Source organism: Stigmatopora nigra, chromosome 20, assembly GCF_051989575.1.
Source record: "Stigmatopora nigra isolate UIUO_SnigA chromosome 20, RoL_Snig_1.1, whole genome shotgun sequence".
Lineage (NCBI taxonomy): Eukaryota > Metazoa > Chordata > Actinopteri > Syngnathiformes > Syngnathidae > Stigmatopora > Stigmatopora nigra.
In genome coordinates, this window is record NC_135527.1 from 8,779,329 (window position 1) to 8,919,681 (window position 140,353).

Genomic DNA, 140,353 nt, shown 5'->3' on the forward strand with positions numbered 1-140,353 from the left:
GAAGTTAGAGTCAATGACTTTATTGATGTTAACACGTTATTTATTCGCCGTTAAATCAGGCAAATGCCACCTCGTAAACAGAATACCCGCCGGTAATAAACGGAAACACGGTAATAATTGACCCGACACGTGGCGGCTAAAAAAAGGGGGAAGGACGGCATAGCGAGGGAATTTTTCAGAAAAAATAAACGTAGGTGTTTTGGTAAATATGACTACGGGATAATCTGGTATTTTCCTGTACACAAACAACAGTAGGAAGTGTTTAATTGGAGTAAATCTCATTTCATTGGGTGTCCTGTACTGTAATATAATCTACCGCAACTAGTTGTTGGGCGCTAATTCCATTTTGAAGATCTGGATCCGCAAAAACGCCATTTTTTGTCACGAATACAGCTTATATGCGAGAAAATACGTTAATATAAAGTTTTTTTGACTGAATATTGACACCCAAAAACTGAAAATCATGCAAAATGAGTAAAGCTAACCGACTATATTCCTCACCGGTTTGTCCACCATTTTTATTTTCTATATAAAGGTCATATCAAGTCATAAATATGCCAAAAAATCCCCCAAAACAGGTAGCCCAACACTGTTATCCTCCCAGAAACTACAGTCAGAAATGAACAGGACATTAGTTACAACATTAGCATGAGTAAAATTAGCCAACCCGCGTTAGCGTGGCTACCATATCAGCGCATATTTGTCAAAAACGTCCAAAAATCTGCGACCAATCGAGTCTTTGCATTTTATTTGGATTTTATGACACCCAATGTAATATACCGATAGCCTGCTGCACCACGCTAATTTATGACACGATAGCCACGCCGCGCATGCTAACAGATCCCGATTTGTCTGATCAGCTGTGTGTAGGGGGTGGGGTTTATTCCTGTTTTCGACCAGCCCTAAAAAATGCTACCAGGCGAGTCAAAAATAAGCTGCATAGCTGATCAAGTACATGATGGCGAGGAAGTGGCGTCCACATTTGTCTGTAAGGAGCACTAAAGTGAGAGCTGATTCGACTAAGCTAATGGAGCGCCGCCAAGGGGGCGGGGTTAAGGATTTTCGGGGGTATTGAATAAAAAACACACTCAAGCTGAATTTAAATTGTCAACTGGCGTATTTCCTTCAGACTAAAATCATCCTACGGGTTTAAAACTTGCTCAGAATCCCTAAAAATAAAATATTAGACAAACATTAGTCTTTTCAAATGTCACCGTCTTTCTATTGGCAGAGCAAAGTGCGTCAAAGTCTTTATTTCCGTATCATTCTGTGAAAATGTCAGCCGTTTCCAACGTGGCTTTTTTAGAAAAACTGAGTTCGGAACAGCTGCCTTGAGATGACACGTTAGCCTGTTAGCTACATGGTTCATCTGCGAACGCAGCCGTGGGCGGGCTGGGAAAATGAAGAAAAAAACTATACATCTGAAGACAACTTAGTTTTTTTTTGACGCCATTGAGAGTGCTAACTCAAAGACTTTAGAATATTCGTATTGTAGCTTGGCGGAATATTTTTTAAAAGGTTTTTTCTAGCACCCCCTGTTCAGTGGCATGAATATTCCACATCAGTGTCCTCACTGAGATGTCTCCAGAGACGTTGATTGGGCGCTGATGTGCGCAAAAAGCCAATGGTGCTAGACTTAACGCCTTGACACCCTCGTTTAACCCACTCAGACGTTCATTGGCCGAAACGGGTCACAGATTATTCAGTTTCCACGAATTAGAAGTCCATTGTTGACAATAGCAGGCAAGGACTTCAATACTTAGAATTTCTAGGGTATTTTTAGTCAATTTTCGTATTTTTTGGCACTATTTTGTTCATTTTTATCATTTCCAAAAGAACTACAACCACCTGGTACCCCAACAAGAAGTGAATAATGCTAAGCTAACGAAAGAATAGATAAAAATGAAGTATAATGACGTAAAGATGTATAAAAATGCGATATACCTTAACAGAAATTGCCATTAAGACAGTAAATATTACACGCAAAAACCATTTAGAGATCATAGTTTAAAACATTTTTCTTTTCTGAGTGCTGTATTTCAACAAAACGCATCCAAGCCGCCTATAAATCATCTAAAGACGCTAGCGCTAAGTGTTTTTTTTTTCATGAGATACATTACCTCTAATGGCCTATGCATCCATTTACTGATGTAGGGTTGCGCCAAAAATGGACATTTTTTGTCCTCCTTTGGCTCCACGTGGACCGGGAGTTGTCTTTCCTCTTTAGCCGGTGAATAATGGCACCCCAGTGGAATTGTGGGTGATAAATACATCCAGCGGGTAAACGGGAAACTGGGAAGAGAGATCAATGCGTCTTTTAATTAGAAGTCTGGCCAAAAGCTTGCGGCAGGGCGCTGGATCTATTGCACTGACTCGACTACAACCTATGGAAAACCGCTCTAATATTGGTGTACTGTCTTGAAAACGTCATTTTTTGGGGTGTTTTCTGATCATACGCCTGCTATAATACGCTATCTATCCATTGTTTATTTTCTGTGATTTTCCAGGCGAGCTGATTAGAGAGACTTGTTAAATATTTAACACCTCATTAGCATGTACACGCTTCATATCAACCGGCAGTTTTTGGCAGCCAATGACGCAACGGGTTGCCGAAGGGCGCACCATCGGGGAATATTCGCCGACAAAAGCAACAATACGGCGCCGGCGGGGAACTTTGATGAGTAGTGGACGGGTCTCCCGCCCACCATTTTGGTCAGGAGATGGGTCATTGGGTTAGAGTGGCGACTGGCGCGGAAATGGGAGGACGGGAACGCCATCAGCGCTCTCTAGCGTGCTACGATGCCATTAGCTACGGATGGGTACGTTTTTTGCCGTGCCAAACGAGTACGGGCTTTTCACCTGCGCCCGAGTCTGGCGGCGGATACGCAGCTGGACTCGATTCCCACGTGGCGTTGGTTTGGGGATGTGAGCGCGAGTTACTTTGCCAGGTCTTAGCGGTCATTTTTTTTGTACTAATGGAAGTTTTGGTTCTTAAAATTGGCAAAAGTGGGAAACTAATAATGGTAACTCCGCCCATTATGAGTTACATAGGCGTGGCTTCATAGTTGGACCCAAAAGTAGGGAAGTAATAATAAAACATAGTATGGATATGACAATAATAGCAAGGAATTAGCAATAAATAACTGCATAAATCAAACCGGACCATGACTATCAAACACACGGGTTTAAATACACACCAATCTGATTACCAAGTACACACACCCGGTTACAAGAGGAAAAGGAAGCCTGGTGAGACGAAAATCCAACAATAGTTGGACCCAAAAGTAGGGAAGTAATAATAAGACATAGCATGGGTATAACAATAATGGCAAGAACTTAGCAATAAATAACTGCATAAATCAAACCGGACCATGACTATCAAACACACGGGTTTAAATACACACCAATCTGATTACCAAGTACACACAGACGGTTACAAGAGGAAAAGGAAGCCTGGTGAGACGAAAATCAAACATGCATCGGGCTCAATCTTGTCCCAGGGCCTACCATTGGACACCGATGACTTCATTAAAAAAACTCAATGTAAACACAGCTTCAATTTAGCCAAAAAGGCCCCCATGGAGCTTATACAGTAGTACATATATAAACAGTGTACTGTATACATAAGAGTGGGGTGGTTATTATGCAAATGAGCGCCGTCATTATGCAAATGAATCAATTTGGCATCACAATATAATGAAATTCAGGGCGGCTCAGACTCCCATTAATAAATAGGCAGATCAAAAGATTGACTTTGTTGTTTCATTTGGTACTCGGCGGGACACTATTTGTATACAAGCAAAATAAAGTACACGTTACACGGCACCCCCTTTAAATTGGCACGCGGCGCCCTGAGCGAGGTTGCCTGTTTATGCAGATGATGCTTAAAACGTAACAATTTGCCATGGCGGTGTTCAATTCCTAACGCAGGTAAGATTCCGGGGAAAAACAGATCGGAGCCCAATCGGAGACCAATCGGAGCCCAATCGGAGCTGGATTCTTTGCTCAGAAGTGATGAAATGTCAAAGATTTCCGGGCCAATCGTTTCACATTCGTCGCTCTCGGGAAAAAGCCTTTAAGTGCGGGTGAATTTCACCCGGAGACAACCTACCCTCGGCGAATCTTAAGTGCTACATATCGGCGACAGATGAGCTGGGAAAAGTGCGGGAAATGGAGCGTAGAAAACACGCCCCCTTCTCTTGTATAGGTACAGATTTCCGTGACCTGTTATTCGTCAACTTCCTACTTGCGTATTGGGAATTTAAGCACAGTTTTCCGGTTTTCTTGGGGCAACTTCAGGTTGTAAATGCGTTTTTTTTTTAACCCTAGGGAAAATACCCGAGTCTCTTGCGTCCCGTGGTTTTAATTAGCACGAGTGGCACACATTTTCCTTGATTGCGGCAAGTAAATAAGGACGTGGAGAGAATGGGGGCGCCGTTTCTAAAAGATGCCAAGTTTGTAAATAATTGAGCGGCGCTAACAGACGCAGGCGACGAAAACGTGGCCCTTTTAGCATAGCAAATAGCATTCGCTAGCTAGCTAGCAGGCAAATACCGCAATTCCCCCTGTAAACGTCCCTTTGTGGTCTTGTTTATTCCCACGAATTGCAAATGCAATTTAAAACAGAATCCCTAGCCTAAATTCTCTTTTCATAACATGATATTTACCCATATGCAAATCACCAAATGCAAATTCTAGCCCCTCCCATCTGCAGATAATCTCCTCATCCTCCCTTGAGTTCTCCAATCCCCGTTTTCCTGACAACCTCAAAAGCAATTTGAGACCAATATCACAACAAGATTGGCCGTAAACGTCCCACACAGTACTTATTTTCTCCGGGAACCGACTGTAAATCTAGCTTTCCCTTCTTGGAAAGTCCTAATTAAAACTAAAACAATCTAAAAATAAATAAATAAACACTCGGGGAAAAGGTCAGGGAAGCGATACCTCCGGCAAATGCCAGCCTTAGCGACACGCCATGATTTTTAGCCGCTAATCTGTTCCCATTCCCCTTACCCCAACACGTACACCGTCTCTACACCCAATTTTCTCTAGCGACAGTTTGTTCCGGCGCCTGAGCACCTCTCTCCCCTTACAACGACCCACTGAATCATGTGGCCGAGCCTCTTGAGCTACGATAATACCGCTTCTTTAGCGTTCGGGGCCACGGGAACGCCGAGAAAAGACACTTTAAAGACCCTCCGGTATCTGAGCCTGAATACCCTACAGACAGACGCCGTTATAAGGCTCCCCAGACATTCTACACGGTCTGATGTTTCGCCATTTGGATGCCCGCAAGACTTCTTTTGTCTCCGAGGAGCTGCAAAAGGGGAGGGGACAGATTCCAGGCGAATCAAATGATCCGTAACATATTAATAGGTCATTCCCAAAAAGCATATTAGGCCGGTCTTTCTGCGGGAAGCCTCGGGTAACGCATTCTGTGTGACTTATTATCCCGTAACTAGTTGCTATTAGACAATTTTCTCACCAGTTGAGGTCCAATCCGGGAAAGGAACACATCTATTTAACCTAAACCCATTTTTTAACAGTAAATTCAAGTAAACATGTGACAGGGTGAAGTAAGTGATGTTATAAATGAGTGCAGGTGTTAAGGGGAAAAGGGACTCACGCCGCTATGACGCGCGAAGCGTGCACGAAGTACGCAGAGTGGACGCGCGAAGCATGCACGAAACACGCAGCTATGACGTAATGGGTACGCGCGAAATACGCAGCGATTACGTAATGGTCATAGACCTGTGTATAGAATAAAAGCGGGCTAGTCAGACACTCCACTAAGTTGGCTAGAACATACAACAAAGGACCTGTCTGATTATTTCAGCCATCTTTTAAAGGCGAAATACAACTACCCCGTAAATTCAGGGGTACAACAAACACAGTCAATTCTGATTGGTTCTTTATCTATTTTCACATAGGAACGTCTAAAGAACCCACCGATGCTAACAAGGGAGTCATCTAAGCCCCCCCTAGAGACCCTCAAGGACACTTTATCACAGGTGGACACTCACTTTACAACAATCGATCTCTCGACCTTCTGTTTTAAAGGGAAAAAAACCTTGTCTCCACCCTAATATGTCCATAAATGGCGGCACAGGTAAACTAAAGTGACAGCTAATACGGCTAAGGCGATCCTATTACGTCAACCTAAGACGGCAACCTCCACAATTGTCCGCCAAATGGAGAAATCTTTGGAAATAATCCCCATCATGACACGGCGTTCACATTTCTCCGTAGGGATGATGTAGTACCCGCCCGCGTCCAATCGCCTACGCGGCAATCCGACAATACATAAATCATTCCGCTAAACTCTACGTCAGGCTAAGTGTTACTTTTAACCACAGAAGGAATTAAACTAGTTTCTGAAGACAACAATACTTTTTTCCCCGAGCTTATTAAACCCATTGGCTGTATTCTTGTCATTGAATTAACAAAAAACAGGTTTAATCCGGTATGACAATCGAAAAAATGCTGGCAAGAGCTTGTGGTGGAGTGTCAGAGGAAATAAAACCAAGAAAACCTCTTCAGTAGCTTAGCAACCGTCGCCGTGAGAGAGATGCCACCACTGCGTTACTACTGTCCAAAACTGCCAAAATCAAGGAGCATTGTGGGTAAATACACCTAATCCCAAAACTAAATGGAAGCCCTGGTCAATAGCTATTAGAATCTAAATCAAGTCAACCATTTTTACTCAATTTAAAACACTTAACTTACTTATTAACTATCTAATTATGTCTAAAATGTCTTTTTCTGTGTCTGTATTCTCAGCCTCTTGCTACTGTGGTAACAAAAACATAGTAAAAATAATGCATCAGGTTTTTTTTATTCTATTTTTGTGACTATTTTCATCGTATGGTTTTATTTTAATGGGAAAATCGCATAGAATTACATAGACAAATATTTTTGTAACTATTTTATTACAAATCTGCAAAACTAAAAATATATTTTTGTACTTTCGTGATTTATTAAGATTCCAAATTCCAAATTCCTAAAAAAAAAAACACTAAAAGTGAACCATTCATGAATTTTACGATGCAGACGGGGTGCAGACACTTACAGAATCCTGCCTAGCAACAACCTCCAGGTCGAATAAAGTTATCCAATACAATCCAATTTATTTATCAGCCCTTTTTAGGCAGGTGGACCAGGAGTCAAGGTGGGTTTTTTGCATGGTTAATTATCCTCGGAGGTCTTAGTTAATCTCCGAATGTAGCGGTTACGGGCAGATGCGGAACACCTGCCAGGTAGGGGCATCTGGCCCTGAGAAAAACGGGGAAAAAAATGATATTCACGGCATAATTTGGAGGAGATTGCCTATCGCCGATTGGGGTGAAGTGAGGACTCCCTTAGGCAAAACTTGTCAAAGTTAGAGAGAGACGTCGGCGCACTTTTTCCGCATTGTTGAACTAATCAACGTGGACGTCCTCGGCTCCAGATTATCAGTTATTTAAGAAATGATTTCTCAAGAGAAAATTTCAAAATGTGCCTTTTTGATGAATCGCGCAATTGCCGAAGACAAATGGTCTCTCGTCCGCCGTGTCCCCTGTTGTCGGCGGCGTTCTTCATTAGGCTATATTTCATTTTACCCGCTTTATGGCTTATTCCTGAAAATAATTGCGGAACAGCCCGCTGGGAGCGCCGCACATTTTAATCAGAACTAACCTCAGATTTTGACATTATTTTTGTAGTATTTCCAAGTTTTTTCAACCGTCCACGCGCATATAGCATTACTCTATTCTTTGATGGTTTTTACCCTTGCCGTGGACAAAAGATAGCTTATATTCGGGTACAGGCTATTCATATAATATTCATTAATCAACATAGATTTATTTAGTTTGATTATTTTGTTTTTGTTACTGCTTTCAAGGCCAATTTTCTCATGGCCGAAGGCTACAAAATAGGCTTACATATCAGCTATAAGTCTTTTCTATAAGATTCGTTGATGTCCACTACCCAAATGCTAGTATTTTATACTTATATGACCGCAAACTAGTCTGGAAAATAGTCCGGTCAAAGCGTGTGTGACAGTTAAAGTGGCGTGTCATGGCGTCTTTCAAATTCCCGGCCCCGTTTTGGCGAAAAAAGCCCTTCGGAGCCAAAGATAGGGGAATCTGAGTCATCACCCCGCTAACTTTCCTCTCCAGTTCACACTGAAAGCAATGTCTGGATAATGAACCTCCTGGGCTTTGCGGCCTATAGCCTTTCTGCGAGCTAATGATGCCACGCTAGTTCCAAATGTTCCGGCAAGCTGTGCACGTGTATGGCTGCCCCGTTTGCACTCGTCGGTAAAGAACGATCCGGGGATTCTTCTTGGAAGACGGAGGTGTCCAACTTAGAGGGCTATTAGTGAGCTAAGATCATGTACGTTAAGTTAATGGCGCTTAACACGAGTCGGGTTGTCAGGATTTCAATTGGTAGTATTATAATATGTACGCTTGCGATGGAGAAAGTGCGTTTCCCTTCTGGATAATCTTAGTTAGAATAAATAAAGATGAACTAGAACGAACTAGACGATTAAAATTTTGCTTTTCCTAATAAACTTTACTCCTGGGAGTGTAAACAAAGAGTATCCAGACCTGAGAACTACACCCGAGTCCACCACAAGACTTCTAGACCATCATGTTTTGACTCTTGACATCTCAATTGTGTTTTCAACCCTCCCCTTTAGAATTCTATAGTATCTATTGGTTCTTGACTTTAGTAAACAACAAAAAAATGGCGTATAAGAGCAGAACGGACTTGGGACTTAGCCTCAATGGTACGTTCTCCTTACAAGTGAAGATAGAGAGTAATATCCAAGTACAAATACATGTAAACGCATCCATTTTTAGTCATTTTACTGCCTTTAAAGTAGAAAAAGTCTCAGAATTATGTTGACAAAATTGTTACCCTGATGCTAATCAACGGAATGCATGCAGTTTCATTAAAAACTGGAATATTAAAGCAACTAGTGTCCAGATAGGCTCAAAGTTTAACGTAGAGCCATAAGCACCCATCAAAAGAACCACATGTAACTCCCGAGCCATAAGTTCCCTACCCCTGCTGTTACAACATGAATATAAAATGCAAAAATAATGGCGAGCATATGGAATGAGGGCAAGGGAAGTCTTCAAGGTTCGGAATGGCTTGAGTCGTCCTGTGGGAGGAGGACACTAAGAAGCACTTCTTTATTTTTCTGACAAGATCAAATCTCTACGATTTGTTGGCAGTGGCGGCGGACGGGGGGAGGGGGGGTCCATCTGGAGCCTTGGGACACCCTTGTCATTGAAGGGCGTGCGGCATAAACGTGAACAAGGAGAGACGGCAGATGCTTGGGTAAAAAAATACAAGCGAAAACCTTATTTAGAAGAAAACGTGGAAGCTGGCAGCAGAGGGCGACGTCCCCTTGACGTATAGACATGTCTTTGTCTTAACAACGTATATATTTTGTGTATAACGTACGCCGGCCGGACTTTACTGCTGCCTCAGCGCTTTGGCTTCGCCGAGGGGGCCCCGAGCAACGGCCCCGGACGAGACGTAGGTCGGCCCCCTCTGCCTCGGCTGCCAAATTAGTAGCAGAGAAGCGCTACTAACTCCGCTTGTCACCGCCATTGTTCATGCCCTTGAGGATAGGCTGGCGCTTATGTTATGCGGCAAGTGGAGTTGCTTTAAAAACTCGACTGTTTTGACGTGAATACGGGTGAGTTTACATCCAATAATTATACTCTAGTTGAGGTCAAGTGCAATGATGAAGATGAGGAAAGGTAAATGTGAATGAAGGTTTAAGAATAGGCGAGTTTGTGTGGGTTTGATTCAGAAAAGGAGATAGATTTTTGGAAAATATTCATGTTTTGAGTATTTTGAGGAGGAGTAGTACGGTTATTAGGTTATTACTCAAGTGCATTCAAAAATACTGAGTTTTTCTTTAGAAATGGCATTGAAATTGTTAGGATTACTTTGAGTGTATTGACATCAGGATGGAAGGACGGAATAAATGTCCAGGTTTTCCATTTTTTTGGTCCTTCGAACAGCGACTTGTCTAAAAAGTGAGGTCATATTTATTCTACTCAAAATGGCGATCCTAACAGAAACATAAATGTGAAATCTTTGTATTATTCTTAACCCATTGAGTACTGTTAAAATTCATTTATTTAAACTGTAACCAATGTTTTTTTCACTGCCAGTCATTCGCGATGACTAGAAGATGGAAGTACTTGGTTTCCGGGACATTTGTATGCGTTCCTGTGCTTTTGAGTCGGAGAAGACAAAATGACAAACGGCGGCGGCGGCGGCCAGGTGGAAATGGATCCGCAGATGAACATTTCCGACTCCTAAGTGCTTCTTCCCACCAATGAAAGTTAAATGACCCCCTTTTGGGTCTCACGCACATCTTTCAATCGCCGCTGGTGACAACGCCTGTTTCGGGCCGTCTCCAGTTCCCTCGGACAAGATTTGCCAGAGGAAATTATTGGGTGCTCGGACGTTTGGTCACCGGTCTTTTGATCGCCGGTCAAATGGTGACAGAGAAACCAGCTCTCAAAATTATATTCACGAGAGAGAGTTTAATATCTAAGAGAGAGTTTAATATCTAAGAGAGAGTTTAATATCTAAGTATTGTTTAATATGTAAGTACTGTTTATTATGTAAGTAATGTTTAATATCCAATTACTGTTTAATATCCAAGTACTGTTTAATATCCAAGTACTGTTTAATATCCAAGTATGGTTAAATATCTAACTACTGTTTAATATCCAAGTGCTGTTTAATATCCAATTACTGTTTAATATCCAAGTACTGTTTAATATCCAAGTACTGTTTAATATCCAAGTACTGTTTAATATCCAAGTGCTGTTTAATATCCAAGTGGTGTTTAATATCCAAGTACTGTTTAATATGTAAGTACTGTTTAAACCAGCTCTCAAAATTATATTCATGAGAGTTTAATATCTAAATATCTACTGTTTTCAGCAGTACTTGGATATTAAACTCTCCCTTATATATTAAACTCTCTCTCATATATTAAGCTCTCTCTCTTATATATTAAACTCTCTCTCTTATACATTAAACTCTCTTATACATTAAACTCTCTCTTATATATCAAACTTTGTTACATATCAAACTCTGTTACATATCAAAGTCTCTCTCATATATTAAACTCTCTCTCTCTCATATATATATATAAAACTTTCTCTCTTATATATAAACTCTCTCTCCTATATATTAAACTCTCTCTTCGGCGACCAAAAGACAGGCAACCGAAACATCCAGTCCCGAAATAATGATGCTAGCATCAACACATAGATAATCTTCCTAGATAATCTTTAGCAAAACAGGAGTCGTCCCTGCTAACGATCTGCTAACATGAGCACGAAAGAAGACTGTCAAGCTCAAATTTCAGGGTATTAAAATCATTGTTGACATGACAGAAATTTACAAAGAGAGATTTAGAAGAAGAAAAAAAATATCCCAGTCCTAATCCCTTTGATATAGTAGAAGCACGGTAACAAAAACGGCGCTAGAACTGCCGCTTGGCCACCAAACACGACAGATGCCGAGCTTGCACTGCGCCATATATTTTATTTTTAATCATGCAAAGCCCCCCCCCCCCTTTCCCCAAAGTCTAACGACCAAAACAAAATGTGACAACGATAATAATAATATTGATTAAGAAGGCAAATCCCCAAAAAAGCTTTCCATACTTACACAAACTACATTTAATATCCATATGCTTTCCCGGTGAACCCCATAACTCAACGCAAAACATATTTAAGGAGTACGGGGGGTGCCGTGACAGCAACAAGAGACAATTACCGTCCATTAAATGGAAACGTGGGACATCATTTTTCAGAGTCGAGTGCGAATCATACAAGTGTCACGTCATGGAAGCCATCGGTGGGTAATTAGCGGTCTGACAACTGGTGTTAAAATAGTACGTCGGGGTTTACGGCCCAAAATGTCCGCCGCACAGATGGTCCGTTCGCTAAGCGGACCGCGATCCCATATGACCAATTATCGGGGTTTCACCTTGGGCCCGGCGGTAGAACCAAGTGACGACACGGTGTAAAAGCAAGAGAGAAGAGATAAATCCTCATTTTCAGTATTTTTCCCTTTGCTTATTCATTCTAGGACAGAAATGGGAAAACTATGGTCTGTGGGCTAAATACAGGCCGCTAGGCTTTTTAATCTGGCCTGCCAACGTTGTTCAAATAGTTTTTATTTATTTATTTTATGCCCCAAGATGGCGCTGTCATTGTGGCAGTAGTTATGTCCACTTTTATTTGTTTTTTACAGCCAATTTATCGTTTTTTAAATGATATTTTAATATTTCTTAATACATTCCTTTACTTACTTTACTCTAAACTTTTGACTTTAATGATGAGAGATGAGTATTTTAATACTTTAGTCATTGTTTTCTGTTTTTGTTTCATATGTACTGTTAACGGATGCACTTTTTTATATGTATCGTATCTTGTGGCTCACCCTGGCTGATTCTGTGCAATACTTTAGATTCTGTGCAATACTTTAGATTCAGTGCAATACTTTAGATTCCGTGCAATACTTTAGATTCATTGCAATATTTTAGATTCGGTGAAATACTTAAGATTCAATGAAATACTTTAGATTCGGCGCAATACTTTAGAATCTGTGCAATACTTTCGATTCTGTGCAATACTTTACATTCTGAGCAATACTTTAGATTCTGTGCAATACTTTAGATTCTGTGCAATACTTTAGAGTCAGTGCAATACTTTAGATTATGTGCAATACCGTAGATTATGTGCAATACCGTAGATTATGTGCAATACCGTAGATTCTGTGCAATACTTTAGATTCTTTGCAATACTTTAGATTCTGTGCAATACTTTAGAATCTGTGCAATACTTTAGAATCTGTGCAATACTTTAGAATCTGTGCAATACTTTAGAATCTGTGCAATACTTTAGATTCAGTGCAATATTTTACAATTCTGTGACATATTTTTGAATTCACCTAGCCAGGATGTACCTTTTTATACTTTTATACTACTATTAATACATATCTTTATACTGGGAATACACACTTTGAAACGCTTACCACCAATTTCGTTATTGTACCTATATATATGATAACAATTTTGAATTTGAGTGACCCAAACTGCCAATATTACACTCCTATTGCTAACGCTACATGCTAAAGCACCCTCCCCAATAACCACGCCCCCTTCATCCCTCTACCAAGACGTAAATTTCCTGGCTTTTGTCAGAAAAGTATTCCTATTCGCCGGTTAGGAACGCCACATTTCTTTTCACAAGCTACCGATAAGGAAAAATACGATAAGGTATTCTATTGCCTTGTTTTTTTTTTGTTGGGTTTTTTGCTGGCGGATTGAGCATAGAGGATTTCGCCCAGCTTAAATTCTGGCAAATAAACAAAGAGGGAAAAACTACATTCATTCAACAGCATGGAAATTAAATTCCTTTACATAAAAGGACGCCATTTCTGCGCTATAAATAATACGCAAAACATTTCGATAAGGTAGAAAATGGGAAATGTGTGGAGGTTGCGGTCAATTGGGGTCACAAAAACGGCAATTACACTGCGCCTGGCGATCAAAAGGGCTTCGGTTCGACTCCCAGACGCCGTAGTGGACTCTGGCGTAAAAAAAAATGGAGATGAAGCGAATGTATTTGATCAAATGGCGGGCAAATTCATGATGGTCTCCAGGCAAGAGAGATGTTAGCGTCTCCTCCGCCAAGCTGCCTTTTCTACGTCTCTTCGATCTAGTCGGAGCAGAGGTTAATGTATATTTAACTTGCCGCCATTTAAAAGTGGAGCTAAGTGATGAGATGAAGATTGAAATGTACGCCTGGCAGAGCACGACCTGCAAATCTTTGAATAACTTTACACGAGTAGACAAAGATAAGTCAATGTACCCAGGGAAAAGGGTAGGCGGAGCTTCCACTATTACTACAAGTTGATTTTGTGGGCTCAGATTTCATGTTCAATTGATTCTGGGTCGGGGAAGTTAAGATGTCACAAACAATTGATATTTTCCAATGTTATTCCTTGTGAGTCATACTATAAACTTTAAAGTTAAAATAAATACATGTAAACCAGTGCCTAATCCTTAAATTTTTGTAATTTCGCTACTCTTAAAGTGGAAAAAAAGAATATTTCTTTTAAATATTCTTATACTGTTGCTAATCAATGAGAAAATGCATTCCAGAAGAGTCTACTGCAAAAAAATGAATATTAAAGTACTTCTAGATGTAATATCTCAGTTTTGTCACTAGGGATTTCCATATTTTAGCTCACAGGTTAGCAAAGACCCAAATGCACACATCCAAAGAGCCACATGTGGCTCCCCAAGCCATAGGTTCCCTACCCCTTGATCTAGATAATCCAAAATCTAAAAAAGCTATTAAGAAAATTCAAATTAATTAGCTTTTTACATTGAATTAATTAAAAAAAAAAGCTCAGAAGCCCTCCCGGTTGAAACGGATTGGACTGTCGATAAACGCATTTAAATTCACAACAAGAGAAGAAAAGAACGGACAATATAGCATTGTTAAGAGTTAAGGACGACCAATCGACTGTGTGTGTGTGTGAGTCCTTGCCTTTCAATTGAATTTCAGTGTAAGAGACCCCCAGGGAAGGCCCTGAATGTCACAATAAAGTGTCGCATTACCTAAACCCGGATTTAGTGGCAGCACCATCCCGCCTTGCTATGGGTAAGACGTTTAATTAAGTCTCGCCGCTCCTGCGGAAAAGCGCCGTTCAGCTGCGTTGTGTATATTTAGAACGGCGCCGAGACCAATTATGCAAAGGTATTGTTGTCCAAGTACAAGTCGTCAACAGTAGAGTACGCCATCACTAAAAAATAAAAGATACCGTGACCGGACGTTTGGTTGCGGGTCTTTTGGTCACCGGTCAAATGTACTTAGATATTAAACAGTACTTTGATATTAAACCTTCTCTCTTAGATATTAAACAGTACTAATATATTATAGTCTCTCTCTTCGATATTAAACAGTACTAATATATTGAAGTATTTCTCTTAGATATTAAACTCTCATGAATACAATTTTGAGAGCTGGTTTCAACAGTACTTGGATTTGTCTGCTTGGATATTAAACAGTACTTGGATTTGTCTACTTGGATATTAAACAGTACTTAGATTTGTCTACTTAGATATTAAACAGTACTTATATTTGTCTACTTAAATATTAAACAGCACTTGTATATTAAACAGTACTTGGATATTAAACTCTCTCTCTTAGATATTAAACTCTCTCTCTTAGATATTAAACTCTCTCTCTTAGATATTAAACTCTCTCTCTTAGATATTAAACTCTCTCTCTTAGATATTAAACTCTCTCTCATAAATACAATTTTGAGAGCTGGTTTCAACAGTAAACTCTGTCAACATTTGACCGGCCACCAAAAAAACCAGGGACCAAAAGACCAACGACCAAACGTCTGAGCACCAATGATACAGAGTCTGTTTCAGGTACCCGACGGCAAGGGTAGAAATAAAATGCCACACGGCACCTGAGGCGTACTCAGGGAGTCCACAGGGTCAATAGATGTCAACCGACCCCAAACACGAACACTGACATGTGGTTTGACGGATGGACAAAAGGCTTTAGAGGGACGGAATACTACACGCACGCATCCTCTGGCGCCATTAAGCCTCCAAAGATATTCATCTAAAAAGCTATCCGCCATTAAGACACTCTCCCCAGAGCCCTAATCGCCAGCTGCAAAACCCGGCGGGAGACCAGCTTTGAGTTTCCCGTCCAATCCCCTCTGAGCCCCTTAGCCGCCGTCAAATCTGGCCAGACGCGTCCAAACCGGACCTTTGGTGACCCCAAACAGACGATCCCGCTGAGTCCCGTCTATTACATTTCTCCCAGTGGTAACATTTACTTTGTTGTGATTCGGGGATGGAAATAATCCCCAGTCAAGTCGAGAGGGTCCGGCCGGCTAATACCAAAAATCTTGAGGGAGTCCGCTGATCCCGGGCCTGGATTGGTTTGGGGGAAATATCAATAGCAGTACACAGTATTTCAGGGCAAGTTATTGATTTTCCCGCCACGTGTCCTATTCTTCAATCATAACAAAATGTTTTTTGGCATCCTGTTCTCCTCGTATTATTTAGAAGAATGGCCGAATGTAGCCTGGCATTGGACGCCCTGGCCAGATTTGACATGTCTGCTGCACTCACGCCCACGCGATCAATGCCTCACACCCGGACAGATTATTATTTTCAAAATATATCGTGTACTTTAACTTTTCCCGGACCTGAGACGGTGTGAACTCTCGTTGGAATTGAGTTGAAATTAACTGCTACTTCTAGTTATACCATATCTACACTGACATCACTGTCAGCAGTTGCTACTAGTACTGCTTAATATCTAAGTACTGTTTAATATCTAAGTACTGTTTAATATCCAAGCACTGTTTAATATCTAAGTACTGTTTAATATGCAAGCACTGTTTAATATGCAAGTACTGTTTAATATGCAAGTACTGTTTAATATGCAAGCACTGTTTAATATGCAAGCACTGTTTAGTATCTAAGTCCTGTTTAGTATCTAAGTACTGTTTAATATGCAAGCACTGTTTAATATGCAAGCACTGTTTCGTATCTAAGTACTGTTTAGTATCTAAGTACTGTTTAATATGTAAGCACTGTTTAATATGCAAGTACTGTTTAATATGCAAGTACTTTTTAATATGTAAGTACTGTTTAATATGTAAGCACTGTTTAATATGCAAGCACTGTTTAATATGCAAGCACTGTTTAATATGCAAGTACTGTTTAATATCTAAGTTCTGTTTAATATCTAAGTACTGATTAATATCTAAGTGCTGTTTAACATCTAAGTACTGTTTAATATCCAAGTACATTTGACCAGCGACCAAAAGACCGACAACCAAACGTCTGGTCACACCCCTCCCTCGCTCATAAACCTGTCAATCAACCCCACGGGGCTTCCCGAAAGTCCGATGACCGATTGCGGTCTGGCCAAACACAGTTGCTGGCAATGGCGTCTTCCCTCTCCCACCCTCTCTATCTCAACCTTTCACTTTGAGGCGAACTGGAGAGTCACCTGTGACCCAACTCAAAGGTTGGCTACCTCTTTTACAGTTGGGAAAGCGGCATTATTCATCAAGCGTCGCAGAGGTCTCATTAATTCCCCTTGCACTTGGCCGGCAGAGAGGGTGAAAATGACTTTTGCCCCGCCACCATGCCAGCTCTCGTCTCACAAGCACATGGCCGATTGGCAGGAGCCCTGGGCCACCATATTGACCTGGCACTGACTGACAAATGTCAGGGAGAGGGCGGAGCAGAGGTTACCGGAGTACCGCCGGTGTCATTTTTGTGGAATATTGCGCTACACGTTAGTCTGGATATGTAAAATTCGATGTTTATATGAATAGGGGTTGGTCTGACCTACCAAGAAAGATATCGGACTGTGAGTTTTAGCCAAAAAGGGTGTCCAAAGAGAGCAGATGTCCATGTTTTTTTACTGTAGTGTTCTCAGGATATAAGAGAAGCCAAGTTTTGCAATAAATCGGGTCTGGTACCGGAGCATATTGTGAATTTTACTACAAATTTAAAAGTCAAAATACATACATGTAAACAAGTGCCTTACCCTTAAATTTTTGTAATTTCACTACTCTTAAAGTGGAAAAAACTGCCTATTTCTCTTAAATATTCTTATGCTGTTACTAATCAATGAGAGGATGAATTCCAGAAGAGTCTACTACAAAAAAAATGAAGATTAAAGTACTTCTAGATGTAATATCTCAGTTCTGTCATTAGCATGTCCATATTTTAGCTCATAAGAGCCAGATGCACTCATCCAAAGAGCCACATGTGGCTCCCGAGCCGTGGTTTTAGCTAGGTCTGTATAATGGTAGCCATTGAAAAAGGGGAATGGGAAAAAAACATCAGTACTTATTGCCCGGGGCTAACATTCAGCTCGCGGTCTGATCAGGATTTGGATGCCTGAGCCCATCTGGAAGTAGCATGCTAACCAGTCACGCACATTCCCCCTAGCAAGCATACGTTTTGAAATATTGATATGTCTGAAACCGCATGTTTTCTGACCCGTTAGCGCCACCTCTGATGTCCAAAGGTTCCTTGGCTAAGATGCTTAACCTGAAATAGCCATTTGGACCTATCTTTTTTTTATCTCCTGGAAAAGACAAACCGCTGAGATTGGAGCTTCTTCCCACTCCGCAAATATTGAAAGAGTTTAATTTGGCCATTAAATGTCACTTTATAGTCGTAGTACCGCTGAGCTGTACTGCAGTACCTTTTTGATGGAAGCAGATTATATGGAGATGAGTTTTAGTTTTTTCTAATTCTTGGTTTAAAAGCCCATTTTTTTTTGCGCCTGGTTTTTGATGGATGGCTTAATTAGAGCTCCGCATCCATCGTGGACTCGGCGTCGAGAAATGAGGCGGCTGTCACCGACGCAAGGCGGAATCGATCCGCCGTGTCGACCCCTGCGGTCCGGTCCGACGCGTTGATGGACTCCCCTTCGTGAACCCGGAGGTGTCATGGGGGATTTTTTTTTTAATCATGACAGAATGATGACGGATTCAAACTGACTTTGAAAAAATTTGTATCAAGCGCCCCCTTTGCTGGAGTTTGGAACTTTTCTGGAATCCAGGAATCACCGTGTTGTTTGCTCATGGGTCATTTGGACAGCTGAAGGGATTTCGATTGTCTCAGGGCTCAGGTTAGTGTGGTTCTAGTTATTGTTTTCCCATTTACTGTATTTTCATGACTATAAGGCGCACTGTATTATAAGGCGCAGTGTATTATAAGGCGCAGTGTCTATTTTGGAGAAAATTTAAGACTTAAGTGCGCCTTATAGTGGTGAAAATACGGTAATTGCTATTGACTTCCAGGTATGAAGCAATGACTACTACACAGTCACCTCTAGAGCCAGCCATTTTGGATATTTTGTATAAAATCTTGCAGTGGGGGAGGAGCTATATGATGGAAGATGTTGTAAACTAAGATGGCTGATCTGCATATTTAACAGTATTGTTTCAGTACAGGCGTTTGTGTTTTTTTAATATCCGACAGTGGTGGTTTTTCGTTTTCTGTTTTTTACCATATATAAGGCGCACTGGATTATAAGGCGCACTGTCTAGTTCGGAGAAAATTTAAGACTTAAGTGCGCCTTATAGTGGTGAAAATACGGTAGTTTCTTCGGAGATTTACAAGTTTTGTGTCAGTTTTTTGGCAATTTTGGGCTAGCCTGTGGCAAAAGAAAGTACAGTTGATGGTTTCATTTAACCCAGAGTGTCTTTGGGAGCCACATGTGGCTCTTTTGATGGGTACTTATGGCTCTCTGTTAAACCGTGAGCTAAAATCTTCGCAAGGCGGGTAACGGAACGGCGTATAACGTTGGTGGGGGTGGATATGAATATGCATGCGCATATTTATCCACAAGATGATGACTTGCCGGAGCATTCATTAATGGTTTTTCATAATTCACTCCGTGCATATTCTCCGTTTTATTGAATTTAAACAAAGCCATTAACGGGGATTAACTTGGCTGAATGAGACTTTGGTTGCGTTCCCAATTGCTTCCCAAAGAATCCCCCTTGTTTCCTCGAGTGGAATTAGTCGGCAATCTCCGCGGAAAAGAATTACGGAACACAAGGGGTGTGCTCCGTCACCCCCAACCCCTCTTCCCTTCCAAACAGACGGACTGAAATGTTTTTTTTTATGATTTCTAGGCCCTGTCGTGACTGGGAATGGCGTTTAGATATCTCTCAATGAATGTAGCTAGGCGTGTAGCCTAGCTTTAGCACGCGGCACTAATTATAACCCCAGGACGACTACTTTTCTAGACCCTGACCTCTTGATTTGGCTCAAGGCCACCCAGCCAATGAAAAGGGGGCAAGAAAAAGTGAAAATAAAAGGACGCCTTGCCGCGGATTAACCATAAAGCCCACATTAATAATAATTGGAAAATGGAATGCGAGTGGTGCCTTGAGCTACAAATGCACTTTTTCTTTTATTCCTGCCGCGCGCTCAAGATTACGTTGATGTTTTCCTTTATTTTGTCAAGTATAGTACTAACTACCTACGGGGCAAAATACAGAAAGCCCACTGTGTAATGCTGACCCAAATCTGTAATTATAGTGCATATTGCTTATTACTCAGTACAAGGGGCAATCCAATTGGGTTGAATCACAAAAAAAGTATTATTTTGTATTCAATTTCTTCAAATTAAACCATTTTTTGGGTCATAATTTCATTCCGCACCATGCCCAAGGTTCTGAGTTAACCTCAAAAAAAGGAATTGGGAGAAAAAGCCCGTCATAAAAGCCACGGGAGCCAGTTGGCTGAGGGCGGCGGTCTGTGAAATGGCAGCCGATAATAAATAAGGACAACATCTGTCGTCACTGGGTGAGCATATCGCCAATTTGCCATCGGAAACGTTAGCTCCCAAAACGCCGCTTTTTGCCAACGTCTTTTTTGCCCCGGGGACGGTTGGAGGAAAAGTTCAAACCTGATCATTACGGTTTTGTGAGCACCATCTGGCAACCGCCGTATTTGGACCACACATCGCATCCTTTCCGAGTCTACTGGATTCCGCTAAACCCGTCTTTCGTCTACAAAAACCATGTACCGTATTCTCACGACTATAAGGCGCACTTAAAAGTCTTAAATTGTCTCCAAAATAGACAGTGCGCCTTATAATCCAGTGCGCCTTATATATGGACCAAAACAGAAAACCAAAAACAAAATACCACCACTGTCGGATACTAAAAAAGACAAAAACCTGAACTAAAACAATACTGTTAAATATACAGATCAGCCATCTAAGTTTACAACATTTTCCATCATATAGCTCCTCCCCCACATACAAAAAAATCCAAAACATCAACAATGGCTGGCTCTATAGTTGACTGTAAAGTAGTGAGTGCTTCATACCTGGAAGTCAATAGCAATTACCGTATTTTCACCACTATAAGGCGCACTTAAAAGTCTTACATTTTCTCCAAAATAGACAGTGCGCCTTATAATCCAGTGCGCCTTATATATGGAAAAAATGTCATTCATTGAGGGTGCGCCTTATAGTGGTGAAAATACGGTAAATCCACAGTACACATGGTCCTAAAACACAGATTTCCCACAAGTTTCTCCATCTTGGATCCAGTTTCTCTAAATTCTACCAATTCTCTCACTAATCCTATTTTAAAAGGTATTCCTTTATTGATTATGATCATGCAGTTGGACATTCTAGATGAATGCAGCCCATTTTTCCTCGCAGAAAATACGATGACTTAAAAATTATCAGTCCTCTCACAGGCCCCATTTTCCCTACGCAATCTGGAGTCGAGTTTAATGGATGGGCGCCGAGCTATCGGCTATTTTATAGCGTCCGTCTTTCCCGTAATTTCAATCAAGACTTAATGGGACAAATCGATAGGAGGGGCTTTAAATGAAAGAGCGGAATGCTGACTCTGTTTGATATCTGTCACGGGGTACTCGCTGGAATTCTAAACAGTTTCGGCTTGGCGTATAGTCCGACTGTGTTCGATTTTATCCGATAAGAAAGCCCCGGAGCTCGTACCCCGAGTCGGGGACTTGGCGATGGCGGTTCTACGGTCTAAACGGGCTGAGATTGGCTGTCTTTCAATGCCAAGCGGGACGTTGTTTGTCCGGGCTGGCGTCCAAGTCTTCCATTAGGCCTTTGGCCCAGGTGAAGAGTAATTAGAAGCGCTGCTGAGTCAGTCTGCCACCTCAGCGTTGGCCTTGCTTTTATGTTGCTCTCCATCACATTTCTCTCAATAAAAAAGCTCTGTTTGTATTTATTCGGCGCAATGAAAAGGCCTGCCGTAATTGTTCATAATGAAAGCCATGGCTGTTTGCGGGAATTTGACGGCTAATGTTGAGGACCGGCCAAGAGTGCCTCCAAAAAATTAACTGCGGGTTGACCTTCAAGGACCTGGATCGGGACTCGGATGTTTAAAAGGGACTTGAAGTCAATGACGGCCAACAAGTTAGGAGGACGCGTCCATTTGTTTGGGAATCTGTGGCCTGATGTTGAAAAGATTTGGACAGAAAATGGGAAAGACGGCTTTAAAGCTGTCTCGTATTACACCAGAACCGGTTCTAGTAGAAGTTCCAGGGGCTAGTGCTAGCGGTATTGTCCTGTCCAAGTCCATGACCGGACGTTTGGTCGCCGGTCTTTTGGCCGCCAGTCAAATGTACTTGGATATTAAACACTACTTAGATATTAAACAGTACTTAGATATAAAACAGTACTTAGATATTAAACAGTACTTAGATATTAAACAGTACTTAGATATTAAACAGTACTTACATATTAAACAGTACTTGGATATTAAACAGTACTTGGATGTTAAACAGTACTTACATATTAAACAGTACTTACATATTAAACAGTATTTACATATAAAACTCTCTTGGATATTAAACAGTACTTACATATTAAACACTACTTACATATTAAACACTACTTACATATTAAACACTACTTACATATTAAACAGTACTTATATAATAGACAATACTTAGATATGAAGTACTCTCTCTCTCTCTCTTAGATATTAAATTGTGTATCTTAGATATTAAACTCTCTCTCATGGATATAATTTTGAGAGCAAGTTTCAACAGTTAACTCTATGTCATTTGACCAAAGACCAAAAGACCAGGGACCAAAAGACCAGCCTGAGACCCATTTCCGAAAATCTACAATCAGTAGGCATGTTGGGGAGATCTAGGGTGGGACTTGAGAGCCAAGGTGAAGCTGAGTATTTCAAAATCAGAGGCAGAGATAAACATTTGCGCCCATACAAGAGACAAAGAGCAAAAGGAAGGCGGCGAAGACGGCAAAGACGGCGAAGACGGCTTTACCCGCACCACCTCGCCTCCCTCCAAGGCTGATCCCCCGTTTCTCCCTCGGCTTTTGGTCTGCGTGACTATTGGTTGCGAGGAAAAGCCCGAGCGAGGCTCGGAAAAGCCCCGGACTTTCACACCGAGATTACCCAGCGGCTTCTTCGCCCTTCTCCGACCGGATTTTACGATTACGTGGGCGGAAGAAAAATAACGTTGACGTGGCACAATTGGACACAAGTCTGGAATAATAATGTCAAAGCAACATATTCGTATGTTTAGCTAACTCAAACAAGCACCTTTTGTTTCTTTGAAGACATTGTGTGATATTGCGGCCATTTTTGTGCGGCTCACAACAAAATATGACATTTTTACGGCTTCCCTGCTATCACAGAACTGTTGCGGGGAGATTGTACCGATACGGAGTGATGGAGGGTTTCTAATCGGCCGCTAGGATTACTGGCTGGGAGATTATAGCCGGATCTAATAGATGTCTGTAGCAATTGCCAATATACCCAGCTAGAAGACAAGCCTTCTTTTAACCCCCCGCATGTACCTTTCGACCCTCATTTTTTGAACTGAACTTCAACTTTTCGGCTTTTACACCCGACCAATCAAACTACCGTATTTTTACGACTATAAGGCGCACTTAAAAGTCTTAAATTTTTCTCCAAAATAGACAGTGCGCCTTATAATCCAGTGCGCCTTATATATGGAAAAATACAGTTTTTAGCTTCTACAGTCAAGTTTGAAATAGAATAAGGCTGGAAAACAAGAAAATCTGTACTGACACTGATAAATACACAGAAATATATTGAATAAACAATAGTACTTCAACCCATAGTGGCCTCCACGCACAATAAAAACAAAAAAAATCCTTAAAAAAATTAAAAACTTACTGTATTTTCACCACTATAAGGCACACTTAAGTCTTAAATTTTTCTCCAAAATAGACAGTGCGCCTTATAATCCAGTGCGCCTTATATATGGACCAAAACAGAAAACCAAAACTCTTCTGGAATTCATCCTCTCATTGATTAGCAACAGCAGAAGAATATTTAAAAGAAATATTCATTTTTTTCCACTTTAAGAGTAGTGAAACTACAAAAATTTAAGGATAAGGCACTGGTTTACATGTATGTATTTTGACTTTTAAATTCGTAGTATGGCTCACAAGGAATAACATTAAAAAATATGAATTGTTTATGGCTCTCTTGGTCAAAATGGTTCCCGACCCTAAGACTAATACTTCGTTTTGTCCTTTGGAAAACTAGCAAAGACTTTGAAACGCGTAAACTACAGATGAACTGAATGGCCGCCAATTACCGTTTTGTTTGGTGTAAATATATAAATATATACGTCTATAATCACAGAATTCAAGGCTGCCTCATTAAGATGGAAGAAAAATGGCTTTGAAGCGTGCACTTTCAATTAATATCAACGTCAAACTGCTGAAAAGACCTTCAAATAAATTGGCTTTTCAACCAAAAACTACCACAAAAGCCCCCGGCCAACCAGGCAAAGGTTAAGAAGCATTTAACTTGCCGTTTAATTCCGTCACTTGGTCTTTTTTGAGGGACTTTTCCACCCAAAAACCTAAAAATCTATGCCGAGATACGAGTGACATTTCCCCATGCCGCCATTTTCCATAAGGTGGAGCTCAGATAATAGATTTAAGCACCCGTAAGCAGATTTTGGCCCGGGGCCTGACTTACAGGCAGATCATTGGGCGCTTGTAAACAGGCTTTAGGAAAAAATGAAAGCGTTAAATGGAAAATACATTTATTAGTTCAATCCGCTTAGTTCAGGTTCAGCTCTTCTCCCTCAAATTAAGTTTCTTGGATTTCACAGGATATTAGCGGGCAAGAAGAAAAGCAGAGGGATCGGGGGGTAGTGGAGGGGTGTGTGTTACTGCCTTGATGTCGCTTAGAAACCAAATCCTCCCCCCACCAAAGGAGAAGGGGGATAAAAAATGATGACAATGAAAATAAAGCAAGCCGCCGTTAGGGAAATTGAATTTCCCGCATGGCGTGATATGAAAGCAGGTACGTTTCTGAACTTTGCTCGAGACGAGGAAAATATTCGTAGAGTACTACTGTATACCGAGTCCGATTTCAGACGACGCCAGGTAAAGTCACATGAGAGGGAGACGTGGGTATTTGATCTATTTCCGAAACCGGGAGAGAGAGAAAGAAAAAGCTCCTTCCTTCTAGACGCCATCCTAAGTGCCCTCTTCGGTAGAATGAAATGGTTTCATCTAGCGCTCCTTAATTGGGACACAGCCTTGCATTTGAGATTATTAATAACTGTAATATCGTTCCTGTATGCGCTGCTTTCAAAATGCGTGGTGTCGTGCCAATTAAATTGTCAAATGGAAGAAAACGACTTCATTTTGAAGGGCGAGACCGAGGAGTTCAAGTTCAGCAACTGTTTAGAAAAATAACAGTTTTAACTTCGACCAGCAGGGGCAGATTTGTCCCTCGCATGGTGACAGGGGTCTTAGACTGTCCCTTTAAGTTCCTCGTCCGTAAAATTGCGCCTAATGACTAACATATTAACTTGTAAATTAAAAAGCGGAGTCAAAGCACATTAGGGAACTGTCAAGATAGACACGGGGGTGTCGGGTCAAAGCTAGCTCAACCGCATGCGGCGTGGCGCTGACATTACGAAGGGCAAAGCGTTTACTTCCTACAAGGGCAGCTTGGGGGAAAAGTGGCATCTCGGAATTCGCCATTTGGCTGCCAGAGAGTTTTTGACGGTAACTTTCAAGGTTGTTGAAACGGAGCCATTAAGTTGATGACAAAACTTTGCAAGTGGCAAAAAAATAGCAGTCAATGTTAGTGTTTGAGAGGATTGCCCAACTTGGCGGTGCTCCAATGAGAGTAGTTTGAATACTGGATGCGAGGGTACTGTTTTTTGCAAAAGATAACTGAGGAAAAAAACGTGTCCCATAGTAAGACAGGACATCTAGATGGAAGGTCTATTCACAAGAGAGAGTTTAATATCTAAGAGAACGAATTTAATGTTTAAGTACTGTTTAATATCCAAGTACTGTTGAAAACAGTAGAAATTTAGATATTAAACTCTCATGAATATAATTTTGAGAGCTGGTTTCAACATTACTTACATATTAAACAGTACTTACATATTAAACAGTACTTACATATTAAACAGTGCTTACATATTAAACAGTAATTAGATATTAAACAGTACTTAGATATTAAAGAGTACTTAGATATTAAACAGCACTTAGATATTAAACGGTACTTACATATTAAACAGTACTTAGATATTAAACAGTGGTTAGATATTAAACAGTAATTAGATATTAAACAGTACTTACATATTAAACGGTCTCTCATGAATATAATTTTGAGAGCTGGTTTCAACAGTACTTACATATTAAACAGTACTTACATATTAAACAGTACTTACATATTAAACAGTGCTTACATATTAAACAGTAATTAGATATTAAACAGTAATTAGATATTAAACAGTACTTACATATTAAACAGCACTTAGATATTAAACAGTACTTACATATTAAACAGTACTTAGATATTAAACAGTGGTTAGATATTAAACTCTCTCTCTCTCATGAGCTGCTTTCAACCAGTAAACTCTCTGTTACCATTTGACCGGCCACCAAAAGGGACCAAAAGACCCGGCGACCAAACGTCCGGTCCCGCGCACACAAGGAGTTGAGGGGCCCTGCTTTTGAAATGACTTCCATATTCATTCATATTCGCAGCCATCATAGACACGCCATCCCCCAAAAGTCCACACGGAGATTACAATCAGACGCTTGTCATGTTCCATTTTACAAGCCATTTGTCCCAATTGCCATTTCTCCATTTCCTCCTCATTTCATTCCCTTATGTCACCGTGTTCAAAAGGCGCCATACTTTTTATTCCACATGCAGTCAACAGACATTCGCTACTACGCTTTTTCCCCGACTCCAATCCTGGACATTTTTTGATGGGACGCCGATAAATGACCCCACGGGCCACGTCAACCCGCGTATTTATTTTTAAAATCCTCGACTCCACCCAAAAAGTAGCTTAAAACAAGGCCTTTACGCTAAAATTATCTGTTAAAAACTACAATTTAATTGATATTCCTGTTAGGAACTCTCAAAACAAGTTCATCCACTCACTGCCATCCCTTCTCCATCCAACAAATCGGACATCTATCCCCGTAGCCACGCCGTCGAGCCTTCCGATGCGCCAACGTTGTAAGTTGAGAGCACGCCGTCTATAAATAATTGATGCGGTAACGCTTGTATGGCGAAACTTTTTGAAGCCAGTGCAAATGAGAAGGCAAAATAAAGAAATAGAGCCAGCGGTAGCATCCTAATAGGCAACATGTTCAGCAGTCTGCTAACTTCTAGCGTCTTTTATTGTACATTTATCTGTCTTTAAAGTTCCCCGGAGAAGGGAAAATACACTAATTGGCAGCATGAAGCATTCGCCTAAAAGTTCATACACTTTTTTTCCCAAAAACCCAGCAAAGGGGGAAGAAAGATAGACACCTTGTTATTAAAATAATCAAGCTCTTGCTGACGAGAGGGTAAAAAAATAACGAAAACGAATACGCCCACGCCGTGGTTTAGTTACGTTTCTCGCGTTTGCGTCTCTAGCGTTCGGTTTGATCACAAAAAAAACTTAGGGAATTGAATCGGGTTTTTGGTGGCGAATGATGGATGGTGGCGTACCAAGGACGACTTTTGAGGAAAGTCAAATTATTAAGGACGATTAAATAACAGTCTGTTTCTGGGTAATTATATGTAGCAGCTTGCGTAAAATTAGGTCGAAAGCCATTGGCGAGGTAGCCCTTGTGTTAGGGTTATCATTATTATAAATTTGCTTGAAATATGATCATTATATATACATATATGTGCTTAGAAATGTGCTGTGTGCTTGCAATGAAGAAGGCTTTGCTTTATTTTGGATATTAAACATGAAATATATATGAACGCTTTGCTTATTAGGAATATTAGAGTTCGTTGTTATTCTAAATGTGACATTAATACAAGTCTCGCAAAATAAATGCCCGCTCCTAAGTTAACCAAAACACTTTTTGAGGTCAGTACTCGGACATTTGGTCGCCAGACGTTTGACAACATGACAGAGTTTACGTTGAAATCAGCTCTCAAAATTATATTACCCAGGCGACCAAATGTCTGGGCGACCAAACGTCCAGGCGACCAAACGTCCAGGCGACCAAACGTCCAGGCGACCAAATATCCAGTCGACCAAACGTCCAGTCGACCAAACGTCCGGGCGGCCAAACGTCCAGTCGACCAAACGTCTGGGCGGCCAAACGTCCAGTCGACCAAACGTCTGGGCGGCCAAACGTCCGGGCGGCCAAACGTCCAGTCGACCAAACATCTGGGCGGCCAAACGTCCAGGCGACCAAATGTCTGCATTTGGCTCTCCACTAACCTGTGAGGTAAAATATGAAAACTATGATACTACTTCTACTACCTCTTCAATCATAATTAGATTTCAGAGACTTTTGGGTACTTTAAAAGTGATAAAATTACAAAAAAATACACATTTTCATGTATTTTTCCCATTCAAATCTGAGAATGGCTCTCAAAAAATGCATATATGAATATAATTAGCAAAAAATGATGCCTCCTTTATTGAAAGATGAACTTGGGAATACTTATTGGCCAACCTCATCACCTTAAAAATGGCGGATATCAAGACTTTGGTCATCGGATAAATAAAAGCCTCATTTTCCGTGTACTTATTATTTTTTAGGGGGGCGTGACCTCAGTCAAACCACGATGACGTCTTCGGATAAATGTCCTCTTCCCGCAATTATATTCACATGAAAGCAGCTACAGTAGATAATTTTTAGGCTAAATTAGGCTAATTAATAGTTGGCGAACGTGGCGTTGCATTTCTATTGGCTGGATATTGGAAATTGTTACCTGATTTGCGGCTTATCGTGGCAGCCAGCTTGTCCTGCTTTTCAAAGATAAGCCTCTAATTGCATTCCACGCGCCTCTAATGAGAACTGTCATAAAGCTCGGCGTTTTCATTTTTTTCAGGCGGGATTTTTACAAACGGACAGGTTGAGACGCCAAGCAAAAAACGCAATAGACGATCAAATATGGAAGTTTGTGTATTTCATCAAGAAAGAAGCTTAACTTATCAAGCGGATGCCAATTGAGGAGCCAGGTTAGCCATTCCTACGTGTATTTATTTGATGCTAAATAAGAGTGATATATTGTGTATATTTTTTGGGCTAAATAGTCACCTACAAATGGAAGGACGATGGTTGGCTATAGGAATAAGACTGTTGTCAAAAATGTGGTATTTTAAAAGTATTATTCCATTTTTTAATGCCCCTAAAACAATGTATTAAGAGCTATAGCCTATTTTTCCCTACTACTGATTTATTATGATGACTACTTTTGTTTTTATTGATTTATCGGTTTATTTGTTGTTATTTATGTTGACTTTTGTTGACTAATTGTCATTCATTAATATTACTACCACTATCACTGACTAAAACGGAAAAAAACTGCGACTACGACTATTAATACTTTTATTTATTACTCATGTATTGATTATTTGTCTGTTTATTTGTTGTTATTATTTGTGAACTCTACAAATTTATGTTGACTGCTTATTATATTGACTAATTATTTATTACAATCACTATCACTGACTATAACAACAAAAACAACTGCAAATACGACTATTACTATTATTTATTACTCCTGTATTGATTATTTGTCTATTTATTTGTTGTTTTTTGAGAACTTCCCTACTAATTTATGTTGTAACTTCTTATTATATTGACTAATTAATTATGACTATTACTATCACAGACTATAACAACAAAAACAACTACAACTATTAATACTATTAAATTTTACTCATGTACTGATTTGTTGATTGTTATTCGTTGACCACTTATTATTTATGACTATTACTACCAATATAACTATAACAACAACAACTATAACTATTATTATTATTATTTATTACTCATACATTGATTATTTATGTTTTTTCCTGTTGTTATTTGTGCACTTTCTGGTTTAAACCTGTCAATTTCATTGTACTTGTATTATGACAATAAACACATTCAATTCAATTCAAGTATTCCCATAGGGGGCGCCGTCACTGACATTCCACCGCGTTTACAAAAGCACGAAAGCGTCAAAAGCTTGTCCTGTCATGTTTACTCAAACCACTGTCTAACTGGTAAAGGCTAACAAGGGTGAACGCTGGGAGCGTACAGCGCGCTAACACGACCCCAAACGGCGCCCCCCCCTACCCGTTTCGCGGCGAACCTTCGCGTGGCATGAGTGTCACGCACGCCACTATGAAAATTGACGGCCTAGCGCTGTGACAGCGGCAAGAGATACAAGCTAGCGCCTGACTTAGCATCACGTACCACAGAAAAACTCCATTTTCAGTCAAGCGTTACTGTTTGTGTGTTTTGAGATTCGCCGCTTTCATCAAAATTAGCTTTTTTCAGAGTATTTACGCTTTAGCAACAGCTGTCGAGGCGTTAAAAAAGAGACAATGTCACGCATCGGCGTGCTTTTGCAGCCCGGAATAATAAATGCAAAGAAAATATGATAATTTTTTAGCTATGTTTGTGTTACCACAATAATAACAAACACAAATATGGGAGGGGTCTATTAGCCATAGACTTCCATTGCATAAATAAACACAAATACTGAACTACATACAGTTTTTTTCGTAGAATCCTACGAAATACTTGAGTCTTGATAGTTTTTTTATGAATACGCAAGATTTTACGATTCTAAAAATAGCGTACCGGTGGAAAACGAGTTAAATCCGGTAGGGATACCCCCCAAAAACCCCAAGAAAAACATTCCGGGGCTATTTCCCTGCTGTTTATCCGCCATGTTTTTGCGTAAAAATGTGCCCTCTTCGGCACCTCGGCTCAGAAAGGACGCGGCGTTCGCGTTGACGACGCACACGGCGTTCTTTTGATGTGGCAAAAACCCAGAGGGGGCTTTTAATTAAAAATGTTGAAAGGATAATGTCAGTCTGAATGTGCGTCTGCTAGGTACACAAAAGGAGTCTAATTAAACATCGAAATAGATCCGAGCGCTCCTATTTCTACGTCTCCTCATCCCGGATGGAAACCGGGGGGGAAGCTGGAATCAAAGGCCGTGCTATAGGCGTACCTAACGGGGGACGGTGCCAGGACGTTTGGTCGCCGGTCTTTAGGTCGCTAGTCTTTGGGTGGTTGGTCAAATGTGACAGAGAGTTTACTGTTGAAACCAGCTCTCAAAATTATATTAATGAGAGAGAGTTTAATATCTAAGAGATAGAGATTAATATCTAAGAAATAGAGATTAATATCTAAGAAATAGAGATTAATATCTAAGAGAGAGAGAGTTTAATATCGAAGAGTGAGAGTTTAATATCAACGAGAGAGAGAGAGAGTTTAATATCCAAGTACTGTTTAATATCTAAGTACTGTTTAATATGTAAGTAGTGTTTAATATGTAAGTAGTGTTTAATATGTAAGTAGTGTTTAATATGTAAGTACTGTTTAATATGTAAGTAGTGTTAAGTATTTAAGTGCTGTTTAATATCTAAGTAATGTTTAATATGTAAGTACTGTTTAAAATGTAAGTAGTGTTAAATATTTAAGTGCTGTTTAATATCTAAGTAATGTTTAATATGTAAGTACTGTTTAATATATAAATACTGTTTAATATGTAAGTACTGTTTAATATGTAAGTAGTGTTTAATATTTAAGTGCTGTTTAATATGTAAGTAATGTTTAATATGTAAGTAGTGTTTAATATGTAAGTAGTGTTTAATATTTAAGTGCTGTTTAATATTAAAGTGCAGTTTAATATGTAAGTAATGTTAAATATGTAAGTAGTGTTTAATATGTAAGTAGTGTTTAATATCCAAGTACTGTTTAATATCCAAGTACTGTTTAATATCCAAGTACTGTTTAATATCCAAGTACTGTTTAATATCCAAGTACTGTTTAATATCCAAGTACTGTTTAATATCCAAGTACTGTTTAATATCCAAGTACTGTTTAATATCCAAGTACTGTTTAATATCCAAGTACTGTTTAATATCCAAGTGCTGTTTAATATGCAAGTAGTGTTTAATATCCAATTACATTTGACTGACGACCAAAAGGGACCAAAAAAACGGACACCAAAAGACCAGCGACCAAAGGACCAGCGACCAAACGTCCAGCGACCAAACGTCCAGTCACCCTACCGGGGAGTCCTAGGACCCCCAAAAATGTCAACTGGCATAAAAGAGGGGTACACCGTAAGGACTGAGTTTGCCCGAGACATTTAGCCGCTCCGTCGGCGCTATGTGTGTTTATTTTTTTATTTTTATTTTTTGGAGCCTGGGAGGCAAGCGCTATCAAGTTAGCATTTACAATTCACCGCTGGATGCTTATTAAGTTGAGAGAACAGAAGCGGCAAAAGCGCAATAATATCACGACTTACCGCAGCTCGGGAACTTTGAAATTAAATGTGACTACTTTATCTGAAGCCGTTGTGGTAATGGTGGGGGAGGGGGAGGGGCGGCAGCCTTGCCGTCTAGGCAGACACTAAATGCCATTCTTAAGATTCTGCCTATTGTGTTCTGTAGCGCTTTGAAAAAGTCGAATAAAACCATGGCGTAATGGCACTATTATGATCGACTCAAAGTGGGCGTCGATCATAATCAATTGAATTATTTTACGTCAAATTTAGAAGCTGAATATTTGATTTTAAGGGTTATTGGGGCCAACTAGTGTATTTTTTTTTGTTTTACGCAAACAATACAATACTTTTTTCAAATATTTCTTTCGAATATCAGAAACTAGAATAGATTGAGCACTAAAAAATTGGAGTAAAAACTGGTGCCTACCTTTTGTTGTCCAAAACGGTGCTTGAGTGAGGCATTGTGGGAAATGTAGGCCTTTGTCTTGGGAAGTGGAACAACAAACATGGTGGAATCCGATGTTTAGGACACTATAAATCACAAAAACACAGCGAGTTGTTAATTTATAGGCATTCATAGGTAGATAAATTCCAATACTACAAAATATTACAAACTACTCGCGCCAAACTGAGTAAAATAAGCACATGATTGGACTCAAATAATATTTGCATACATTTGTATCACTTGAATCTCCGCAATTGTCCTCGATGACATAACAAATACAGCTTTGTTGGTCATTAGTCATATTAGTCCTCATCTTTCGGCATCTCGCCAAAGCACGCTCGCCAATCAACTCTGGTTTTTACGGAGGTAATGCCACCAGATGTTACGCCAATTCCAATATGTCGCCACCTTTTAGCCTAAGGACGGAAAACCGGACCGCCCGGAACGTGGAGTTACGAGAGCGTGGAATCCTCCCGGGACGTGGAGGTTTGTGGACAAGGGGGGGAGCTGTTGCCATGGTGACGGCGGCGCTCGTAAAAGATGTCTTTAGTTGCTTGATTAGCCTTTGAAAGTGCAGCGATAGCAGCATGATGTGGCATTATGAACACATGACTAGCCTGCCAAGAACACCAGCCGCATTGGCAGTCAAGCCAAATCAGCACTAATCTCCAACTTGAGGCCACTGGCGGGCGACCAATTTACTTGTCATGTGTGTTTGTCACATCACGCGTGTGCCGATGTTCAGTCAAGCCGTTTGCCGGAAAAGGAAGGAGGCGCTTGTAGATTAGCTAGGGCTGAGTGGGAGAAAACAACTTGAGCTCAATTCCATACTCGGCCTCTCTTCATTCCGATAATTGTTAGTTTTCTGAGGGAAAAGATTCGTCTAAGACGTCGTTTGGTGGAATCCGACAATGTCTGGATTCTAATTGGCCGGACTAGTACATATTTATGTATGTTCCCGATCCGAATCATTTGTAAAACTGACAAAAATGTAGGATAATCGTGAACTGTTTCAACAGAAGAAAACCTAGACTGTAGCGAGACGTTATGCTAACTCTGACGGGATGCTAACGGTAATAGAATTGTGCATGAATGTCAATCTCGATACAACAGTCTGGACGTTATGCTAACTCTCACAAGATGCTAACGGTAGGATAAAATAGCGCCCAAATATCACTCTCGACACAACAGGATTCTCGTACATTTGTATCCGATATTTCGAACCATGTGAGTTGGGACGTCAAGCCAGTTTCCGGGTGTCAACGCCTGACTACGGGTGATCCGTTTGTCAACTCTGGGTGTCCAGATTTTTGCACCAGAAGCACTTTTACATTTGGAATAAAGAGCCAGATATTGGGCTTTGGCAGATGGGTGTCGAGAGAGCTGCATTCGGCTCAGTGAACGCATTCCCGACGGCAAACCTGAAGTGGCGCGGGGTTCTACTGTACATCAGGCCCCTCCCCCTCCCCTCCACGCCGTGGCGTGGGGTTCGTCGGTTCGCTCGGCCGGCCGCGTGTCAGATCGCTTCACGTCGGCGGCAACTCTCCCCTGGCGGCTGCCTCTTCCGCTGAGCTTCACAAAGCTGTCGGTTCGGCTTCCCGCCACCTCCCCTTGCACTTTGTCTTTAGCCATCAACCTCTTCTTCCCCCCCGCGTCCTTTTGCTGACGAGTCGGGGTGACCGGCAAACGGAGGATGTCAAAGCTACAACGTTTAAAGGCCGAGTTCCGTTATTCAACAGCGAGGCTCGTAAAAAAATGGAGTAGAAAGCACTTTATACTGTTTTAGAGTTGCATAGCAAAGGACACGACACGACCCAAAGTTTTTCCTTCTTTCTCCCTGGAGAAGTTATGTTCCACAGTGCCCTCTTTTGGCCGTTGAGTAAAACTACGGGGACTAAACTGCCATGGAGAACGGCGAAATAAGACCGAGAGAGAAAGACGAGGAGCACTTATGTTATGCTCACTCACTCTGGCTTTTACACAAAGAACAGTGCATAACTCTGCCGTAAAATAACATTGCATTTGACTTTCGTAAAATGTACTTTTCGACAGGAAATTGGCACGTTCTATTCCTGGAGAACAAAATGTATTTCCTAGGAATGATGTCTACATCACGTATTACGGACTGAGGTGCTCAGATGGGAACAGGCATCCCAAATTCTATTGAATTACAGCACAAAAACATTATGTCATGTACCAGGGGGTTTGGAACCATTTTTGACAGAGAGAGCCATAAACAATTAATATTTTCAATTATTATTCATTGAGAGCCATACTCAGAATTTACTAGAAGTAAAAATACATGAAAACATTCATTTTTAGTCATTTTACTACCTATTTTCATTAAAAACTGGAAGATTAAAGCAACTAGTGTCCAGATAGGCTCAAAGTTTAGCTCAAAATTTAGCTCACAGTTTAGCAGAGAGCCATAAGCACCCATCAAAACAGCCACATGTAGCTCCCGAGCCAGAATTATGTTGACAAAATTGTTACCCTAATGCTAATCAATGGGATATGGATAATTTTCATTAAAAACTGGAAGATTAAAGCAACTAGTGTACAGATAAGCTCAAAGTTAAGCTCAAAATTTAGCTCAAAGTTTAGCAACGACCCATAAGCACCCATCAAAACAGCCACATGTAGCTCCCGAGCCATAAGTTTCCCTACCCGTTGCCATCTACTTAGGTGACAAGGTTCTAATAGTTCATGAATGGGCGTGGCATTTATTTCCAACGCAAATGCAACTACTACAACAGTGTCTGGGTTCCATTTTCTTCTAGCGTCATGACCCAGGAGGCTCGCGTTAGCCGCCACATTTGCACCGCCAGTGTGTAAAAGTGATAATCAGTGTCAGCCGCCATCACGGACGGGCGGGCCAGATTCCGCTACCCGTCAGGGCCGGGAGCGCTCTACCTTGGCAGGGTGATAAATAGCTCCGCTGAGAGTAAAAACTATGTCAGTCCATAACCCCCTTTACCCCTCAAAAACACGTACAGCAGCTTTTGTTTGTAAGTGCGCCAACTTTCCTTATAATTTGACACTCAACAGCTAATTAATGCGATGTTAAAATTAACGTGCATCTTAAACATTTGCCCTGTTAAAGGCGGAACCACGTTAGCAGCAAAAAAAGTAAACAAAAACACACGCTATCATTACAAGGAACACAACGTGTTCGATACCCATACGCCTAAAGCCTGTGATAACCTTTTTCTAATTAGCATTTCTACCGTATCCGTTCATAAAGCGGTACGACGCTAATTAGACAAAAGAATTGATTGACAATAAGGGACGGGAAAATTCCGGGTGAATCTTTTTCCTCGCACGCCACCGGCATGGAATTCCGCGGGCGGATGGATATTTGCTCGGACAAGATGGCCGCCAGGGTTTAAATAAAAAAAAATAGTGACGAGAACAGAGAGAAAAGATATTCATGAGATCCCTCCGCCATACCTGCTAGTCAAGAACACCACCCGTACTGGTCAATTCCTCTTTTTTCAGGCGGCGAAACGAAACCCCGCCCCCTCCGGGACTAGAATCCGATTAGTGTCAAATAGCCAGCCGCCGTGAATGAGAATCATGTCAGAGAGAACTCTGGTCTGTCACCACCCGCCATCAAGCCTGATGGCCTCATCCCCATCCAGGCGGAAGAGCGCCCGATGGAATCTGCAGTCATTTGGCGGCGACCCGTAAAAATGAAAATGGCCGCCGGTGGCGGTGGACAAAGCCACGCATTTATCCACCTGACGTGCTGGCGGGAAAGTATTCCGCCTCTGCGACAACAGCGCCGACACAACAAAACCCGGAGCAGGTTTAAGACAAGAAGCTGGTTAGGAACCAGTTTAGACCGCCATGATAACCTGGATTCTGGTAAGACAGTGAGATGATTGAAAACTGACAAAAAACTATTAGCTTTACGTCAAAGGAACTTTTTCAAAAGGAGCCACAGTTGGCCAAGAAGAAACCAGGACGTATTAGGATTGGATTGAATTGGATAACTTTATTCATCCCGTATTCGGGAAATTTCATTGTCACAGTAGCAAGAGGGTGAGAATACAGACACAGAAAAAGACATTTTAGACTTAAATAGATAGGTAATAAGTGAATAAATAAGTCCATGAATACATATATAAATAAATAACCATATTGCTGAAATAAATAAATATATACAAGCACAAATATATACACACATACACATATATAGGCATATATATACATACACATACATATATAAGCACATATATACATACACATACATATATAAGCATATATATACACACATACATATACATACACATACATATATAAGCATATATATCCATACACAAGCATATATATACATATACATACACACATATATACATATACATACACATACATATATAAGCACATATATACATATATAAGTACATATATATACATATATAAGCACATATATACATATATAAGTACATATATATACATATATAAGCACATATATACATATATAAGTACATATATATACATATATAAGCACATATATACATATATATGCATATATAAGTACATATATATACATGTATAAGCACATATATACATATACATACATATTCATACATATACATACACATACATATAAATACACACATATATATAAGAACATATGTACATATACATAGATGTACATGTATAAGGTAGGTCCTAGTACAGCCATTTTCGTTAAAAAGCCTAATTGCAGTATTCATGAAACATTATTCCGTCAAACTATCCTCAGTGACCCGAGATTGTACTCGTACTTCTAGCAAAACGGGACTCGTACGTCCAACCACCGCCATTTCGCCATGTTCTGCAGACAGTCCCGCCTACTATTGATTAACGGGGGCGGTTCACTGGTTAGGCCGAGTCAGGACGAGAACGCCAGGGCTTTCAATCTGTCGGCATGTCAACTGTCCTGGACACCGGGGAGTGAAGTGGCGTGGACAGAGGAAGGAAGGGAAGGGGGGACGGATGCTTGACACCTAGCAGTCAATGTCACTACGCCCAATTGGGCATGTTCGCACCTGCACCAAAGAGAAGTGGATCTTCTAGTCCGGCTGAGAACTCGCACTTCAAGGACTGGTGTCCATTTTGAGGACATATTGCTTCACACTGCCAAATTATGACCAGGTTTCTAGGACTCTGTATTCAAGCGCTAGGACGAGAAGGGCGTCTTTAGTGCAAATGTCAACATTTAATACAAAAAATGCCAAATCCCAAGTCCTCAAATTGTCTGTTGTCATGTTGTTTTCATGTCTCTGTGAAAAGAGGACATCTGAGAGCGTGCGTCTCGGCCTGCTTGAAGGCTCATCTATTATGGACAAAGACGATTAAGTTTGAGCGGTGGCCGGGCCAAGATAGAGAGTGGCTTGAGTGGCGGGCGGCAGATAAGAACGGATGCAAATACAAGGCAAGAGTGACAGATTAACCTTGGACAAGGTTGAGCATTAGCGGCGCGGGAGAAGAAAGACAAGCGTGCTTGGACTTCTTTCAAGAGCAGGTGTTGTTAGGCTACACAATGTAGAATGAGTTTGCGGCAATTAAAAAATGAAACAAGGTGATTCGTCTTTTTTTGCTGAGCACTCACTGAAAGGGAAGAAGAAGAAGAATGTCTTCGTGAAGGGACTCCATTGGAGACGCTAGAAGAAGCTATTGACCACAAAATTGACGGTTTAGAAGCGTCAGGGTGGGTATTGGTTTTAAAGGTGATAAGTTTTTATTTGCTATAACGGTCAGTGAACCAGGTTTTGATTCATGCTTGAAAAAAGATCACTTGGACTTTGGGGGACAGATGAGATGTGGATATCGAAGTACTGTTTAATATCTAAGAGAGATAGTTTAATATCCAAGTGCTGTTTAATATCCAAGTGCTGCTTAATATCCAAGTGCTGCTTAATATCCAAATACTGCTTAATATCCAAGTGCTGTTTAATATCCAAGTACTGTTTAATTTCTATGTACTGTTTAATATCTATGTACTGTTTAATATCTAAGTACCGTTTAATATCTAAGTACTGTTTAATATCCAAATACTGTTTAATATCTAAGTAGTGTTTAATATCTAAGTACTGTTTAATATCCAAGTACTGTTTAATATCCAAGTACTGCTTAATATCCAAGTACTGCTTAGTATCCAACCACTGCTTAATATTCAACCACTGTTTAATATCCAAGTACTGCTTATTATCCAAGCACTGTTTAATATCCAAGTACTGTTTAATATCCAAGTACTGCTTAATATCCAACCACTGTTTAATATCCAAGCACTGTTTAATATCCAAGTACTGTTTATTATCAAAGTACCATAGACTAATCACGACAGTATTGAGGCTCAATTTAGTCACCAAGAACTAAAAAATATAGCATCTTCTAAAGCGCCCATGATTATTCATGTACTTTTAATATCCCCCATTTAAAAAGGAATCTTCACAGGGCTGCCGGAAAATATAAAAGCTCAGGTAATAATAAAGTGCTGACAATAACCAAATAAGTTGTGTCATCCCGGCAGTTTGATTTGCAGTTGTTTACGTCAAGGGATTTTTTTTCCCTTCCCTTTCATCTTGTTGGTTTTTTTTTCTTTCTTCTTTTTAAATAACCACAAAGTCCCAAAGCACTTCTTGGCCACTAAAGTCGTCGCCAGTGTGCACGTATCAGCGTTTGGGTAAAGCGCGTAGGTGTGTATAATTAGATGACTCCGGCAGAGAAGCGCCCTCGCCGTCGACAATATTATTCTCTCCGACTGACGCTCCCGCGAAAAAGGGGGCGGGGGGAAAGGCTACGGCAATGGCGAGGGTGAGCATTGAAATTCAAGAGCACTTCACCTAACCCAGGAGTGGCTGTGTGATGATTAATGAGCTATTTGGGGAGAGTTCAGCTATTTCAAAATGCACAGGGTCTACATTAGCACTATAATTAATTTTACAACACCCGGGTGTTGTCGGCCCTCAGTGGCGTGCCGTACGCCAACGATAAGCGTCGGCTAATTAAATAAAACCGCTAATAAAGAAATAAATAAAGCCCCTTCGTGACATTCAGAATGTCAGGGAAGAGAACGACGCAATGTCAAGCTAAAGCTGATCCTAGCTTTTGTTTTTTTTCAATTCCCCAACCGGGAAACCAGTTTTACATAGTCCAGAATCAGGTCATTTGAGGACTATTGATCCTGGCGTCGAAGTGAGTTGGATAAGTTCCAAGATGGTGGAAGCCCAGTTGAGGGTTCGGCCGGGCTGGACCCACACTCGGGTGGTCCGGACAACCCTTTATGAGAAATGAGTGGATTTTATGCTAATGGTTTCCCACGTGGAAGGAACTAGCGGCTTGACTGCTGCGCGTAGGAATATATTTTCCCGACTTGTGAATAATGGGAGGGAGAGAGAAAGAGGGCAAGCTTGTGCTCAGTGACTTTATAAGTTGTTAAGCAGAGTTTTTAATCAAAAAACAGGCCCGGGTAAAATAGGTAAAGTAGGTAAAAAGGAAGGCCCGGGTAAAATAGGTAAAGTAGGTAAAAAGGAACCCCGCGTATGTTAAAAACACTATTCACGTTCTAGGTGGATTTCACCTGTGGGGGAAATGGACAGGGGGGTGCTAGGGGAGGGTAAACATGGGCGGAGACATTGACTACAATAGGGAGGAGTCTATTTGGAGGAGGTGATTGGGCGCAAGAACTAGATTAGGTCTTTATGTTGGGTAGCTAGTTTTATATGTTAGAGTTGCTAAACCAGGGGTTAGGAAGCTTTTTGACAGATAGAGGCATACAAAAATTGATATTTTTAATTGTTATTCATTAAGAGACATACTTAGAATTTACTAGAAGTAAAAAATACATGAAAATGTGTACATTTTTAGTCATTTCACTGCCTTTAAAGTAGTAAAAGTCTCAGAATTATGTTGACAAAATGGTTACCCTGATGCTAATCAATGGGAAGCATGCAGAAAGGATTCATTAAAAACTGGAGCTATAAGCACCCATAAAAAGAGCCGGATGTGACTCCCGAGCCAAAGGCTCCCTCCCTCCTTAGTGCTAGACCATCATTACTTTTGAAGGCTGGCAGCAAATGTACAAACAAACACTTCTTCGCTACGACCCTGCAACTTCAAAAAGGATTGGATGTCTACTCGGGATAAACAAGTCAGATATTTGTACACACACGACACATCACATGAAAAAATATACGATATTCTTGGTCAAATCAGCCCGTGGTGTCATATTGACGGCGAATACGAAAGCATGCCGCCTATCAAACACAAAAAAATCATTTATGGTGCATCGATTTACATGCCGGGAATCGAACGCCGCTTTTTTGAGTCACGGACCGACCCCGGTGGCTATAACTAGGCCAACGTCCCTCCGATTTTGTCCGTTCCCCGAAGGCCCGCCGGATAGGTAACAGAGTCCAAACGGGCAGAAGTAATGGGAGACAACACGGGTGGTGACGGCGCCAACAGCTCGCGGGTGCCTTACCCGCATAACAGATGGATGTAGTCTCGCCACTGATTCATACGATGGTTGGCTCGCACATGGGCCGTGGCGCCAATTAGGAGTTCACCAAAGTGGGCCGGATATATTTGATCTATCTCCAAAACAAGTGTTTGACTTGTTCAGTCCTCTGAATTCCAATATATGCGGTTTTAAGGGACTAAGACGAACAAAAACGAGGGTTTTCAGGTTGGTTCTTGGACTATTGTCTACAAGACAAGGTTCTGGTAGTCCCTGCTCCAAGTCCAACCAGTAAATTCCAACATAATCAGTTTCACGGGACCAAGAAGAACAAAAATGAGGTTTTTCCAGGTAGTTTTTTGGAGTCGGTCTACAAGACAAGGTTCTGGTAGTCCTTGCGCCAAAGTCCAAGCACTAATTTCCAACATATGCGGTTTTACAGGTCTAAGATGAACAAAACCGAGGGTTTTCAGGTTGGTTCTTGGACTGGGGTCTCCGAAACAAGGTTCTGGTAGTCCTTGCTCCAAAGTCCAACCACTAAATTCCAACATATGTGGTTTTATGGGACTTCTATGAACAAAACTGGAGCCTTTTCAGGTAGATTCTTGCATTCAGTCTCCCAGACAAGGTTCTGGTAGTCCTTACTCCCAAGTCCAACCACATATTTCTCATTATTCAAGACAGGAATACACCTGGCGTTCACATTTAGCTCCATCTCCCAGATGACGTGTCTCTCCGCCAGGACAACGTATACAACACTCAAAATCAATGGTGGCTATTGGCAAAACGGGCCAGAGCACCAGGACGAATAGCCGCCAAAGCCAAGCAAGTGACAGCAAAGGCTTATCAGCGGTGAGCCATATTTCCTCCGAGTCCCCAAAGAAGCGCTTGGACAGCGCGTGGCATCCCTTGCCGCCCACCCCCGGACACACAAAACACCAAAAATCCATACGCCGTGCATCACGTCCCGGGCTATAGGAGACCAAACAGTATAGACAACATCAGGGCCAAGTTTTTCCACTGGGAAAACAAGTGGTGTTTTTGTTCCACGGCCTAGCGAATCCTCTGCTGACACGCTCGCCAACACACTTTTTTCTTCCATGTTTAAAGACACACCCCTTCGAGACCGGTGTTGGGTAAAGATGAAAAATTGCATTTTCAGCAGAGTGACATCTAATCTGTTTGGCATGCATTAATTTCCCCCGACGATGTAACTGCTGGTGGGCTCAAATCTCTGGGCAGGCGGAACTGTATTCCAACCCCCCCAAAAAAGGAAAAGAACATCAACAAATCCATTTTTGTAACTAAAAAAGCATACAGTATGGATTAATTACAGCAGGAGTAGGGAACTTATGGCTCGGGAGCTACATGTGGCTCTTTTGATGAGTGCTTATGGCTCCCTGTTAAACTTTGAGCTAAATTTTTCACTAAACTTTGAGCTTATCTGTACACTAGTTGCTTTAATCTTCCAGTTTTTAATGAAAATTTTCCACATTCCATTGATTAGCATCAGGGTAACAATTTTGTCAACATAATTCTGGCTCAGGAGCTACATATGGCTCTTTTGATGAGTGCTTATGGCTCTCTGCTTAACTTTGAGCTAAATTTTAAACTAAACTGAGCTTATCTGTACACTAGTTGCTTTAATCTTCCAGTTTTTAATGAAAATTATCCATATCCCATTGATTAGCATCAGGGTAACAATTTTGTCAACATAACTCTGGCTCGGGAGCTACATACGGCTCCTCTGATGAGTGCTTATGGCTCTCTGCTAAACTTTGAGCTAAATTTTGAGCTAAACTTTGAGCTTATCTGTACACTAGTTGCTTTAGTCTTCCAGTTTTTAATGAAAATTTTCCATATCCCATTGATTAGCATTAGGGTAACCATTTTGTCAACATAATTCTGAGACTTTTTCTACTTTAAAAGGCACTAAAATGACTAAAAAATGCACACGTTTTCATGTATTTTGACTTCTAGTAAATTCTGAGTATGGCTCTCAATGAATAACAATTGAAAATATCATTTTTATGGCCCTTTCTGTACAAAAATTCACTCCCATTTCAACACAATAATGATGGACTCTAACAAACATAAATTACTTTAAAATTAAAAATATAGTGACATGAGCCTTGTGGGCTACAAATAAAGATTTATTAGACTTCCAATTCCGCTTAAGTAAGCATATTATATAGTTTCTTCGTCATCAGTGAGATGAAGATAAAAGGAATAGAAAAAAAACGAAACACGTTGAAATCCAAACATGCCGTTTTCAGCACAATTTCCATCTGATAATGAAATAGAAACATTTTCTGCTTACTGTACACAAGGTAGCTAATATATTGGGCCCTCACACACATATACCGGCCCAATACGGCATAATGAATAATCACGTAGTCGTAATTATCTTCTAACAACCTTTTTCTCACGACGGTGCATCTTTGTGATTGAAGTCCACCCACATTGAGTTAATTGCAACCATTCCCCGATGCCAGAAATATGCAATTAAAGCGCCGGCGTCACGCAGCAACCTTGCATAATCATTGATACATTACCACCAATCGGGAAGGAAAGGTCTACCACCCTCCCCTCCCCTCTCCCCGGCACCCCCGCGCGCTGGTAGAACTGTAAGCAGTCAAAGTGTGTGCTGAGCATTTAAAGTAATTTACAAGCGTTTTACATGGCAAGTTGAAGCGAAAAAAATGAATAATAAAGTTACAGTTGTACATTTTTTAGCGGGTTTTTGATTCTGTCCAACTTTGCCATCTGCCTGAAAATTATCTGGCGAGGTATTTCGGTATTTACATTGAAGGAGAGTAACTTTTAACGTGAAGAAGTAAGAAATATTAATGTCTGTATTCTCAAGTGAGGAATTTTGGAGAAAAGGTCACTGATGGCTATAAAAAATGCGGGTGATAACACAAACATAGGGCAGACCTGTTAGGGGAGTGACTAAAAGCAGGAGGCGGGACAGAGGACATGGGATGATGGACACTTGACAGGACAGGGGAGGATGGGCTTTAGATATTCAACACTACTTGGATATTAAACAGTACTTGGATATTAAACACTACTTGGATATTAAACAGTACTTGGATATTAAGCACTACTTGGATATTAAGCACTACTTGGATATTAAGCACTACTTGGATATTAAACAGTACTTGGTTATTTTACTTTCTCTCATGAATATAATTTTGAGAGCTGGTTTCAACAATAAACTCTGTCACCATTTGACTGGCCACCAAAAGACTGGCGACCAAAAAGGACCAAACGTCTGGCGACCAAACGTCCAAGCACCACTTTTCCTTGGTCCTTAAATTGTGTAACGGTTCTAAAAGAAGAGCAAGAGACTTTAGGATTCTATCTCACCTCGACTCGGACTAGAATCAAATGGAGTTCCTGTATTAAACTCCTCCATCTTGGATTCCTTTCTAAAAACGAATATGCATTGAACTTTAAAAGTCCCTCGAATTAAAATCACATTTACTTCCCCCATTTTCGCCATATCACTTCAAAACAACCTCTAAACTGTCTAAAGTTTAGGGTACTGCGCCTTTCTAGCTTCCTACAAAACAAAAATCCACCCTGGCAGGTATATTTCTGGAAACCCTAACATGATTGACACCTCAACTCGGGCCATTAATCCGCTGGGCTACCATTGGAGAGCTTAGTCTTGTGGACAAGTTGACTGCGGAGGCACAAAACTCTTAATAATGCAGCTCCTCCAACCTTCTCCATTTGCTCAGGCGGCTTCGGAGAAATGCTGATGATGCAACGTGCTGACCCAAATACGCTACCTGCTCCCAGCAGACTGCACCAGCAGGGGCAATAGCGCCCCCTCCTTCCCCTTCCCCTTCCCCTTACCGTTACTAAAGCCATCAAACACCCATATTCTTGCAAGAAACCACCAAAAAAACAGCTGTATTTCCTACACAGTACCTCTCCTTTGTTGACTTTTCAACCCTAAAGACGAGTGCCATTTTTTTTTGTGCTGTACTGCGACTGAAATGTTTCTCCGGTGAGCACCAATAATTACACTGGCGCCGGTTTCCTGCACGGCGAGAACAGCTTGTGTTTTCAGAAGCAAATTGCAATTCTCCATGTTGACTTTTTCAAAATGACGACTGCTTATTGGATGCTAAAAGTGGAAGTTATTCTTCACAAAGAAATATGCTAGCGTGACACTCTTATAAGCTTCATTTGCATATTTAATAATAACAGAGCCTGTCTCCGGGGTCCTTGGGGGCCATGGACTTTAGGGACGGATTTTCCGATAACCTCGTAACCCCTCCATGGACGAAAGTCTTTTAAAAGTGTTTAGAAATAGCAGACAAAAAAGTATTTGAAGACGCTATTAAGCGCGTGGAAGGCTTATTATTCCGCTCATCGATCGTCATTTTACATTTACATGATTCCCCGGACTTTATTCCGCGGTAATCGATGTGTCCCGGCGCTTCGGTTTTAAAAGCTGTGACTGACAATGACGAATGGAGGTGCGGCAGCGGCGCAAGGCGGCAAAAAAATGGGAAAACAATCCCAGACGGAGACAAAAGAGAGAAATAATGAGTCTTGAAGGCGTTGGGGTTAATCTTCTGAAACAGTGATTCTCAAACTTATTACGCCCCCCCAAAAGAAAGGATTATATGTTCTCAACTTGTACAAATCGGCTTTTTTTAACGCGAGTAAGTCACCTGACACTAAAGCCATGCCATTGGCCCGTTTTGCTCTTCCAGCTGGCTGCCTACACCTTCTTCTTGTTTATTAAAAATACAACCCGCAGCAGCCCGGCGCATATGTTAGCTTGCCACGAAAAGGTGCTTCATTAATATGCAAGTACGGGGTCATGAATTAGTAAAAAGCTCCGTCACCCTCTGGCCCCTCCTTTGCAAAAAGCGGCGTATGTCAAGTTTGGCGGGAACACAGCCGAAGGGGAGGGACGCTTGGCAGGTTGGTGTTGTGTCTCTGCCCACTACACGAGAGACAAACAGATCGTTCTCGCTATCGAGGACGCCATGTCCTACCTGGAATTTTAGAGATGTCACCAGGCAGAGGTTTTACGTCAAATAAAAACTAAACGGGTACTCAATTCTGGACAGTACGAAATCCGTCCTATTTTTATCCCCCGAAGAGAATTGTCTCCGCGGTTTTCGGGGTCAAGGTCGGGGACGTCCAATGATTCAATTTCAGAGCCTTGAGCAGACGGCGTTTGATCAGGCGCGGCACCCCGGCAAACATCTGAATGCGTACGCGCCACCACGTGAACTTCATCAAACTTTAATGAGCCCTCTGCTCAGGCCGTAATTGGCAGCGGGGACAAAGCCGGCTGCCGCCAAGGGACACGGCCTCAAAGTATGGCGCCGGCGTCCGTAAACAACCGGGGTAATACAAAACGCTTACGACGGGAGGAAAAATCTATGGGTATTCAATCCGGTTGTAGGTGCAAGCATCTCCTGAATCCAAGGCCCGGAGAAATGAAATCAATGGCCTTACTGGCTCTACGCGCGAATCAATTGGCGGCCATGGCGGCCGTGGCGGCGGGGGTCGATGGAGTTAATGTGAAAAGTGTGCGGGAATACTGGAGCACCACCTGACGGATGACAGATGACGGTCTTTTGGTCCCCGGTCTTTTGGTGCCTTTTGGTAGCCGGTCAAATGTACTTGGATATTAAATGGTACTTGGATATTAAACGGTACTTGGATATTAAGCAGCACTTGGATATTAAGCAGCACTTGCATATTAAACAGTAGTTGCATATTAAACAGTAGTTGCATATTAAACACTACTTGGATATTAAACACTACTTGGATATTAAACACTACTTGGATATTAAACACTACTTGGATATTAAACACTACTTGGATATTAAACACTACTTGGATATTAAACACTACTTGGATATTAAACACTACTTGGATATTAAACGGTACTTGGATATTAAACAGTACTTGCATAGTAAACAGTACTTAGATATCAAACAGTACTTAGACATTAAACAGTACTTAGATATTAAAAACAACTTAGATCATAAACTCTTAGATATTATACTCTCTCTTAGATATTATACTCTCTAATGAATATAATTTTGAGAGCTCGTTTCAACAGTACTTAGATTTGTCTACTTAGATATTAAACAGTACTTAAATATTAAACTCTCTCTCTCTTAAATATTAAACTCTCTCTCATGATTATATTTTTTTAGAGCTGGCTTCAACAGTAAACTCTCTGTCCCCATTTGACCGGTCACCAAAAAAACGGCGACCAAAAGACCAGCAACCAAACGTCCGAACACCGAAAAACTGCATTCCCCGTATGGCTTTCAGGTAAACTGACAACTAGGCCTAATATTTCAGTTCTGGGCGCTCAAACAGTTTTACAAAGAAAGATTATTAAAAAGTAGAGTAAAGTCGTCTAGCCTTGGCGTACCCGCACCGCCACGTTTCCCTTCTTCGGCAGGATTACGGTTTGAATTTGATGTGAACAAGTTTATTCAGCTTCAACGCCGTCTGATACCGCCTCGCCGGCATTAAGCGGGCTCAAGTGCGCCCGTGATTTTTTTTTTTAGGCTTATCCTTCCCTCCCTCACATTCAACCATTCTTCGGGTTGTCACATCGGGACGTCCAACTCTGGAGACAAATCCGCCGGGTAAACGATTCACTCAAAATACGAGTCTACTTTCCGTTAGCGTTCAAGGACGCCGATAGGACAAGCTAGCCTCCCCGCTGGCCATCCCTCGCCATAACGCCGAAGAGAAGAAAAACCGGCGCTTTGAAGAAAACGTCTTCACGGCCATGTCGATTGGTCGTTATTGACCATTCCGGCTTTTATTCCGCAAGGTTCCCGTTCCCAGGACTTAAATGAAAGACGTCTCATTGCTATGCTACGTGCTGCGGCACCCCGTCATAGTGCTGATGCCGAGTATTTCCACATTGATTCCACCTCTGGGATTAAACGGAATGCAAATGCGGGTGTTTGTATACTCGTACCTGAGTTTCGGCGATAGAAAAGAACGCAAAAGCCTTGTAACGCGGGAAAAATATTTGCGCTAGCTTATTGCCGAGCTCGGTTTTTTCAAGGGGTTGTCGTATAAAAACGAGCAAACCTATCCGTGTTTTGACAAAGTCTATCAATTACCGAATCCAGGCGGTTGCGGCTCCCACGCGTATGCTCTTAAAAAACGAGAATAAGGCACGTTACCCGCCGTTACGCGGGTTAGAATCTGCTTTCCTTGAAACAACATTAGAAAGGACCGGGGGCAGAAGGAGATTAGCATGCAGCCAAGGTTAATTCCCTAGTTTTGTAATTACCATGCAGATTACGTGGCGACCGGTCATCCTAGATTGATCTTGGCGTCGGCCGCCAAGGCGGGCTCTGGCGTCCTTGTTTATTTATGGGGTGCCGAGACTCCACTGTTGCGGGTTTTACTCTGGAAGTACTCCAAGTAGAAGTCATGTTGCAGTATTAATTGCGCTTTTGTTTTTTCGGGGGCGGACGGGACTCCATAGGTTTCGGTTTTAAATAAAAAACATGGAATTAATGATGCGTGGCTTCGTCATATTTTTTTTGTAGTAGTTTGTCACTATTGGATGTCCGAGTATTTGATAGGTTGGCAGAGGATAAATCTTGGTTTGAGCTTTTGTTTTTCGGGGGGCGGGCTGGAACTCAATAGGTGTCAATTAAAGGGGAAAAAAATGGAATTAATGATGTGTGGCTTTGTCATCTTTCTACTGTGTGAGTTTGTCACTAGTGGATGTCCAATCATTTGAACTGTGAGGTTGGCAGTGAATAAATCATGGATAAATAACACTAAAATTAAACCTTTAAAAATGTATTTAGTCTTCAGTATTATAGTTAACACATCTAGGCGTGTTTTTAGCTAAATATCTTGGTTAGCATCATACGTGAGCCTAGCCCAGGGGTGGTCAAATTACGGCCCACGGGCCACATCTGGACCGCTATGCCTTTTAATCCGGCCCACCGACGTTGTCCAAATAATATTTTTTATTTAATTTTCTAAGTAAAAAGTAGCTGTGTCCACTCTTATTTGTTTTTTGTGTTTTACTGCCCTCTATCTTTTTAAAAATGACATTTTAATATTTCTTAATACATTCCTTGACTTACTTTACTCTATACTTTTGACTTTAATGATGAGTAATGAGTATGTTATACTTTAGTCCTATTTTCCAGTTTATATCTCATATGTACTGTTAACGGATGCACTTTTTTACATGTATCCTATCTTATACTGACCCCGCCCATCTGTTAAATTTTTAACCCCACCCCTTTTAGCCAAACTACCCCAAAAAAGGGCGGTTTATACTCAGGAAAATACAATAATGGCCAAGATTGATCACATCTGATAAAAAAAATGGCAACGTAATCAACCAATAACGAGTCATCAGCTGACAATTGAAGGCGGAGCCTCATATCGTTATTTCCCGACATATGGAAAGTGGGCTCAGAGTTGTTGTTTTTTGTCCAATATGTCTTTTTACCACAATTGGGAGAGGGATGACTAGGGCAGAATTTCAATACGTTGTAAGAAATACATTATCATACAGTGAGCCTCAGCGGGAGGGGGGGGGGGGTGACGGAGCGTTATATAACCGGTGCAGCTCCAACTTTCCACTGCAGGTGTTCTTTGCGAGGCTACCGACTGTATAGACAACGCGTGGGCACACCGAGTCTGATAACCGGAACGTGAGGTCACCTTGCCGTATAGGAACGGGGAAAAACGCAGTACAAAAAGAGCTAGCTGCATTATCAGACGCGGCCAGGACGCAATACTTCAGATTAAGGCTTATTTACGGAGGTCCTATAGGTGAAAGGCCTTCAAAAAGATAATACGATTAGGATCCAGCTTGGAAATCCCCGACGCGGTGGAGGGGCGGCCAGGCTTTGGAAATAAAGCGGTTTGACGCCTTAAGGTTTAAGTTTTTCCTAGGAAATGCGGAAAAGTGAACAAAGGACCAGTGATCGGACATTTGGTCGCCGGACGTTTGGTCGCCAGTAAAATGTACTTGGATATTAAACAGTACTTGGATATGAGACCGTACTTGGATAGGAGACAGTACTTGGATAGGAGACAGTACTTGGATACTAGACAGTACTTGGATACTAAACTGTACTTGGATACTAAACTGTACTTGGATATTAAACTGTACTTGGATATTAAACTGTACTTGGATATTAGACAGTACTTGGATATTAGACAGTACTTGGATATTAGACAGTACTTGGATATTGGACAGTACTTGGATATTAAACAGTACTTGGATGTTAAAGAGTACTTGGATATTAGACACTACTTGGATGTTAAACAGTACTTGGATGTTAAATAGTACTTGGATGTTAAATAGTACTTGGATGTTAAAGAGTACTTGGATGTTAAACATTACTTGGATATTAGACAGTACTTGGATATGAGACAGTACTTGGATATGAGACAGTACTTGGATATGAGACAGTACTTGGATATGAGACAGTACTTGGATATTAAACAGTACTACGAAATCCTTCAGTGCTAAAACTTTGGCAGAAGATTTCCCTCAGTTTTCCGCCCAAGAACGATTAGCCTCTCCGCTAATAGCTTTCTCTGGTCTAGCGGACTGCAATATGTATCTTATTAATACCCGATTAAGTATGTTGCCAATGCTAGCCTATTTGCAGATGTTATTACTGTCAACGTTTACTCAGCGGTCACTGTTCTCCAGATTTATTCCCGCGGGGGAAAATGAGCTACCGCGTTGTAAATTCACCAAATACGCATTCGGGTTTACAGGCCACGCCGATTAAAATGTCTTTAAGGTTGTGCGGGATCAGCTCATTATAACGAGACGAGAAGGGTTCGTAGTTTATAGCCAGTAAACAAAAAACGTGGATGTCCACGGTGGATTCAGAATGTAAACATTTAATAGCTTTGCTAAGTATTCCTGAGCTGTTCTTAGTAGGGAGGAGCTAATAGCCGTAAGGAGCTAACCAAGATGTCGGTAGTGAGCTTGTAGACGTATGTATGGAAATATAGAGCATATTTTTGTACTTGCCGTCTGCCAGTGACAACAATGGACAATTTGTTTAAAGTGGGAGGACTGGTTTCGAAAGGTGGTCTTTCGGGGACTGGTAGGGATTTAAACGGAGTCAGGTAGACGGTTTTATTCTTAAAAGTAAATAAATAAGAATGGAATCAGTCAGAGTTAAATGCCAAAACCAAACTTGAGTACTGGGTGGTTTAATATCGAAGTACTGTAATGTCTAAGAAAGTTTAATATCTTAGAGAGAGAATTTAACATCTAAGAGAGAGAGAGTTTAATATCCAAGTACTGTAATATCTCAGAGACAGAGTTTAATATCTAAGAGAGAGAGTTTACTATCTAAGTACTGTTTAATATCTAAGTACTGTTTAATATCTGAGTACTGTTCAATATCTAAGAGAGAGAGAGTTTACTATCTAAGTACTGTTCAATATCTAAGAGAGAGAGTTTACTATCTAAGTACTGTTTAATATCTAAGTACTGTTCAATATCTAAGTACTGTTCAATATTTAAGTACTGTTTAATATCTAAGTAGTGTTTACTATCTGAGTACTGTCTAATATCCAAGTACTGTCTAATATCTAAGTACTGTTTAATATCCAAGTACTGTCTAATATCCAAGTACTGATTAATTTCCAAGTACTGTTTAATATCTAAGCACTGTTTAATATCTAATTACTGTTTAATATCCAAGTACTGTTTAATATCCAATTATGTTTGATTGGCGACCAAAAGGGACCAAAAGACTAGCGACCAAACGTCCAAGCACCCCAGTAGCACTGAAGGATGGGTTCCATTGGAGCTACATACTATAAAACCTTGCTAGCCGGGTTCGAGCCGTTGCTACGCAGCAGAAGTGAGGGTGCCGTCTCCGACTTTCTAGACAACCTGACGCATAATGCACTCGTCTTCTCCTCCTACTTATTGACTTGGCTGACAAACTCGGCATCCACGGGGCTACGGCGAGGCGTGGGTGTCGCCTCCGAGACGTTTCTAGCGCCGACGCCAGACTGACGACCCGTAATGGCGGTGAGTGCACTTAAATAAACAGCTGTCCCTTTTGTGCTTCTTCTCGCCATTATTCAGGGAACTCGCTAATCAATCTCACTTTGGCAAAAGTGACTTTTTTTGTAGAAATGGAACTTATTCCAAGGTGAGTCAAGGTAATGGCCCGAGAGGCGCCACACACAAGAAGGCGGAGGAAATGAGCGCATTATAGCGCGTGGCAAAATGACAGCATTTTAGCAGAAGGTTGCAAATTGCAGTCAAGTCAACGTATTCCAAAACACGACTTGAAGTTACTTAAAGTTGCGACGTTTTAGTGGAGTTTTATCCGTGGAATTCATTGTGGGGCAAACTACGGTCCGCGGGCTACATCTGGACCGCTATGTCTTTTAATCCGGCCCACCGACCTTGTCCAAATACTTTTTATTTAATTTTTTTTAATAACTTATTTGGTTTTGGTGTTTTACAGCGTCTCCATCTTTTTTAAATGACATTTTAATATTTCTTAACACATTCCTTTACTTACTTTACTTTGTACTTTATACTTTTTACTTGAGTGATGCGTATGTTAATACTTTAGTCCTTTATTTCTGTTTCATATGTACTGTTAACGGATGCACTTTTTTACATGTATCATAACTTGTGCCGCGGCCCATCTGTAAAATTTTTAAAGTCAATATTTTTTTGATTTTATGGCCATTATAGGTCAGAAATTACTTATTTTTAAAGTCAATATGGCCCCCGGGCCCTAAAGTTAGCCCACCCCTGATCTAGCATCAACTCAAACACGCTTTATGGCTATTAAAAATCATAAATTCCTTGTCAAGTCGTTTATTTTAGTGCAATTAGCAACATAACATGGTTAGTGAGGCGTTCATGTCCAATCAGGACTTCCTACTGGTGACATATTGCGATACTGAAAACATAAATAAATGATATTTGACAGTCACGGTGTCGCCTGGGTTTGTACTCCCAAAAGTCGGCCATATTTGAACCGGAAAGTCAATGGCGTGTAAGGCCACAGGTGCGCCAAATTGCCCGTGACAGCCGTCTGGTATGAACGCGGAAAGTTTGCGCGCTACGACTTTGGAGCTGTCAACGGAGGTCCGTCCCCCCCTCGAGGGGACACTTTCCGCTTGTCTACACCCGTCTCGGCCATTCTGCGGCTGAAGCTGACCCTGGACTCGGGCGTCGTGCCGCGCCACTCGTCTGGCGTACGGCGTTCTGGCACCAACGCATCAGCGGGTCGAGGTCTTTGAACGCGTCTCCGCTGTCTGGCGCCCGTCTGGACGCCTTTGAAGGGGGACGCTGTGATGCGGCGAGAAACATCAACGGGTTGAGATTTGACACGGTCTTGCAAGTACGCTCCTACTGTAAAATACTAGCTTGCCGCATTGCAGGATTCCAAGAATACGGGACGGAAAAATGGGGCCACCGGGTAACTCCAATGAGTCCGTCCTCCAATGCACAATTACTATATTTTTCGGACTAAAAGACGCAACTATAGAGGACAAAATATGCAAAATAGGCATCTGTTAATGTCAGTTTTTCCGAAACCTAAAAGAAAACTAGCCAACAGGCTGTCATAGCCAAAGAACAAAACAAATACTACACAAGTTACACAAGATGATGATAAAATGCGATGTATACACCGGAAAATACAGTAGTACTGCAATAGCTACCTACCCTGTCCAGCCAGCATCTACAAATCCCGGGTTCCAGCACTTCAACTACCCACTGTAAGGTATAAACTTAATCCTGGACTTCATACAGGACCAGACTAGATCTCCCTACTGATCTAACTTGGACTACTTATTGATTTGTTTCTTATTTAACAAGAAATATGTCAAAAAACGTAAGATAACAAGCTGCTAGCATAAGAAATACAAGAATACACAAGTATAAATGGCCAAAGTAACCCTGGAATGAATGGACATTGATTGGCCGCCACCCTGGTGGCTCTAATGGGCATCACAGGCACTTCAGCCTCAACACTATAATTTCCTCTGCCCCCCGAATGTCTCATTTCCTAGCCGCTTCCTTCTCTTATTCCCCATTTAAGCCGCCATTGTATTAAGCGCAATCTACATAGCAAATGTAATTTACAAGAAATTCATTCCGTTTGCCCGTTTGTTTCCCCGTTTAATGCGCCGGTTAGGAACAACGCCATTGGTCACCATCTGGGGGCGAGGCGGAACGGCAACCCAGATGTATTAATTCCCCCGTTAATGGCATATGAATACGGAAAATAAATAAATAAAAACTGGAAATGAAAATGAAAAGCACCACGGCAACCGTAGATTTAAAAATAAACGTTTCGGGGAGGCGTGGCTTCAAATAAATACCAGTTGGAGATAGACAACAGATGCAGAGCGGTGATAATGGCGTGCGTGGGTTATTTGGGGGGTGCAGGAGTCATAAAGCACAGCGCAAAATACAGCTGCTCTCTAAAAAGACGGAAATATACAAAAAATTTGGTTTTTTTGGATGGCTAATACGGATTGGATTCTAATTTAGCCTGAACAAAGCGCCATTTAATGCTTTTGGCGTGGTCATTATGGAACAAACCCACGAAAGCCACGCGTCAAATGTCAGATGCTGCTTACAATTCTAATTACATTTGAACTTTCCATCCAAACGGGATAAAACGCAAAGGGATGGATGGACGCGGTTAATTACCGAACGTCCGCTTCACGGCCGCAATTTGATTCATTCGGCTGCCAGCGGCGCCCCCATTCTGCCAAAAAACTGTTTGATTGGAGGCTCGTGACCGCGCAAAAAGGTGCAATTAGTCGGACGTTTTCGCACAGAAAATCAGCAGCTAGATGCGGATGTTTTTAAACTGTTTTCCGAACTAAAAACTACGGCAAAAATAGACAAAAGTTGACTTACCCAGACTTGGCGGCTGATCCAGATGAAGAGACTTGAGCTTTCCTCCATTTTTGTTTCCCAATCCGAAATTCAAATCAGTCTTGTTTTCCACCATGACGCATTTTCTTTAGAAAATCTGGATGAACCAAGAGAAAAACAAATAAATAACAACCCTAATGCAACCAAGTCAAACTTTTACATCTTAAACAAAAAAACGGATTTCAAACCATGGCAATTTCGACTTACCATATCACGTTTGGATTTCCTAAACGAGTCAGAAAATGAAAACGCAACTTGATTAGCCATGGCAGCCTATCTCAGTACCTAACCCTAACCCTATGCCAACTAACCCTACGCCAACTAACCCTACGCCAACCTCACCCTTACCCTCTTCACTCCCATCCAACTTTCCCCGCCATTCCCGCGATTAAACCAAATCATAACCACAACTCCTACATCTGGGCCTTCTCTTACCACATACCAAACCCTATTCCCATCCCTCCAGATCTGGAAAAACCTCTTTCCCAGTTTCCGGACACTACTGTCCAGGTTTAAACACCCCGGGTAAAGATTCCCAGACCTAGAACCAAGTGAATAAGACAGATCTTTGTCCCCCCACTGTGTCTGCATGTTAATAAGAAGCATCGTTGCCGGTTGTCGCGTAGAGCGTACGCAAATACACCCACTCATACATCACCTCATCCTTTTCTTTCACACCCTCATCCATTATTCACCAGCACATTTTTATTGACTAGGTTTTTTTTCCCCTTTCAGACCGCCGTTCTATGCAGATGACGGCGTTTCGTTAAAAGACATCAATAGCAAAACGCTCACCATCCATCCTAACAAATCTCTACACTTTGGACCCCGATGGTGTCTCCAAGACGGAGTTGGTACGCCTCGGGGGGAAGATGCGAAGATGCCACACCACCTTTTAGCACCCCACCCCCTTTAGCGTTAGTTTCTACACCCGGCAAGGTCACCTGTATGGTTTGCATTTTGACAAAATTGCTTCTTTGTGCAGAGGGCCCTGATTTGGATTAAAGCGCTTGTACGCCAGCCGCTGAATATTCAGCGTCGTTCAAGGGTGAAATCAATAAATTTCTTCAACATTACACTAGAGGTGACGTACAAAAAGCGTCTAAATTATTGTGTCTGGGCTTTTGGAAAAGGTGAGGATTACAAAAGCAGGGCTTGCCATCCTTGAGGAGAATTTTGAAGGACTTCCCAAAGCGGAACATGGTAATTAACAATAGATGATATATGTTTTGTTTGGGTTTCTTTTTAAAGATAAAATATGCTGCTTAAATTAACTGAAGCCTGAGGAAATGGAAATTAATGCGCTGTGTAATTCGGCCCGGCAGGAGAAAACATTATTAACGTCAAAACTGTAGTCCAGTAGAACTGGGTAAAAAATATTTTTTTAGAAAATCATTCATTTTAAAACATACCCATGATTAATGCTTTAACTTTCAATCAAACAGACATTTTTGAATGCGTTTTAATCCTCTATAAGACAAAAAAAAAGTTTTTACTTTAAAAAAATGGAGATAAAATCATTAACATGACACAAAAGTGCCCTAAAATTGGTTCAAAAACGGATTAGCAACTAAACACAACCTCTAATTTGACTAAAAAACACCAGAGACATCCAATCTAGGTCCGTAACCTTCGGTTCTAGGTCCCAATGAGGCCCTAACCGCTTTGTTGTGAGCATTTTCCCGATCGGAAAATCATTTTACGGCCCGTGGAGATCCATTTTTCTCACTTTGGCATCTGCCGGCAATATGAAAGCATCAGCGGTGCGTCTAATAATAAACAGCGGGACCTAAAAATACACAGGTAACGCTCGCCTAGATAACCGCGGGGACCCCGACTCGAGTCCACCGAGATGGCTCGCTGACTAACGAAGTCGCCAAGCTTAGCGCAATTAGTTACATCAAAGCTTAAATCTGAAAATTAATTAGGCATTTTCTTAGCTAGCCACATCCGCTACCAGGGTTAGGTGGAATATTTGGACAATTAAGAGCGGTATATAAACAAAAGAACAGAATCCGGCTGACTTTTTGGATGGCGCCGCGCCTCGTTGATCATTAGCGCGGCAAATGTACGCAAAAACATCAAAAAGAAGCGCTTGTGATCGCCTGGATGAAACGAAAACATGGATTCCAGTCTTTTGGTTTTTCTCCCGGCGCCATTATCCGTCCGTTTGTTGTCTTTTTGGGCGAGGACCACGGCGTGCCTTCCAAACGCTAATGAACAACGACTTCAAACAGGCGCGCTCATTAGCTCAGGCACCCCCGATTCTAAATGTCAAGGCGTAAACGACCCTCGTTCAATCAGAAAGGATTTTTGTTCTCCGATGATTAATGTAGTATTTAACGACAGCAAGATGGCGCAAAGTATTATTTTGATTGTGTATTCATCACCAGTCGTTTTTCGGGAGTGAGATAATGTTGTTTAAATAGTTAGATTAATTGCGGTGCAGATTGTTTTTTGTTTTATTCTATGCGTTTTTTTAATTTAACCAGATCAAAAAGACGATTTGGAGCTTTTTGAGGGTTCGAGAAACTTCATTAATCAAAGTTTTTGATGAATATATTAAAAATGATGATTGTCAATGTGTCAAAAATTCGGAAACCCACTTTAAAGCAACGAAAAACTGAAAATAATGTTTTTTTAAAGTAACCAGAAAATATTTTCTACTAAAAGTGATTAAAAAAGACGTTTTGGGAGTTCAAAAACCTTCAAAAATTAAAGTTTTTGATGAAAATATTAAAATTGATGAATATCAATGAGTCAAAAACTCACAAACCCATTTTAACTCAACACAAAACAGAAAAAAAATGTATAAAAACAAGTAAACAAGTCAACTACTGGAAAATAATTCATTGTAAGAACAACTCTGATTTCAAACCCATTAAATTAACGATAAAAAAGACTTATTTTGACCTGAAAACCCCAAGAAACCATTCTAAATTCCTAACCCGTCCCGACTACAAAACAGGACATAACTAAAAACCCACTAATACGAAAGCAATGAAAGAATACACGCTACTATAGGACACATTTCTCTACAACAAAACATAACCCCTGATTGATTTCTGTCCAATGTAAAGGGACATATCTTAACCTGAAAATATTCATCATTTTCCTCAGCCTAGCGTGCTCTGAAAATTCATGCGGCGCAATATGTTTCCCCTTCGGCAGAACCTTGATTAATGAACCAGAGTCAAAATACGCACATCCTTACCTTAGTAAGTCCATTTTTCAGGTGATACATACTTTAACCACTTCTTTCTCCACATTAATTTCCCAAAAATAAGCCTTTTTGGCTTATTAATCACTAAAAAATACATTTTGGGGGGAAACTTTGGCGCTTTGGAGCAATTCCAGGTAACTTAAATGAACTAATTTCCTGCCTAGACCGCCATTTTGTTTAAACCAGGACTTTGTTTCATAGAAACGTTATCGTTCCCAACCACGGAGGAAAGTCCCGTGTTTCGGCACCTATTCCGTACGGTCAAATGTGCTGGTTGTAGTTATTGCAATTGAAAAGAGTGGCAGCCACCCGCAGGAAAACAAAGTTGCGGACCTGGGCGGGAGATAAATGGGGCCTAAGACAAAGGCCGTATTTTTTTTAGGGGCGCTCTAATCTGTCTCTCGCAGCCCTGTCGAGCATTAAAGAGCAAACAAAGGCAGTCCGGAGCCAAGTACCCCGTTGGGAGATCTTATTTACAGTGGAACTGGCACTTTGGCCGCCTCCATCTTGTGCCCACGCGGACTCGTCAACTATTTTTTTAAAGCCCCGCCTCTTTCGAATGCCTGGACTAGTGGTGGGCAAACTCCAGAGTTTAATATCTAAGAGAGAGAATTTAATATCTAAGAGAGAGAGTTTAATATCTAAGAACTGTTTAATATCTAAGTACTGTCTAATATGTAAGAGAGCGATTAATATGTAAGTACTATTTAATATGTAAGTACTGTTTAATATGCAGGTACTGTTTAATATGAAAGTACTGTTTAATATTAAAGTACTATTTAATGTGTAAGTACTATTTAATGTGGAAGTACTATTTAATGTGGAAGTACTGTTTAATATCCAAGTACTGTTTAATATCCAAGTACTCTTTAATATCCAAGTACTCTTTAATATCCAAGTACTCTTTAATATCCAAGTACTCTTTAATATCCAAGTACTCTTTAATATCCAAGTACTCTTTAATATCCAAGTACTCTTTAATATCCAAGTACTCTTTAATATCCAAGTACTCTTTAATATCCAAGTACTCTTTAATATCCAAGTACTCTTTAATATCCAAGTACTCTTTAATATCCAAGTACTCTTTAATATCCAAGTACTCTTTAATATATATGTACTCTTGAATATCTATGTACTCTTTAATATCGAAGTAATCTTTAATATCCAAGTACTCTTTTATATCCAAGTACTCTTTAATATCCAAGTACTCTTTAATATGCAAGTACTCTTTAATATGCAAGTACTCTTTAATATGCAAGTACTCTTTAATATTCAAGTACTCTTTAATATTCAAGTACTATTTAATATCCAAGTACTCTTTAATATCCAAGTACTCTTTAATATCTATGTACTCTTTAATATCTAAGTACTGTTTAATATCTAAGTACTGTTTAATGTCTAAGTACTGTTTGATATATTAGTACTGTTAAATATCTAAGTACCATTAAATATCTAAGTACTGTTTAATATCCAAGTACTGTTGAAACCAGCTCTTAAAATTATATTCATGAGAGAGAGAGTTTAATATCTAAGTACATTTACTTTTTACCAAAAGACCGGAAATTTGGTTAGTAAATGCCAATTTATTCAGGTTATATTTGCGAATTGACAGAAAGCATCATTTGTTTGCAGGCTTATTAAGTCAATTTGGAGGAAATTTATGGGTTATGGGTTATTTGTCATAATTGTAGTTCCCATTTTTGTGGTATTTTAAATCAAGAATTATTCATCATTCCCCAAAAATCAAATCTGAGTATCATTCAAAACACACAAAATCAATACCAGAACACATGAAGCCAGACACACTTATAACATTTTAATTTCTACATTTTGACAGTTAAATGATGATGCAAGGTGCTTTGTTTTGACAATTTGTTTGACAGGTCCCCAAAACTTTACTATACCAACCAAATTTCGACTCGGAAAGTAAACTTCATACTCATCAATTTCGATCATGATCTGTGCGTTATTTGCGTTTAAAAAAGACATATAACATTATTCATTAGGGATGAGAAACTCATGGGGAATTGTTTGGAACCGTCTTATCTTAATATACAACATAATTTGTACACAAAAAACTTACCAGAGATCCAGATCCCCTCCGTGTTCGTGTGTTTATTGTTTTTTTCTTAAAAGATTAATTCGATTTCTTGATATTATTGCATATTTGGCATCATTTCGGCTGTGCGCTTGATTGTCGGCGTGTGACGTAGCAACCACGTGACTAGAGCAAAAAGCAGGCGTGGAGTGACATAGTAAGCGAGCGGCCATCTTGGGACAGACATGTCTTTTGGGTGGATGCCATTTGCCTGATATTTTCCAATAAAAATGGTCTTTACTGGCTAAATTTTTGACAGATTTACAAACAGTTTGGGTTACAACAAATCATATAATATGATTAATGATTAATTGAGATTTTTTTCACATTAAGAAATGGTATTAACCTTTTAAAAGGGCATTCAATGTACTGCTTTTCTGAAATGTTGTTGAAAAAAAGTTAAGTTTGGGAAGAAATCATTTAAATAGTGATAAATAAACATCATTTGAAAAATGCATTATAAAAAAATAGCAAAATTCATGTTGTTCATTGATTTATTTACATTTGATGTATTTTCTGGCCTCATATAGGTCCAAAAATGTCTCCCTCTGACAGGTATTGACGTCCAATCCATCTGAAACTAGTCCTCAATTTCCATTTTATACAAATATTAACTTCTGCCAATGGTATTGAGATTTCTAAACACAACCCACATCCCATTTTTCTGGAGATAATTTCCCAATCTGCTTCTTTGTTTTGACATCAGGTGGACTAACACAAATCCTGCTCCTCTCAACACTTTCACGCATCATTTCTCAGTTTAATTGCAGTCAATTGGGGCCAAAGCGCCACCGGAACGGACAGGGCGGGGCAAAACCGTCATGGCGCACAAACCGTCCCGGGAACGGCGCCCTGGAACTCAGCCAAAACAGCAACAAAGCATCCTGCTGGATTTTAAGAGAAGAAATATAGACCACAATTGTTGACGGAAATAAAACATGGTCCACTCTTAACTAAACCTGGAATCTGTTAGCTCCGCCCCTTCCCCAAAAAGTCCTGGCAAAGAGAAGACTGGTTTACTTTTATTGTGACCTTAGAGATGGGCAATAAAATTGCACTTAGGAGGAGAAAAAGGCAACATTAGGCAAGTCAACGAATAGGGATTAAAAATACGTAACGGCTGGGATATACGGGCGGTGATAAAAAAAAAAAAAAACTTGCCGCTAGCCTCCTTTTCAACGGCCAGGTTTATTTTCACCGTATTTTTTCATTATTTCTTGTCGAGGTGATCGTTAGAGTTTAATGAGGGCCTTTTTTAAATATAGGAATATCCACATTGATGGTGAGATGCACAGCTTTTTGTTTTTTCATCCAGTAGTTGAGATTGATGGAGATGGACGTCCATTTGAAGGGTAATCGTTGAAGACAGGTCACCAATGGTGCTCGGACGATGGGTCACTGGTCTTTTGGTCCCTTTTGGTACTGTTTAATATCTTAGAGAGAGAGAGTATTTAATATCTAAGTAGTGTTTAATATCTAAGTACAGTTTAATATCTAAGTAGTGTTTAATATCTAAGTAGTGTTTAATATCCAAGTAGTGTTTAATATCTAAGTAGGGTTTAATATCTAAGTAGTGTTTAATATCTAAGTAGGGTTTAATATCTAAGTAGTGTTTAATATCTAAGTATACTGTTTAATATCTAAGTAGTGTTTAATATCTAAGTAGTGTTTAATATCTAAGTACTGTTTCATATCTAAGTAGTGTTTCATATCTAAGTACTGTTTCATATCTAAGTACTGTTTAATATCTAAGTATACTGTTTAATATCTAAATATACTGTTTAATATCTAAGTATACTGTTTAATATCTAAGTAGGGTTTAATATCTAAGTACTGTTTAATATTTAAGTAGTGTTTAATATCCAAGTACTGTTAAATATCTAAGTAGTGTTTAATATCTAAGTAGTGTTTAATATCCAAGTACTGTTTAATATCTAAGTACTGTTTAATATCTATGTACTGTTTAATATCTAAGTATACTGTTTAATATCTAAATATACTGTTTAATATCTAAGTATACTGTTTAATATCTAAGTAGGGTTTAATATCTAAGTAGGTTTTAATATCCAAATACTCTTTAATATCCAAGTACTCTTTAATATCCAAGTACTGTTTAATATCCAAGTACTGTTTAATATCTAAGTACTCTTTAATATCTAAGTACTCTTTAATATCTAAGTACTCTTTAATATCTAAGTACTCTTTAATATCTAAGTATACTGTTTAACTGGTAATCCCTGAGATTACTTGAGAAACAGATTAACTGGAAGCACCTTTTCAATATTCATACGCAGGACCGGAGATCAGATGCCTGGTCACGTCTTCCCCCGCCAGCGGTGGCGCTGGTTCCGATTGCCATTTTCCGTAGAATAGAAGGTCCAATCCCCGGCGTTTTTTTTTGTAGATTCGCTCCACGTGGCGCCGAGTTGCTCGGCCAAATAACAATGACAACATGTCCTTGAGTTATAAATCTATAATATCCCTCAGGTGGCGCTGGGAGAAGCTGGCCTGTGATTGGCTTGGCTTTATAAATCATTCATTAGGCTTCCCCTCAATAATGAATATTCCAACTCGGAAATACTGTCACACGTCGGAAGGTTATCATCGGAAACTTGCTCAGATGGGACTTTGCCCAACTTGCTTTGCACTTTGCCGCGTAGAAGCAAATGATACAAAATGGCCTCTTGTTCATTTTGGGATGCATTTTTTACCTTTACATTCAATTCCAGGTCCATTTTCAGCCTTTTCAGGTCCGTGACTGGATGTTTGGTCGCTGGTCTTTTGGTCACCAGTCCTTTGGTCGCCAGTCAAATGTACTTGGATATTAAACAGTACTTAGATATTAAACAGTACTTGGATATTAAACAGTATTTAGATATTAAACAGTACTTGGATATTAAACATTACTTGGATATTAAACAGTACTTAAAATTAAACAGTACTTAGATATTAAACAGCGCTTAGATATTAAACAGTATTTAGATATTAAACAGTATTTAGATATTAAACAGCACTTGGATATTAAACAGTACTTAAAATTAAACAGTACTTAGATATCAAACAGTACTTGGATATTAAACAGTACTTAGATATTAAACAGTACTTAGATATCAAACAGTACTTAGATATCAAACAGTACTTAGATCTTAAACAGTACTTAGGTATTAAACAGTACTTGGATATTAAACAGCGCTTAGATATTAAACAGTATTTAGATATTAAACAGTATTTAGATATTAAACAGTACTTGGATATCAAACATTACTTGGATATTAAACAGTACTTAAAATTAAACAGTACTTAGATATCAAACAGTACTTAGATATTAAACAGTGCTTAGATATTAAACAGTACTTGGATATTAAACAGTACTTGCATCAACCGAATCATACTCAAGACCATATCAGTTAATTTTTCCTTTATTCCACATGTACATATGCTACCAGACTAGAAGTAGCATTACAAAGTCATCAAAACATCCTCAACTGGACGCAATAGACCAGCAAACCAAAACTAAATAAAACATGAAACATTCATTTAAACAAGCTCAGTTCTTTATCCACTGATTCCGACCAATAGAAAAAGCCAAAACTCGCCAGCAGGGGGTAGGAGGGTATTTGTTCCCGTTGGCAATATCTACCAACATAAAAAAAAATAAAAAACAAGCACAGATTGTACGTCTCCTTCCAGGAATTTGGCTCTCGCCGGCGGCGGCCATGTCGGTCGCGGGTTCACCCTCCTCGCCGTGTACGTCAGGTCGTCTTTGGAGAATGAGCGAGCGAATAAAGGAGCGCGTGACAGATGAGCAGATGGGGAACGCTCGCCATTCTGTGCCACGCAGCTGCGGCCGCCGATAACGCATTCCGTGGATGGGGGCGGGGCTTGGAAAGCCTTTTAATCCCAACCGTGCGTTGTAAAAAGAAGGCCCTTGTGCTAAGCCTAATGGTGCTTCCCTTGTCAAAGGGATTGGACGCCAAACAATGCAAATGCGAGGATTGGAAAGGACTTCCGAAGTTGGGTTGGTCGTTTACGGCGAATAAAATGGCCGCTGTTTCGATGGAAAACTTTGTTTGTTAGGGATAGTGTGTTAAATAGCCAGAAATGGATTGGTAAGTCGTTGTAGGTTTCGGTCCCGGAATCGTTCCTTTCCGACCGTTTTTTACGGAAAAAAACGTGATGGGTTAATTGAGTCGTGACTACTTTAGGGGTTGTATTTTTAGACAGGTAGTAAAATTAAGATGTTTCTGGTCTATGAGAAGGACAATGTTGGTTTCAAGTCAGGGATTTTTGATGGAATTTGGTCAAAAAGTAGTCAGAAAATGAATCAAGACTTCAGAATGATTAAAATAGGATTTATGTAAAATTGTGGTACAGTGTTCTTTAAGAAATGAGGGCTAGAATAGGAGAAAAAATGTGGATTTCTTATTTTTTACCAAAAAGGGATCCCCAGCTTGCGTGGGTTTTCTTTGGGTAGTCCAGTTTCCGACCAAAACATACAAGCTAGGCTAAAAGTAGGCTAAATAGTCTTTAGATACGTTTTTCAGGTCCTGGGATTAGCTGGAAACCCATTTCAAGTCACCTAAGGTCGGCTCCAGCACCCCTGTGAAGATAAGCGGTACAGAAAATGAATCTACAAGCAAACATGGTCATTAACAACAAAATTTCTGATCTAAAATGATTATATTTACCAACAAAACTACATCAAATTGAGCTATTTGCTCCAAGTTTTATCGTGTATTTTTTAGCCAAACCTGCGATTGGCTGGAAACCCAATTCAAGTCACCTGTGATCAGCTCCAGCACCCCCGTGAGGATAAGGAGTCCAGAAAATGAATCTCCAACCAAATTTACCATCTGAAACGAATATATTTACCCAAAACACCGCATAAACTTCAACAATCTGGTCCAACTTATTGTTTTTGAACCAATCCAAGTCAGCTCTAATCAGCTCCAGCACCCCTGTGAAGACAAGCAGTACAGAAAATGAATCTACAAACAAACATGGCCATGGTTAACAAAATTTACGATCTGAAAACGAATATATTTACCAACAAAACTCCATCAAATTAAACGATTTAGTCCAAGTTTCATCATAGCTGCAAAATGACATTTTTTAGCCAATCAGATGATGCCATTTTTATCAATAGCATCAGTTTTAACAGCCACAAATTTGACTAAAAAAATGAATGGTTCCGTCTATCCTGACAGGGTTTTTTTGCGGGTTCCCAACGGAATACACATTTTCTTTCAGCGCTATCTGCTACTTCATTTGCATGTAATTAGCACATCTTGGCAGTTAATCACCTGCGTAAAGAGTACTTGAATCGCAGGCTTGACACGGGAAGAGGCCATTATGACACGAAACAACCCGTGAACCCGCACATTTCCAGCAAAAAAGCCACGACAAGAATTCATTTACCGGCCATATTGAAAGGCCACTAATTATCAATTGTTGCTTATGGATAACACTGACCCCTAGTGACCTTTAATTAAGGCCACAGCAGGGATATTCCGGCATGTTTAGCGCCTAGGTGGCGCTGTTAAGCTATTTTTTTTTATTTTAGTTGATTTTTTTTATGTGGAAAAACGCAGTAAGTTAGGATAAAAGTGCTATTTTTGTTTGATTTAAAGCAGTAAAGACGTTGTCATTGCAACTATGCGGGAGAATGCGGGTTATTTTTATCATATAAGCAAATTATTTGTGAAAACAAGTCAAAAAAATGAGTGCTTTTGCTGTTGCCTTTTTGGAAATGAGAGGGTTGTATTTTTAGTCAAAACGCGGGTGTAGAAATGGTTTAGAAATGATTTTATGACATCAAATCAAATGAAAGTTTTCATTTTATCAAATAGGAACATTTTTAACATGTTTTTTTCATTAAATCGAGTAGTAATCCTTTTCAAATGATGATTCAAATATGCATTTATTTCCAAAGTCGATTTATAGATTGCATCTTTTTCCATTTTGACAAGCTCCTAAAAACCTGTTAATTATTCCCGATTTAATTAAGTGGAATGCAATGATTCTCGATATTTATCTCCACATTTTGACGCCAATGTCTTTAAAAATACTTAAAAATAAACTCCCCAATTGATTTCCTGCAACTAACGAGCCACAAACTCGGGTTCCAATCGTTGATTGGAACCCGGACTTGAGTCCAAGATGCTTAAAAGTCAATAAAAAGTCCAGGTTTTCCATTTCAAATTAGCATTTAGAAGTTAGCATGCTAATCAATAACACAATGTGGCTTATTCAATTCAAGTTTGGTGGCCATATTTGTTAAGGTCCGCCTCCAGTGGCAGTTTTTCGGTAATCCTTACAAAGTCCAAGACCAGTCTGGTTCCTATCGGGTCAACCTTGGACCAGAACGGATTTACAAACCCCCCGCGCACTACGTAAACAAAAACTCCCGCGGGGTGTCGTCCCCGGGTGACCTTGCTTGAATAAAGAGCCACAGATTGATCGGGGCGCTCTCCCCCGTCCGTTGCCGGGGCGCCGGAGCTTGAAGTCTACATTTGCGCGGCGCATTACACCCTCTAATAGACAGTCAGTCAAAATAACAGGCTGCCAGAAATGTCAGCGTTTACCGTGGTAATGATGGCAATTTTTATTACATCGCCCGTCGCCCCGGCCGAGAGCTTTCAAAGTGTCAGCGATACCGTCCAAAATGGCCGTCGGACCTGGGCCGTACTGCGTTTGTAGCGTGTAAGAGTTTGCCGCAACTGAGGGTGGTTGACCGTCAATTTGGATTTCGGGGACTACAGCGCTTCAGGACGCTGTGACTATTACGACTGTGACTGTGACTATGACTCTTACGACTCTTACGACTGTAACTGTGACTCTTACAACTGTGACTCTTACGACTGTGACTCTTACGACTGTGACTCTTACGACTGTGACTCTTACGACTGTGACTCTTACGACTGTGACTCTTACGACTGTGACTCTTCCGACTGTGACTCTTCCGACTGTGACTCTTCCGACTGTGACTCTTCCGACTGTGACTCTTCCGACTGTGACTCTTACGACTGTGACTCTTACGACTGTGACTCTTACGACTGTGACTCTTACGACTGTGACTCTTCCGACTGTGACTCTTCCGACTGTGACTCTTCCGACTGTGACTCTTCCGACTGTGACTCCTACGACTGTGACTCTTATGACTGTGACTCTTACGACTGTGACTCTTCGGACTATGACTCTTCCGACTGTGACTCTTCCGACTGTGACTCTTACGACTGTGACTCTTCCGACTGTGACTCTTACGACTGTGACTCTTACGACTGTGACTCTTACGACTGTGACTCTTACGACTGTGATTTCTATACATTTATCTAATCTAATCCATTCTAATACCATATGAAAATGAAAACTACAACCACAACTATAACTACTATTAATATTACTTATCTTTGGTGTTATTTGTGCACTTGTGCATGAACTCTCATTACTATACTGAGAATAATTCAATTCAATTGAACCCAGACGCTAGCTACAGCCAAGTCAACAGTCAACGCTTGCAATAATGGCAATAAAAACAAAGATGGATACCGCCGTCCCTTTCCGACTTTAATGGTTTTCCACTGGGTGGCGGCGGGCGTATTCGCGGGTCACTAGTAAAAAGCGCCATCTGGCCTCACCTCGGCTCCCTCGCACGCAATCAAATCAAATGTTAATGGATGCTAATGAAATGTCTAATTGTGGTTGCGGCGCTCCGCTTCGCCTTCGTTTATCACAGCCGAGCCGTCTAAGGGGGGGGGGGGGGGCGGCTAGTAAATAATTTTCTTTCCGTGCCGTTGAGACTCACGCCTGTCAATTAGGACTAAAAAAGAAAAACCAAAACAACTACACAAAAACCACCACCACGTGCAATCCATTTCAACCGAGAAGCACTAAAACTTCAATATACTTATGTATAAGCCTTAAACATACAAATGCACTTATATATACCTTCAATATACTTATATATAGGCCTTAAACATATAAATGCACCAAAATAAAGCTACAATATACTTATATATAGGCCTTAAACATACAAATGCACCAAAATAAACCTACAATATACTTATATATAAGCCTTAAACATACAATTTACTTATATTATATATAAGCCTCAAACATACAATTTACTTATATTATATATAAGCCTTAAACATACAAATGCACTTATAAAAACCTTCAATATACTTATATTTGGCCTTAAACATATAAATGCACCAAAATAAACCTACAAAATACTTATATATAAGCCTTAAACAAACAATTTAATTATATAAACCTTCAATATACTTATATATAGGCCTTAAACAATAATTATAATACAAAATATAGCACTGAATCCACTTCAATTTGAACTATTTCAACTTATAAACACTTTCAACTTATGAACAAGTCCTCGGAACCTAACTCCTTTTCATAAGTAGGCGAGCATCTGTATAACAAAGTGAAATTTATACCGCTAACACCCTTTTTCGTTGATATTATTGCTAACAACGTCCGGAGAAAAAGTTCCAATCTAGCACAACCAACTCTTTTGGGGGAAAAGTCCAAGGTTGCGTGGAGCGGAGCTTTTGTAATCCCGCAGCGGTTTTGGCTTTTATGACCGTGTCGTTACCACCGAACGCCATTTTCGGGTCAGGAACGCTAAGGCCCCTAATTGGACGCCGCCATGGCTGCCGGGGATTAGACCAACCGCCCAGTTGGCCGACTCCTGCCGGAATACTTCCCTCGTTACCCCCCGGAGGACGGAACGCCTTGTGTGGGCGCGCGGGGGGGCCGGTTCCGAAGCCATTTGTCTCGGACAAAAGGTTCGGTCGTCCTTCACGGACCAATGGATGTCTGCATTAGTGTTGGCGGAAGAAAGAAGAGCTGGGAGAATATAGAAAAAATAGAAGGAGAAAGTGCGTAGGGGTGAAATTCCAGCAGGGGGAGCGTCGGGGGCTATCTAATGAGAGTTCGCGGCTGGCCCGGGGGTGCCGCGGGCCACTTTGCGGACCTCTCCATCACCCGCCTTCGCCGATATCAAAAGGTACCCCTGAAGACCCATTTGTGAGGCTCGAGGTGGGGAAATGTGCTGAAGGAAGGAAAGAAGGAAGGAAAGTCATGAACAAGCACAAAATGCATTTTTACATCTTATCCTTAACATAAAAATGTACAAAAAATGGAAGGGTTTTCGTTCCCAGAGAGTTTAAAATTGGTGAAATGTCAAATTTTTGGATTCTTTGTTAGAAGTACATAGAGTAATAACATTTTTTCTGCATTTATTGTATTAGTATCATCAAAATTTAACTCTTAACATAGGGAGGTATGGCTCGAGAGTCACATGTGGCTCTTTGGAGGAGTGTATTTGGCTCTTTGCTAACCTGTGAGCTAAAATATGGAAATGGCTGGTGATAGAATTGAGATATTTTATAAAAAACTGCTTTAATCTTCATTTTTTTGACCCTTTCCCTTAAAGTAGCATACATTGGAGTTAAATTTATTTTCTGACCTCTGACCACACTTCTGTATCAAAAAAATGGGAAAACTTGGCCTCAACTGCGCCAGCGACCAATCCTTTTTCGACCAAAACATGATAACGAGCAGTCGACACGGAAACGGTTGATGGGGCCGGTTACCACGGCAACAGGAAAGTGGTCTGAGTCACGCTGCCTCTCGCTACCAAAACAAACAGAAAATATGCTGAAATACTTCAAGAGTATGTTTATAAAACTCCAAAAGACAAATGCTATTCTTTTCCAATTTCAAGCTCCTTTTTGGTATTTTAAGACCCCGTCAGACCACCAGGATTGAACCTCTAAGCACTGAAAAGGTTAACATTTAAGCCAAGTTAAATGAAACATCAATAAAGTAAACAAATATCTTCAATTGTCCAAGATTTACTGTTAAAAAATCATAATAAAACCAAATCAAAAATGTTTAAAACTTCCAAATTCAGATGTTTTATTCAATCCTTAAACTGTTCTTCCTCTGGCCAACATGCACCACCCCCACAGACTCCCATAATCATCTCCATCTACATTTCCATCAATTATCGTTGAAAACAACGAACCTAAAATCACCATCTTTCCCTATAAATTCGAAACCGTCCCTTTTTCTAAAGACTGGATTTCTAGAAGCAAATCTTATTCCTCCATAGGATTAACCCCCCCCCCCCCCCCACACACACACACAATTTGTCAAGAACCATCCCACCGACACGAGGACGGAAGAGTCCCCCCATTTGATTTGCTTACGGACTCAACATGAGCCGTAGCGGCACATAATCCGGCATGTCAGCACCGCTTTGCGTCAGTCGGCCGAGCGCACAGTCGGCACTTTCAGACACCCCCCTTCCCATCCCACCCCCGCAAACCCAAGAGGGGTGGGGGGTAAGAAATATCCCTCCCCTCTCTGCGTGAGACGTGTTCTGTGCCAGATTATCCCGCCTCAACCTCACCTCTGACATGTTTCAAGTACCCAAACACGCCTCCTCCACTTTAAGAGCTGCCTGATTTATGATTAATTCAACAAGGTGGTGTAGGGAAAGGGGGCGGGGCCTTCAGCAGGGGGACCACCCCAAAAAAAAGCTAACAAATAACATCACTAAATGCCACCTTTAAAAGTGTCAAAAAATAGAAGTAGGCACTTTCTAACATGACACTGTATCATCAGCACCCTCTTCTGGTGAGAAGTAGTAGTGCACATGTTGGAGTATAAATCGTATTTGCTGATGAACTGCTGGTGAGAAGTAGTAGTGCAGTTTTTTTGGGTTATAAGTCGCTGATAAACTGTCAAATGACGACATATGAAGATCCCAGACCACAAACCGTAACGAACACAAAAACCACGAAAACCGAAAAAGCGCAACAACAAGCTGCTTTTGACATCTACACATGTCCAATTCCGCCATTTTCCACACATAAATTTAGCAATCAAGAGCTCAATGATGACAAGACATTTATTTATACGAAAATTCGGCACTGGGACAGAATTTTCCAATTCGGGGACTGGCGTTCGTGTACTTGTTGGTCCGCTTTTAGACTCCACGTGCATAAATATTTCACCAGGTGAGGTGAGCGCACCGCCTGATTGAATAGGAAGGCTAGCATTTGCGTGAGGACCGCCCTTTGAAATATTTACGTCAGTCCAGTTTTCGTATCGGGTAAAAAAAAGCGGAAACGTTGCTTTTAGCGCCAGCTCGCCTGGGTTTCTACTTTAGCGGAATGCTTTTTGGAAGGTATTTAAACATGGCCGCACCTGTGAAATGTTTCACCAGGGTGTTGATCTCGCTGTAGCCTGGGAAATGAATATTTGAAATATCTAGTTGGACACGAAATGGCTCTCAGGTCAAATGATCAGTTGAGCGAACAATACCATGTTGAAGAAACTAGCGTGGCTAGCTTGGTGGATCGAACCCACACGCGTCAATCCCACTGCGACCTATCGTTGGGCATCAAAGGAGGCGAAAACTCGACCCGCCGGCTGACAGACGACCTCAATCAGAACGCCCGGACCGAGTTCACCGGCGGTGGTGACGGATCAACTCGCCGCCATGTGGAAAAGAACACAAGCGGCAAAGTACATTTCATTTCCGAGCTCGGCGGCAAATGGAACGCGGCCCCCACGCGTCGATCCCTCGACCTCCTCTGAGTTTCTAAAGTGTGGACTCGGCAAAAAGATGGAGTAGCTTTGCTATGCGGGGTTCACAAACTAGTCCCAGGGAAGCCTCAACAGTTTTTCCAGGACCTTAGATTGCATTTTGGGGGGGAAACAGGGTTCTACAGGTCCTTGTCTAAGGGGTCCCGTAACAACACAAAAAGTTGAAGACTGAAAATATGCTAAAATACTTCAAGAGAGTGACTATAAACCCAAAAGACAAATACTATTCCCAATTTCAAGCCTGTTTTAGGATGTTTTGGACTTTTAAGACCCCGTCAGACCACAAGAATTGAACCTCTAACCCAGTAAATAGCACTGAAAGGTTAGCATTTAAGGCAAGTTAAATGAAACGTCAATAAAGTATTCAAATATCTTCAATTGTCCAAGATTTGCTGTTAAAAATCATAATAAAACCAAATCCAAAATGTTTCAAACTTCCAAAATCAAGTGTTTCCATTTAATCTTTAAACTATTCTTCCTCTGGCCAACATGCACCACCCCCCAGACTCCGATAACCATCTCCATCCACATTTCCATCAATTATCGTTGAAAACAACGAACCTAGAACCATCATCTTAGGGCAGGGACGGTGACAAACTACCACGGGGAAATCCAGCAATCTTGATACTTCTCCGAGTCTTAGTATCGACTTGACGCACGATGTTATCATGGCCGCCTTGGTTGTTTCTCATCTGTCAATAGGGCGGGCGGGGGGGCGGGGGTGTCGGGGGGGTTCCTACATCAATGGGATTAATGGCTGTATAGGCTTTAAATGAGGTCTCCATCAGTTATCGCGTATACATCCGTCTTTTTAAGCCACAATCGGGCTTAGTTTGAAGAACGATTTACCGAAAAAAGGATGAACGATGCTACAAATTCATATTTTTTTGCAGATTTCTACGGTCCCTCCTGCAAATTTCAAGAGGGAGAGTTAAGACTCGGATATGGCATTCGGGTGGATAGCTCGGGTCCCTCTATTAGCGGTTTTCCGTTCCCTAAAAAGACCCCCGTGGGTCTGTTATTTAGACGGCAATGGCGCCCGTTGCGCGTCTCAAAAGGTTAGTTTTGTCTTTGCAAATGGCGGGCAAGGCAAGTATTCACCCGAGAACATCTGCTGCCACTAAAAAACGTAGTTAAAGCGGTGAAAGATGGACGAAAAAGTGCAAAACGTAGAAAAAACTACAACAAAAGTTAGCATTTCTATAGAAATAAAGTGTTGACTCACCTTGGTTTTTCTTTCTTGTCCAGTCCTCCGTCTTGTTTAGTCCTCCAGGGAAAAAGCGTCCCAATGAATATTTGATTGGCCTTGATTACCCATTGGTTGGGTTCAATATGGCGTGCATAATGAAGGGCAACGAGGGTGCTTGAGAAATAAAAGCAGCCTGACGTCTCCATTCTTTGTAAACACAATGAACTCTCAGTTTAAAGCGTTTCACCTTGCTTTCTCCGCCTCTTCTTAACGGACTTCATCTTTTAATTAAACTAAACCGGAGGGCTAAAAGTCTACGAAAAACCAACAAGTCGGCGACCTAGGTTGAAGACCATCTGTGAGGACGCCATTGTGTTCCAGTCACTTTGACTGAATTGGTTGGCGGTGATTAAAGAGTGTATTTGGGTCTTTGTTCTCTTTAGCTAATTCTTATCTTTTGTTTTTCTGTAAAATACAATCAAAAAGTCACCTTTTGTATCCCCCTTCGAATCAAACGGTTTTTGGTGGCCGTCCTTGGACGCATTCTTCTCAATTCTTAATTACCAGAAAGGCTTTGTTTGCAAAAAAACGCTATTTAGGTCAACCATTGATTTGTGAACTGATGCTATTTTGGTTCTATCGTTAGCTTGAAGTGCTAAGAATTTGGAAATAGACTGTTTTTTTCGGGTTTTCGTTGTTTTTTTGGTAGGCAAGATGTTAAATAAACACGGTGATGCAAGTTTGCATTTGCCGGTGTCGTTTTGGGGGGGTTTTGCGATAAGGAAAGGGGGAAAAAAATGTCTACGCGATGATAGGAAATTGGAATGGCAAAGAAAACCATTACCTGTTTTTTTGCTTCACCTGACAACACCGTTCCGGGCTGTCTGACTCCCAGACACGAATCAAATTTGTTCCGGAATGCTGAAAGGCTCCGGCCGTCCACCACATCTCCCCAAATTGAATCCGCTCGACTTCTTCCGTTGACGATAATAAGCTAAACGTAGGAGGAGGAAAATGGCCTCCGTTTCAAATTGGCCACGGACAGAAAATGCAAACATTTACATGCTGGACACACAGATAAAAAAATAGGTTATAAAGAATGATGTGATTTTGTGGTAAATGATGACGTTGGGAAGAAAATTGACGGGATTTCTGTCACTTTCTTAAGAGGTGTCATTTCCTGAACTGAAATAGCATTAGTATTTCAAGAAAAAACTCGGGGAATCACACCAATTTTCTCACATTTTGACACGCTAGTGAATATTTTTTACTCTCCTTACCGATACTGTATGCTTTTCTGGTTCTTGATTGGGTTTGGGTCCAAGATTAGTCTATTGTACTAAGGTAGAACAATCGGAAAAATCAATTTGTCAAGTTTATGCTGATAGAAATGCGTAATGTTTTTGAGAGTGAATGGACTCTCACTGGTGAAAATCTTTTCGTTGTTTATTGGTGCAAAGTTCGTTAGGTGAATTTAAGAACATGTTTTCATGGTTATTAGGCTATTTTTCGCTGGGTGAACTTCTTCAAAAGAATTTTTAGTAGTACTTTACGCCATTTTTCGTAGTACTTTACGACTTTTTTGTAGTACTTTGCGACTTTTTGGTAGTACTTTGCGACTTTTTCGTAGTACTTTGCGATTTTTTTAGTAGTACTGTGACATTTTTTGTAGTGCTTTGTGAACATTATTAGTACTACTCCGTGAACATTTTAGTAGTACTCTGTGAACATTTTAGTAGTACTTAGTGAACATTTTAGTAGTACTTTACGAAAATCATAGTAGTACTTAAAAAAAATTCAGTAGTACCTTGCGAAACTTTTAGTAGGACTTTGTGACATTTTTAGTAGTACTTTGACATTTTTAGTAATAATTTGCGACATTTTTAGTAGTAATTTGCGACATTTTTAGTAGTACTTTGCGATATTTTTAGTAATATTTTGGGACATTTTTAGTAATACTTTGGGACTTTTTTAGTAATACTTTGGGACTTTTTTAGTAATACTTTGGGACATTTTTAGTAGTACTGTGTAACATATTTAGTAGTACTTTGCAACTTATTTGGCTATTTTTTTCAGACTACCGTAAGAAACAGTTTTATTGCACCACACGAACCAACTTTGAGTTTCTTGAGGTTTCGTATTTCGTACAATCAGAAAACACATTTTGGTACCAACGAAATCCTAGTTTTCACCGACGTTTGACATCGATTCTTACGAAATAATAACGACTCGGCGCTTTGATTGGCGGCCGGTGCGACTTTGCCAAACACGGCAAGGACACCAAACTCAAGTGGGGCGACGACGGCATGAATCTTTAACGAGCAAATGTTTATTTTCGCTGGCGGCGTGGCAATTCTCCGCCCCGCGTCGTTGATAACCTCATTTAGGCCAAACAATCCCAAGATGAAGGTTACCGCCGAAGTAGCGCCGTTGTAGCCATTCTAGCGGATAAATAAATAACTGCCTCCAAATAAGGCTGACAAATTGTCGGAGCCGGCCAAATTCTAAAGTCATCGACGTCCACGGCGTCCTTGACGCCGAACGGCGCCGCCTGGAAAAAGCCAATCCCGACGGAATGGTCGCCGCTTTGAGTTTTTAATTAGAGAAAACCCACCCCAGCCCAAGGGATACTTTACGGCCGCGTTGTAAATATCGGCGCGGACATTAATAGAATCGAGATTAGGGGGCGGGGCATGCCGATCGGTGGGGGGGGCGGCAGAGGGACAGCTTGGCGTCGGACGCTATTTATAGCAAGGGAAAATGGCCGACTACATTAATATAAAGCCGGGTTTTTGTGGGAATGTAAATCACGGAGGATGCGGAGACGGGTTGTACAGTGACGCTACATATGTTAGGGTTGATGGCCGGTTTGAACGGGAAAAAACTGGCCAAAGCAAAGTCCATTTGAACGTCCATTAACCGGTGCTCGGACGTTTGGTCGCCGGACGTTTGGTTGCCAGTCAAATGGTGACAGAGAGTTTAATATCTAAGAGAGAGAGAGTGTTTAATATCTAAGTACTGTTTAATATCTAAGTACTGTTTAATATCTAAGTACTATTTAATATCTAAGTACTATTTAATATCTAAGAGAGTTTAATATCTAATTACTGTTTCATATCTAAGTACTGTTTCATATCCAAGTACTGTTTCATATCCAAGTACTGTTTCATATCTAAGTACTGTTTCATATCTAAGTACTGTTTAATATCTAAGAGAGTTTAATATCTAAGTACTGTTTAATATCTAAGTACTGTTTAATATCTAAGTATTGTTTCATATCTAAGTACTGTTTCATATCTAAGTATTGTTTCATCTCTAAGTACTGTTTCATATCTAAGTACTGTTTAATATCTAAGTACTGTTTCATATCTAAGTACTGTTTAATATCTAAGTACTGTTTCATATCTAAGTACTGATTCATATCTAAGTACTGTTTCATATCTAAGTACTGTTTCATATCTAAGTACTGTTTCATATCTATGTACTGTTTCATATCCAAGTACTGTCTAATATCCAAGTACTGTTGAAACCAGCTCTCAAAATTATATCTAAGAGAGTTTAATATCTAAATACCTACTCTTTTCAACAGTACTTCGATATTAAACAGTACTTAGATATTAAACTCTCTCACATGAATCTAATTTTGAGAGCTGGCTTCAACAGTAAACTCTCTGTCACCAAAAGACCTGGGGACCAAACGTCCAGCCACGCCATTAACCCCGATCCCAAGTCTTTTTCCGACGTTAAAAACCCTGCTAAAAAACAACCCAAATAAATGATTCATCGCCATGTGACAATCGCTTACATGCGCTTTCTCAGCACGCCGCGTGCATTATTAAAAACGGAGGCGCCGCTTTACCGATTCACTCATACATTCAGTACGGGACTTTTTTTGGTATGTTTGTCATTTATTTTTTTATTCTTCTTCTTCTTCTAGTACAAGCCAAAGATATGGCGGCTTTCTCCAAAAAGGTACTCTTGAATAATTACTGAATAAATAGTCAGGCGGCTTTCAACATCAGCACGCAAAATACGTATTTTGGTCTAGTTTTTAATGGGGCGGGGCTACAGGGGCAGGGTTACAGGGGCGGGGTTACAGGGGCGGGGTTACAGGGGCGGGGTTACAGGGGCGGGTCCACCTTCTTGGTCTTGCTCAGAACCGAATTCAGCTCGCTTAGAAGGCCCGGGGGCAGCTTATTGTCCAAGCCAGTCGGCGGAAGGCTACTCTTCCGGGAAGAGGGCGGGGCTTGGAGGGACAGCCGGCGGGTGTCCATCACGGAGATCCGCCGCCGGCTCGTAGGCTCTGGTTTTGGGTCCGGAAGGGAAGTCGTCCTGTCTTGGGCCTGAGGAGAAAAGTCCTGGATCTCAGTGGAACTGCATCACATGGTTTCAAAGGTAACTCCGCCCACTCTGCTCACCTGTCTGGAAGACCCTCCCCCTTCGGAGTCCGGACAGAGGTCAGAGCCGAACTTTGCAAAGAGAAAATGAGCAGTGAGGCAAGCAAAAAAAAAAAAGATCCTTCCTGGTCATTTTCTGTATTTTTTGTTAAATTCGGGTATTTCTCCAAGACTTTTTGACCTATAAAAGCGACTTTCTTGTCCTTTTTTTTCCCACCAAAGAGCCGCCGGGACCTGTCGGTGGCCAACCCACACGTCGCTATCAATTGCAACGGACTGCAAAGGCACGATCGGTCGCTATGGAAACTGTCTCGCCGCAACGCTTTCCGACAGGTAAAAAAAAAAAAGGGAGATTCGGTTCAAACTTGCTCGATATAGCCATGTCAGTCTGGATTTTTTGGACTATGGCATTTTCTGGACTTAAATAGTACTTTATTTTGGTCTTACTATGGTGCCAAACGTTGGTATTTTTTAGGCCAATGCGACTTATAGTCCAATGAAGACGGTAAATCAATCAGAATCACTAATATCGGAAATATTCAGTACTTTTCTTGCGTTTTGGGGGAAAAACAAGTCATATTTCTTCTCAAATAAACTCAAATTTGCTATTTACACTCATCCGAATCTAGAATAAAGCATCCTTCAACTTTTGTGTGGGTTTAAAATACTCCAAATGTACTCATCAGCCTTGGTGAGAGTTACACGGAAATAGCGTTTGAAAGTGAAGAATTGGATTCCCCTTTAGATTCATCTCTGGCCTGACAACGTTGGCCTTTTTGTTGGCGAGGGCGGTAAAAGGCTTTTACCCAAGTAAGCGTCTGTGATAAACAACGGCCATTTCCCATAAAGGAAGGTGCACAGGGCGGGGGTGGGGAAGTGGCTCCCGGTAATGAAATGTCCGCGGACTCTTTGATTCACAAGAATTGCCATGAAAAACAAGACATTCTTACGAGTTTTTATGTAAAAATAATCGTCTTTATGGTAGTACCCACGTTCAGAAACTAGGATGGCGTCCACGTACCTTCATTTGGATGATGTGGGTGACCCATCTGACTTGCGTTTCCTTGTCCTGGCAGCAGAAATGCCTGAGACGGACGGAATCGGGGTCTTGAGATAGGCTGGATTGGACGCCGAGGTCAAGAGACTCACCATTGTTGTTTGTCGGTGTAGATGGTAAAGCCCCAGCTGTGCAAAACAAACAGATTTTCTTAAAAATTGGATAGTAGAAGAATGATTGGACGCCTAAGACCAGCTAGGATTGGGTAGTTGTAGTATAAAGGGTATTTTTTGGGGGGTACCTGCTGGGGGGCTTGAGCTTCTTTTTCAAGCCGAGGTAACATTTGGCATTTTCCAGGTGGATCTCCTTCTCGGCTTTTGTACTCTAAAATAACTCATAAAATAATCTTTTTAAGACAATAAATCAACAAAAAAGCGGAGTTAACGTTAAGTATTTTCAAGAGAGATCATTTTTACATAGTAGACTCATTTAAATGGAATTTGTCCCTTTGTGCCGAATGGCTTGCACATGGATGGCTTTCACATGGATGCCAAAACCAGGTAAATCAACAAAAAAAGTGGAGTTAACATTAAGTATTTTCAAGAGAGATCATTTTAACATATTAGACTCATTTAAATGGAATTTGTCCCTTTATGCCGAATGGCTTTCACATGGATGCCTTTCACATGAATGGCTTTCACATGGATGCCAAAACCTGGTGAACTCCAACCCGAACAGTGCGAAGAAATAGGCCCTTGGGGGACATCCCCGGTAATTAGCCCGCCTTCTTCTACGGTGAGAAAACCCGGGGCGGAAGCGGCACCTTTTTCCCGCGGCAAGCCAGCCGGCACCACGCCACCTTCATCAATTATTAACCTTCGCTCACACGCCTTTACAAATCCCGCGTTTCAAGTGGAGCTCAGAAAAAGCCTCCGGGGAACCCGACGCTAACCCGCCGGTTCTCTCTCTCGTGAAAACAAGACGCCAAAAGCGTATTCGTTGGGCCCCGAAAAAGAACGCTTGGGGATTTGAGGTACTCACTTTGCTATCTCTGTAGATGGCGAGCTTGTGGCTACGTAGCGAGACAAATTTGTCCTGGAATTTGTGGGCGGAGAGACGTTTGGAGTAGCCGTCACTGAACTTTAGGTACTGGCCTTTGGAAAGCGGACCTTCCTTGTCCACTTTGGAGAGAGAAACAGCAAAGTTAATATTTGAATCGATTTCTCAAATGTCCAGAGATGTCCCGCCCCCGTCGTGGGATTGGCCACTCCCCTTACATGTGTCCACCGTGTGGAACTTCTTCAAAAGCAGAAAAGCCGAACTGGGGCAGTCCAAGGTACTCCACTCCAAGACTTGCTCCAGAATCTTCTCGCTGTGGTGTAATGGCCTCTCTGTCCAGGAAAAAGAATAGTAGTAGTACTTTGCGACATTTTTGTAGTACTTTGCGATATTTTTTGTAGTACTTTGCGAAATTTTTGTAGTACTTTGCGACATTTTTGTAGTACTTTACGACATTTTTTGTAGTACTTTGCGACATTTTTTGTAGTACTTTGCTACATTTTTTTTAGTACTTTGCTACATTTTTTGTAGTACTTTGTTACATTTTTTGTAGTACTTTGTTACATTTTTTGTAGTACTTTACGACATTTTTGTAGTATTTTGCGATATTTTTTGTAGTATTTTGCGATATTTTTTGTAGTACTTTCTGACAGTTTTAGAAGTACTTTGTGACATGTTTAGTAGTACTTTCTGACAATTTGTGTAGTACTTTGGGACATTTTTAGTGGTACTTTGGGACATTTTTAGTGGTACTTTGGGACATTTTTAGTAGTACTTTGCGATATTCTTAGTAGTACTTTGCGACATTTTTGGCAGTACTTTGCGAATAATTTTGTTGTACTTTGGGACATTTTTGTAGTACTTTGTGACATTTTAGTAGTACTTTGCGACATTTTTTGCAGTACTTTGCGACATTTTTGCAGCACTTTGCGACATTTTTTGCAGTACTTTGCGACATTTTTAGTAGTACTTTGTGACTGTGTTTGACTCCTCCCCCTAGGACAATAAATTGTTCAAATTAGAACACATTTTGGTGTCTTTTTGTAAACGAATATGCATGGAATTGAAAAAGTACAGGGTCAACATGTCAATTAAAAAAACACCCCCAAAAAAAACATGCATATTTCATTTCAAGTTATCTTGAACGGATCCAGATAGGATTGTAAAAACACAGCGGTGTGCAAAATAGCCTTATTATCTGCTGCTAATTTGTGAACGGGGCGCTCGCTACATTATCAGCTCCCCGCTTTTTCATCACCCGGGGAGGTAAGAAAAAATATATATTCATGGCGCCCGTTTTTATCGCCTGCGCCATCTCGGCAGACAAATATTAGCCGGCCGCTTATCTACAAAAAAAATGGTTGGAAATAATCCACCAATAGGGAAAGTCGACGGGAGAAAATTCGGGGTTAAAAGGGGGTAAAATTAATTTCTCATTTTCATCTTTAATAATAGAAAATAGTCTTAAATGTTTTGAGTTAAAGTCCAGTCTCGATTTTTAGTCCCATTTTTAAATAAGTTTTTATATTGTATTCATTTTATTTAATTCGTTCCACTTGCTAATAATCCCGTTTTTGATGGTGTCATATAATAAAAAACTTGCTATTCTTCCATACAAAACGTGATAACCATCAAATACGATGATAATCATCGTGAAGAAAAAAAATGTGACGACATAACAACATCACATTTGATTTGATTTTCTTAACAACGATAATTTGCAGTGTTTTTTAAAGACTTTTTCACACATTTTCGTTTGTTTCCGTGACGGTTTTAAGTGATATTTGCCATGTTCCTTTTTAGCCAGACGCAAAAAACGAGGGTGATGATTTTGGGGGTGGGGGGGGGTGTCGTATAATAATACGAGAGGAAGTGGGTCAGCGCCTCTCGCAGGAGGAGAAAGGAACTGACTAGGGAATTCATTAACAAGTTGGCGCGTTCTCATTCTGCAATTCGCCAAAGATTAATCTTCCCACTGTCGTACAGTTAGAGACATGTGGGACTTGGGCTCCCTCTAGTGGTACGGTAAACGAATCTTACCCAACTCTCCGTTTTCAATGACTTCGAATGTAGCCCAAGGGTCAGCGGGGTCAAAGGGGAGGCGGCGTAGGTTCAAGGCGGTTTCGGCCAGTTCCGCCGAGCGCATGCTAGGCCAAACCTGCAGAAAGTCAAAACGTATGAACCTACGGCTCACGAGCCATATGTAAGTACGGATTTCTGTTAACATGTGAGCTAAAATTTAACTGTTTAGAACAGAGGTGGACAAAAATTTTGGGCTATATTGACAGATATGACAAAAAACATAGTTTTTGGCTCTTGCCGTCAAAAATTGTCCCCAGAGAAGACAAAGACACGTACTTTGACGAGACAGCAATTCTCCGGGCCTGGTTTTTCCAGGTAAACCTCAAAAATCAAGTCCCCAGCCGGTGAGAACTGAAAACGAAGAAAAAATGAAGAGCACATGAGATCTTTGGCTTCGTGTAAACGTATAGGTTCAAAAGGGAAGAAAAGTCCGACGTTTTGGAGGAAAAGGGGTGCAATGAAAGTGTGATTTGCAAATGGATGCAAGAAAAGCCAAGCGTGGGTGATTTCCATTTGCGGACATTGACTTACCGCCGTGTCCTTTTTGTCATTCCAGCGGGTGATGAAACTATTCTCCCTCTCCATCTGTTGCACCTGCTCTTCATTGACCTGTTGGAAGGCGGCGAGTCGGGAATCAATTCCACACGCAAAAGGAGGAAAACACACCATTTCAATGCTTGCACTGCCAAAAAAAACTACAGTTTCTTTAACCCTTAAATGCTCCAGATTTGCAATATACTCGGTATTCCAAAAATAATAGAACCCTAACTCTAAAACTAGTACTTCAAACTCCATAAAGACACCAAGGGTTAACAATCCATTTTTTATGACTTTTTAGGTGTACTTTGCGAGATTTTTTGTAGTACTTTACGACATATTTTGTAGTACTTTGCGACATTTTTGTAGTACTTTGCGACATTTTTAGTAGTAATTTGCGACAGTTTTAGTAGTACTTTGCGACAGTTTTAGAAGTACTTTGTGATGGTTTTGTAGTACTTTGCGATAGTTTTTGTAGTACTTAGCGATAGTTTTTGTAGTACTTTGCGATAGTTTTTGTAGCACTTTGCGATTGTTTTTGTAGCACTTTGCGACATTTTTTGAAGTACCTTGAGACATTTTTAGAAGTACTTTGCGACATTTTCAGTAGTATTTTGCGATAGTTTTAGTAGTATTTTGTGATAGTTTTAGTAGTACTTTGTGATAGTTTTAGTGGTACTTTGAGACATTTTAGTAGTACTTTCCGATAGTTTTAGTAGTACTTTGAGACATTTTTAGTAGTACTTTGCGAGATGGGATGCCTAAGGGTTAACAATCACATTTTTAGTATTACTTTGTGACATTTTAGTAGTACTTTGTGACATTTTTAGTAGTACTTTGTGACATTTTTAGTAGTACTTTGCAAGATGGGATGTCCAAGGATTAACAATCCGTTTTTACGATACCATCCACGATATTTACTAAAATACTGATTGCTAATTCTATTAAAAGACCAGTATCCCAAGCCAAAAGACAACTCACGTTGAAAAGGGTGACGTAGTTGTGGATGAGGTCCCGGACCACATCCGTCTCCAAGGGCGCGGGCCCCCGTGTCTGGAAAAAGCAGGGGGAGAAGACCGAAGCCAGTTTGGCGCTGGTCATGCCGGTCAGGTGGTGACAGCGTTGAATCCTGCCCGACAGCCACACAATCGCTCGAGCGGGATTCGAACATACGTGGTCCATTTTGAAGGGGTTCTGATACCTGAACAAGTGCCGGAGCAGGGCGCCCAGCGTGGCCCGGTTGGTTTTTGGCAAGCTCTGGATAAAAGTGGAGTACTTTTCAACCCTGAGGCTCTCGTCCTCCTCGTCTGGACCCGGACACAAGTGCGAAATGGCGTTAGGAAGGTGAAAATATCTCATTTGCAGCCTCCCACCATCACTTGTACATGTCCAATCCTTATCAGTTGCTAGCTTCTTCTTTGTGGCATTTTTAGTAGTACTTTGTGACATTTTTAGCAGTACTTTGGTAGTCATTTTAGCAGTACTTTGGGAGTCATTTTAGCAGTACTTTGGGACACTTTAGTGTACTTTGTGACTATTTAAGTGTACTTTGTGACTATTTAAGTGTACTTTGTGACATTTCAAGTAGTACTTTGTGACATTACAAGTAGTACTTTGAGACATTTTAAGTAGTACTCTGAGACACTTTTAGTAGTACTTTACGACACTTTAGTAGTACTTTACGACACTTTTAGTAGTACTTTACGACACTTTTAGTAGTACTTAGCGACATTTTTAGTAGTACTTTGCGACATTTTTTGTAGTACTATGCGACATTTTTTTGTAGTTCTTTGCCACATTTTTTAGTATTTCTTTCTGACATTTTTAGTAGTACTCTGCAACATTTTAGTCATACTTTCCGACATTCTTTGTCATACTTTGCAACATTTTTAGTCGTATTTTGAGACTATGTAGGGCTTAACTTGTGTCATTTTTAGGAGTACTTTGCAACATTTTAGTAGTCGTACTTTGTGACATTTTTAGTAGTACTTTGATACATTTTTAGTAGTACTTTGCAAGAAGATGGGATAGCCACGTACCCAAAGCCGACACCCAATAGGGATAAAGCTCCTTGGTCAGCAATGCATCCTCTGCTTGCGATAAGAAACTCTTCAACGTATCGGTCACATCCTCCAGGTGGCGCTCTTCGTTTCTCAGTTTGACTCCACGAGCATCCAACGTGAACTCCTCCAGGAGTCGGGACACGCCGTCAGGATCGCCAGTTCGCCGGTAGACGCCATCTTGGCATAACCCTGTGACCATTTACGTATTCCCAACGAATGCCAAGTCGGCTGGAAAAAAGCGGACTGACCGTACTGCGTGACAAAGGCGATGCAACTCTCCACCACTACGGGGACGCCATTTTTGGTCAGCTGCTGGTCGCCTAGAGCCTTGCCGTCGGTGGCGGCCGCCCGCACGATGGCCGATCGCCACAACTCGAAGTCGGCCATGTTGAAGCCGTGGATGTACACGGTTCTGACAAAAAACTACGTGTTTTGGAACGAAAAACTCAAAAACTGGTTATGGTTCCGCCCACCTTCCACTCTCCACCATTAGCAAGACCTGCATCTTCTCATCTCCCTCACTTTGAGTGGTCACAGCTGAGTAGAAGAAGACAAACAAAAGGATAAAATCATGTTTTTCTAGGCTGAGGATAAAGAACAGAGAAACAAAAGGTTCCACCAGGAATGACTTCTTTACAGTGTTTGTGGTTGATATAAAAAATGTCAAAGTCATCCGAGAGTTAGCCCGTTAATCACAGGCACTCTTAAATGCTAAGCCGATTAGCTCGTTTCGGGGCTGCGGGGGTTCCGCCCATCTAATTTGCGGCCTATTAAAAGCTCCGCTTAAGCCGTCTAGCGTCAGGGACCGCTTTTTTTCATTTTGCCGCCGGCAATTTTTGGGTAACAGACACAACAGACCCCGGACGGACCCTTACTGAGTTCCTGCAGGCGTCTGAGACGAAGCACCCCGCGGTTTCCATCGCCCTCGCCGTCCACTGAGCCGAAACGGAGGGCGGAGCCTGATAGGACGAACCAACCTGTCCTCCAATGGTAAAGGTCATGGCCTTCCTTGTAGAACAGGCGGCCAATCAGTTCGCTGTCCATCTGGACTTGGGATTCCGCTTTGGCAGGGACCAAGCACTGGTATCAAAATCCATAGAAATGTTCTTTAAATATGTTATACCGTATTTTCACGACTATAAGGCGCATCGCATTATAAGGCGCTCCTTCAATGAATGACATTTTTCCCATATATAAGGCGCACTGTATTATAAGGCGCACTGTCTATTTTGGAGACAATTTAAGACTTTTAAGTGCGCCTTATAGTGGTAAAAATACGGTAATTGCTATTGACTTCTAGGTATGAAGTACACAGTCACCTCTAGAGCCAGCCATTGTTGATGTTTTGGATTTTTTGGTATAAAATCTTGCAGTGGGGGAGGAGCTATATGATGGAAGATGTTGTAAACTAAAATGGCGTCTGCATATTTAACAGTATTGTGTATTCAGTTCAGGCGATTGTGTTTTTTTAATATCCGACAGTGGTGGTTTTTCGTTTTTGGTGTTCTGTTTTGGTCCATATATAAGGCGCACTGGATTATAAGGCGCCCTGTCTATTTTGGAGAAAATTGAAGACGTTTAAGTGCGCCTTATAGTCGTGAAAATACGGTATATGTATTTGTTAGCAATTTATATTTGCTTTAAGTGTCCAAAAAATGTCAATCTCTCAAGATTTCGTTGCCAAGAAGAGTCGCTCAGGGCGAAATAAAATGGCGTCCGACCTTAGTCAGGGCCTTGATCCAGTCACGCCGCGTCTCCGGCGTTTCTGCGCCGACGACCAGCGCCCTCCCCGAGCGAAGGTAGACCTCGGCGGTGAATACGGCCCTGAGGGTAAAAAAACATGGCGGTGGGTGAAAAAGACAAACAACAAAGTGCGGCTTTTTAACGAACTGAATTACAGTTTTAGCGACTTTTTCGCGATTTCTGCGTACACGTTTTCTTTCGGCGTCCAACGCCGAAGACTAAAGGTCAGATTCTTGTTATGGTGACAGTTAACTGGCGAGTCGGAACTCGTGGGAGTGCGGCGGCGGCGGCGAGTGTCAGGGGGAACGGCTGTTTACGTGGCCTCGCTTTGACCCGGCGCCGCCTCCTCAGCAGGTGCGGGAAGTGGCGCTATGCTTCTAGCAGCACATGAAATAACTCCTTGGCTGCGTCCAATCCGTTTGTCAGCGATCCAGTCTTTTTTTTAAGCCGTCCAAATCCCGGTTTGTCGACGTAAACGGGAAATACGGCGCTCGTAAAGCGCCGATAGGTCGGCATTAAAGTGAATCATGCCCCAACGAAAGATATGCTAATGAGACAAGCGGCGTACGGAGGAAAAACCCATGCGGTGGGGGCGGGGGGGTGTTTATTCGTGTGTGTGCGGGGGGTGCCGGGGAGGGAATCCGTGATTTACATGGGCACTCCATTCTGCCGCAGACCAATAAAGGAGAGGAAACGATTGCGAGTGCACGCTGGGGAAATTCCGCATTTCAATTGGGGACAATGGACGTGGCTTTAAATATCATTGCTTGCAATTGGGGAAGGGCTCGTCAAATCAATGACACCTTTTAAAATCAATCATTAACAAAGCATAGTCAATGACAAAGAAAATGTCTACATTGAAAAAGACAAGTCATTCTTTGGAAACTTTTGGATGGACACAAATCATGAACCTGGACTGCTAACCCCCCAAAATGAAAAACCTGGACCGCTAACCCCTACAAATCAAGAACCCGGACCCCTTACCCCAAATAATCCCAAACCCCGACCCCTTAGCCTAATAAAATCAAAACCCAGGACCCTAACCCCCCAAAAAATCAAAAACCCAGACCCCTAACCCCAAAAAAATCTAAAACTTGGACCCCTACGCCCCCGAAATCAACAACCCGGACCCCTTACCCCAACAAATCAAAAACCCAGACCCCTAACCCCAAAAATATCAAAAACCAGGACCCCTAACCCCAAAAATATCAAAAACCAGGACTCTTAACCCAAAAAAACTAAAAAAACAGACCCCTAACCCCAACAAATCATAAACCCAGACCCCTAACCCCAAACAATCAAAAACCTAGACCCCTAACCCCAACAAAATCAAAAACCCAGACCCCAAACCCCAACAAATCAAAAACCCGGACCCCTAACCCAAGAAAAATCAAGTTCCTCTACCCCTAACCACCAAAAATATATAAAACCCAAACCCCTTATCCCAAAAACTACAAAACCTGGACCCTATCTCCCAGACAAATCAAAAACCTGGACCCCTAACCCCAACAACCCAAGAACCCAGACCCCTAAACCCCCACAAATCATAAATCCAGACCCCTAACCCCAACATATCAAAAACCCAGACCCCTAACCCCAACAAAATCAAAAATCCAGACCCCAGACCCCAAAAATATCAAAAACCTGGACCCTTAACCCCAGAAACAAAACAAAAACGGACCCTAAACCCCCACAAATCATAAACCCAGACCCCTAACCCCAACAAATCAAAAACCCAGACCCCTAAATCCCAACAGATCATAAATCCAGACCCCTAACCCCAACATATCAAAAACTCAGAGCCCTAACCCCAAAAGAAATCAAAAACCCAGACCCCAAACCCCAAAAATATCAAAAACCTGGACCCTTAACCCCAGAAACAAAACAAAAACGGACCCTAAACCCCCACAAATCATAAACCCAGACCCCTAACCCCAACAAATCAAAAACCCAGACCCCTAACCCCAAAACAAATGCATCCCTCCCACAAGATCAAGACCTACCCGGCCACCGTCACGGTCTCGCCAACGGCCAAGCTGACCACGTCGGCGACGGCCACCCTGCCGACTGCCGAGGCGCTCTCGGCGGTCTCGTAGTAGGTCAGGAAACCGCCCTCCAGCGTACACCAACGCCGCGCCGTATCTACAAAAAAAAACAAAAGAAACCACAATGACTTATGATTGCCTTCCTCCATTTTGAAAAAGAGACATCTTTCTTTTTAAATGGTTGAAAATTGACACCAATGAGAATGAAGTTCAGGCAAACGTACCTAAATTTGGATTTTCAAAGTCACCGTGCCATCTGTTTCTTTCTTTCTTTTGTGGCGCGGCAAACAAACACGCTCACGCGGAGAAAAACAAACCCGGCGCGCCACCCGTCGCCCCAAACTTTCCACTGTATTCGTCTCATGAATATGCAAATTCTCCTGCCAACTGCGCACCCGCCACGCTTGTGAAGAAGCGGATGGCGCGCCAATAAAAGTGCCTGCGAATGGCTTTTTCAAGGGAAAGGATGTGACAAACACAAGGACGCCGTTCACCCCGCCGACGCCTCTCAGCGTGGCGTCCTTTTCCCAAAATGGGACACGCTTTTGAACGGCCACGTGGCGACTGGCGGCAGGGCTTTAAAACTCTACATAAAAACAGAATCAAACGCTAATAGCAGCTGCAAATACGTCATCTCAAAATATCCACCGCTCTAAAACATCGCCCCCTCAGGCCCTCCGGGTTATTGCGCTTTGGCCCCGAAATGTGGTGTCCGTGCAAAGAATATCCCCCGCCCCCCAAGCGCTCGTTGGGCGCTCCCGCCGTCCCACTTCTAATAAGCAAATTTGTACTCATCACAAATCTCATGCGGCGCTCATCTTAAGAGTCGCGTTTGATTTCCCAAAAGTTCAAGCCCGTCTTATTAAGCCATTTCAAATATTGATGAAATACGTGCCATTTTTCCTCCACCTATGGGGTCGCTCACATTTTAAGATGATCAGTACGCATATAGCTCCAAAATCCCGACTCTAATCTCATATTCATGGGAGTACGTGTATGAACCCCCCCCCCTAAAAAAGTACACTACAAAAAATGTAGTCTTATTCCCTCAGCAAGAGCAATTGTGGCAGATTTTTCCTCTTAACCAAGGCAAAATCCTTCCACCCCCGAAGGCAGCATCCAAGACAGCTCTCTCTCTCTCCCAATTACCCGAAGACCGTGGGGACACTCCAGCTGTTTGGAGGAGTGGGACCAACGCGGAAAAAAAGGAAGGGCGGCGGCTGAGGGAGCTCAGAGTCTCGAGTTTTTAACTACCTCGCAAAGAAAACTTTCGCGAGCATTGTTCCCTTTTTCTACCAGCTTCACTGAAACTCCATTGTACAGGGTTTTTGTTGCCGGCTTCTCTACGGATAAAACTCTCATGTTCATGGTAGGGTTTAAACCAGAGGTAGCCTAACCCGAACCCTAACCCCCAAAGACTAAAAAACCCGGACCCCTAACCCCAAAAGAACCCAAAACTCAGACCCTTAACCCCAAAAACTAATAAACCCGGACCCCCAACCCCAAAAGAACCCAAAACCCAGACCCTTCACACCAAAAGAATCCAAAACCCAGACCCTTAACCATAAAGACTAAAAAACCCAGAACCCTAACCCCAAAAGAACCCAACACCCAGACCCTTCACCCCAAAAGAATCCAAAACCCAGACCCTTAACCATAAAGACTAAAAAACCTAGACCCCTAACCCCAAAAGAACCCAAAACCCGGACCCCTATGCCCAAAAGAATCCTAAACCTAGACCCCTAATCCCAAAAGAACCCAAAACCCGGACCCCTATCCCCAAAAGAATGCTAAACCCAGACCGTTAACCCCAAAAGAACCCAAAACCAGAACCCTTAACCCCAAAAACTAAAAAACCCGGCCCCTAACCCAACAAAAATCAAGAACCCCGACACTGGAACGGACAGACACCCAACAAGGTACCCCCCCCCCCCCCCCCCCCTGCAGACTCACCGTCTCCTTTGCGGCGATCCGGAGACGTCCTGCCCGGGGAGATGTACAGGAATCCGTCCATGAAGGGTGGTACTTCGGAAGGGAAGGCGCTGCTCTCGGACTTTGGGAAATCTAAAAAGGGAGAAAGTAGATAAATAATCTTTAGCTACATGACTAGAAATAGCTTTGCAAAAAATAGTGAGTACTTTTTAACCAAAGGGACAATAAACCAGTTCCACGTGTAGTTAAATATGTGCATTGTTAAACCAGTTCAACTCCAGAAATTGAACCCAAAGTAATCTGGTTCTACACATCATCAACATAGGACCCAACCTCCCTTCCCGAGCCGCCACGTTAAGGGAATGTAAATACACTAGCGCGTGTAGCGTAACAAGCTTCCAAACAGTCCCCCTGGTCCACTAAAAGATGGCCTCTCTCAAGATGGGACTACAGAGGCAAAGAAGGGGCTTGTAGGGAGGCGGCGTGGGGGTTGGGGGGTGGGGTTACAAGAAGAAGACACGGGCCACGTCCCCCGGCCCGCGTGATGGAGCGCTCAATTAGCCATCTGGTCGCCTGTGGCAACCACCGCCAAGTGCTAGCCCGCCGGCGGAGGAGGACAGCGGGGCCGCCAAGACGTGGCGTAGGAATCGAGCCACGCATAATAAATGCCGCTATAATTGGCTACACGTGTAAGGCAGGAGGAGTCCTAATGATAAGGTACCGTACACGAAAAAAACTACATACTCCATCCAATCAAAAGCACTAAAAAACTCCCCCGAGCGGGGACTTTCTCTGCCATTATTTTTGTGTTTTCCGGGGCAGGTGTGCTTAAAACAATGTCTATTTCAGGGACTCCCGAGCCTATTCTCAGTCAATACTATTTGGAAAAGAATCGTAAAAGAACACCAACGCTAAAGGGGGAATGGCGCCATCATTGAAGACGTCCCGGAGGTTTTTAACCCAAACGCTACATCAGGCGGGCTTTATGCAAATGAGCAAAGATGTCCTGAGGTGGTTTGGGTAACGGTGAAGCCCGCGGGGCGTGGTTGCAGGGGGTTGGACTTCAAATGAGCTAAAACCCCAGGACAGGGAGCTAGTGGTTCCACATTGAGTACTGGAGGAGACTTTTCTTCTGTTTGTTTAACTCCTTTGGCTGCCAGTTTGACTGGCTGAGGCTAATGACAAGACTAGAAGAGTCCAGAGTCTTAAAACCAGGTCTCGAGTATACTTCACTGACAATTAAAAGTCCTTTTCAAAGGCGGTGGAACAATAACAGCACAAAAACAGAACATCTTCGCTTTGTCCGAGTTCTAGAGACCGAGAAATACCCTCTCCAGACCAAAAGAGTCCAGAGTCTTAAAACCAGGTCTCGAGTATACTTCACTGGTGGTTAAAAGTCCTTCTTAAAGCCGGTGGACAATACCAGCGCAAAAACAGACTGTTTGTGCCTTGTCCCGAGTTCAAGAGACCAAGACAAGACCGAGATATACCCTCTCCAGACCAAAAGAGTCCAGAGTCTTAAAACCAGGTCTCGAGTATACTTCACTAACAATTAAAAGTCCTTCTCAAAGCCGTTAGAACAATAGCAGAACAAAAATCAGAACGCATTCGCTTTGTCCGAGTTCTGGAGACCAAGACAAGACCCAGATATACCCTCTCCAAACCAAAACCAGATCTCTAGAGCCCAAGACTAATCTAAACTAGACTAGTTCGAATATTACTCATTCTGGTCCAGTTAGGGTACTTACCAGACAGTCTATTTTGATGCAGAAACTCCATCTGTAGTCTTTGGCCAGCACGCTGGGCCAGGAGGTACGGCGTGGAACAGGTCGGGTCCCCGGTGGCGCACATAACATCTGCACCGCTGAAGACCAGTTCCATGGTCCGAGTCACGTCTGGCGAGACCACGGCGGCGCACAGGGCCTGGACATACATGAAAACCAGGTCAAAAATAACCACAAAAGGTCTTCCTGAGACCATCTCGAGGTCAAAAACCCCCCTGTGGGCGGAGCCTCTATAAAACGGTGCCGCCAGGCAGTGTAAAAGTTTAGGACAGAGTTCTGCTTGCTGATCTCAAAAGAGAAGTTAAAATAAGATCAGGTTTTATTGCTTCCTGAGCGAGTCATTAAATCCTTAATCCCTTTTCGGGGGGAAATACTAGAGTGGAGGTTCGGCGTTAAATATAATGGAACTCTTACAAATGGCGGTTTGAGCGTTTTCTTTCCAAGACTGAAAAAAAATCTGGCTTTAAATCCGTCCTGGTTACAAGGAGGAAGGTCAGATAAAAGCTGGCATCTGTCATTTTACATTAATCCGCTTCACTGATTGGCCGGGTGGAGACGATGACCCGTGGCAAGGCAGTGCATGTTCCGAATCTCAACTAGCAACTTGGTAGTAGCAAAAAAAATGACAAAAAAAACGTACAACACACTCCTTATGATTGGTCTTCGTCTCAATTTTGTAAAAACTAGCATGACTTATACTAGGAGTAGGGAAGCTATGGCTCGGGAGCCACATGTGGCTCTTTGGATGAGTGCATCTAACCTGTGAGCTAAAATATGGAAATCCCTAGTGACAGAACTGAGATATTACATCTAGAAGTACTTTAATCTTCATTTTTTTGCAGTACTTCAGAGGTAGGGAACCTATGGCTCGGGGGAGCCACATGTGGCTCTTTTGGTGGTGCATCTGGCTCTTTGCTAACCTGTGAGCTAAAATATGGAAATCCCTAGTGACAGAACTGAGATATTACATCTAGAAGTACTTTAATCTTCATTTTTTTGCAGTACTTCAGGGGTAGGGAACCTATGGCTCGGGGGAGCCACATGTGGCTCTTTTGATGAGTGCATCTGGCTCTTGTCAGCTAAAATATGGAAATCCCTAGTGACAGAACTGAGATATTACATATAGAAGTACTTTAATCTTCATTTTTTTAGCAGTACTTCAGGGGTAGGGAACCCATGGCTCGGGGGAGCCACATGTGGCTCTTTTGATGAGTGCATCTGGCTCTTGTCAGCTAAAATATGGAAATCCCTAGTGACAGAACTGAGATATTACATCTAGAAGTACTTTAATATTATTATTTTTTTGCAGTAGACTCTTCTGGAATGCTTCCTCTTATTGATTAGCAACAGTATAAGAATATTTAAAAGAAATATTCTTTTTTTCCACTTTAAGAGTACTGAAATTACAAAAATTTAAGGGTAAGGCACTTGTTTACATGTATGTATTTTGACTTTTAAATTTGTAGTATGCCTCCCAAGGAATAATGTTTGAAAATATGAATTGTTTGTGTGTTTTTTCGTCCAAAAGAGCTTCCCGACCCCTAAGAACTTCTACCATAACGTCACTTTGTTGACATCCCAAAACTCAAGCGAGCATTTTCATCCAAACGACCTTGTGTGTCAGAGCAATTACTGCAGTCGCTGGAGGATTTTGTGCGGGTGTGATGATATAAAAGAGGTCCCTAGACACGTTCTTTTGGAGGTGACATGGCTCTCCAGGACTTTCCGGGTGACGAATTTCTAACGGCAAAAAAGCGTATAAAATGTATAAAAAAAATGGGATACGTAAATTTCCTCAGAAAATTTGTAGTGTACATCTTTCCGTTGAGGCTTGAAATAGTCGCCCGTTATACGAGCTGACCGGGCGGGCTTGGGAAAAGTCTTTGTACTCGAGTAAAACTCCCAGAGGAGTCGGCTCGGGGCTAGACGGCGCTAAGTAGATATGACGCTCAGCTAAGAAGAAACGTCTAGTTAAATCAGTTTGTCTGGCAATACTGACACCCGGATTCATCTTTTACATACATTACTTGCGATTTATTCGTCGAGGATGGCCTTTACGGTGGGTTGATCCCGTCCTGACTACTTTAAGAGACTTGGCGTCTCATTTCTTAAACAATTTGCGGTATAATCCACCCGTCACGTGCTTTAATTTGGTATAAAAAGTCCAAAAATAACAATTAGGAAGGTTTTTTACTTTGTTGAGCTGATCTGTGTCGTCAAGGTTCTCCAGGAGGTGGCGATATTCCCTCTGGCGGTACTTTCTACGGACAAAGGTAGCACGACGTTCCTCCGAAGCGCCGGAGTTGAGTTCTTCTTCCAATGGTAGGCGAGCGCTCCAGAAAGCGTTGGCTTTCTGGTTGCCGACTTCCAAAAAAAGCTGCTTGGTCAGGGAATTTTAAGGGTTAATCTTAAGTTAGGACCCAAAACCAAAAAGGGAGGACATACCTCCACTAGTTCGTTGCTCCAGATGTTGCTGTCCATCTTTAAGCTGTGGACTTTGGAGATGTTTGGACCGAGGGAGCTGTGCTGCCCTGGTGGTGGAAAAGGGGTATGGTTAGTGTTAGGGTTCGGTACTAAGGGGTCAGGAACATTTTTGACCAAGAGAGCCACAAACAATTGATATTTTCTAATGTTATTCCTTGTGAGCCATACTACAAATTTCAAAGTTAAAATACATACATGTAAACAAGTGCCTTACCCTTAAATTTTTGTAATTTCACTACTCTTAAAGTAGAAAAAAACTGAATATTTCCTTTAAATATTCTTATACTGTTGCTAATCAATAAGAGGAAGCATTCCAGAAGAGTCTACTGCAAAAAAATGAATATTAAAGTAGTTCTAGATGTAATATCTCAGTTCTGTCACTAGGGATTTCCATATTTTAGCTCACAGGTTAGCAAAAAGCCAGATGCACTCATCCAAAAGAGCCACATGTGGATCCCTGAGCAATAAGTTCCCTTACCTCTGATCTACTGCAAAAAAATGAAGATTTAAGTACTTCTAGATATAATATCTCACTTCTATCATCAGCCATTTCCATATTTTAGCTCACAGGTTAGCAAAAAGCCAGATGCACTCATCCAAAAGAGCCACATGTGGCTCCCGAGCCATAAGTTCCCTTACCCATGTCCTAACCATTAGCAAAAACATCCACGGTTAACCTTAACATCCATATTTCAGTTTAGAAGGACAATCCAAGCATCTGACTCTCTTGAGGTCAAAGAAGGGGGCGGAGCTAAAGTCTGAAAACTTTTGAGGGTTTTCGAGACGCCGGCTAACAAAAACGCCATAGAATCAAAAGTCATGGAAATGATTTCCACCATTAGCTTTTTTCTCATTTCTTGTTAAGCATTTCTTCTTATTGTCCGTGACATCACAGCGCTAATTAGGAGTGCGACCATTCATGGCTATTCCAGATGGAGCATCTCATTTAAAGGCGAAGGAGGGCTCCCCCCACTCTCTCACCAAGTGCGTCCACCAAATGTAATATTAAACAGCCCGGCAAATGAAATCATTTAAGGCTGTTTGAGAAGGGATGTCGGATATCTGATGGCTACCAATTACGCCGGCTTTACCGAGGTGAGCCGAGGAATCGCATTACCAGTCGTGGCTCTCGGGCATGGGGAGATAAGGAGGAAGAGGAGGAAGAGGTGGGGGGGAGGAGTCAGTGGAAGAAGCGCCACTTAGCAGAGATGGAGCGAAGACATTTAATTAGGGACGCGGATCCACTGCCAAAATCAATGGGAACGTTCAAGTCCACTATTTGCTTTTAGAAGCTTGGGAAATAGGATTTTTTTGGATTTTTTTACCCACGCCAACTCTTTCCAAGTTCACCTTGAAGCCAATTTGTAAAGGAGATTTTTTCGGGAAGTTTTTTGACCAAAAGAGCCACAAATAATTCATATTTTCTTATGTTATTCCTTGTGAGCTATACTAGGAATTTAAAAGTCATAATACATACATTTAAACCCAAAAGAATCCAAAACCCAGACCCTCAACCCCAAAAAATCCCAAACCCAGACCCCTACCCCAAAAAAAATCAATAACCCAGACCCCTAACCCAAGAAAAATCAAATTCCTCTACCCCTAACCACCAAAAATATCAAAAACCTAGACCCTCAACCCCAAAAAATCCCAAACCCAGACCCCTAACCCAAAAAAAATCAATAACCCAGACCCCTAACCCAAGAAAAATCAAGAACCCCTACCCCTAACACCAAAAGAATCCAAAACCCAGACCCCTAACCCAAAAAATCAATAACCCGGACCCCTAACCCAAGAAAAATCAAATTCCTCTACCCCTAACCACCAAAAATATCAAAAACCCAAACCCCTTACCCCAATAATATCAAAAACCTGGACAAAATGCATATGGACATCATCAAAAGAGCCATATGTGGCTCTCAAGCCATAGGTTCCCTACCCCTGATGTAAAAAAATGTTTCCAATGCTACTTCTGGCGAGGTAGCATATGCAATTCAATTTGCGGCCCAGTTTTTTTATTGAAAAGGATCATAGAATGTGGCCCATACAATTAGAATCAACTAAAATTCTGTTGCACTTCTCTGCTTTAACACTAGATGGCGTTTGCCAATATTTTGGACAAAAACAAGTTCAAGTGGGACCTGTTGTAATTACTTTTTTGTGGGTACTGTTTTTTTTTTGGAGATTTATGAATGGAAACGGGGTGACTTACTTGCACACTTCTTGCAGACGACCACTCCCAGATTGAGCGACGCCCACTCGGGTTCCGGGGTACGACAATCGGCGCAAATTCGGTTAGCCTCGTTGAACCAGATCTTCTCGGCCACTTCGTAGTCGCACAAGGTCTCGGCGATGGATTCCCGAAGCGCTTCCATCCACTCCATCTTTTCCCGTTCCGATTCGGCCGCAAAGCTGCAAACAGTCCACAAAATAAGACGATGGCGCTATTTCCCCAAAAAGGTTAAAAAACACTAGAAGTCATTCATTGTTTTTTTTTTTTTTAGGCCTGGAAATGGAGTGGGCGGAGTCCAAGTTGGAAAATGATCGTCCTTTTCAAGCCGACAAGAGCTAAATTACTACCTTGGGTCTGATTAGAAGTTAAAGCTAGCGACTAAGCTTTTTGGGTTTGGCATTTGAGCCTCAATTACAGCAATTTAGAAAATCTACCGCATTGTAGAAAAGCCTCAATCATGGCGGCCACCTCGCTTTTCATTTTCTGAGTGTAATGTCGCAATCACGCCACCTTTGGGTTAGAAAATGCAGGAATACAAAAGTTAAATCCACTAAAAACTGCTTTTTAACTCAAAAAACATCCCCTAGTCCAACTCTCCACTCTATCCGATTGGTCGCCAGTGAATTCATTTCAGCCGTTATGGTTTTTCCTTCATTGCAGTTTTGACGGCTAACATGCTAAATTAGCATTTGGTCTTTGTGGAAGCAAGAAGAGCTGATTTAAAGCAAGTATCGTATTTTCACGACTATAAGGCGCACTGCATTATAAGGCGCACCCTCAATGAATGACATTTTTTCCACATATAAGGCGCACTGGATTATAAGGCGCACTGTCTATTTTGAAGAAAATGGAAGACTTTTAAGTGCGCCTTATAGTCGTGAAAATACGGTAATTGCTATTGACTTCTAGGTATGAAGTACACAGTCACCTCTAGAGCCAGCCATTGTTGATGTTTTGGATTTTTTGGTATAAAATCCTGCAGTGGGGGAGGAGCTATATGATTGAAGATGTTGTAAACTAAGATGGCTGATCTGCATATTTAACAGTATTGTTTCAATTCAGGCGTTTGTGTCTTTTTAATATCCGACAGTGGTGGTTTTTCGTTTTTGGTTTTCTGTTTTGGTCCATTTATAAGGCGCACTGGATTATAAGGCGCCCTGTCTATTTTGGAGACAATTTAAGACTTTTAAGTGCGCCTTATAGTGGTGAAAATACAATAGTGTCTTTCTACGACCGTCCACGGCACCCCCGGCCGCTCTCCGCTGAACCTTTACGTTCCCTCGAGGCTGCCGATCAATAAGCACGCAGTTTGTTTGAGCCGTAATGGCCCATTTGGAATACAACCATCACAAAGCGCGCCTTGTTTGTTGGCGGACAACCTCCCCTTCTAGCGCCCCCCCCCCCCCCATTTCCCTCATCGCCTTCTCTAAGATTGACTTGATTTATGTAGGACTCTACCCGGTTCTACCGCCAACGTCTTTGCACACGTCCAAATCGATCGGTCGGCGTAATGGTCTCGTCGTTTGCCGCTTTTTGTTAATAACCTGGACTTAATTGCCGTTTGGCGCCGAAGAAAAACACAGAACGGAATTAAAATGAGTTCGTTGGGATGAGGCGAATCGTATCGATTGGTCACCCCGGGAGTTTTCTGCTACCTGGTGGGGATTAGTCGCAAACTCGTCTAATCACTTTAGGCGGAGGGGAGACTCACTTTGAGTTTTTCGTTTTGTTTCGCTAAAGCTGATAGTGGTGGCGAATGACAATAAGCGTCCCGGGACAAAAGATGGCGGCAGGGGAAAACTTTGGGCTTGGTTTGTCTCAAGGACAAACCACAGGGTTTGGAACTTGGACATGCTAACCTGTGAGCTAAAAAATGGGAAATCCCTAGTGACAGAACTGAGATATTACATCTAAAAATTGCTTTAATCTTCATTTTTTTTTGCAGTAAATCAGGGGTAGGGAACCTATGGCTCGGGAGCCACATGTGGTTCTTTTTGATGAGTGCATTTGGCTCTTTGCTAACCTGTGAGCTAAAATATGGAAATGGCTGATGATAGAACTGAGATTTTACATCTAGAACTGCTTTAATCTTCATTTTTTTGCAGATTTTTTTTCTGGAATTCATCCTTTCATTGATTAGCAACAGCATAAAAGTATTTTCTAAAAAATATTCAGTTTTTTCCACTTTAAAAGTAGTGAAATGACAAAAAAATGAAGCTTAATCAGCACCTACCAAAAGTTCTTGAAGGGCGTGTTGAGTTCAAAGACCCTTCGGTCTACATTTCGAACCCCGGCCGCCGTCAAGTCCACTTGACAAATACCCAGACCCGCTTGGTAGTCCTGGACCGAGACAAACAACCACAAAAAGTGAAGAAACCCTAAAACAGAAGCCACGTTTTCATTAAAAACCAAGAAAATCACACGTCAGTTCCGAGAACAGACGGCATTCTGAGACCGGTATTTTTCCGGGGACCAGATTGAGAAATCCCTTCCAATAAGACGGCATCACCCACCTGCGACCCTTCATTAAAGTCCCGACTCGCAATTTAATTCCGGCTCATCTGGGCTAACAAACACGGAAAGGGAGCTACATTTACATCCGCCGTATTGTCAGTCCCGGCGGCTTTTTTTGGCGCCTAGAACGAGACATACTGGAAATAGTTTGTGACAGGCAATCTTGGGGATGTCCAAGGAACCTATCGGGTCGCCTCCTGTGTGGTTGGACACCGGGAAAGCTTTTTACGCAAATTTATTCATACTTGACTTCATTTTTACACAAAAATAATGTCTGATTTGATTGAATCTACAATCCATGACTCCTAAATAAGTGCATTATATTATTTCAAGTCTTTTTTGAATGTACTATCTTTTATTCCATTGAGTTTATTCCCAGAATGCGGCACCAGAAAACCAGATTAATTCCGTAGTCCTCATCCCAAGGACTGTTTACTGGACTTTTACCCCCAAAAATGCAGACCTGGAAGGACATTTAAGAATATACTGATTTAGCATGCTAGCTATCCAACAACCATCGTGATAACTCATAAATCTAACGCTCTTTTCACTTCTTTATGGAATTATTTTGTCCAATGAAGGCTTGTTTGTTAAAATTCCAAGTTTGGAGTTAGTTTCAAGTTCCCCTTTAATTGTTTTTATTGATTACCTGATATGTTATGATTGTCACAGTTGTTTTATAATGAACAGGGACAAATTAAGACCCCATTGTACCTGTTCTGTCTTGCACAGTCGGATGTTACACCCCGCCAAGGACACCACAAGCCTTCCTTTGTAGCCTCGCACTTCCAGTAGTCCGCATTTGCCGTTAGCGACCAGACGGCGGCGCCTTGGCCTCCTGCAGTCGCTGCCGGCTGGCCTTAACGCCGATTGAAGACACGCCATCCACTCGCCACGCTCCCCTGCGAATTCCCGATCAAGAAAACACATTCCGTTACGTCGGAAGAAGTCGTCAGGACGGGATGAAGCAAAAAATAATATCCTTGAAAGCTACTTAAGCAAGATTTAAAAGCCTAAGGCTATATTTCGCAGTGCAAATGAGAGCCGGTAAAAACAGCTAATTGAAAGAACTGGGAAAAAAATCATTGCTATCAAGTTCTAGGAGTCCGGCTCTAGTATTTTTTTCTTTTAATAAAACAGTAGTAAAGATAGTGAGTTGCTAAAATAATCCAATAAAATAAATCAAATTGCTAATGAACTTGAAAGACCTTTGTTACCGTTAGCTTGAAGCTACTAACAACATAAAAATGCTATTAAGATGATGTTGCTAACTAGTATGACTACCCCTAACCTTGCCAAATAGTGGTAAATACTTTGTAAGGCTACTTATAGTAAGCAGCATATAATAACAGTACATATTTTGCCATTTTAATAGTAAATTCCAACAAGCTGAAGCACCCCCTTTGCGATTTTATCCAAACGGACAAACCGCTCATGTGAAGATGGCCGGGAAAAACTTAAATGGACTCCCAAAGTTAAGCACGCGAGACAACCTTCACCGCAACTCGCCCTAAAATTTCAAGGCAGTCCCCGTTTGCGCCTTTAAATATTTTACGTTAAGTAGCGCCCACTTTCCAGCAGTCCCCGTAAGCCCGACAAACGCAAACGGACTGGTAAACTCTCGGGGGTGTGGCGTTAAACGCGAATAAACACATTCCCCGCGGGGATTCGGGTAGACGCCGCCACCTGTGGGAGCCATTTAACACTACGCAGGAGAAAAAACTGTTTTCAGATTGGTTTTTTTCCCAAAGAAGCGCCCCAATATGGCCGATTTACAAAAGCCTGTAAATGTAAACGAGTGATAAATAAGTTGGTACTTGGCCGGGTGAGACTGGATGAGCTGTCAATCATCCGTGGTCTGGCGGTGACCTTAATTAGCGCCAGAACATTTTGGTTTGACCGGGAGTGCGGCTAGTTTCCGACGGATTCCCCAAAATGGAGGGCATCCATAATGAATGGTCTCCTTTATTATTGATAGGACTGGGCTTGACTGTTCCTTTTTGACATCCATTACCTGGACCGGGGACGGTTATTTTTCCGTTCCCGTTACCGAGGCGCCCAACAAGGTAAGATAATCGGCGTGGGGTTGAAAAATGGCGGAGTCTGCTAACCTTCTCTCTCGGTCCGGAAGACGAAGGTTCGAAGCGAAGTGACCACCTCGAATTTGTTGTCGCCGAGAGGTCGCACCTGCCGGATGGCCGTGACCGGGATCATCCCTTTGGAGTACATTTCCTAGACAAAAAAAGAGGCGGAGCTCAATGAATAAGTCAGAAATTGGAACAGAATCAATTGTTCCAATTGAGAGAATTGGGCATTTAGTTTTGAGAGCGATTGGACGCCTGTGGTTGTCGATGGTGACCGATTCAAGCGATTGTAAATCATGGTGCCCAAAATGAGACCTATTTTAGCTACTTTGCAAAAGGTAACGACAGCGTCAACATGAATAATGCAACGAACGGCGCTCTTATTTTTGGTTTGACGAGCCGGCGCTCTCGGGAGAACATCGCCTGCATTTTTCCCGCAATTTTAAGGGCGTTTCTTTGTCACATTAAGGCTGGGACGACGACGATGGCAAACGACACCTTTTTCTAAAGCGGCGCATCTTCGCTTGTTCCTCCGTGCACGCTGGGAGGAAAACATGCCAAAGTACAGCAAATCCCACTGGGCGAGTTTTTTTTTTTTTTCGGTGTGAAAGTTGGAGACTTTTTCGTTGAAAATGGTGCGTCAACGTAGGGGGGGATTTTGTTTGGGTATGATTGAGCCATGACCTCCTGGGGATGACCACATCATCAGGGAGATTAGAGTTAGGGTTTAGGGTTAGGGTGTTAGGGTTGGGGTGTTAGGGTGAGGGTAAGGGTAAGGGTAAGGGTAAGGGTTAGGGTAAGGGTAAGGGTTAGGGTTAAAAATGACCAGGTATAGTAGGGTTAGGGTTGGGGATAGGGTTAGGGTAAGGGTAAGGGTTAGGGTAAGGGTAAGGGTAAGGGTAAGGAGTTAGGGCTAGGGCTAGGGCTAGGGTTAGGGTTAGGGTTAGGGTTAGGATAAGGATAAGGATAAGGATAAGGATAAGGATAAGGATAAGGATAAGGGGTTGGGGTAAGGGGTTAGGGTAAGGGTTAGGTTTATTTTCCAACTCCTTTAGGTCTAGGGTCAGGGTTATACGAAGTTGGGTATATGACCAACGAATAAGAAAGCGCAAACGCTACTAGATAAATGATCCAGCGGAACGATTTACGGCTAATTAAAGGTCTTCATTGCAGTTTGGGCAAAGGGAGTCGTTTCATCTAAAAATAGTCTGCCATGAAAAGACGAGGTCGGCCCAAAAAGCGTGCGGCCCTGAAGAAAGCAATCGTCTTTTCCGCATTTTCCCATTTTCCGCCGACCTCCAAGCCGGCCGGATCCCGACTGCAGTGGCTGCGGAGAAAGAGAGAGGCGGGGCCCTCCCTTTTTCCCCGCGTATTTGCCCCTCCCCCTCCTCCTCCTCCTCCCCGAGCAAAAATAAAGTAAAAACAAGCCGGTAAACTTCATCGAACAATTAAGGCTGAGCGCTGGAGCTAAAGCACACAACAATGGAGGCACCGTGCGGAGAAGGGGAGCAGGGAGGAGGGGCGGGCCTTCAAGTAGAAAAAAAAAGCAAAAAGAAAGAAATAATCAAATAAAAGTTGGGCGTACATTTGCAACGGAGGCATGAGGACACCCAGTGGCGATGGAGAGAAACACACACTGGGTCTCGGAGGGAGCTTTTTCAAGGGGGAAGCATCTACCCGCATTCCCTGCAATTAGATTCAATTGGGAATAAAAAAAATACTCTATTTTTTTGGTTCTGGGGAAGTGGGAGTGTCAGAATTTCTATTTTTGAGGCGCAAAGTGTTCGTAGTAATGTTTTATTGTATTATGGAGGAATCCATTGGAATTCCCATTGATTTTAGGTCAATTCTGGACTGTTTTTCCATGTGTTGCAGCTAGCCAATCAGAGGAGGAGAATGGGGAAAAGTACCTCTGATGGGATCTCGGGGAACTGTCGACAGGGGGGGATTTGCCGCATCAGGCTGACGCACTGCAAAAAGACTGATCCCTGATTCGAAAACCCTGCCCATCCTGTGCGCTTCATCCCCTTGAAGCCAGGCTTTGGACAAAACTACACACAAAACTACACAAAAATACACACCAAGACCCCAAGGACTAAATCTAACAGACCCCAAAACCCCTCCCTTGACCAAAGCGGTCAAAAAAGGAGCCTTTGGATGGGATGGATTGGACGCCAGAACAAATGAGACCGATGAACTGCTGTCTCTCCCACGCCACTTCGCCCCAAACCCCGCCCCCCTCCCGATGATGATGACATCGCCAAAGACCCTTACGATGGTGATTAAGTGCGATTAGTTGTGACTACAGGCGGACAACTCCTGTGGGATTTCACACTACAAAGGGGGAGTTTGCGGGTGTTAAATGTTTTCCAAGGCTTATATTGCCATGTTTTTCTGGGTAGGGGTCCGAAGCGGTTGGGGACATAGCGGTTGGGGACAAAGACTGTTGGTCTTACCTTGTCATTGTTGAAGTATGCCAGGTTTTCGCCATTCAGGCGCACCCACCGCCGCTGAAAGACGCAATTTCTGTCAGGACAAAAGAAATCACAAGTCTGATCTGGTTGAATGAAGGGGTGCTCGGACGTTTGGTCGCTGGTCTTTTGGTTGCCTCTCAAATGTACTTAGATACTAAACAGTACTTAGATATTAAACTCTCATGAACGTAATTTTGAGAGCTGGTTTCAACAGTACTTAGATATTAAACACTACTTGGATATTAAACACTACTTGGATATTAAACACTACTTGGATATTAAACAGTACTTGGATATTAACAGTACTTGTATATTAAACAGTACTTGGATATTAAACAGTACTTGGATATTAAACAGTACTTGGATATTAAACAGTACTTGGATATTAAACAGTACTTGGATATTAAACACTACTTGGATATTAAACAGTACTTGGATATTAAACAGTACTTGGATATTAAACAGTACTTGGATATTAAACAGTACTTGGATATTAAAGAGTACTTAGATATTAAACAGTACTTAGATATTAAACTCTCTCTCTTAGATATTAAACTCTCTCTTGGCCACCAAAAGACCGGCAACCAAACGTCCGCTCACGGAATCAGGAAGGGTTGGCAGAACCCATTTGACTATAATCACTTTCTTTTGGTATGGAATCAATTCTGGTGCTTCAGTTTGCTTCCTATTGGTTTTTAGGGCAAGTCTAGGTCAGTCGTTCTTAGTTTTAAGAGAATTTCATGAACTTTTTGGGCAATTCCAGATCCCACCAACCCTCCCAACATCAACCCATGTCCCCTTGGACGTTAACCCAACCTACCCTTGAGGCGAAAGCTTATCCAGCCAGCCCATCTTCCGCACCTGACGTTCCGTGGCCCCATAAAAGCAAGCGTAGGGGGAAATATCCGGCAGTTGGTCCACCGGACTATGGGGGTCACGGGAGTATAGATCGCAGTCCACCATGATGGGCGAGTCGTCTACTGGGCCCACCGTGTCGTACTCTACGAGGCGGCCAAAGTCTTCCACTGTGGCGTACTCGTCTTCGTAGGGGTCGCCGGGAAGGCCGGGGTCTTCAAGTCTGCGGGGGGAACACAATAGAATGAAAAACTGAATCGGGTTTAGAGCTACGTTCCCATTGGGATGTACCAGGCCGTCTGCGGGGGTCCCTGCGGCGTACGGAAAAGGTACACGGCGTCTCGCGGCCGCCTTCGCTAGGCACGTGCTATGAATATTTCATCGGGTGGCGCTGTTGTTTGCCCGGATGAAAGCGCGGCGCTGCGCAGTAGCAACGGAGCGGTAACGCATCTCGGGGAATATCCGTTCTTCTATCTGGTCCCGAGTTCCTGAATTCCTGTCAGGCGGCTTTGAACAACTTTTGGGTTTTCTGTCTTCCTGTGCTACACTTAAGCACCACCCCCCCCCCCCCCCCAAAAAGTGACCCAAAATCACTCAGTAGCGACTTAGAATTACCCCAAAACTGACGAAAAGTGACTAGGAGAACTAAAAAGACCCCTAAAACCAATAGAAATTGACCCAAAATCACTCAGTAGTGACTTAGAAACCCCCAAAACTGAATAGGAGAACTAAAAAGACCCCTAAAACCAATAGAAAGTGACCCAAAATCACCCAGTAGCGACTTGAAAATACCCCAAAACTGACAAGAAGTGACTAATAGAACTAAGAAGACCCTAAAACCAATAGAAAGTGACCCAAAATCATTGAGTAGCAACTTAGAAATCCCCAAAACTGACAAAAAGTAACTAGGAGGACTAAGAAGACCCCTAAAACCAATAGAAATTGACCCAAAATCCGTATCAGGCCACTTAGAACTCGGCCAAACAAAAACCAATAGAAATTGACCCAAAAATCACTCAGTAGGGACTTGAAAATCCCCCAAAACTGGCAAAAAGTGACTAGGAGAACTAAGAAGACCCCTAAAACCAATAGAAATTGACCCAAAAACACTCAGTAGCGACTTAGAAATCCCCCAAAACTGACAAAAAGTGACTAGGAGAACTAAGAACCCCCCTAAAACCAATAAAAAATGACCCAAAATCCGCATCAGGCCACTTAGAACTCCGCCAAACAAAACCCAACAGAAATTGACCTAAAATTCCTCAAATTTGTGGACCAGATTTAGGTTCAAGTCAAAGGATCCTAGACGCAAAAGCACCCTAAAACTAGAACTGAAATATCTGTCCTTCTGGTCCTCAGGCGGGTTTGTACATCTGAAGGTGTTTCCATCTTCCCAGACTTGTTTTTTTTTTTGGTTTTTGTTCGTGTATGGCCTAGGGCGGAGTTTTCTGTCCTCGGGAAAAGCCGGTGTCATCTTTCACGGTGACAGGATGCGGCCCGTGGGGGTTTGCAGACTAATATTGTCTGGACGCTGTCTATTCTTCTTCCTCTTCTTTGCCGCCGCCCACAAAGAGTCTGGCGGAATGGTCGCCGTTACGTTTCCAGCTGCCGGATAAATCCACCATGACTCCATTTTTGGGCTTTGTGTGCATTGAAAATAAATGAATACTATTCTGGATTGGATTTAGCACACACCTTATCCTTACAAGGGGTGCCTGAGCCTATCCGTGCTGAGTTTGGGTGACACCCTGAATCAGGAGCCGGCCAATCACAGAGCACAAGGAGACATACAATCAATCCTACTCATACATAAGGACAATTTAGTCTACAGTTAGCTTAGCATGTACGTTTTCAGGATGTGGGAGGAAACTGGAGTACCCAGAGAAAACCTACACAGGCTCGAGGGGAGAACATACAACAGGGGTAGGGAACAAATGGCTCGGGAGCCACATGTGGCTCTTTGGATGAGTGCATCTGGCTCTTGTGAGCTAAAATATGGAAACCCCTAGTGACAGAACTGAGATATTACATCTAGAAGTACTTTAATCTTCATTTTTTTTGCAGTAGACACTTCTGGAAATCATCCTCTCATTGATTAGCAACAGTATAAGAATATTTAAAGGAAATATTCGTTTTTAGAGTAGTGAAATTACAAAAATTTAAACTTCCCGAATCCGGACACTACAAGTTAGTCAAAGGAAAAAACTGACCTGTCTCCAGGAGGGATGTCAGGCACCGGTCGGTGCCTGAGCCGGTAAGAGCGAGTCGGTCTCGGGCCTTTCCTCGAGATGGGCTCCAGTGTCCTGTAGGTGGCGTTGTCCACTGTACCCTGAGGGGACCCTTGTTCCTCACCTGTAGACGGTGCAGAGTTGGACTTTTCGGGGAAAACCTCTCTCTCTGGGAAGTCTTCCAGAGTTGAGGAGGACAAACGGGAGCCTGGGATGTCCCTTAGGCCACTTTGTTTGGGCGGAGCTGCAGGAGGCGAGGTTCGATTCCCTTCCACGTGGGATGGCTGGAGTTCTTCGGCATGGGTGCTCTGGAACCTGGTGTCTTGGTCATTCTGGTCTTTTGTGGGTTCCTTGAGGGCCAGTGTCTCCAAAGCGCGAAGAATTCGGCGGCGGTGTCCCGTAGGGAGGACCCGCAACTCCCTGAGGCGCTCATCACTCAGGTGGACGCAGTCCTCAAGGGTGATGTAGCCTCCCTGTCGCAAGCCAGGGGCGTACTGGGACAATCGGAGTCCGGATAGCCACTCTTCCAACTCCTCCGAGGAATCCAGCATGGCGTTCCGGCGTGGGCTGGTGAGGAGACAAGAAGACACGGGGTCAGGACAACAGGTCAGAGGCTTTTTTTGAGACAACAGTCGGCAGGAAACGGCTGAGGCAACGTGTTTCCCCGTCAGTTTGCGCCTCGCTTCCCTTTTCGGCGGCCGTCACTTTGACATGCATGAAAATGTCCTTTTTACGGACACAAATCCAATCAAAATAGTCCTACCTCTACTTATGAATACCTCTAGGTACAAAAAACATGTAAATACAAATAGGATCCAGGTCCTAACAGGTATGAAACCTCCTTCTAGTAAGTATTTATTAAGATTTTCTCCAAAATACCACTTCACAATTTTCATATTTGGCTATAATTCCGTAAACATTCCCAAAAACAAACCCAAACTTGAATCCAGCACCCCCAAATGACCCCAGAACTAACATTTGCAACAGTACCTACAATTTCTCCATTGAATTAAACTCCTAAACTCAATAAAAACACAAAAAACATAACCCTACCTACCTCTACACTTCCCGTCCACACAAAAAAACCTTGACCCCGAGCCGCCTCACCTTAACCCGCGAAAAAAATCAAACCACTTGACCTTAGAACTCCATTCCCGCATTGGCTAAACACACCCAAAGTATTTCCAAACCTGCAAACAAGAGTATCCAGGTGAGTTTCCCGGTTCGAAGCTCAAGGTGAGGCGGATTGCGTGACATTTGTTTATTCGCACCGGCGTGTCCCGGCTTGAACCCCAGCACGCCTCCTCTATGCCGCCCACGGCCACATTTTTCTAACCCTAACGCCTTCTGGAATGTTGATGTTTGCCTTAGGCTAATAGCGCTTAGCGTTCCTATAGCAGTTCTACATTCGAGTAAGCGTAACATTCTAACGTGCCATCAATACATGGAAAAACATACGTTTCATAAACAAAACAACATTGGACAACAGGTGGAGGAAATACTTTGACATATCTCAAAAGTACTGCGTGTTTTGTACTTGTTCTGTCATGTTTTGGTAGATGACTCATAAGATTATTATATTAATAAGTATGTATTTGTGAGGGAAAACCTTAAACTACTTCCCTACTAAATTATGTTAAGCTTACTACTTGTTATGGGATTACTTATCTATTGGTTGAAAATGTTTATTTACCCATTATTATGATTTATTGAGTATTAATTTGTTTTTGCAGATTGGGTTAAAGTTTTAAATCTATTATATACTTTAATGACAATAAAGGCATTCAATTCAATGTAATTTTTGCAGATGGAACATGTCTGCTCTCTAGTGGTCGCTTTGAGAATTAATATTAGAACAAAAAGTATGTTAAACTGTTTATTTTTGTTTAAACTAATAAATGGACTAATAACATTGGTTTCTAGCATTTGGATCCAGATTAAAAAATAACACAGTCACCTCTAGAGCCAGCTTTGTTGATTGTGTTTTTGCGTCAAAATCAACTGCATTTACGCACCTAATTAGGAGCCCAGGTGCGCCAAATATCCTCATGACACCCGTGAGGATTAAACTAAGTCAAAATAACCATGTTTGCAAGTATGCAATACACATTGTGATCAAACTAAGTCAGAAAACTACGTTTGCAAGTATACAAAGCATATTTGGAGAAATGCGCAGTGAAAAATGACATCTTTTACCTTGATTATGTCTTCTGATGTTTGTTTTTTGGCAGATGAACGACTATATTAAAAGAAAAACGCCATACAAAGTCTTTCTTGGTGGATGTCCTCAAAGATGATCTTCTCAACGCTGCTGATGTACTTTGCCAATTGATTTAATGATGTGAGGAGCGCAAACCAAAAGAAGAATCAGCAAACGTCAAACAAATACGCACTGGGTGTCCTTGGTCCTGTCTGTCTTTCATTTTCGTCCTTTTCATTGGTCAGGAGAAAGTGACATCGTGGAAATACACAAATACTGCACACACCTCCTCTTGGAAAGGTGAAATACAAATAAAATCATCTTTAAAACACATATACATATGTATATAGACATACATATATACACACATATATATATATACATATATACACACATATATATATACATATATACACACATATATATACATATATACATATATACACACATATATATACATATATACATATTTACACACATATATATATATATACATATATACATATATATAGACATATATATACATACATTTATATATATATATATATATATATATATATATATATATATATATATATATATATATATATATATATATATATATATATATATATATATATATATATATATATATATATATATATATATATATATATATATATATATATATATATATATATATATATATATATATATATATATATACATATACACATACACATATATACATATACATACAAATACATACATATACATACAAATACATACATATACATACATTTATATACATATATACACACACATATATATATATATATATATATATATATATATATATATATATATATATATATATATATATATATATATATATATATATATATATATATATATATATATATATATATATATATATATATATATATATATATATATATATATATATATATATATATATATATATATATATATATATATATATATATATATATATATATATATATATATATATACATATACACATACACATATATACATATACATACAAATACATACATATACATACAAATACATACATATACATACATTTATATACATATATACACACACATATATATATATATATATATATATATATATATATATATATATATATATATATATATATATATATATATATATATATATATATATATATATATATATATATATATATATATATATATATATATATATATATATATATATATATATATATATATATATATATATATATATATATATATATATATATATATATATATATATATATATATATATATATATATATATATATATATATACATATATATGCACATATACACATATATATACACATATATACATATACATACATTTATATACATATATACATATATATACATATATGTACATGTATATACATATATATACATATATGTACATATATATACATATATGTACATGTATATACATATATATACATATATGTACATATATATATACATATATGTACATGTATATACATATATGTACATATATATATATATATACTCATATATACACATATATACATATATATACATATATATACATATATATATATATATATATATATATATATATATATATATATATATATATATATATATATATATATATATATATATATATATATATATATATATATATATATATATATATATATATATATATATATATATATATATATATATATATATATATATATATATATATATATATATATATATATATATATATATAAATATATACACATATATACATATATACACACATAACTGTATATACACATATATACATATATATACACACATAACTGTATATACACATATATACACAAATATGAGGTAAAAATGACCAAATATGTATTAAATAAGAGAAACAAAAAAAGCATCCATGTATACATAGTCCAAAATCATAGCAGCATGTTTATTTATTTCATTCATTTTTATTGCCAAGACACTGATTAGTAAGTGATGTTATACAGATCAAGTTTTGCTCCAATCCAGTCCAAAAGTCCAGAATTTTTGTAACCCCGGTCTAGAGTTTGGGCCGCAGGGATCCAACGGCTGGTTTGTCACAGCAGAACTCTTTCCACCAGGACGGGCGTTCCAGCGCTTGGCGTCCCTGCGTCACCGTGGACCACAGATTCTCATACAGCTGCCCGTCGGCGTTCCCGATAGGCGAGTTGAGGACAAAGTCCGGTGGAGCCAAGGCGTCCACTAGCCCCACCGCGTCGTCTTTCAACTACAAACAAAACCACTTCATTTGAATCTCGCTTATTCCAACCCGGATTCTCATTGCCAGGCAAGACTGACCTGGCCACAGAGAGCCAAAATGGCGGTCCGAATCAAGTGGGCCGGCTCTTTTCCACTCAGGTAGCCACCTACACACAAACGTTTGCAAGGATCTCTTTGACTGTCTTTGTTTTTTTGTTAGGGTACCTTGGTACAGGGTGGCCATGTGGTTGCTGAGACTCCAAAGTCCGTAGAGTGCACAGAGCTTCTCCAGAACCCCCCTGAGCTGGAGGGGCGTGTCCTCATGCCGGACCTGGTCTTGGAACCTCTGAAGGCAACAGTGCTCCACATAGGCTAAGGCCAGATCGCGGCAGTAGTACACCTGCAAGGGCGAAGGACGTAGTCTAAGTAGTTGGACGAGAAGGCGACCCGGTTAAGGTCTTCCTACCTGGCTATCGTTACGGGCTCTGAAGTCGTCCTGGCCCGAGGTTCGAAGCCGTTCCAGTCGTTGGTGGCTTTCCTCCAGGAGGAAGCAAACTAGCCACTTGTAAGCCGCCAGCGCCACTAAAACAAAGCAGCTAGAGTTTTGTCCCTCAACTTTGCGCCCCGGGAATAAGTACCCGTCGAGTCGGTGCAGTCGTCCACGCTGCGTGCCGTGAAGCGACTCTCTCGGATCTGGTGGAAGTTGTCCAGGAAGTCCACCGTGCCCAGAGGGGATTGGATCTGGACTCCGCCTGACTCGTGAATGGAAACTGATTGGGAAAAGGTCTGGAGGAAAGATGGAGTGGAGGTAGGGCTGACCTCGCCGTTTGGCGTCCATGCACGCCAGAAGGTAGTTGGCGGTCTGCTGGAGTAGGACGTTATTGTCCCCCTCGTAGGTGCAGTTGGGGTCGTTGTCGTCACGCAGGTTGCCAAGACGGTTCACTGCCAAAGAGGACCGGAAAGTCTTGGTAAGCACGTTCCAGGGCAGGACCTCGGACTCGGACACTCACTGGCTAAGTAACCGTGACCACCACAGGCTTCGCGACACTCCTGGATCCCCCGCTGGGCCGTCCACGAAGACGAGGGCTTGGCTGAGCAGGCCAGTGCGTGGAGCTCCCGTCCTAGCTCCGCCTTCAGAAAAGAAAAACAATAAACACAGTTGCCGGCTCTACAACTCAACAACAATGTCCAACAAGACTGTACCTGTCGGTCTGCTTGGTCCTTCATCATCTGTCCAATCCGAAACTCTACGTAGTTGCCGAAGAGGGATTTGGAGAAACACTCCAGGGCGTACGCCGCCGCCAGGTATGGGATCAGGCGCCATTGCTTACAAGGTAGATAGCATCAAGATCATAAAAACTCATCTAGACGGATCTTGAGTCCTAGACGGATCTTGAGTCCTAGACGTATGTTGAGTCCACTGACCTGCAACTGGTACTCCAGTACAGGTAGTTCCTCGCCGTCCTTGGGTCCAAACTGTCTCCTGGTAGCGGAGAAACGAACCGCCACGATCAAGGCCAGCTTGAGATTAACCAGAGCCATCCTAGAAATGGAAACCCTCCCGGCAGAAAGCGCCCCCAGGGACGCCCCGAACCGTTTGTTGGGGTCCTCCACAAACCCAAAACTCCACATTAAGGGTCTTCAAAGTCCATTTCCACAAGGACCCGGTCTTACTTTGAAGGGGGTGACGTAAGTGCCATCGGGGGTGACGTCTCCTGTCTTGTTCAGAAGATTCTCCCTTGGGATCCTCACGTTGTGGAACAACGCAAACCTGAACCGAAGTAATTCATTAACCAATGCGCCATCCAAGGATAGAACATTAAGACCTGTTCTTTTTGCGGGAGGCGGAGTCTACAGCTTTACTCTCAATTCCAAACTTGAACCTACCCGTTATCTAGTCCGTTCTGGCCCAGCTTCTTGCCCATGTCTCCTACCAACACGCCAGGTAGAGCTAGCAACGTCCTGGGATCTCTTACCTGGGTGCAAGACTCACTTATATCCGTGCTTAAGCACCACCTAGGGACCAAGACCGGCTTACCGGGACTACAAAACTGTGCAGGCCATGGCAGGTCCCGTCTGGTGTGAAGAGCTGCGCTAGAACCAATGCATGGGTGGCGGTTTTTCCCAGGTTTCCCACCCAAAACTTGGCAGCCTCGAAATCCGGGGAGTTAACCACGAACTCCTGTGTGGCGGCCTGGTAGGTGGCGGTAGTGCGCATAGCTCGGGTGTTGCTACCATGACTCAGTTCAGTCAACGCGAAGCATCCGAACATCTTCGGGTCAAAAAGCCAGACAAACGCGGGTCATGGCAAGGCCAGACGGCGACCATTCCTTGGCAGGGACTTACCGTCATGTCCTCGGTAGAGTCCACGTATTTTTGGTGTCTTGCAGAACCACCGCTAGCCACCGTCGACCCGAACATCTGAAATCCACTATTTAAAAACCCCGTCCCGTAACAAGTAGACCAAGATGTACTCACTCCTTTGTTGAGGAAAAACTTGGCCGCTACAGACCAGTCGTACATTCCCAAGCAGTCATTGAGGACAACTGTCTTCCACGGGTCCATCATGGCTTCCTCATTGGTTAAGAAGTTGTAACAGAAGAGTTGTTTCACTCTATGGGTTTCCAGACAAATTGTTTCTAGTCTACAGAAGTCTGGACAAAATATGAACCGGCACCCTCGCACCTGAGGAAAGTCAGCTCCCGCATTTTCTCCATGGGAATGTCTTCGCCTGGTGTCCTGGAGAAAAGCGGGTCGCTTTCCAATGCGCTGAAAATGCGGCGCTATGACGAAAAAACCCACCTGAGAGGAACGAAGTCGCCAAAAACAAGACAACGGTTTTACCTTGAGGGACATCACTTCTTCTCCTTCCAAAAAGACAAGCATGTCCTTCCATGGGAAAGACGCTTTTTGTCTGTAGATGTCCAACGGCCCACTGGGAAGGTCGGCAACTTCATGCTTCATGGTCTTCAGAACTTCTGGACCTCTAACCTTGGACAAAGCCAAATTCTTGACTTGTATTTGTTTACATTCGAGAGTACTTTAAATGACTTTAAAGATTATTTTAGTAAATGTCTAGAATTCCAATTCTTTTTTAGAAATTGGTGATTAATAATTGCCCTAACTGAACCGTCTTCTAAAGTTATCAAAGCAGGACAAAGGTCAAGTTCTTGTCAAACTCTGAAAAAGTCTGTCAAACTAAGATTAATCCATGGAAAAATCCACTAGTTTACTCACATATATTTTCCATATTTTGAAACAATAACAGTTATAAAAGTCAAGAAATCACAGGTGATATTCATCCAAGTTCTCCTCTTACCTGTCAGCTGTGTTTGGTAAGCATTGAACCCAAACAACCGATTAAAAAAGAAGACATTCGGTGAACATTGGCCAAGCCACGCCCATTAAACTCTCAACTCGGAAGTCAACATAGTAGCAGAAACCAAGGACAAGTGCGCCATCTACAGGCATTTTTGCAGACAACTGAATTGCAACATATCACTTATCAACAATACAAAAGTTGTAGTTCATATATCACTCAATAAAATCCAAACAAATCCATCTTTTCATAGTTTTTATTCTTTGATATCAGCAACAAAACAAAGACTGTAAAATGAAATGAAAAGAATCCCTTACAAAAACTCAAAAAAACACATGGAGAAGGAGGAGCCTAACTTTCATCCACATTTTTAAAGGATCCAGACCCCGAGGCTGTGACGTCCCCTTCGTCCGTCGAAGGACAGGGGACAAAATCGGCCAACATGGAGGCGAGGATGTCATCATCCATCTGCAGGAGGAGACAAGAGTCCAGTGTTTTTATTCAAGTTAAAGAAAACCCGAATGGAAGCCAATGTATACCTTTTTCTTCTCCGTGCTTGGCCCCGCCTCCTGGTCCAGGTTTTCCTCATCTCTCTTGCGCTTGGTCCCCTTAACCTCCTCTCCGTCTCCCTCCACTTTGCTTCCTTCCGTCCCCGAGGGTGGAGTACCTTCGTCCTCCTCCGGGCGCTCTTCAGGGCCGGACAGGGCGGCGGGTTCGGCGGGTGTCGGGGCGCCGGCGTCCGGAGGGGGTACCAAGAGTTCGTTTTGGAGGACGGGGGGCTGGTCGTCGGCGGCGATGGCGTCCCGGGAGGGACCCGGCTCGGCGTCCTGTGGGATAGGCAAAGACATTTTGACCTTGACATTTTATGGGTTTCGTTAGTGGGGCGTACCTGCGCTTTGGCCTGGATGTCAACGTCGGGTGGGTCTCTTCGGAGGGTGGATTGGTCCGGGGACGGAGCCTCTTCCCGTTCTTCCAGTCCTCCTCCGGTCACGCACAGGATCTGCGGCATGGTAGGGTCATCCATCCTTTCGGTTTCCACCTGGTCGTCCTCCCTGGCGCCCTCCAGGACTCCGATACACTCCACCTCCTGCACCTTGGCGACGTCTCCTCGACCGAGTCGGACCTCCTGGACGCCCCCGACGGGGTGGTCTTGGTCGGCGACGGCGGAAACTGTCGGCGGAACGGGTTCGGCCCGGAGCACCTTCTCCTCCTCGATGCCGCCGACGTTGGCGTCATCTTCCGCTCCCTCCAAAGGCGGCATCTCCTCGTCCAGGTCGGCTTCTTCCTCCTCCTCGTCCTCTTCCTCTTCTTCCTCTTCCCCTTCTTCGTCGAAATCGTCAAAGTCCTCGCCCTCGTAGAACTCCCCCTCGGGAAAATCGCTCCCTTCCTCTTCCTCGTCTTCATCGTCCTCCAGTTCTTCGTCATCTTCCAGGTCTTCCTCCTCTTCCTCGTCCGTGCTGTTGATGTTGATGACGGCGGAGTCTTCGTCATTGGGGGCCGAGGGGACTCTCCCCAGGGGCGGGGCTAGCTGATTGGGAAGCTGGTGCAACTGCAGCCCCGGTCCTCCGGGTGTGGCCGGCTGCATCAGCATCTGCTGAAGCTGCGGTCTGACACCCGGCATCTCGCTAGCTCCTCCCACGCCCATCGGGAAGGGGGCCACCCCCGAGGAAGGCGGCGGGGCAAAGGAGTTGATGGGGGTGCTGGGAAGAGGGGAGGAGGCGGCGGACAAGTCGTTGGAAAGGGGTACCGCTTCCACGGTGACGGGTGGCACCGGCTCTGTGACTCCACCAACCGCCACCGGGGTAACGACCGCGGGGTTCTGCGGGGGAGCCACGGCGGGGACCTCGGCGGGTTCACGGGTAGCCGTGGCGAGCATCCCCGGAGGAACGATGACCACGCTGTCATCAGAGTCGCTGTCCAGCGAGATCTCGGCGTCCTCCTCCTCTTCTTTGTCATAGCGGACAAAAACGGGTCTCTGGCCTTCCGGAAGGCCAAGACCGGCCGGTTCCGGCTGCTGGTGAGCGTGCGGGGACAGGATCACGTCCGATGGGCCGTGTCCCGGAACCAGAGACAGGTGGTTCTCCAGGGAGCCCAGTAAACCCAGCGAGTGGCGGGCGGGGAAGGGGCCCGTAGACCCCGGGGCACCCAGAATCGTGGGCAGGGGGAGCCCGGGAGTGGGGCCCTGGGAGGAAGGGAGAACCGGGGCGGTACCCTTCAAGGTAAGGGGTGGTAAGGCTACAGCGATGGAGGGAGCGCGGGGGTGCACCAGGGAGTTACACACGGTCAAGGCCTCGGCACAGAACGAAGACACCTGAAAGACAAGCGGCCGGCATCGTTGAGCTCGTGTTTGGTGGCAACCTCGGAGACACCTTCCACATCCACCTTAAGGTTGCGGTCCAGCCGTCCTCGGCTGAGAATAGACACGGCGCAGGTGAGAGGTGGCGGCCAGGAGGGGGATGGAACCAGGACCAGGGCCAACAGCAACCTTAAAGTCCCAACACACACAGGGGTTAGAACACCGGTGAAGGCGGGTATGTTGAAAACCTATACCTGTAGAGTTCCCTTCGCGGAAGGGCGCCCCCGTACTGGCCGCTGATGCTCCCGGCGGACTCCGAGGCCACGGAGCAGTTGGATTGTTGTTGGTGCAAGCGCACGCAGAGGGGCAGCAGAACCTCGTGGAGACGCTAGCGCCCAAAGAACAATTTGGCCAAGCTGCACCTTGAAGGTTCTCTCACCAAGACGCACTTACCTTATGCAGGTCGTCCTTAAGGAGGGTGCCGCTGGTCAGGACGATTCGTCTCAAGGCTTAGAGAGGCAAGGAAGTGACTGATTAGTCATTGGGGAGGATCAAGAGCAGGTCTATGATAGGCTTACCTTTGAGAGCCGCCAGGCAGGTATCCTGATTGGCCAAAACATCGCCCTTCCTCTGGAGTGACGGTCCAACTGCATCCGCCATGACCAACGTTTTGGTCCTGCGAGGTCCGGGTTTGCCTCCGGGAACCGCCTCGGCCAACAAGCCGGCCCGGAGCTGTACGGGACCACCAGACAGAGAGACCTTGGTCATCCCATAAGCTCTTTTGAGCCCAGCCGATGAAAAAAACCCGCCAGACCTTGACTGACTCCGCCCCGGGAGTGATGTCATCGAGGAGGTGGCTGAAAAGCAGCTCGCTGTGGGTGGGACTCCCTTGGAGGATGCCGGCAGAGGCACCGGCCACCTGCACCCATGCTTCAAGACTCTTGTAGACTGCCACGCGTACCATGCTTCAGAAAGAAAGACTATAAGCGCTTGCTTTGACTCTTTCAGGTCTTTCAGCTCAGTCTACCAGCCTTGACTTACCAGTAAGCTCTTTGCTGCCCAGGGTTGGCTTCAGGTGGGGGTGTCCAGAGACTCAAAGTCTGGGCAAACAGTCTCTGGATCACCGCGGCGTACTGCACCACACTGGTCCGGACGCTACAGGACAAGAGGACTCATCAACATCTGGGTTTTTCTCGCCACGCAAGCGCAACTTACGTGGTGAAGAGGGCGGTCAAGACCTCCAGGGTGCCCGTGTGCACGGCGGGGAGAAGAAGCACCCTTACGCTGCCGTCGCCTGTTAAATTCTGCCATGATACGCAAAAGGAACACGGATTACTCAGGGGGTAGGTACAGGTGGAGTTAAAGTACTGCACGTGCAGTGCAGGTGCGGCAGTGGCGCACGTGCAGTGCAGGTGCGGTACGGGTGCGGATCCTCACAATGCTCTTGGGACCCAGGGCGAGAGCTCGACACACCAGGTTGAGAATTGGCCTGACGGGTAAACGCACGGCCGATGACGGGTCCACGCTGCGGCAGAGGGGGAGCACGTGGTAAGGGTGCAGTAGGGGTAAGGGCAGACTGGGGTCCCAGAGACCCAAAGGGGAAAGGGGCTTACCCGAGTGTGTGCTTGAGTGCCAGGCACACTGCCATGTATCTCTGCTGCAACTGCAACGGGAGCAAGGCATCCAACCGGTTCAGCTGAGGGAAGCCGAGTTCCATACCAGGACCTTCGTACTGTGCCGTTCTTTCTATGGGGGTGTACAGCACAGGGTCATGGTTAAGGGACTAACTCTTACTCCTCCACTGGAGATGCCCTGGACAACCAGGCACATAGCTTACCCGTTTCCAGGGGCAGAGCTTACCCGTTTCTGGATCCTGGTAGAGGTGAGAGAGCACCACATTGGCCGAGGCCAACAGGCAGTGAACCTGATCGGTCCAGCGGTCGGCTCGACCTGCACCCGCCCGGTCGGTGAGGCCACCCAGGGCTGGGAGGCGCCCGAAGCACCGGCAAGCCACCTGCCAAGACCGCAACGAACGTGGACTGTTACGGGTGGAAGGGGTGACGATGCCCCCATACTGGTACAGACCTCTTGGGTTTTCTTGTTAGTGCTGTCCATTTTGGAGAGGAAATATGCCCCCAGTTTGTCCTAAAACAACAATACTCATCAGCATCAGACAAATACCACAACGGTAATGGGACTTACCCGTAGGGATCCACATGCTCGTGGGTAGAAGGTCATGCATGCCGTCATTCCCTCCATGGCCGCTAGTTCGCACTGATGCCACCGCAAAAGAACAATGAGTGCCGTTCCCGGAATTCGGCACCGTGTGTATGTGTAGCTCACCTCAGTCTTGAGGCCCAGCAAAGAGGTTAGAATTCCCAGAATGCAGTTGAGACCCACTTCCCTTGCCAGTTCTGGTAGTTGAGACGAGTACTGGAGCAAGTCTTGCAAGATGAAGACGGCTAGTTGTACCGTCTGAACGGGGGCCTGCGACTGTAGAAGAAGTTTTAAGCTAACGTTGTGGGTGACACGTTAGGCCGAAACTCACCTGAATGACTTGCTGAAGCGAACGCAGCCATGACAGGCAGTGTTGCTGGAAGAGCTCGGACGAACTGTCCTGGACCAGCATGGAGAGAAGACACAGGCCTTCAAATCTGCCAAGCAATGACGGAAAACTTGGGTAGGAAGGGCGAGCAAAAACAGCAACAATGGAGAAGATACTTACTTGGTTTTGCTGGAAGCCATTTTGGCGTTGCTGAAACCAAGCAGACCACCAAGGGTGCTGGAACCCTGTCAACATTTTTTTCTTTCATTAATGGACTTTTAGAGACTATTTCAGCAGCTGATGTGCAATAAACTTGTTTCAGATGCTTGTTTTTAATCAATTTTGCAAATATATATATATATATTGAGTCAAATCATCACTATTATTTGAAGCATATATGCCTTTTTCTGTTGTAAAAACTTATTAAAACACATTTTTGTGATGCTTTTACGTTTTTCCTTGCATGCATTTGAGAATGTGTACTTTAGATTTGCATTTGGCATACTTTTGCCTGCAGATCGTAGACTTGCATAATCTGAAGCATGCATGAATAACAAAAGGGGGCAGTACGCTCGCTAGGGAACAAGCATGCGATCGGCATGTGTTTTGCATCTATACCTGCGATCTGAAGACGCCATGCTGGCGGTAGTTTTCCAACAAGCCGGGTAAGAATTCTGGACGCTGTTCTTTGAGAACTAACAGCAAACCTTCAGTTAAACGCCCCGCTGTTGCGCTGTTTAGCCAGGACGATGCCGACATCTTTCTTGTCTTGGTGGCGTCACACGAGAGCGACTAATGACGTCATTTTAGTTGGACAGATAGTTCAGGACTGTACACGCATGCGTAGTTCAGTCTATTATTGACACTGGTTTAAAACTTGTGTTTACAATGGCGAACGAGCGTCTCCGAGCCCTAGAAGAGGTCGAAAAAGAGATCGCGATGGTGTTGCAGTGTGCTGGTATGCATATAAAAGCTACTTTGTTGGTCTATTTGTTTAATTGAAGCGCTTTTAACAACGCGGACGAGTTAAAGTACATTGTTATTGTGACTATGTATTGATGCCCACTAAGGATGGATGCCCTGGTGCTGATGAGAGTGATCTTTGTTGGGTCATCCTTACAAATATGAAATGATGCTGCTGTCTTATTATCCTTATTTTCTAAGGACAAATCGTCCCACAAAATGGAGATCTTTGACTAGTCACTTTGCTTAAAATGTTGAGTCATTTTCACTCGTCACTAGGTTGCTTTAATCTTGAAAAATGTACTTTTGTAATCTTGTGTATAGGAAATATTGTGATGGAACTTTCCAAAGACAAACACAACGCCAGCCTATTGGACAGACAGCTGGTCCAGTTCCAGAGCTCCGTCAACCGGGTAGAAAACGAACTGAGCGGCCAGATTCGCTACCTAACCCAGGTACTATCACATTGCTCACATCACATTGGCGCACCTAAAACGGCGACTTATAATCGCCCTGCTCTTCTTCCAGGTCGCCACCGGCCAACCACACGAAGGCTCCACCTACTCTTCCCGAAAGGACTGTCAAATGGCGCTCAACCGGGCCGAATACGCAAAAGTCAAACTGGGAGAACTGGGACGGACTTGCGAAGTCATGTTGGATCCGCCCCAACCACTATAACCCAAAAAAATGGACTTTAGATATGTTTTTTGTCAACTTTATTGGGACATACTTCAAAAAATACTTTTGGACCACAGTTTATGTTGTAATTCAAATAAAAATATGTCTTTTGTGTACAAATTGTCAGTGTAATTCATTGGTTAGCATCGCCATTGCTAGAAGAGAGGGTCCACGTCACCCTCGTCCCCGGTCAAATCGAGACGGGTGAAGTCGTGGAAAACCAGTTCGTCGGATTGACACGGAACCCTGCACACAGAAAAGACGTTAACAGTCTGAAAAGCAAATTTAATCGTAGTTCGAGTCAGCTTACTCGCTGTCAAAAGCCAGCAGGTCGCTAGACTCGGCCGCTACGGCGTCTGGCGAAGCTGCTGCAAAATCGACACAAATTGAATTGCGCATTAATCCCAATGCAGATTAATCAAGTTGATTGGCGGCTGAGTCACCTGGTTGCGGGTCACTGGGTTTGGGATGCATCAGGACGAAGGGAAGCTCCAATGAGATGTCGCTAGCAACACAAAACACTCCCATTTGACGGTAACTGGGTTAGCATGGTTTGGATTTAATGTTGCCGTACCTCCCACGAGAAACCACTAGTTTGACTTTGACTCTGTAGGACACCACGATACCCAACGCCTCCTTGTTGCAATTGTCTTTCATTCTAAAACACACATGTTAGTCCCTCCCAGTCAAAAAGAAACCTGTATGATCACCATCAATGCTGATATAGAGAAACTTTAGCATGAGCGACTTAGTTTAGTCAAATTGGGATGAAAAATTGCCAGTTAGAGTCCTCAGAATCTAAATACCGTACTTTAACAGGTGACTAGTACTGCTACATACATGGTACTGGATGCCAGATTGGTGTCTTGGTGCTTTAGCTTGCCATCCAGTGCCAGTCCTCTCTTCAAACGGTTAGCACCCATGCTAGGAGTCAGGGTATACACTTGGCAGAAGGTGGAGCTTGCACATACCTGCTCACTAGATCAAAATATGATGCTAAATAGCAACCGTTCAGGTGTATTTCCTTCCAAAAATGATTTGTGAGTAAACCCTGACCTCAGAAAGTTTCATCCGAGGAAAAGGAACTCACTAATAAGTCTGTTCTACTCACTCGGCTTCCAATTCGGCTACAGGACATTTGTACTGAGCCTTGGAGAACAGACAGATGTCAGCATACTGGCGCACTGTGATGGGAATAGGGGGGGCGGGGCTAAAACTGGTGCAAAAATGATGGGTAGAAGATGTCCCTGTGTTGGACGGCCGCTTACCCGCAATCTTCACCTTCCGGATTGTCTTACTGGAGTTGTTGGAAACGTGTACATTGACATTGATGGGTTCGCCGTGGTAGTACAGCTAGTGGGAGGGCGGAGTCGGACATTGTGGGAGGTGTTACCGGGCGGAAAACGGTCACCTGTTACAACCTCTTTGTCCAGTGAGGCCTCCAGTTGTAGTGGTCGCTCGGACATGAGGAAGCCACGGCTACACTCGGCCACGGGTTGAGGACCTTTCTTCTCTGGGGCGTACTGGACCTTCCGGATCACCAGCTGGACCGAGTTCCTGAAGACACCAAGGTCGGTGGGTGGGAGATCTGGCCAGTCACGGGTTACCCAATGACAAACCTGGGGTGGAGCTTCTCCCCCGCCACCTTGGCGCAGTACGCCATCAGTTCGTAGTCAACGCCACACGCCTTCCCAGTTTCCTCGGGTCCAGGTTGCAAGGTAACGGAGCAGGGTAGGTTCTCGGGGATCTGAAAGCGCCAGGAGGGGGGTAAGCCATGGGATCTTGTGGCGGAACCCCTCGGTAGACTTACCCCGAAGCGGAAGGGGTGTGCGTTAGCGCCTAGCTTGCGTAGCAGCTTCTCCTGCAGGGAACTCAAAGGCTTGGGTTCCAGGATGGGAGGGAAGGCCTGCAGGGTGCTGACGTGAAGATCCTTCCGAAAGGACAGGCCCAGGACGTCCACGTCCTCCCGGCCGTAACGGAAGACGCACGCCAGACTCACGAAGACTGCCGAGCAAAGAAGGGTGAGTCAGATCCAGACTAGTCCGGAACCTGACCTTGTACCGTACCTTTGCGATCCTGTACATACTCGGGATCCGCCAGGACCACACCGTCTGAACCCAGAACCTTCATGTCATTGCGTGGGTCGGGTCTGGCTTGGGACTCTACTTACCAACTGAGTCCACGTGGTCCAGGTGGTCCACAAAGTCCCGTTTGCCCAGGTAAACGCTAATCTGCAGAGAGGTATGAGTCATAGTTCGCCCTGGCATGAACAAAAACAACGAAAAACTGTTCCAACTGTACCTTGCCATTGGGGCTGGTCTTCTTGAAGACTCTGGAAAGATCAAATTGTCATTTTTTAATTCTTCTGTCCTGGACAGTGCTAGAAGAACCGGTCAAAACGGATTGGGAGTCTTGCTAAGGAGTCATTGTCCACAGAGGATAAAGATTTTGCATTTTTTGGCCTATTTTTGGCTGCTACCCAAATGTTATTCTACTTTTTGTCCCCTGGAAACTCAAAGCAGGAAAGGCAGCTTAAAGGACATGTGACTAGAAGGAAGGAATCCCCCCCACTCCCCCAAAAAAGTGCAAATGAGCAAAGTTTGGAGGACATCCGCAACTTAAACAGGAAATCAATGTTTTCAGACCTGCAGGCTGAATGCCAAACGTCATCAAATCGCAAGGCGCAATGACGTCAGTGGTCTGTGACGTCAGTTTTTGGGTCATTCTTAGACTTGTGACATCATTTTTTGTCAATACCCCAACTTGTCAATATACTCAAAGAACTCCCAATGCAAACTTAGCAAAAACTCTTAACAGATCACCTGTTTATTTGAATGAATTTGATGTTTTAGTAGTGTTTGACAGTTTTTTCTACGCTAAAAGAAAGCCTAATTGAGTTATTGGATGTCTAGGGTTAGAATACAAACAAGGCTGTGTCATCTGACAGGAAAAGGAAAGAGAAAATAGTCAGAAAAAGACAAAAATAAAAGAGATATAAAGCTGCTAAGTGGACTTACCTGGTGGTTGCTTGGTCTCCCATGTTGGCACCGTCTGGCTCCGGTGAGTCTTTGGCATTGTGGGACCTCGGCCTCCTGCTTTTGGCCTCGTTTCCTCCACCAGCTTCTTCCAGAGGCCACGCCCACTCGCCAGGAACAACGCCCCCTGTCGGGCAGTGTCACACTGAGCTTTTATTTTGGAAAGGCAGTGCAGGAAGCAAATCCAGGACACTCCTCTGAAAGTTCTTACTTGACATTAGCAGAGGACTCGTGGAAGGTCCGGATCGGGGTTTTTTGGGTTTTTGGTCATGTTGCTGGTTTGTGGAGGGTCACCAATGCGCTTTTGGGCCATGATAATCGCCATTATCGCTATCCTACTGGTGGTGCAAGGTAAGACAAATCAAAAGGGGGGTTGGGTTTTAGGACAAGGTGGTTTTGTGCTGCTGCACCACTGGAGAATAACGGTCCGGACGGCCTGATTTGGGACTCTTTGTCACAGGACATCTGTGTTAAATTTAAATAAAAAACCAGTATGTCCTGACTTTAATGTCCAATGTCTTTGGACTGAGAAGACAGGACTTATCCGTCCAAATGGATTGGATACTTTCTCAATAACAGTGAATGAGATCACTGCAGACTGTAAGCAAAAAATAATAATACATTCAAGTCTAGCGCCCTCTGCAGGACATTTAAACAGACAACAAAAGCTCTTTTGTGAGCACCTCTGTTCTGGAATAGCATTGAAGTCGTTTTGCCTTTGGAATAGTGGAATAACTTGATTGACAGTGGGTTTTTTTGCTGTTGCAGTGCAACCTCAAGGTCTTGACCTGGCAGATGCATTGGATGGCTTTCAACGTAGGTATAGTTGCGGTGAAGTGAGGCACTTCAATGCTTCCTATGCTTAATTTGTGCTCTGTTGTTGTTGTTGTTGTTTGCAGCCACGCCAGCTCCGTTGCCAGGTAATAATCCAAAAGATGACTTTTAAAAATTCATGGCTTGAAATGTGAACAGTGTGTCACACCCTCTGTAGGCACCAAGAGTCCAATCAAGACTAAAGGGAAAGCAGGTAAAATGACGCCGTTTTAAAAGCATGTTTCGGGTTTTTTTGGTGTTTTTTGGCTTTTCCCTTTTGCATCTTTCCGTTGGTTGTTTTGAACCCCAACAGACACGGACGGGTTCGATCTGGCCGACGCCCTGGACCCCAAAAACGACCTGGACAAGGGTAAAGGGCGGAGGCCTGGAGGTGGGTCCCCCAGGGTTGAGTCATTACGACTCCATTTTTAGTTTTTGGCTGCCTTCAGATATGGTTTGATTCCAAGATTGGCGGCCATCTTGCATAGGTTTTTCATGTGGCGTGTTGTTTGTGTATAGGAGGCGGATTTTCCGACAGCGATTTGATTGACGTGGGTAACGACAACACTTACAAACCGGACAAAGGCAAAGGTGAAAAATATATTTGTATAACTAGGTATGATAATAATTCTAATAATGTTCCTATTTTTCAGGCAAAAGACCATCTGGCCATGGCGATGATCAGATTAACCAACGCGGTGACAATAACAACAACGTTGGTAAGACTGTAAATGACCCAGCAGGCGCATTCCATTCCACGTTATATTTTGTTATTTTTTGGTTATTTTTTGTTTATATTTTGTTTATTTTTTGGTAATTTTTTTAGTTATTATTTGGTTATTTTATGGTTATTTTTTAGTTATTTTTTTAGTTATTTTTTCGTTATTTTTTGGTTATTTTTTGGTTATTTTTTGATATTTTTTTGATTATTTCTTGGTTATTTTTTCATTATTTTTCGTTGTTTTTGGTGCAGAAACCACCGCCGAGATTGGCACCATCGCGGGCATCGTAAGTGCGGTGGGCGTGGCTTTAGCAGGTGCCATCAGCAGCTACATATCCTACCAAAAGAAGAAACTCTGTTTCGGCATCCAGCGTACGTATTCGGCAAATGCATAACGCGGACTATAATGCGTCCATTTTTACAACCGGTCCACGTTTTTCTCCAAAAGAGAGTCTAAACGCGGAGATGGTGAAGGCAGAGCACCCGGATGCCGTAGTAGCAACAGAGCCACAAGGTTAGAGTGGATTTACGCCGCCATTTTGTTTGATTTTCTTTCAATAAAGTTGTCTTTCTTTTGTTTTTTGGTGCCGCAGTTCAGCAGACGCTTCTGGAACAGTCCGGCGTTGCCGACAACGCGGTGTAGCGGCTAACAGCCCAACGTTGATTGACATTCAAACACGTTTACAATCCACGTATTGCTTTTATTGAAAGAAAACCTTCGCACTGACTGACAAAAAAAGCTTAAACGAAAAACTGTGACATTTATTAATTTATTCCTTTGCTAATATGCTTGGAGTTTTTTTATACTTGGTTGTAAAAGGGAGCTTTCTTGTACATTTACGTCCAAACCTCAAATACTGGAATTACGCTTTGGTGTCTTGCTTAGCATATCACTCATATTTGCTGTGTTTTTTGACAATGATGCAAACATAGACAATTATTTTAACAGAATAACCACTGTAGATTATATTTGAGTGTCTTACATTGAAAAATTGAATGTTTTTCAAGGCTTTTTTGCGCCAACTGAATGTGCTTCGCGAATGGTGAAATTAAACTTTTGCCACAGTTAAAATAAGACTAGCTGTTGTCTTTTGTTGGGGGAATTTGACAAGTTGGCCATCACAGATGGCAACAGACTTCTGATTGGATGTTTGGACACTTTGTTTACGTTGCTGAAGGTGACTATGTGCTAGAAATGTGATGTTTTTTAAAGTGTGGTAGCTAAAGGGTGGTTACATGTCAGTCCGAAGGTGGGATGGTCAAACTGTAGCACTCAGCGAGGCGGCGCGGTCAGGTGATGACGCCGGCGATTTGGCCTCCACTTCCCCACGCAGTTCGTCCACTCTACGTTCCAGATGGGTTCGTAAGAGCAGCATTTCCTTCAAGGTCCGATGCGGAGGCACCTGTGGGCGACGTTAGGACTCGTAACGCTGGAAACGAGTCCACATGGGCGGGGTTGGACTCACCTGCGGTCTCATCCGAGGGTTCCACCGCGCGTAGTAGGTGGTCCACAACTCCAGGTGGCGGAGGGAGGCTAGCGGGTAGAGGACGTTGTGGTGTTCGTTCACGAAAAGTGGGTTGCGGAAGTCGTCAGGACGGCTGAGAAGGTTGGAGAAGAGAGGGAGTGGTTTAGAGGTCGCCAGGGAGGATTCTGGTGTCTTACCTGTTGATGTAGGACCACAGGGATACCGTCCCGGTAGGGATTCGCTGGGTGACTCGCTCCTCTTCACTGTTGCATAGGAAGGTTCCATAGAGGTTGCTGTACAGGTGGTCCAGTAGCGTCAGTAGGAAAAGTTCGTTGAATTCGAAGGATGCTGGGAACTAGAGGGCGGGATGTTGGGAGATTAGGTTCATGGGAAAGGGGGGAGGATAGGGTAGGGTTAGGTACCTGCCGGGTCATCTGCCAGACACAGTCCACAAATTGGACGAAGAGAGGAGAGCGCTCAGAGTTGCCGTGGTCGTCTTGGCCATGGCCCACGCGCTGGTGGTGGAAAGGCAATGTAACGCTTGACAGATTCTACTATTCGAGAAATAGTCTTACAGCAGCGAACTTGTGTCCAAAGCCGAGCCACTCCTTCTCCACCAGGACCTGTGAGAAGGACCAGGTAAGGGGAAAGCCCGGGAATCGGTGCCAGAGCCGGTAGGCATACCTGGAATCCTTCAAGTGTGCGGTAGTAAGAGTCCAGCATGAGCATAGCTAGAGACGTCAACTGAGTAGTCCTGTCCCAACCGTCACTGCAGTGGATCACTACAGATGTCCTGGAGCCTTCCAGCTTGGAAGCGACTTGGCAGGCTCCGCACAGCAGAACCTGGGCGGGACGGATTTGGTCAAAATGCTAGATAACAGGGTGGGAGGTCAGGCAGGTTGGTGTACCCGTAAATACTCCAGCCAATGGGTGTTGTCGATGTTGGTGTGCCAGTGCGCTTGATCAATGGTGGGGTATAGGATGTCCTTCAACTTCCTAAGGGACTCGCGCATCACGTGGATGTTGGGGATCTCCAGAAAAGTCAGCTCCACGTTAGCGTAAAAGCTCTCGTTTTCGTAGCCTCCGTCCTTTTCCTGAAATGGACGCCATGGAAAAAGGGTAGTACGGGAACAGGGCTGGCTCCCGGATGAGGCTTACCTTGTTGCTACGTGCCACGCTGTAATTCCGGGCGTCAAAGACGCACAGCTTGTGGGCTTGCGCGTTGGCGTCCATGATCATTTGGAGGAGGCGTTCGTCTTCCTTGCAGCGGCGGTCCGTTGGACCCACCAGAGGTTGGCCACAGCGCACCAAGGCCGCCTGTGACTCGGGGTGGATCCACGATAACACCTAGCCACGAGTAGAGAGTGTTTCAGGTACGTCCCAGTTTCTCGGTAGAGAAGGTTCCACCTACAGGGAGGCGGCGCTTGGCCCGGAAAGCCGCCGCCCGCTTGATGTCTTCGTCCGAGATGCCGGCCGGGACCGTCAACAGGGAAGGGTACGTGTCACACAGCTGGTAGGACGTATTCAGCCGGGTGATGGACCAGGACTCGTTGGGGAGACCCTGTCGTCGCCACTCGGCTAGTGGCTCGTAAACCTTCCAGCCGTCGGCGGCAAAGCGTGCTTCGTAGCGGAAGGCGAATAAGGTCTACGTGTGGACATTTGCGAGAGTCAACGTACGGCGGGCATCATTCTCTTCACATTTTCTGGACTAACCCGGTCGTTGGATAGCGGGAATGCTCGGGAGGACAGCGTCCGTGCCGCCTCTGTGCCTGCCAGTCCCGTCTTGTAGGCGAACTTTAGAGTCCTTAGGTCCTAAGGGGGCGTGGACAGTTCAAGTTCGAACCCTAGGCACCACGGGGGGTTCCTTACCTTGCAGACTAGCTCCAGTCCTTCGGTTTTCTCGCCCCGGTCTGGGATGCCCACGGTTTCCAGGCGGCTGATGACACCCAAGTTGGCTGCTAGGACAAACTGACACTCCTGAAAGACAGGGGACACCAAGACATTGGATTTTAATCAACACCCTCTGTAAAACCGGATCTGGCTTTACCCTTACCGTGCTACTGAAGTAAAGTTTATAGTCTGTGATGGTTAGAGTTCCATTGAGTAAACCACTATAGGGACAAATGTACGTCACGTCCTCCACTGGACAAGAAGATCAAGAAAGGTCACAGTGGAAATAGAAAAACCTGTTAGTACTCGCAGGGAATTCAAACTTACTGGTCATTTGGACGACTTCCCCCGGCAGGAGAGGGACGCTAGCAGCCTTTTCGCTCATTTCCATTCGTGGGACACTCTGTGGACAAACATGGGAGCAATGGACAAGCTTTAGAGAACATAGAGAAGATTGGAAAGTGACAAAAGCGAATGTATACACTTGCCAAAGCAGAGGGAGGATGCTCGGAGTCAGCGTCTCCATGGCAACGGAGGCTCTCCTCCGCGGATTCCTGCGGCGCGTATGTAGCGGCAAGAAAATAAGAGGGGGAGGGGCAATTAAAGGGACAAAACGGCAAAAGAATGACATCCAAAAGACATCCAGTTCTTGGTACCTCACAGTTTGGAGAGATGTGACTGGATAAGGTGGCTGCAATCAGCTGTTGACACCATTCCACGTGACCCCCCGTTGGACTACACACAATGTTTGTATTCAAATGCGTCTTTTAGGGGGGGGTTGCTAAGCTAATGTTAGCATAAGGAAGAGAAAGAGATCACCTATCGCGATCCGGTCCACTTTCGAGGTTCCCAGTTCCGTTGGAGTCGGCTTCTGTTCCGTCCGCCATCCCGACTGAGGATTTGATGGCTTTTGGGGTCAAGTGGGCGGGGCTTCAGCTTCCTCTGACACAAAAGACTGCTTGACTGGGCAGGATGAGGATGAAAACATATACGCCCACAATAGAAATATGAATGTATTTATGAATTTCCATAACAATTGAAGTGAAAAAACAGGAGACAGAGGAGGGAGTCACTTTAAATTAATTTAATCAGTAATATTTACAGAACCGAGCAGAGGGGCTAGATGGCGCTCATGCTTTCTTCCCTTTTGTGAAAAAACAAGCGAGAGCAGCAAAGGAAATAAAGGACTTAAAAGTGGAGCAGGACATAAAATGTTGTCATTTAACGCTTGATAAAAATGATTGTATTAGAGCTTTAGAGCGCAAAATAGCTTTGGACTGAGGTAATCACATCCCGATCCTGATAGAAAAGAAGCAAAAAGAAGAGTTTTCGTCCAAAGTGGATTCCCAGGAGCGAGGCTGACCCTGTTAGCGCGGATTCGAACTCCGCCTCGGACCGGATAAGAGCAAAAAAGGGGGACGACAAGTACACTTTGGGGACATCCTGATTGACGCTGGCTCGTTAGCTGTACCCTGTCTAATGGACTTTGAGAGTCTGGCAACGCCGAAGGATACCGAGGGGGGGGTATGGGGGTCAAGGCACGGGTCCGGACCACACGGGGACCAAGTCCGGGTTGGCTTTCCGCCTCCGGGGAAGGACTTATTGCACCCGAGTCGGGGACATTTGGCCCGCGGTTCCGAAGACAAACTGGTATAGCCGCGAAGAAATGAGACAGAGTGGCGACAAAGCGGGACAAAATGGCCGTCTTGCGATTTTTGTGTCCGTCCGCGCACTGGCTTTGTGGTGTCCTTGGTATGTGGAGCCCTTGGAGGAAGGCCAGGAAACGTCTTTAAGGCTCGTGTGTGCCGTATTGCATAATGGCCTGCCTGGTTGATGTGAAATGAAATGTTAGCGTTCTTTGTTAGCACTGCACACACACAACACGCAATAGCAGCCAAGAGTGTGCGCCCGTGTGTCCCTCAGAAAGGCGTGTGGAGTTGGGTGTACTGCTGCGGTGCGGGCGAGCCGGCGGGCGTGGACGAGGTGTTGGCGCCCGAGCCGCTGTTGGCCAGCCTGGAGGAAGGTGGCGCCGGCGAGTCTGACAGCTGCAGATCCTCTAGCTTCTTGATGTACTCGTCGCGGAGCGCCAACAGCTCCAGGTAGCGCTGCTCTACCGGACTCTGCTGCGTAAACAGGGTGAAAAAGGGGTCGAGTCATGGTGGGGAGTCATGGTGGGGAGTCATGGTGGGGAGTCATGGTGGGGAGTCATGGTGGGGAGTCATGGTGGGGAGTCATGGTGGGGAGTCATGGTGGGGAGTCATGGTGGGGAGTCATGGTGGGGAGTCATGGTGGGGAGTCATGGTGGGGAGTCATGGTGGGGAGTCATGGTGGGAGAGTCATGTTGGGAGAGTCATGTTGGGAGAGTCATGTTGGAGAGTCATGTTGGAGAGTCATGTTGGAGAGTCATGTTGGAGAGTCATGTTGGAGAGTCATGTTGGAGAGTCATGTTGGAGAGTCATGTTGGAGAGTCATGTTGGAGAGTCATGTTGGAGAGTCATGTGGAGTCATGTTGGAGTCATGTTGGAGTCATGTTGGAGTCATGTTGGAGTCATGTTGGAGTCATGTTGGAGTCATGTTGGAGTCATGTTGGAGTCATGTTGGAGTCATGTTGGAGTCATGTTGGAGTCATGTTGGAGTCATGTTGGAGTCATGTTGGAGTCATGTTGGAGTCATGTTGGAGTCATGTTGGAGTCATGTTGGAGTCATGTTGGAGTCATGTTGGAGTCATGTTGGAGTCATGTTGGAGTCATGTTGGAGTCATGTTGGAGTCATGTTGGAGTCATGTTGGAGAATCATGTTGGAGAATCATGTTGGAGAATCATGTTGGAGAATCATGTTAGAGTCATGTTGAGTCATGTTGAGTCATGTTAGAGAGTCATGTTAGAGAGTCATGTTGAGTCATGTTGAGTCATGTTGGAGAGTCATGTTGAGAGTCATGTTGAGAGTCATGTTGAGTCATGTTGAGTCATGTTGAGAGTCATGTTGAGAGTCATGTTGAGTCATGTCGAGTCACGCCACCACAAGGGTTCCTACCTGCTGCCGGATGCGTGGGTTCCAGCGGATGTAGTAAGTGACCCAAAGCTCCAGGTGGCGCATACTAGCCACGGGGTAGAGGACCCTCCCCGACTCAGGGGTGTAGAAAGGGTTGAGATAAATGTCAGTCTTGCTGTTGACCAGGGACCACAGGGACACCGTCTTCTGTCGCAGAGCCTGCCGGCAAAAGACGCCATTTAAAAAAATTATAATAAACAGGAGGGAGTTGTCCGGCCCAGCACTCACATTGTGCTCCCGGACACTCTCGCAGTTGTAGAGGAAGGTCCCGAAGCGGCAGCTGAACACGTGGTCCAGGACAGTGACCAGGAGGCGTTCATTGAACTCGAAAGCCGTAGGGAACTGTGGGAGGATCCGGCGGGCAGGAGGCACGGTCAACCACAAATGGGGACCCTCGGGGGGGAACGCGGATTCTTACCTGCTTGGTCATCTGCCACACACAGTCGATGAATTGCACAAAAATGGGGGACCGGTCTTGATCGGCATGGTTCTTGTCACCGTGACCTATCCTCTGCACACACGGGAACACGGTCACGTTACGGACACGGGTCACGGGGAAAGATCATCCCTACCGAGGCGAACTTGTGCCCGAAGCTGATCCACTCCTTCTCGATGAGCACCTGCACAGACAGAGTCAAAGCGTGTCATGGTCGGGGCGGTTTGAGACGCGGTCCTGCAGCTTACCTGAAGTCCTTTGAGCGTACGGTAGTGGGAGTCCAGCATGATCATGGCCAGCGAGGTCAGCTGAGCCGTCCGGTCCCAGCCGTCGCTGCAGTGGACCACCACAGAGTTGCCGCTAGATACTTTGTCCGCCACTTGGATGGCTCCGGACAACACGAGCTGCAGGGACAAGGGAAATGTCTTGAGGCCATGGTATGGGCAGAAAGTCTTGGACTCACCTTGATGTGCTCCAGCCAGTGTGTGGACTCCAGACTAGAGAGCCAGTGCGATTCCTCCACGTTGGGGTACACGATGTCTTTGAGCTTCTTCAGGGACTCGCGCATGACGTGGATATTGTGGATGTCCAGGAAGACCAGTTCGGCGTTGTGGTACTCGTCCCCCTCGTAGCCGCCGCCCGTGGCCTGCCCGGGACACGGAGGGTGGAACTGGTAAGGGGCGCCTGGCGGCCCGGCTCGCCCAACTCACCTTGTTGGCTACGGCGTTGACGTTGGGCCGGGCATCGTAGATGGTCAGTTTGGCCGTGTCGTTGGCGTCCCTGATGAGGTCCAGGTAGCGTTCGTCATCCTTGTTGCGTTTACCCGACATGCCCACTAGGGGTTGGGAGCAGCGGGCGATCACAGCCTGGTTCTCCCGGTGGATCCAGGAGAGGACCTGGGAATAAGGGGTGGAGTCATGTTGGGGAGTCATGTTGGGGAGTCATGTTGGGGAGTCATGTTGGGGAGTCATGTTGGGGAGTCATGTTGGGGAGTCATGTTGGGGAGTCATGTTGGGGAGTCATGTTGGGGAGTCATGTTGGGGAGTCATGTTGGGGAGTCATGTTGGGGAGTCATGTTGGGGAGTCATGTTGGGGAGTCATGTTGGGGAGTCATGTTGGGGAGTCATGTTGGGGAGTCATGTTGGGGAGTCATGTTGGGGAGTCATGTTGGGGAGTCATGTTGGGGAGTCATGTTGGGGAGTCATGTTGGGGAGTCATGTTGGGGAGTCATGTTGGGGAGTCATGTTGGGGAGTCATGTTGGGGAGTCATGTTGGGGAGTCATGTTGGGGAGTCATGTTGGGGAGTCATGTTGGGGAGTCATGTTGGGGAGTCATGTTGGGGAGTCATGTTGGGGAGTCATGTTGGGGAGTCATGTTGGGGAGTCATGTTGGGGAGTCATGTTGGGGAGTCATGTTGGGGAGTCATGTTGGGGAGTCATGTTGGGGAGTCATGTTGGGGAGTCATGTTGGGGAGTCATGTTGGGGAGTCATGTTGGGGAGTCATGTTGGGGAGTCATGTTGGGGAGTCATGTTGGGGAGTCATGTTGGGGAGTCATGTTGGGGAGTCATGTTGGGGAGTCATGTTGGGGAGTCATGTTGGGGAGTCATGTTGGGGAGTCATGTTGGGGAGTCATGTTGGGGAGTCATGTTGGGGAGTCATGTTGGGGAGTCATGTTGGGGAGTCATGTTGGGGAGTCATGTTGGGGAGTCATGTTGGGGAGTCATGTTGGGGAGTCATGTTGGGGAGTCATGTTGGGGAGTCATGTTGGGGAGTCATGTTGGGGAGTCATGTTGGGGAGTCATGTTGGGGAGTCATGTTGGGGAGTCATGTTGGGGAGTCATGTTGGGGAGTCATGTTGGGGAGTCATGTGTGGAGTCATATGGGGAGTCATATGTGGAGTCATATGTGGAGTCATATGTGGAGTCACATGTGGAGTCATGGTGAGTCATGGTGAGTCATGGTGAGTCATGGTGAGTCATGGTGAGTCATGGTGAGTCATGGTGAGTCATGGTGAGTCATGGTGAGTCATGGTGAGTCATGGGGAGTCATGGGGAGTCATGGGGAGTCATGGGGAGTCATGGGGAGTCAGGTGGAGTCATGTGGAGTCATGTGGAGTCATGTGGGCTCACCGGTATACGACTTCTGGACCTGAAAGCAGCCACTCTGGTCAGGTCCTCCTCTTTACATTTAAAGGGCACGGCCAGGACAGTGGGATACGTGTCGCACAGCTCGTAATTCTTGTTGATAAAGGTAATGCGCCACTTGTTGTTGGGCAAGCCCTGCGAAACAAACGCACAGCCCCGTTGTGGCGCCTCCAGGTTGCGGGTTTTCTACCACTGGTGGCTCACCTGCCGCCTGAGCTCCTCTACGGGCCGGTAGACACCCCAACCATTCTCCTCGTACTTCTCCTGAGTGATGTACGCGAACAAAGGCTGCCAAAGACAAGGCCAGGTACTCATCAGCAATGGCCGAAATATGTCTCTGCTAAAACCGGGTTCCTTACCAGGCCGTGCGAGACGGGGAAGGCGTATTTGAAAAGCAGGTCGAAGATGTCTCGACGGCTGTGGCCCTCTTGTTTGAGGGCAAACCTCAAGTTCCTCATGTCCTGCTAGAAGCAAAAACCCATCAAGAAACTCTGTCCACCCGCGGAAATCCAAACTTCAGACCCGGACCTTGCAGGTAATGTCCAACCCGTAGGAGTTTTCCCCTCGACTTGAGGCCCCACCCATTTTCTCCACCCGACTGATGGCACCCAGAGGAACATCTAGGGTCACCGCTACATCCTGGAGGGAAGACCAAAAACCCTTGAGATAAACACCCGGCCAGAGACCATGCTACGGAGACCAGTTAGCTAGCTTACCGCATCCGAGCTCTTGAAATACAGTCTGTAGTTGGTGATCAAGACCTTGCCCTTGACGGCGCCGCTAAACGGGCAGATGTAGATGATGTCCTTGTCTACCAGGAAGGAGAAGGTCAAAGAAGACAGGAGACCGAGTCGGCGACCATTCCTCACCTATGATTCGCTCTTCTCCGGGCAGCAAGGTGACATCGGCCAGAAACTCCATCTTTAGAGACTCCCTGGAGGTCTATATGGACAAAACAAATGCAAGTCAATAGCCAGGTCCTCCCTTAACATTGTCCATTTTTGAGGACTTACGCTGGGGATGCGGGCATCCAAGACGTTGGAGTTGTAGACGGAGACCGGTGAAGCCATGGCTCGCTTTTCCACAGGCTGGAGAAGACAGAAAGAGGGACATTGCCTGGATTTCAATGCCAGACTCACTTGAGTCACAATCGGGAGTCACAGTTATACTTTAGAGTCATAGTCATATTCATTTGGACTGAAATGACTTATCCAGTGGTTATTGTACCCTTCTTTTGTGTGATAAGCGACTATTTTAGGTCTAGGATGGAGAAGATCTAGCAAAATGATGCTATTCAAGAATGTAAACAGATCTGGAAAGTGACGTCAGAAGCGCAATTACACATTACTTGAATGTGTAGTAGTAATAAACGGACACATAAACAAGTGCCAGGCCCTGCACGGTGACACATCGGAGGCTAAAAGTGGCTCGTAGAGAAGATCAAGGGGTTAACTTGCGAACTTTGAAAAGATCAGAGGTTCGGCATTGATGTGTTTTGTCAGTCAGACCCTTTGTCAACTTTTCCGAGTTGTCGATCCCAGCAAAACAGAGCCGAGGACTTCCAGCAGGAAATAGCCGAGGCCCAGGCGCCCCAGACGGCTGCAGCCCAGCAGAACGATCGCTCGCTTTCTCGCCCCTCGGAGCACGATCGCGTTTTCAAACGTCGGCCAAAGTTGTCCCGATGGGAAGCCGCACGTATCGCGTCCCCGTTAAATGTCCCCACTCACCCGCAAAGCGCGATTCTCCCGTGGGGGAACGTCCAGCTTTACGCCTCCGGGAACTTACTTTAGCCCACCAACGTCATGTGCCGGGCTGTCATGGCGCTCATTGGCTGCTTGTCAAATCGGTGCGCGTGTGGGATTATGGGAAATGGAGTTTTCAGGGCTCTGGGCGTTATCACGGGTTTTTGTGATAGTTTCTGCACGAAAATGATGAATAAATGATGTTTTAGCTCTTTAGCAATACATATTCTTGTGTTTTTATTGTATATTTTGTCCAAATTCCTAAAGAAATACAGTCTTTTTATACAAATTAATCCCAATTCTTATGATAATTGTTTTTGTGAGGTCAGGTTTTTAGTGTGGAACCTTATAGAAGTCAAATTATATGTTAAAAAGGCTTTTTCTGATAGTTTGGAACAAGTACAAGAGTCATCGTGACCAATGTAGGAAAAACGCAGGTGAAAATAATGACTTTTCCAATCGATTAGTCCACAACAACCCGGTTGCACATTGTATTGACAATACGGTGTCATGCACTATAGCTGCGACCTATATAATGTTATTTTAATATAATGTTATTTTTTTAAGGGAAGGGGCAATATATTTTCTGAGTCGGAACTCCTTGGAATTCCACGCACATGCAGTATCCGAGGAAAAGCCAGCGGGGAGGGGAGCGAGGAGGGGGGTTCTGGTCCGTGCCAGTGAGTCCAGTAGGCTTCTCCAGTTGGCGGACAACTGGGAGGGGTGGGGCTAAAGCGCCTCGATCCCACAAGCGCCTCGTCGCTGGTCTTTTCATCGCCAAAGCGTCCTCCATCCGTCACCCTCGCCATCCGCAGGCACCGCGTGTCATCTTTTGGTAAGTAGGCCGTTTTGCTTCATTGGCTCCCGGACTGAGAGGGTGGGGGTTGAATTCTTGGACCCCCCCACACCGAAGCGGTGGCTTTTGTCAGTGGATTTGTGCGTGTGCGTGCTGTGGAATCCGGTGGTATACGCACGCGAGCGGACATGTTTTTTCCGCTCGGACGACGTATTTGTGAGGATGTTAGCGGAGGAGCCGTGTTAGGGATGCTGAGGATGATGATGGTGGTGATGATGATGGGGAGGAAGAGGATGAGGATGCTACAGTAGCGCCTGGGAAAAAAAAAACAACAGGGTCACGCTTCCACGGTGACGGACGGGTCCTATTGAGGCCAGCATCCATGCCATATCTGTCAACTTGACTGTCTTATTCTCTCATTGGCTGCCGTTTGGGGGTGCTTGAGAAAAGATTAGCTTTGGTATAATACCATTGAAATGAAGACATTGTATCCGCAAGCTTGTGTGCTAACGGTGTTGCTGTTTTTACATTAGCTGAAGGTCTAACCTTGATCTGTACCCCTGGTATCTTTCGCCTAGTGGTCTCGCCATGAAGATTAACAGCACCCTCAGCTCACCTCAGCTACCCGAGACCTTATCCCGGGCCGACTTACAGTTCAGCGTGGCAACCGAGGAGGACTTTGAGGACATCATGGCTATAAGTCAGGACATCTACGGGGGTTTGGACTACCTCCCTACCAGGTACAGCAGTTGGTTGCAGGAGACCAATCGCACGGTTATCCTGGCGCGTAAACAAGGGAAAGTGGTAAGTGGCTTGAATCCATCAGGTGCCGGTTCGTTGACGACGTCACGCCATTGGTTGTGCGTTTTAATCTGTCAGATTGCTCTGGAGTCGGTGTGCCTGATCGACGAGGGCCAAACCATGCTGGTGGAGGGTCTCCGCGTGGCCCCCCAGGAAAGGGGCAAGGGCGTAGCGGGGGTCCTGCTACGTTTTTGCGCCGAGCTAGTCAAGGCCAAACACCCCGAGGTGAAAGTCAGCCGCCTGACCCGTGACGATCAACTTGGGTCCAAGGACTTCCAGAAGTATCGAGTGATCACCAAGCAGGTACGGCGGTCCCGGTCCGAAGGGCGTCCGTCCGGAGCGGTCGCCAGCGCGGCTTTCCTCCCCCGCAGGGCATCCTACTGGTTCGATTCCGAGCGGAGGACCTGAAGCGCAGACTCTCCGACCTGGGCGGCGTGGAACCCAGTTCCCCAGTGCGCCTGGACCAGCACGATGCGGTCCGCCGGCTTTTCCTGAACGGCGACCTGATGCAAGGGGTGCTCCCCAACAACACCATCATTCAAGACTGGCAACCCTTTAAGCCCATGCCGTGCAACTTGGACATTCTCATGAAGAAAGACATCGACTGGATGGTGGATGACGACTCCAAGCCTAGCGTAGGGAGTCTGTGTACCTTCCCCTTCAGGGTCCCCATTGGAGAAGACTGGTAAGCAACCTCAAGAGTCCCAAAAACCGCCTCTGAAACCCACCACAGCCCCTTGTTTCCCCCCAACAGGTACTACTTGAACATCGACATGTTCGGTAAGGACCTGGATCTGGTCCGCCAGCAGTTCCTGAGCCACCTACGGCGCCATACAGCCACCTTGAAGGGTCATGTGATGTGCCAGATGTTCCTAGACCCGCCTCTCTGGAAGCCCATGGCCGACTTTTGTAGCCACGCCCTTTGCGTGGAGCTGGTCAAGGAGTACACGGAGCAATGCGTAGTGGAATCGGACCTCATGTAGTCCCAAGAACCCGGTAGGCATCCTGCCAGAAGGATGCTACACCCTACCAGAAAAACAACACCAGTCTACACTACTCTAATACCGAGGATAAGCAGTATTTTGTTTGTTTTTTAGCGAGTAGATGTCATATTCTACTACAAACCTTCGTATGTGCGCTAAGCTATCAGCGCAGAGCAGCTAATAGAAATAGGCGCAAACTTTTTAAGGCACTTTAAATTCTACTTTTTGGACTTTCAATTGGTTATTAATCCCAAAACAAATTAAGGATTAAAGTGCGATTGAAGGTCGGGAATATTTATGTTACTATGACAACAGTCATGCTAAATTGCTAATTGACTATTTTTTGTCTGTTTTTAAACGCCGTTTGGCAAATGTTTTAGAAATTTGTGAGAATTATGGCAAGTAGGAAGGACTATTTATGTGATACTAATACCTCACACGGGTTGTTGTTTTTTTTTGGAACACCCAAACAACGTTCGGAGACGTTAACACGGAAAGGTTTGTTAGCAATAGTTCAGATTCTTTCCAAAATGGACAGTATTTGGGACTACTAGCTGTAGGGAGTCTGCTAAGTTGAAGTTTTGGGTTTGAACCAAAGACGCTCACCCGAAGGATTTGATGAAGGCTAAGACCGCCCATTTTTTTTTGGGGGTAATGGGAACGAGCCTTTATTTATGCAAGTGCCGTCCCGAAAAAGTGTCCCATTTATTTTGCAACTCAATCTGATAATTGTAAAGCCGAAAGCAAGCCATCGCGTCGTCATGCACTTTAGTAGTCAACGGCAATAACGTCAGAGAGTAGCATAACATAGACTTCAACTTGTCCTCAACTTGAATCAATTTATGGTGAGCGATTACCGTTCAATACATTGTATTTTTGGAAAAAACTACAACTCGTAAACATTAAGTGTGTCTTGTGAGTACATTTGGAGTATTTGTAAAGAATAAGGAACAAAAAAAAAACAAAAAGATGGTCTGGGTTGTCTTGGAAACGTTCCGTCCTTAGCCACCAGCATTCCGGGTTCCATGGCGCCCTCAAGTCAAGTTACTTTGATCGTGAGTGATGTATTTTTGATAGCCTAACGGACCTACGTGATGATCCTATTTCCCTTCTTGAAATAAAACCACTTTGATCCTTATCGGGGTTCCCGAACCCAGACCACATGGGTGTCGGTTCTTCTTCTTCCACTAGGGGAGCGCCATCAGCTGGTTTCCGCCGACGAGAGTTCCTCCTGCTCGGTGGCGCCCCCTGCTACTGGGCGGCTACTCTTCCTCCAGATTCCCGAGACTCTTCTCAAGAGGGTCTTGAGGGCCGCCTCCGGGACTTTGTCGTCCGAGGGGGAGTC

The 140,353-nt window shown here is 43.3% G+C and overlaps 9 protein-coding genes and 1 long non-coding RNA gene across 20 annotated transcripts; 3 read left to right on the plus strand and 7 right to left on the minus strand.

Moving 5' to 3' along the window:
• Nucleotides 1-2,207: 2,207 nt before the first annotated feature.
• On the minus strand, nt 2,208-60,627 carry LOC144213971 (uncharacterized). The gene is made up of 4 exons (XR_013330186.1): nt 60,498-60,627; nt 55,174-55,288; nt 32,777-32,880; nt 2,208-2,292 (listed from the first exon to the last, which is right to left on the minus strand). It is a non-coding gene; the product is annotated as an uncharacterized LOC144213971 (long non-coding RNA).
• Nucleotides 60,628-77,252: 16,625 nt separating this feature from the next.
• On the minus strand, nt 77,253-109,260 carry arap2 (ArfGAP with RhoGAP domain, ankyrin repeat and PH domain 2). 6 transcript variants are annotated; one of them, XM_077742520.1, is made up of 30 exons: nt 109,046-109,260; nt 106,832-107,416; nt 104,587-104,844; nt 103,749-103,818; nt 101,320-101,440; nt 99,923-100,110; nt 98,928-99,034; nt 96,674-96,873; nt 94,423-94,508; nt 94,172-94,354; nt 91,942-92,116; nt 90,215-90,325; nt 88,220-88,358; nt 86,195-86,297; nt 85,349-85,553; nt 84,947-85,010; nt 84,722-84,885; nt 84,450-84,662; nt 83,612-83,717; nt 83,392-83,539; nt 82,405-82,482; nt 82,150-82,224; nt 81,832-81,949; nt 80,010-80,123; nt 79,774-79,913; nt 79,034-79,116; nt 78,885-78,920; nt 78,757-78,820; nt 77,757-77,807; nt 77,253-77,681 (listed from the first exon to the last, which is right to left on the minus strand). In XM_077742520.1, the coding sequence occupies exons 2-30, from the start codon at nt 107,398-107,400 to the stop codon at nt 77,460-77,462; spliced, it is 4,191 nt and encodes a 1,396-aa protein (XP_077598646.1). In that variant the 5' UTR covers nt 107,401-107,416; nt 109,046-109,260; the 3' UTR covers nt 77,253-77,459. The 6 variants fall into 6 exon arrangements, 5 of the variants coding, with proteins under 5 accessions (XP_077598646.1, XP_077598648.1, XP_077598645.1 ...); XM_077742522.1 differs by lacking the exon at nt 109,046-109,260 and adding an exon at nt 108,040-108,137; XM_077742519.1 differs by lacking the exon at nt 109,046-109,260 and adding an exon at nt 107,957-108,070.
• Nucleotides 109,261-111,026: 1,766 nt separating this feature from the next.
• Nucleotides 111,027-114,727, minus strand: acox3 (acyl-CoA oxidase 3, pristanoyl). 2 transcript variants are annotated; one of them, XM_077742551.1, is made up of 17 exons: nt 114,648-114,727; nt 114,173-114,319; nt 114,014-114,111; nt 113,807-113,942; nt 113,675-113,749; nt 113,367-113,600; nt 113,216-113,304; nt 113,003-113,099; nt 112,754-112,936; nt 112,532-112,654; nt 112,339-112,459; nt 112,148-112,270; nt 111,967-112,080; nt 111,795-111,910; nt 111,554-111,728; nt 111,428-111,495; nt 111,027-111,356 (listed from the first exon to the last, which is right to left on the minus strand). In XM_077742551.1, the coding sequence occupies exons 2-17, from the start codon at nt 114,290-114,292 to the stop codon at nt 111,150-111,152; spliced, it is 2,079 nt and encodes a 692-aa protein (XP_077598677.1). In that variant the 5' UTR covers nt 114,293-114,319; nt 114,648-114,727; the 3' UTR covers nt 111,027-111,149. The 2 variants fall into 2 exon arrangements, with proteins under 2 accessions (XP_077598677.1, XP_077598680.1); XM_077742554.1 differs by having other exon boundaries at nt 114,173-114,314; nt 114,648-114,724.
• A 158-nt stretch (nt 114,728-114,885) lies between these two features.
• Nucleotides 114,886-120,286, minus strand: pelp1 (proline, glutamate and leucine rich protein 1). Its single transcript, XM_077742629.1, has 19 exons — nt 120,107-120,286; nt 119,669-119,733; nt 119,492-119,597; nt 119,287-119,436; nt 119,146-119,217; nt 119,029-119,088; nt 118,804-118,957; nt 118,557-118,689; nt 118,381-118,468; nt 118,159-118,247; nt 117,985-118,098; nt 117,758-117,908; nt 117,522-117,675; nt 117,397-117,452; nt 117,198-117,331; nt 117,030-117,132; nt 115,537-116,958; nt 115,187-115,474; nt 114,886-115,115 (listed from the first exon to the last, which is right to left on the minus strand). The coding sequence occupies exons 1-19, from the start codon at nt 120,245-120,247 to the stop codon at nt 114,999-115,001; spliced, it is 3,597 nt and encodes a 1,198-aa protein (XP_077598755.1). The 5' UTR covers nt 120,248-120,286; the 3' UTR covers nt 114,886-114,998.
• On the plus strand, nt 120,286-121,243 carry med11 (mediator complex subunit 11). The gene is made up of 3 exons (XM_077742636.1): nt 120,286-120,446; nt 120,776-120,906; nt 120,980-121,243. Exons 1-3 carry the CDS (start codon nt 120,377-120,379, stop codon nt 121,127-121,129), a joined length of 351 nt encoding a protein of 116 aa, XP_077598762.1. The 5' UTR covers nt 120,286-120,376; the 3' UTR covers nt 121,130-121,243.
• On the minus strand, nt 121,151-124,273 carry LOC144213906 (arrestin red cell-like). 2 transcript variants are annotated; one of them, XM_077742631.1, is made up of 14 exons: nt 124,147-124,273; nt 123,431-123,461; nt 123,300-123,360; nt 123,196-123,240; nt 122,940-123,133; nt 122,749-122,876; nt 122,551-122,686; nt 122,398-122,482; nt 122,241-122,313; nt 121,970-122,107; nt 121,704-121,787; nt 121,573-121,634; nt 121,440-121,497; nt 121,151-121,375 (listed from the first exon to the last, which is right to left on the minus strand). In XM_077742631.1, exons 1-14 carry the CDS (start codon nt 124,167-124,169, stop codon nt 121,285-121,287), a joined length of 1,209 nt encoding a protein of 402 aa, XP_077598757.1. In that variant the 5' UTR covers nt 124,170-124,273; the 3' UTR covers nt 121,151-121,284. The 2 variants fall into 2 exon arrangements, with proteins under 2 accessions (XP_077598757.1, XP_077598756.1); XM_077742630.1 differs by having other exon boundaries at nt 122,749-123,133.
• A 68-nt stretch (nt 124,274-124,341) lies between these two features.
• Nucleotides 124,342-126,773, plus strand: cd99l2 (CD99 molecule-like 2). 3 transcript variants are annotated; one of them, XM_077742633.1, is made up of 10 exons: nt 124,348-124,515; nt 124,933-124,980; nt 125,064-125,084; nt 125,156-125,191; nt 125,291-125,368; nt 125,497-125,568; nt 125,631-125,696; nt 125,951-126,070; nt 126,147-126,212; nt 126,292-126,773. In XM_077742633.1, the coding sequence occupies exons 1-10, from the start codon at nt 124,434-124,436 to the stop codon at nt 126,339-126,341; spliced, it is 639 nt and encodes a 212-aa protein (XP_077598759.1). In that variant the 5' UTR covers nt 124,348-124,433; the 3' UTR covers nt 126,342-126,773. The 3 variants fall into 3 exon arrangements, with proteins under 3 accessions (XP_077598760.1, XP_077598761.1, XP_077598759.1); XM_077742634.1 differs by lacking the exon at nt 124,933-124,980 and having other exon boundaries at nt 124,342-124,515; XM_077742635.1 differs by lacking the exons at nt 124,933-124,980; nt 125,064-125,084 and having other exon boundaries at nt 124,342-124,515.
• LOC144213911 (phosphatidylinositol-3,5-bisphosphate 3-phosphatase MTMR2-like) lies at nt 126,379-130,014 on the minus strand. Its single transcript, XM_077742638.1, has 16 exons — nt 129,874-130,014; nt 129,711-129,789; nt 129,543-129,608; nt 129,382-129,457; nt 129,218-129,306; nt 129,034-129,141; nt 128,878-128,976; nt 128,576-128,809; nt 128,323-128,511; nt 128,073-128,258; nt 127,849-128,007; nt 127,740-127,787; nt 127,587-127,679; nt 127,362-127,519; nt 127,165-127,297; nt 126,379-127,101 (listed from the first exon to the last, which is right to left on the minus strand). The coding sequence occupies exons 1-16, from the start codon at nt 129,939-129,941 to the stop codon at nt 126,958-126,960; spliced, it is 1,929 nt and encodes a 642-aa protein (XP_077598764.1). The 5' UTR covers nt 129,942-130,014; the 3' UTR covers nt 126,379-126,957.
• Nucleotides 130,015-130,123: 109 nt separating this feature from the next.
• On the minus strand, nt 130,124-136,562 carry mtm1 (myotubularin 1). The gene is made up of 16 exons (XM_077742637.1): nt 136,414-136,562; nt 135,700-135,774; nt 135,556-135,628; nt 135,403-135,497; nt 135,215-135,325; nt 135,046-135,147; nt 134,891-134,974; nt 134,672-134,821; nt 133,252-133,437; nt 133,005-133,187; nt 132,790-132,945; nt 132,678-132,725; nt 132,524-132,616; nt 132,334-132,447; nt 132,088-132,264; nt 130,124-131,177 (listed from the first exon to the last, which is right to left on the minus strand). Exons 2-16 carry the CDS (start codon nt 135,754-135,756, stop codon nt 130,974-130,976), a joined length of 1,833 nt encoding a protein of 610 aa, XP_077598763.1. The 5' UTR covers nt 135,757-135,774; nt 136,414-136,562; the 3' UTR covers nt 130,124-130,973.
• Nucleotides 136,563-137,104: 542 nt separating this feature from the next.
• nat16 (N-acetyltransferase 16) lies at nt 137,105-140,146 on the plus strand. Of its 2 annotated transcripts, none has more exons than XM_077742466.1 (5): nt 137,105-137,263; nt 137,803-138,028; nt 138,104-138,328; nt 138,397-138,710; nt 138,780-140,146. In XM_077742466.1, the coding sequence occupies exons 2-5, from the start codon at nt 137,813-137,815 to the stop codon at nt 139,006-139,008; spliced, it is 984 nt and encodes a 327-aa protein (XP_077598592.1). In that variant the 5' UTR covers nt 137,105-137,263; nt 137,803-137,812; the 3' UTR covers nt 139,009-140,146. The 2 variants fall into 2 exon arrangements, with proteins under 2 accessions (XP_077598592.1, XP_077598593.1); XM_077742467.1 differs by lacking the exon at nt 137,105-137,263 and adding an exon at nt 137,324-137,684.
• Nucleotides 140,147-140,353: the final 207 nt, after the last annotated feature.

Bases quoted from the DNA above. Each gene is read 5' to 3' on its own strand.
- LOC144213911 (XM_077742638.1), bottom strand. From the start codon at position 129,941: ATGGCGGACGGAACAGAAGCCGACTCCAACGGAACTGGGAACCTCGAA. The intron at 129,609-129,710 runs GTACCAAGAACT...TACGCGCCGCAG, and splicing joins ACATCTCTCCAAACTGTGAG to GAATCCGCGGAGGAGAGCCT. The intron at 127,680-127,739 runs GTAAGACTATTT...TTCCACCACCAG, and splicing joins TTGGACACAAGTTCGCTGCT to CGCGTGGGCCATGGCCAAGA.
- cd99l2 (XM_077742633.1), top strand. From the start codon at position 124,434: ATGTTGCTGGTTTGTGGAGGGTCACCAATGCGCTTTTGGGCCATGATA. The intron at 124,516-124,932 runs GTAAGACAAATC...TTGCTGTTGCAG, and splicing joins TATCCTACTGGTGGTGCAAG to TGCAACCTCAAGGTCTTGAC. The intron at 126,071-126,146 runs GTACGTATTCGG...TTTCTCCAAAAG, and splicing joins ACTCTGTTTCGGCATCCAGC to AGAGTCTAAACGCGGAGATG.
- LOC144213906 (XM_077742630.1), bottom strand. From the start codon at position 124,169: ATGGGAGACCAAGCAACCACCAG. The intron at 122,483-122,550 runs GTTGTAACAGGT...CCCTCCCACTAG, and splicing joins AGGCCTCACTGGACAAAGAG to CTGTACTACCACGGCGAACC. The intron at 121,788-121,969 runs GTATGTAGCAGT...TGTGTGTTTTAG, and splicing joins AATCTGGCATCCAGTACCAT to AATGAAAGACAATTGCAACA.
- acox3 (XM_077742551.1), bottom strand. From the start codon at position 114,292: ATGAAGCATGAAGTTGCCGACCTTCCCAGTGGGCCGTTGGACATCTAC. The intron at 112,081-112,147 runs GTCAGCCCTACC...TTCACGAGTCAG, and splicing joins CATGGACGCCAAACGGCGAG to GCGGAGTCCAGATCCAATCC. The intron at 111,729-111,794 runs GTAGGAAGACCT...TCGCCCTTGCAG, and splicing joins GAGCCCGTAACGATAGCCAG to GTGTACTACTGCCGCGATCT.
- mtm1 (XM_077742637.1), bottom strand. From the start codon at position 135,756: ATGGCTTCACCGGTCTCCGTCTACAACTCCAACGTCTTGGATGCCCGC. The intron at 135,498-135,555 runs GTGAGGAATGGT...CCTTCCTGGTAG, and splicing joins CGGAGAAGAGCGAATCATAG to ACAAGGACATCATCTACATC. The intron at 132,726-132,789 runs GTAAGCTGCAGG...CTGTCTGTGCAG, and splicing joins GTACGCTCAAAGGACTTCAG to GTGCTCATCGAGAAGGAGTG.
- pelp1 (XM_077742629.1), bottom strand. From the start codon at position 120,247: ATGTCGGCATCGTCCTGGCTAAACAGCGCAACAGCGGGGCGTTTAACT. The intron at 118,690-118,803 runs GTAAGCTCTGCC...ACACCCCCATAG, and splicing joins CTACCAGGATCCAGAAACGG to AAAGAACGGCACAGTACGAA. The intron at 117,453-117,521 runs GTAAGCCTATCA...TGCCTCTCTAAG, and splicing joins CTGCCTGGCGGCTCTCAAAG to CCTTGAGACGAATCGTCCTG.
- med11 (XM_077742636.1), top strand. From the start codon at position 120,377: ATGGCGAACGAGCGTCTCCGAGCCCTAGAAGAGGTCGAAAAAGAGATC. The intron at 120,447-120,775 runs GTATGCATATAA...TCTTGTGTATAG, and splicing joins GATGGTGTTGCAGTGTGCTG to GAAATATTGTGATGGAACTT. The intron at 120,907-120,979 runs GTACTATCACAT...CTCTTCTTCCAG, and splicing joins AGATTCGCTACCTAACCCAG to GTCGCCACCGGCCAACCACA.
- arap2 (XM_077742519.1), bottom strand. From the start codon at position 108,009: ATGCGGGAATGGAGTTCTAAGGTCAAGTGGTTTGATTTTTTTCGCGGG. The intron at 82,483-83,391 runs GTGAGTTGTCTT...GCCTTCCAACAG, and splicing joins ACTACGTCACCCTTTTCAAC to GTCAATGAAGAGCAGGTGCA. The intron at 79,914-80,009 runs GTAAGGGGAGTG...CTCTCTCCAAAG, and splicing joins GTTCCACACGGTGGACACAT to TGGACAAGGAAGGTCCGCTT.
- nat16 (XM_077742466.1), top strand. From the start codon at position 137,813: ATGAAGATTAACAGCACCCTCAGCTCACCTCAGCTACCCGAGACCTTA. The intron at 138,329-138,396 runs GTACGGCGGTCC...CCTCCCCCGCAG, and splicing joins ATCGAGTGATCACCAAGCAG to GGCATCCTACTGGTTCGATT. The intron at 138,711-138,779 runs GTAAGCAACCTC...TCCCCCCAACAG, and splicing joins GTCCCCATTGGAGAAGACTG to GTACTACTTGAACATCGACA.